This window comes from Argiope bruennichi, chromosome 6 (assembly GCF_947563725.1).
Source record: "Argiope bruennichi chromosome 6, qqArgBrue1.1, whole genome shotgun sequence".
Classification (NCBI taxonomy): Eukaryota; Metazoa; Arthropoda; class Arachnida; order Araneae; family Araneidae; genus Argiope; species Argiope bruennichi.
The window spans coordinates 137071812-137193707 of NC_079156.1; the positions used below are offsets into that span (position 1 = coordinate 137071812).

General features: G+C 30.4%; 1 protein-coding gene across 2 annotated transcripts; it reads left to right on the plus strand.

Annotated features, from left to right (window-relative positions):
• Positions 1-24565: 24565 nt before the first annotated feature.
• Positions 24566-105245, plus strand: LOC129972513 (activating transcription factor 7-interacting protein 1-like). 2 transcript variants are annotated; one of them, XM_056086670.1, is made up of 12 exons: positions 24566-24678; positions 46581-46804; positions 48694-48744; positions 52735-52805; positions 61534-61680; positions 67509-67568; positions 73327-73407; positions 89004-89457; positions 91073-91101; positions 92220-92325; positions 99149-99446; positions 105133-105245. In XM_056086670.1, exons 2-11 carry the CDS (start codon positions 46657-46659, stop codon positions 99439-99441), a joined length of 1440 nt encoding a protein of 479 aa, XP_055942645.1. In that variant the 5' UTR covers positions 24566-24678; positions 46581-46656; the 3' UTR covers positions 99442-99446; positions 105133-105245. The 2 variants fall into 2 exon arrangements, with proteins under 2 accessions (XP_055942645.1, XP_055942644.1); XM_056086669.1 differs by lacking the exon at positions 24566-24678 and adding an exon at positions 44087-44238.
• The last annotated feature ends 16651 nt before the right edge of the window (positions 105246-121896 follow it).

The window sequence follows — 121896 nt, forward strand, 5'->3', positions numbered from 1 at the left end:
GGGCTGCCAATTCAGTAAGCAGTTACTTCTAACAGGAGCTCACTTTGAATGAGATGCACATTTAATGAGCATACATTTTTACATTATATGTCATTTGAATAATTCTACAATGGTATAATTACTGTGCACTGAGTTGGAGTTTTATTTCCTTATTATCCAAAAACTTAAAATCAGGTGCTATTGAATTTTTTAGCTCGATCAGAAAATTCGGAAAAGGTGAAATATATCGGTCGAATAATCTTTGTTTAAAAACAAAAACGGTAAGACAGGGAATCACTTCAGCAAATGTACTACCGAAATAAGGGAATTTGAAAATGTCTCCATGCCTTTTAGCAAATATTTAAAACAAGATTTAATAAATAATTGTTTCGACAAGACTCTGATCCATAAAGAAGGATAAAAAAATGGTGTACTTTTCTCTGATCCAGAATGATGGGTCCTTCATGAATTCTTGACACACTTTGTAAGTGTACTTAATTTTTCTATTTCATATTTAAATGGTTTTCACCACTCTAATACTTCAATATGTTTGTCTACAGAGACACTTAATGCTGAATGCATTAGTATAAATAACTTACATTTGACAACGACAACAAAAAAATCTCTACATAACAATTTATCCTAGTTTCTAAATGTTCTCTTCAGGAAGAAGAAATATTTTCGAATTTCGAAGCAGATACGTGATTACTCAGTCATTTTCTCATCCCATAAACAAAAAAACAAAAAAAAGTGTTGATCATTTATTTATAGTTTTGCACTCCCTCGACTCTGAAAAGCATTTTATTCTTCATTTCAAAATGATTTTCCTTCTATACTCATTCTTTATTCAAAAATTGGTAACGGCATCATCGTATCTACAATGATCACTTTTCGTACTTATTACAGTTGGTGTTTTTTAAATGCGTTTTTACATTTCCACTTTTTAATTATTAATGTGAATTTCGTTTTTATTTTCTTTTGTCTTTCAATTGTTCTATGTTTTGAATTATGTCTTGTATTGTTTCGACCATTTCAATATATCTTGTAATACAAATCATTCTAAAAGCTGTCTTACTTTTTTTTATGTTCCATTTCTATGCAAGTATAAATTTGCTTTTATGTAAATATGGAGACGTTGCTTGAAGATGGAGCTTTATAATCAATTTTCTCTTTCCCGGTCGATTGTCGAAAGACTCTGTGACCTTTAAGCCGAGTCACACCTCCTTCGTAATGGGATGGAAGCAGCGTAAGTATTAATTTTGGGAAACAAAGCACCTTATCCATTTTTTCTCTCTGTAAATGTTTTACGAAAATAATAAATGCAGGTAATGGTGTGATTTCCTAATTGCGCAAATACATCCATTTTAGATGTTAAAAAAAAAACATTTCATTTCCTCAAAAAACGGGTAAAATAACCTTTTTAAAATCTGAAAAGAATGATCTTTATTTACTTATTTTATTTTTTTGAATCACCAAGAAGCTTTGCTGATGTAAGCTGACAAAAATTCCCTCCACTCTGGAAGTATCCGAAGATATTTGTAATATTAACGAGACAAATATTTCCGAAACACAATTAAAATACTGAAGCCTCCATTCCAATACGGAACTCCCCATTGTCCCCTTCTCCTCGAGTGACGCAAAATTAATCAACAACCATCTAAAGTTACCGAAAAAGTAATTTATCTCCCCAACCCAATTTTTTATCGATTTACTTTTGAAATTCGCTCTCATCTTCGGGAAGACGAACACTAACTTTTCGGGGACATATTCATTATTGGAATATTTGCTCTGGGCCGAGTGCTGGCGAGGCGTTATTGCGCGCAACAAGTCCAGGGGGTGCGGATAATAAAGCACTTGGCCACACTGGCGAATGCCGGCGCTGCATTCCGGGGATGCCTCGCAAAGGGGATTTAATTAAATTTGACCGATGGCAAGTGGATCCGCACTTCATTAGAGGCGGTGGCCCCTTTTTATTTGGCTTCGCTCAATGTTTACCACTCAAAATATTACTCTCCCTTCTACCCTTCGATTATTTCTTATTAAAGGGACGATAAGCACTCTTTTATTAGTATTCTTTTGAGGACTCTTTTTTTTTATCACTGTTTTTTTTTTTTTTTATATATATATCTTTCTCCCTTTTTTTTCAAGATGGGTGGGGGAGAGGAAGGGACGTGAAACCATACTGGAGAGAGGAATGGATGGCTCCGTCGCGACCGTGAGCGCTTTGTTACTTTATAAAAAAATAAATCGTTCATTCCTGTCGTAGGAAGTTTGAAAGAGATCCGTCTAAGCGCTTTCCCTGTCGTCAAAAAAGAAGCTCTCGCTATTATTATAAAAAGTCTGCGAACTTGGCGATTATGGAAAAGGAAGAAGAAATTCGAAGAACAGTTTTTTCAAAATTAAAGAATACATTATCAAAAATAAATGTAACATCGGCTTATCTATCACTCACCTGTAGCCTGGGACTAAGCGAAAATAAGTGGCGCCAGGGACGTAATATGGCTTTTTCAGTGTTGAATATTGCAATAACAAATTCGAGTCTTAGATTTGGACGCAAACAATCGAAATATTAAACTCTTATCAGATGAATATCTTGAGTTTATACCAAATTTAACTAAGAAATCCTCCATAGTTCGTGGCAACTCCAATGGGCATTTAATATAAAATTGTGCGGTGTATCAGTAAACAATTAAATAGTCCAATTCCTAATCGCGATGTAATTACAAATACTGATCATATTTTAATTTTATAATGGCTGATTTTCTAATGATATTTTTCCTCCATTCCCAGTTTTGTTTTTAACAGCTCTTTTCATAATTGCAAAACATACAAAATATGTGCCTCGTTTTTCTTCATTAATCCTGCGTACTTGAATCGACACTCATAACACCACTGGGCATGTTTTTAAATTATCGTAGAATGTTATTAAAGACTGTATGAATAGACAGGCCTCTTTCTTTCATCATTTCCAATACTCTATGTCAGGGGAAGGCAGACTTTTCTAAGGCACGGGCTACTTCGAATTTTTTCAAGGTCTTGCAGTCCACCCAGTAACGTAGATGTGATGAGCGAAAAAAAAAAAGGCCTACTACATTCATTAGAACCTAATAATAAATACGGAATATGTATTTATTTACATAACTACAAATATAATAAGAGATGCATTTAATATCAAACAATTCAAAAGACATTAAAAAATAAATCATTTACATTTGTAGTTAATTCTCGCAGTTATAGTTTGTAGAAGACTTAGTCTGAATACTGTCCGCCAATCTTGAACATCTCGATATAGACACTGGCGAAAAAAAAAAAAAAAAAAATCCCAACACTAAAAAAGACTTATGCTAGATAAATAAAATTTGATAGGCATGTTTATACATCTGAAAGATGACATCGACACAAATTGCGCGCTTCCCGCATAAGTGTGGCGCTAGTAGCGCCACTCAGAAAATGCGTGCTGTAAACTTCGTGAGCTTTATTTATCTTTGAAAGTTGACGTATTGAGTTGATGTTAGCCAAGAATTCCTTTAAGAAGACGAAGCCATTATCAACGGTTCTCCGAGTTAGAATGGGTTCGTGTAATAGGGCTACGAGAAGGTGGATTTTCTTCCCGCGATATTGCAGGAAGACTTGGCCGGAATGTATCCATTGTGAATGATTGTTGGGAGCAGTGGTCAAGGGATGGTACTGCCTCAAGAAGACCGGGTTCTGGGCGGCCAAGTGGCAGTTTTGAGAGAGAAGACCGCCCTATTCGACGGGCAGCTGTGACGCATCACACTGTGTCTGCGGCAGAAGTTCGAGCTGCAGTTGGTACCACAGTGACACAACGAATTGTTAGAAATGGGTTACTTCAAAGACAGCTCCGCCCTGTAGCGTGCTTTCCACTGACTCCAAGTGACATTCGGCACCTGTATGACACAATGCTTGAACTTTTGCAGGCTTGCATTTAAAATTCTGGAGGATACATCGGTTATGAATGTAAAAACATTTGAAATGCATTACTTGAGCTTAAATGGACCTGCGATCTTGAAAATTTAATCACTTAAACATGTTAACTAGACAAATACATTGTCCAAATTTCATTACTGTACAATCATTTTTTCTTGGTGTTGGGATTTTTTTCCCGTCCGTGTAACTATTACTAACTGCTCATCTTGCACTGGATTCTAAGTGGTCATCTGTGTGATGGGAACGATATGTTGTCTTAATTATATTCATCGTTGCAGATTCACACAGGTAGGTAGAGCCAAAGAACAATGTTAAATGATATGCAACTTTTTATTTAATTAGATTATTTTACTTTGTGCATTAGATTCCAAAAGTTTTTTTAGGTTCTGAATGATGTGCTTTTAAAATGACGTCGTTTTGAAAGGGAAACATTTCGTTTCCCCGAAGAGATAAAAAGAATATATAATTGATATTTTCATTTTCTTCATTGGGTACAAATGAATACAATGTTCAAAATTGGGAACATTGACAAATGGGTACACCTGAATGTAGCAATGGGCTCTATTCTAACACATTTTTGAAAACGTCCCCTGATTTCGAAGAGAAATTTTATTATTTCACCATCATATTTCTCTTCGTTTCTCTAATGTATCTCCGTTTTTAAATAACTCATGAGAAATATTTTTCGAAATTTTCCATCGGTGTTCTACAAATAGGTTTCTTTTAGTATACGTGTCTTAGGTTTTAGTAAAGGTGGTCACCCCAAAATGTCTTGATTGTATGACGTGTACAGTACACTTTGCGTACCAGTCATAAAACTGTCAATCAATAATTTCGTTTATAATGCTGTTGTGTTACTGATAAGGGTCAGTTCTAGAAGAGGTTACAACATTTTAAACGTTATCTAAAAGTGCCAAATTTGGCAAGAGTTAGCATGATGTTTGACACAATACTTAATGATATTGATGAATACTTAACGTTACGTTCGTTAATACAATTTCATGCGTTTTAATACTATATGAATCATTTGCACTTTGCTTTTTATGAAAGATGAATTGCTTTTCAATGTATTTATTCAAAAATGTGTGATAAAAATCATTGAGGAATGATATTTTTTCTCATATAAATAAGTATCCACTTCGAAATAATAATTATTTCTTCTAGATTTTAGATATAAATGGATTACTTTACATAAATATAACGTTTTGCATTAAACGAAAGAGTTTGCGTTTCAGTTTTTGCTTTATTTCTTCTTGCTTCGTTTATTTAATTCAATAATTTCGGACATTTAAATATAGGTACTTAAAAAAAAGTTGCTTATTAAATTTAAAGTACAATTAAATGAGGTTAGTGGTACTGGAATGATTTGTAAGGAGGAAAAAGTTGCAAATCAATTCTTGAAATGCCGTAAGTAGCAAGAAAAGCTTCCAACTACGGATGTAAAGTTTCCATGCTATATCAGTTTTTTTTAAAAAAAATCAGTTTCCAGAGTGGAAAGCCATTACAAATATAAACTTTTCTGTTTATCATCGTAGATTTAATTTAAATGTTGTTACATTTTTTTAAAATGTGTACTCTGATAAAGATAAATTATTTGTTCATTATATGACTTTCATTATATAAACAGCTTACTAAATCAGAAGTATATTAATATTTTGCTAATTGATCATTTGTATCTGCGAAAATTTTGTAGGAGATATTAGCTGAATTCACATTTAATTTCCTTCTAGTTGCACTTTTATTAAACCAAAATCCAAATCTACTGTTAAAAAATAAAATAGAATGAAGAAAAATGATTTTTACATTAATATATGTCATATATGTAATATATGTCCTTCAGAAACTTTAATTTTATTGAAGATCCTTCTTATATGTATAATAAATCATTAAGAATAGTGTTGAATGAAGTTCTGGTAATACACTCTTCAACAATATACATCTGCACCTTAATTGAAATGTTTACTGATTAGCTATGCGTTTTTTCCATATTTTAAACAATGTAATTATTTCTAATTTCAGAAAATTCATGACCATTTAAAACCTTCCAGGGGCTCTGAGATATTGCAAATCTCAAAGCCCCCTTTTCCCTCCAAATTTTTTTTATTGATTTTAACTTAATTTTTATTCAGCAATTTCAAGAGTAAATTTTGAAAACTGAAGTCGCAAGTCCCTTTCTAAAAAGTCCATTTCCATATTGTACAAATAAAAAAAGTGCGCAGTCAAAACGTAAAATTAATTTTAAGCAAAATATCGAAAACAAAAGACAACTTTCTATAAGACTCTAAACAATATTGTACAAGGAGGGAATATATTTTTTTAAACTGTAAAGCTCCAAATTTTTTAGAATTATAAAATAACATAACGAATAACTTGTAATTGGTAATTAGGAATATTACTAGAATAAAGTTCCAAAATTAACTTAATCAATACTTGATTATGACTTGAATAAATTTGAATGCAGGGCCCTCTGTCATTAAATGAAAGTATAAAACTAAATAGCTTTCTACAACTATAAAAAATTATCAAGAGCTGAGGGTATTTTTATTTGTTGCTTTTTTTTTTAACTTAACACTCTTTGTTCATATTTGTCATTTAATCAGACTCATGATATTTATGGAATATTATGTTAACTTACCTGCATATGCATTTTGCGATTAATATTTATCATATGTATTCTTTATAAGCTTCTTATGCATTCTGCTTTCAAAATTTACATCATCAATGGAAAAATAAGAGAATACAGCGTTTCAAAATTATCTAAATTTGTAACAATGTCACAAAAGATAAAAGAAATCACAGTGAGAATATTTTAAAATAGTATTCAATACACTGCTATATTATAAAAATCAAATAAATAGTAAATGCGGGATAAGTTTAAAAATAGTGAAAAATGCTTTTTTACGTATTATTATTCCATTTCCAGTTGTAATGTCCCATTAAAATATCCTGAGTTTTATTTTTAATTCATAAAATAAGATAAGGACTGTTTTAGGAACTTAAATGACAAACTACCTGATAACATACGCACACATACACACACATAGGAAGGGGGGAGAGGAGGGAATGGAAAAAATTGACTTTTAACATGGAAGCATATACTTTAAATTTCACAGATATCTCCACATTTTTCGTTTAAAATTATTCAAAAATTAAAGTGTGGAATATTCAGACTTTAATCTAAAAGTTTTAATTAACAAAATAAGGTTTTATTCCAAGAATGAAAGTGAATGTATATATATGCGACTATCAGTCTATTTAAAATGTAGACCATTACACGTAGAGATGCTAAATTTAACAAACGTATATTTGGGGGAAAGAAATATGCAATTCAGTGCATATAAAAATATTAATACAAAAAATAATGTTACCTGTAACGTAAATTATCTTAAATTTTTTAAAAATCATTAATTTCATTGTTTTATTAGTCTTTGCGTATTTTTATTCTGTAAAAAGAATACAGATCTCAGATAGCATGTATGTTTTATAGTCAAGGTCTTCCGTTTATACTTACGTATTAAAAAGTTTTCATATATACGAGAATACTATTATTTTAAATATAAGTTAAATATATTTATAACTATATCAGGCTTGTTAAGTTATTTATTTCATGTGTGTATGAATTATTTATTTGATTACAAGATTTATCAAAAGCTTTGAACAGATTTAATTTCAAATAGTAGCAAATTTATCAACTGTTAAATTCTCTTATTGACTTGTGTGTTATTAATTAGCTGAAATGCACATTTAAATAATCCACTTATCTTAAAACAATTGGAATCGTTTGTGATAGTAAAAGTTAATTTCAGATGTAAATTTTTAGAATGGAATCTCTATTTCAGATTTTCTTTTAAAGTTTATTGATTTTCATTTCAGCATTATATTAGCATACTTTGACTGTGAATGATTAATGCAGAGAATTGATATGATTTGAAAATAAAAACTATTTTTTACTGTAAATTTTTAGAAAGTTATCACAGAAAAAAAGTCAATATTTCTCTTGATTTTTGATTAATTAAAATTCTAATTAAAAGTTCAAAAAATCACTTTCCTACCCTCCAAAGTACATATTTGCCAAATTTGATAGGCAGACAGCCTGGTGTGTACAGAGCCAGTATATACACATAGAGACAAAAGTTTTTTCCTTGTGTTTATCAAAATTTAATTAAAATACTAATACATTTTCTCGCCAAATACTCTTGCCAACAGATAACATATGTTTTAGCAAACCTAGATTAATCACTCCCTGCCCCCTTTTTTTCAAAGAGCTACGCGTGATTTATTGGCCTTTTATGACCCGTAGGCAAATGTTCGTACGCATTTGTCCCACTACCAAATGCCTTGGCTGTCCACCGGTCGATCGCGAACGACTTAAGCTCACCCCTGCTCTAGGTGAATACTTGCATGAAAAGTAATACATCCGATACTATTATGCTATTCGAATGCAGTTAGCATTCATAAAAAATAGAAAGAATCACTGATGTGTATCTATCTAGTTAACTACTCTCTCCCCCTGAAGACAGGCCACCTAGGCAAACTCGGCGATGACAAAGAAGGGTTTCATCTTACCACAGCGATGGGACGGGCTCTTTTGTTCTTGTTCACCATCCCTCAACGAACATACAGGCAGAATATCCCCCTAGCTCTCTTTTTTTGACGACCTCCATTCACAAAATACTGGTGTTAAGATGTACAAATAAAAGCGCCTGTTCTCAAGCAGCGGGGGAAAAAAACACGCGGTTGTCAATAAGAAAGACGAGCAAAAAAATCCGGCCGAAGCAAAAAACAATGTGTCGGGTGAAGCCGTTACCATGTATGGATGTTAAGTATATGTCACAGCTCAGGGACTCCATCGAGTTTCTTATATCCAACCACTTGATGATCGTGAAAAAAAAAAAAAGGAGGGTGGGGGTGGCTGAGTGAAAGTGAATCCGTCAGTTGCAGCAACCATCGAGGTCAACCGGAGTAACAGAGGCAGCTGACTGCGGGACATGTCCCTCCGTCCCATTAATATTAACTCGAGGCAACCTCTCAGAAACATGTCCCTTTTTATCGATTCCGAAGGCTCCTTTTTTTCCGATACTTTCCTGTCGTGTCCATCTTTTTTGAAACCACTCACTTTCCCCGGTGATTCCCCTTTTGTTTGAGCAGATGGAGGGGCCTCTTGCTGATTCCGGGTTACATGTTGCTCCTCTTTTTGGAGAGCTTTGGTTGTAATTCTGAAAACGGATTTTTTATAAAGTCAACTCTTTTAACTCAGTACAATGCTGCTGCGTGATTTGCCAACCATTTCCTTAATGCGCACTTTAAATCGCAATTACTTTCGCAAAAGATAACAGGAAAACTGTAATGGTGTATTTTTCCAAAATGAACTGGTTCATTTATAACTAATTTAAAATGCGATGGATTATAATTCTGTAAAGTAAATCAAGCGTATTTAGAAAAACCTTGAAATTCTGATCTAAATAACTGTTTATTTCTATTGCATAAGTACGCCCATTTGACATGACAAGGTTAGAAAACTCTATTATCACAAAGTAATTTCTCAGCCAAATTTGAATCAATCCCCTAATTGCTAAAGATTTTCTATAGCTCAAAAATAAAATAAAATAAAACTATTGAATAGAAATGCTAAATGTTTTTATGACTGAGATTTTAATGTTTTAGGTACTAAATTGCTGTATAAGAGATAAATTTTTTATTGTCGTTTTAGTTGAATGAAATGGAATACAACTGCCCGAAATGCATTATCAGAGTATAATCAAGAGCTCTTGGCTAAATAAGGTCGTGCTCTAATGAACAGTTTCTATCATTCCGATGCATTTCTACATAATATTATATTTTCAAAGATATCTACTACCCGAACACTGGAGATCTTTTCCAAAGAACTGTCGCAACGAACTAAAATCATTTTGTGATTCGAAGCTTTAATGATGCAAATCAATGCTGCAGTACAACAGATAATAAATGTTAGTCATTTAAAGGTAATAGATAACACCTTTATATCCTGTCAGTAAATAAATATTGAAAAAGTTGTTGCCCAAGTAAATCGTGTGTGAGTGGTGCAGTTGAGTGAGGCAGTAACAAGAAATGTATTCTTGGGATGCAATGAAGACAAAAAAAAAAAAAAAAAAAAAATGTAGTGCATTTATTTCATGCTTTTAAAACCATGAAAAAAAGGCATTAAAAAGCTTTAAACCCTTATCAATGCATTAAAAAAGCGAGAAAGAAAGAAAGCAAAATCGAAAATCATAAAAGTGTAAGGGCTGATAAAAGAATTTTGTTTAATCACAATATATATGGCAACCTTTGGCGACCCAGTTGGGGGATTAAATACTTGCCAAAATTTCTAGTTAAATATTTTATATAACTTGGTTTCTTAATAAATTCAGCAAAATATTTTTACGCTTCAAATTTTGATAGTCATGTCAATCAGGATGTTATGGGAGCCTTACATCGCTCTGTACATTCTACTATGTATCTCTCATATTTTCTGTCACCTCCCTTGAAATTTGAATTTCAAATGGAAATGGAGATGTTTAATTTTACTTAATGAAAAAAAATTTCTTGCTAAAACCAAATATGCTTTAAAAAAATATGAGTATATTAAATAGAATCGTTCAACATTAAAGTCTTGTACGCACCACAGAATGTTTTTTTATATAATTTATGAAACATCCAAAGAATTATTTAATAAAAAATTCTCTGATGTCAATATAAAGTTTAGTTTTTAATTTTACTTTTAAAGGGATCTAAATAGCGTAGACATAAATATTTTATTTTGTTTCAATCAATAAACGTATTTTTTAAAAAAATATGGAGTATACATTTTTTTTCTTTTTTTACATTCCTTCCATCCTAAGGAGTCATATTTAATGAAGCATTCTTGATTCTTCCATTTTTAAAGCGTTTTTTTATTTTCTGAGATCGAATTTGACCGAGTTATGAAGTTTTGAATCTTAAGATGTCAACGATCTCATCATTTCAGGCTGATCAGTTTTGTGAAAGATATTATACTTTGTTATGCATGATTGCCTTCTACAATACGTTTCTCATGATCGATATTTATTTGGATTCTATTCTTGTTCAACCACCAAGAAAACAAGAAATGTTTAATGTTTCCGATGGAGGCAAAATGATCAGAGTAAATCTTCATCTTTCCCCAAGCACTCCTTACCAATTTCGATTAGATGATTATATGTATTTTTTGACTTATTTTTATCTTCTAGATCCACAAACTGTACCCTTTCGTAACATTACAGTATAAACAATATTTTAACAATTTCATCCTTGGAAAATTTGTTTGTTCAGAAAGAAGCATGCTACGAATAACAAAAATATATAACAGTAACAAAGGCGAGAATATCGGGAAACAAAAGAAGATTGTTACATTAAAGCTAAAATTTAATTCTAATTAAAAAAAAATGTTTTTTAAGCACCCATGACGTCAAAAATATAGTGCAGTTTCTGTGTGCTGTAAGAATTATTTTGTATCTCCATCTAGAAATTCTTATAGAATGGGTGAAAGTAACACAGAATGGCAAGAGAGACGTTCAAACTGACATTGAAAAGTACACCAATAAAAGACTCTCGCAGGGTTCCAGCAATGGTTCTCTTTATTAGAATCTGGTAATGAACACTGCACTTGAATTAAGACTTCCTGTCAAATGCAAATATGTACGGATGATGTATTGTTTGTCATTTCCGGAAAAATCAGAAAGATTGAAAGAAAAAGATGGAGATTAAAAAAAAAAAAAAAAAAAAAAAAAAAAAAAAAAACCCGATATCGGTTAATTTTTTTGAGGAAACCATAAAAAAATTCGCAAATTTAATAAACTTAACAAATTAACTTTTTATGAAAGCAAATCTGTACAGATACCGATAACTTTTGTGGGTAGACTCGTCCTGTTGAAGCCTCCTAACATTCGGTTAAAAGGCACAAATGTTCAATCAGTCACATATTTCGAATTGACTTGGAATGAGAAACTGACGTTACGGAGCATTTTAAGAGAATGAAAAAGATGGATATTGTTACAAACTTGTAATTTTGTTTCCCAGCTCGAATAATGTCATCATAAGAAAGGCCATTTTACAGTCATCTGTATTGGATGCTGTCGGATGCCGGGCTGGTGATTCCAAAGCTTGGCGACCATTTGGCAACTTGGCGACTTCGGCGACAAAACGGATTATGCTCGAAACTTCGAGAATTTTGTCGATCCGTCCATTAGGAACCGAGATACACCTGATTGGTCTAGAAGATTCTAGGCCCGCCTCCCGGGAAGTATAAAAGGCCGGTATTTTCAAGCCTTAGGTCGTCGTCGAGAGTCGTCGCCGTGAATTGAAGCGTAGTCGGAGTCTTCGAGAGGATAGCGAAGCAACAGCTGGAGTGCCAACGTTACGTGGAGCTATTGCTGATCTGAGCTGTGAGCATCGAGTCCTGTTGTCTACAGTGGAAGCAGCGTCGTATTTTATGTGTAGTAGTCAGTTGTGAGAAGTAGCGAGTTGGCAGCTAAAGCGAGGAGACAGTGAGAAGTTCAGCTGTTTCGAAGAGACCGTAGAGCGAAGCTCCGAGGATCCCTTCTCCTGCTGGATTATGTCAAGCCGCTTTGTATGCTGTAGACGATTACTACTTATGGGCTACTGCCGTCTGTGGTGTGCTGCTGTGTGCTGTCCTGTGTTTGTCTCAGCTGTAAATATTTGTTGTCCGTATACGTCGTCTTTGTATTAGTGACTTCATTTAAACAAACGTTGTCGTTGTTTTCTACTGAGGCCTGCTGATTGTGTTTCAACACCATACACCCACCATCAAACGAACCCGGCGGAGGAAATTAGTAACAATATGTTCATGAATAAATTAATGTGGGATTGATCGGCAAGAATAAAAGTTCGAGTTAATTGATATTTGAGAATTCAATGAATGGCAATACAGTTACGTTAATGATGCACAAATTATGATGAACAAATGAAAGATGACAAATTTACAGGATGGGACTACAGTGATCATGTTCAGAGCTAAGATAAAAGTTCGTCTTTTAAACAATGCGTCGTAATAGTTCGTTTTTTAAACAACACGTAATAATAGTTCGTCTACACATCGCCGCGTCTTGGCGTCAACTGACTGCAACTTTCGTTTCTTTCTCCAGAGGCGCTGCTCAATGGCGGGAAGTGAGGCACCTGGCACCACATTAATAATAGTATAAATTAGAGTCACCGACAGATTTTATTGTCGACATTGGCAACATTTACCAAGGATTTACACTGAAGCTATTGTGTCATTTGATTTATTTGGGCAAAATACTTGGGGTTACAGGCGTCAACTACAGAGGATACATAACATCCACAACTTCATACAAATATAGCAGCTCGTAATGATGAGTGGTAAATAGTAAATTTTGAACATTCTCTGTGGAGGTTTATCAGATAATAAATGCACCTAACGCCAAAGCATCTAAAAACTATTCAATATGCAGGGTTTTTTTTTTATTATTATTATTTTTAATTTTTATTTTTTAGAGAGAATTGGAGAGAGTCCTTTTTAAATGAAGGAATTTGAATAGAAACATGAACAATATTTCAACCACCGAATGGAGTAGATTGAAATTCGTTTGGTTTTGATTTCACACGAATGGATAATATCGAAATCTTCAGATGGGTCAAAATATACTCACGGGATTGGAGCGACAATCATGCGTATTGTCATGGCTAAGAAGTCGTCTTTGGGCTGGAAAAGTTATCTGCTCACTATTGACATCAGCTTGAATGACATTGAATTATCGTGAAATAATAATCCAATAATGGACTGGCAAAGTTGTTCTATTTTTCGAAGATTTTTTCTTTGTCGTTTCTCCAAGCCATGGATTAGCCTTTCTTCAACAAAAAGAAATCTTATCATAAATTGTGAGCTTTCGTGCCACTTTCTTTTGTTCTTTAGATCAATGAAATGACCTTTTCATTTGGCCTCGTTTCGTTTGACTCGTTTGGTTTCATGAATATGAAACCAAATTGCAATTGGTTTCATATTCATCTGACCGGGGTTCAAATTACAAGGTCAGTTCCAAAATACCCTAGAGTTGCTTCCAAACAGATGTTTAATACAATTACACTAAATTTTATATTACGAATAAGAAATTTGAGGAAAGTTTGAAATAAAGCAAAATATTTTCTATTCATGAAACTTGCGACACCTCATCTTTAAATAAACTCCGAATATTATTTCTGTCCCTTTTCTTAAATTCAAAGGCAAATTTTCCGTATTATTAAATTTTTTTAAAAAACGTTCCTTTTTCTCTTTTTTTAATGGTAGAATGCTATTTATATTTGTTTTGACACTACTAATTTTAGGACCCGCTTACAAAAATCCCTTGACATAAGATATGCGAATTTTTGCCTATTTCTGGGCACGGACGTTTGCCAAAGAGGGTACCATTAAAAGCACAAATTACGCTAGCTCAAAAAGCAACAACCTAAAATTTCTATTTAGAAAATGCATTAATGGTATTTGAAAATGTTGATTCTACATCGAAAAATGATACGGTTGCTCGAATTTCAACTAAAATGAAAAGGACATAATACAGATTTTTTTAAAAAACTGAATTCCTTTGCGTGCAGCATCAACAAGTATTTAATAATAAAACAAGCCTGTTTAAATTTTTACTTTTTTTTTCTCTTTGTTCCGTAACTTTGAGGTGGGAAATATTAACCGTAGAGGGATTTTTAAATGTCTATATGATGCGATGGGATATAAAAGAAGTTTATCAATAGTTTCACTTTTCTTTATTATGAAAAAGTAAATAAAAAAAACAGAACTATAACTTAATTTACGTTTCATTTTATTGTGAATTCTTCCACAATTCCTTTCATGACTCTTTTCATCTTTTTAAATGTTTCTCAAAATTTAAATTTCAAAGAGAAATAAATTCATTTCGGAAAATTTAATTTGAGAAAGCCAACTATTTTTTCTTAGGTGGTTTCCACCATACGAAAGTCTCACTTCTTTTAAATGTCATTACTTCTCTCTAAAGATAAAATGCAATAGAAATTTTAATAAAAAAGTTGAATGCAACTTCTTTTTTTCTGGTGTATAAAAATAGTATTATTTCCATTTACAGAACTGATCTATTTTATTATGAATAAAAAAAAAAATCTTTTTCTTATTTTTTAAACAATAATTCATTACATGGAAAAAAGATATTTCCGAAATCCTTTTTTAGCTCGTTCAGCCCTTTCACGTAGCAAGAAACAATCACATTCTGTATCAGATGTTGAAATAAAAATAATTTCGGAAATCTGAAATACATTTTGTTATTGTACTTCGACTCTACAACAGCGAATCAATTCAAAAACGTTTTTCAATTGAATCCCGCGGTCCATATTCTCTTTCCTCCCCAATTAGCTTTTAAGTACTTGCAAATGTCTTTAAAAAGGAATCCAGATAAATAAACGATAGAATTTCCTTACAACACGAATTCAATTAAAACCATTCTCAGTATTTCATTTACTATTACATTTTCCCCATCCAATTGAAAACACATTCCTTTTCACTTCCAACGTAGCTTTCGGACACTCGAAAGATCCTCCAGATACCGAGACACAACAATAGAAACAGACGGCATGGAAACTGATTTTACCATTCCTCCGCGTTCCAGGAAACCTGCCTCCTCTCGAGGAAGAGGAAGGCAGCAACAAAAAACACCCGATTCCACAACAATTGCACCTCCACGACACCTCCTCAAAGTATCTCGAGCTCAAATTAATTAAAAGGTTGCCAATAAACTGCTCACTCCCTCGAGTGGGAGGTGGTTTGCCACTCCTGAAAAGGTTTCTGTTCCGGGAGCGATCCCTGTAACCGGCAACACGGCCTCCTTTGTGCGCCCCGCAGATGCGTTTGACGGCTACGAGTGGCAACAACAAAGCCCGCGGGAAACGAAATGAAGAAAATTCAATTCGATTGTATAACAGTCGGCAATCACGCGCCAAATACGGCGCCAATACGAGAGTGCCATGATATCCGTTCACACACGCCAAGAGATAAAAAAGTTATTCTTCGAAAGCTTTTTTTTTCTGTGAGAAACGTAAGACTCTTTTTTTTTTTTTTTTGAGAAATTTAGCATTATACCGTCGAATTTGGCGAGTAGGAGGGAGCCGCATGATGTATTGTCAAATTCAATTTAATAGATCCAAATGCGATAAAAATAGTTGATATGCACCGATATCCAAATATTAAAGAAAACAGAAAAACATTTGAATGAGAAATTCCTGTTTGTTGGAATTCACTTGAATTTGACAAAAGCATTGAACAAACAAAGCATTCATGAATTAAACACAAAAGAACTGTATAATTTTTTTATCTCGAAAATTCAAAATATGAAAAGATACTAAAAACATTGTATTTGGATTCCCGTGTAAACACTGATCAGCTTCAGTATAGAATGGGATCACCTCTAACTTATGTAAGAACACCAACGATGTTCTGTGTTCAAAAAGACGGAGCTTCTTCATCATTTGGCAACAATGTGCATTTCTGTTTTAAGGTAGTTCGAAGAATCTACAGTTTTGCAGGGATGGGGTTGGTTCCCACAAAACATCTTCCTATAACAGCCGAAATATTTTCAGTTGGGTTCATGTCTAGAGAATGAAATGGAGAACCCATTAACAGACTCTTCTTCTTATGAAAATAATTAATAACAGGAACTTTGTGTGATCTAGAATTATCGTTTGGTTATTTGTTTGTTGCATCTTCGGGGGGACGAACAATTGGAACAAAATTGAGCTTTATCTCTTTGAGCCTCACTAATATAAGAATTCCAGTGCCTGAAAATCCGGGTTAATATTTCCATTTTGCACGAAAGTGGAATGAAATCACCTTTTTCACATAAGCGTCGGGTCGTAAATTATCTTTCACTTCAGGATTTTTAGCAATGTGCCCAAAGGCGCCGGAGTCAAGGCTTTGTCGAGTGGAGTGCTTGCGGACTCATAGGCGTAACGGTGTCTTTTGGAGACGCAGAATATCGTCTTAGAATAGCGATCCAAACTTCATTCTACTTTCTTTAAATTGGAATGTCCAATGCACTTTAATCAAAACAGTGCTGTCTAGATGGCATGCTTGATGTTTAATTCTGCGTGTTTCTAAGTACTTAAGCGCCATTTGATTTTGTTTTTTATCTGGGGTATTCTTAAACTTTGCCAAAGCACTTCCGAATCACTCCAAATACATTCAGTCTAATGGAAATGTTTGCGATAAGTGTGAAAGTTTATACAAATTGCTTTCAGCTAAAGTGAGTAGTTTATTTTAATTATATATTTTCGACTTTGAAGCTGCATGAAGCTATTTCGGTAATAAAGCTTTGAGCCATCATCAGAGGAGTGGATACTACCTTCATGGTACTTTCCTATGAAGGTCATCCTCACATAATAAAGGATCTGTGTGTTTAAATACGAATTAAAACATAAGCATAGCGAATCTTCAGTGAAATTGAGTTTCGAAGTCACAAGATAATATATCGTATTTCATTGATTTAAGCCCTTGCTTTTACAAGCATGCGAATGCACAGAATGATAGACGGTTTGCCGAATCTGGCTCAAAATTTGATATCTATACTTTAGATGCTAAATTTGTGTATCGAATTTCCTCTTCGCGTTTTATAATGACCGAGTTCACTCATACTCGAACAGCCAGAGAGATAGACTATGAATTTTTTTCGTTCAAAATTTGATATAAATCTACAGATTTGTTTGTAATTTCATATTACAAAAAATAAGTTGTATTCCATATTTTCTTTGGTCTAATTCAAAGCGTTTTTGAACTATCCTTTTTACAGATACACATCTAGATATGATGTAAAAAAAAATGTGTTTTTCTGACTCAGAGAGGCCTTAACACTTTCAAACTTCGTCAAAACTTTCAGTCCAAATTTTTAGATTATTTCAATACTTCCACTATAGTTCATAAATATAAAAGTAAAAAACGGTCGAAAAAATGATAATCTAAGGTCTTTCTGATGCTTCTATTGATGCAGTATCAGTATAGTTGCTCATCGCTCCTAAATAGTTTATACTTGATTTTAAAATCTGTCAAAACACAATGCAAGAGTCGTCTTCAAAGTATTAAAAAAATATCGTCCGATGTTAGAGTGAGAAGATGATGAAGAATTCTAGGTGGATGCGGACAATGTTTTGTTTGAATCGCCCCTGTCAAACTGTTGTGCTTTTAAAAAGATGTCATCCCTTTTTAACTTTTCTTTTTCTGAAGGCTTTAAGCTTATTACAGAATAAAAATAGGCTGCATATAAAAAAAAAAAGAGTTCCTCTTTAAGATGTTTTAAAATTTGTTGCTAATTCAAAGAGCAAGTAAACGATTAAATTTACATTTTTTCCAACTTTCTGACAATTTTTAGAATCTTTGTGTATTTCCAGTTTTTAATGATTCCTAGTTCTTTAACAAATATCAAAATCCCTCAGTCAAGAAACATAATCAGTAAATTTAATTCAAATTTCTTGTTTTGTGAATAAATTTCCATTGAAATAGAATAATGGAAAATATATGATTGGATGAATTTTATTCAAAGAATTTATTTAGAAACCTAAAATTACGATACTACTGTGCTCGGATATAGAATTCGCGATTTTGTAATAAAAAAAAGTGGGTATTGAGACGAGTACAGCTATAGTTTAGTTTGATGTAATAATAATTGAATCAGACATAAAAATCCTTCAATATATTATTTCTTTTGAGCAATATTATGGTGGTTTGGTTTGGTTTGGCTTGGTTTAGTTATATTAACGTCCCGTTTTTTAAAAAACACTTGGGCTGTTTTGGTACGGATCTCGTCATTTTGAAAAACGGTCAGATAACGAGGACGACAACTGAGTTTTCAGCCTCCTTTTCAAACTTCCGCACCACACCAGTGGGAGGACGTTTGACCCCAACGGATTTAACGTGCACCAGACCCATTTACACGACGGTTCGGTGCAATGGGGGCTCGAACCTGAAACTCTCCGGTTCCAAAGTCGAAATCTGACCACCAAGCCAAAATTGTTCTCGGTTTATGAATTGAATGAGCTATCAGGCCATGTTCAGAATTTCTAGGCTAACAAGGAGAGGGTACGGGTTGGCAAATTGAGTTTGAGATAGGATTTTGTATGATGATAGTAGATTTAGCATATTCATTCATTACAATTTTAAAGCTCAATAGGCAACCAATTTCGAGAAAATGACCCTCAAACTTTGAGCAAAGCTTTTATAAAAGTAATTAGCAGTCGTTATTGACAATAAGCTTAGTAAAGCTTTAGCTTCTTATCCGCGAAACAGAGTTCGATCCTGGGATTGTTTTTTCTTTTCGTTTCGTTTTAAAAATAACATTTTGCAGATAGTTCTAATGAATTTCTTTTAATTTTTTATGCATATATATATATGTATATGCTTATTATCCTAATTCTAGATTTATAATTTAAATTAAAAAAAAATAGTTAGACATTTAGATGCGTTTTTTAAATGTTCAAAATTATTTAAATCAAATTATTAATTAATCGATAGTTTCAATTAATATGTTATTCACTTTTGTATCTAAAAATTAATGTTTTTCTCTTAATACTCGAATTATAAGTTAATTCTTAAATGAAAAATAATTGTAAATATAAATATCTTTTAAAGAAATTGTTAAAAATATTTAAATGAAGTAAACAACTTAGTTTAAAATAGTTTCAATGAATATGATATTCTTTCTTTAATCAAAAATAAATGTTTATTCACTTAATATATGTATCATAACTTAATTTGAAGCAGAAAAAATAATTATAAATATAACATAAATGTTGATAAATATTAATTATATTTACTGGCATCACAAAAAAAATTACTTATTATTTCTAGAAATTTGTTCTACATTCATTCATTTTCTACGACATAGAATAACTAAAACGGAATTTATCGTGGAATCATTGGAAACAACACACATTTAAATGTCTTGCGCAATTTATAATTAATGGCAAGAGCAACATTAAATAGATTTATTGGAAAACAAGTTTTTATTTACATTCAAAAATATTTGCCTTTCGTCAGAAAGTTGGGAAGTGTACCAAACATGTTATTAAAAATTTTGGACCATCTACCCGTACATTCAATAACATAATTCCTGCTTCCTATTTCTTTCCGATTTTAATATGAGGGACGTTTGATGACATATTTAATAAATTATCAGATGCTTTTTTTTAATGTTCAATATAAAAACGATTTCTTTGAGTTAGAACAAAAAAAAAATGACTTTATTAAAATAAAAAAAGTTAAAAGATTTGGATATTTAAGATTATAATAAGTATTTAAGCTATTTATCATATTTAAAGTTATATTTATAAATATTTTAGCGTTTAAAAAATTAATTATAATTATAATTCAAATACCATGAGGATGAACATAATTTTGCATCAAAAATTAGTATCATATTAAATTAAAAATTGATGATATATTAAATTAAAATAAGTAAAATCAAACTTAGTAATATTGTGCCGTCTGGGAGACGCCTTTTTCCTATGGAACCCAGCACTTGCGCAGTTTTTCTAGAACTTTGATACGTTTGAATCTTATACTCAACTATTCAGATTTTGTGAGGTCAGATTAGAGATGTAACGTAGAACGATGTCTCTTTGTGTTCGTTTTTTCATGTTCGTTAATATATGTTATTCTGTGTTTTATGATTATGATTTTTGAGAGCTAAAATTAGATGTTAGATACATCAACCAAATATATTAAATTCAAATAAGAACTATTGAAATTAGTAATATATTTAAATGAAATAGCTGTAAGTTGTTAGTTCAATTTAAATAATTTGTATCGATTTTTTTTATGAATAGCCTCTATATTTCTAATTTTTTCTTTTAAAAATTAAATTATAATTCAAGAATTAGGAAAATGAACAGATATATATATATATATATGTATACATAAAAAATGAAAAGCGTATTAATTAAAACTATCAGCAAAATGTTAATTTCAAATATTTTTTAACGGGAATGAAAAGAAAAAGGAAGTCCAGATTTAAACCCTTGTCTCACAGATAAGAAGCCAAGGCTCTACAGAGTGCGAAGTTTGAGAATCCTTTTCTCGGAATTGGCTTTCCATTGGGCTTTAAAATTTTAACGCATGAATTTTCTAAAGGTGTACTACCATCATGCAAAATCATATTCTGAACTCAATTTTCCAACACGTGTCCTCTACTTGTAAGGCCATTAGGGCCGCAGTGTCCTGCTGATTAGATCTCGGCTTCAGAACCTCAGAGTTCGAGGGCGGATTAATGGAAGAATCGTCTTGTACGCGGGTCTAACGTACGCAGGTACGTTAAATCCATCGAGACCAAACATCCCCCCCCCTGGTGTCATGTGGAAGCTTGGTGAGGGGTGGGGGGTGGGGTGCCACAAAAAGAAAGGATTTGAAAGTCAAAAATACATACTGGTAGATGTTGCTGGAACTGAAATATATTGCTTTTTAAAAGTCTTGCCAATTAAAATAATTGTACCAATTTTTTTTTTATCACAAACATTTTCAGTTCTCATACCCAGAGTCCATCTAATTCAAACAAAACTTTTCGAAAGAGTGTTTCCGGTTGACGGATGGAAGCCGCGAAATATATAGATTATGTTTTCGTTCGAAAGAAAAATTTATCCTATAGTGGTTTTGAAGCTAAAGTAATAAAAGAAAATGTTTTCACTAATTTATTTACTTTTTCATCGCAATTCAAAGCAAAAAAGGAAATGGCAATCCGTCCATTGCGAACTTGCTTTGGAATATGACGGCATCTCATCAGCATCTGACAAACTGAATGGCCGGGACGGATTGATAGAAGTAGCATGAATTGACCGCTATTATTATACTGATCAGAGAGTAAACTGGACGCTATGGATTCTCGTTGGCGAGATCGAAATTTAGCATATTATATGTCTCGTTCCATATCCCTTTAAGTTGGCGTCCGAAGCAGATGTCGTTTCTCCTCTTCTCCAATTTCGTTACGGATGCGCGTAAGCATTAGGCTTTCAACTGGCGCAATGTGCAGCAATTTGAGAGCAAAGAAATACGAGAACGCATTGCTTTCAGCTTATTCACATTCAGTAGCCAGTCGCATACATTTTCCTACACGAATAAAAATTGCTGCTTTTGTAAGTACATTTTTTATTTTTATTTTCGATGTATAAACTCCTTGCGTGCCAACAAGTATATTCCACACGGCTTACAAACGTGAGTCTGTACACAGTTGATAGTGGAAAGAAATTTCAAATATAAAGGACTTGGGCATAAATGCAGAGTAAAATGGGAAAAAGCAAGAAAATACACAAATACAAACAAAAAAAAATTTAAAAAATTGCTCACATACTAATATAGTAAACGAAGAATGGAATTGGAGAAGACTGATCGAATAAAAGTAAAATATTCAAAACACAAATACAAAAAGCCTAAATGCCGTCATTTTCTGTGTGTTTGCCAAATATATGTAGGCAAACACACAGAAATAATGTCTAAATAATATATGGAAAATACTATTCATATATGTACAAAAGGGAATGAAAGATGATTTACTCTGTACAAAGGCAGATAAACGAGGAAGCGAAGCTATATTGTTTTTAAGAAGGCAGTTCCTGAGTTTACGTCTTTCGGGAATAAATTTGGTGCATTCAAATATCAAATGCTTTGGCATCCTGGATTGCATCACTGTAACACGAACACCTGTCAGTCGGCGAAGGGTTTTAAAATGAAATAAATTATAAAATCTTTTATACGCTGAAATATGAACAAATAATCAGTAAATAAATAAATGAATTTCGGACTTCTAGTCTGGAACACAGAAGACGAGTTCTGTTTTAAATGACCTTAATCCATTTTGTCTCCGTTTGGATGGATTGCATTAGCCGTTTCACTCTATGCTTAGTCATTTTTATATCAGTTTATTAGCAAAGAGAATTTAAACCATAAAACACTATCATATTAATAAATGCAAAATTAAAAATTCTACTTTTAATTCATTTTCAAAAAGAGATATTCTTTTTACTATGATATTGGCAGAAATATGCTGTTGAAATACTCGGAAAAACGATAAAATTGATTTTCATTTCATTATAATTATTAAAAAAATCATTCTTACACATTCTGTTAATAGTAAATTTTGGAAAGTGTATTAAGATTTAAAAAAATTGTATGAAAATTAAATGGGTGCTTTTGAATGATCCATTTCCAAAATTTTATGATAATGTAAAAATAGTTTTGTGCGATAATGTTTTCTTCATTCATTGAGAGAGAAAAATTAAAATTCCTATTCGTCGTTATTTAAAAATCTAATAAATAAACTGCTGCAGACGAATGAAAATCACAGCGGATTTCCCACTTACCGAATGAGTAGGCAGAGAAAATACTTCAAGGCTACGGTTGCACTTTACCATGGAAAACTGTAAAGGTGGATTTAATAATTCGTCTACTCATTTCGCTCGGTCATTTTAACATTTATCTTTCTTTTTCACCTGCCTAGAGAATTTGTATTAAAGCCTAAAATGGGTAAAGTGAAGAGCAAAATAAATATTCAAATACCTTTTTTCACGTTAAAGAGTAAAATGAGCAATGATAAATGTGAAAACAATCTGGTATTTCTCTACGCAGTTCAAAACAGCGTGTGAAGAAATGGCTAGTGCAAAGGGCTCTTTTTCCGATTTCACAATCAAAGGCGTATCTACATCAAATGGCACCCATGGCAAATATTAAAGTAGCGCGTCCCTCATCCTATTTTTTTAACTGCAACTTTCCTATCCTCACCACCCCTATGTTCTTATAAAAAAACCGTTACGTCTGGGAGGGGGGGGAGTTGAAATTAAATTAGAAAGTAGTTCAAATAATTCCAAATAAAACATTTTTGTATAATATAACCAACAATAAATCTAAATTATTCAACAGACTGATTAAATTATTTTTAAGAATTAAATGAAACAACAATAACAAAGGCAATTGTTAAGAAAAAAGGTTGTTAAAATTTGCAAATGTGTTTTAAATGTTTTAAATCTCAATGAGTGATAAACCGAAATGTCCAGCATATACGATTTTTTTTTAGTGGAACTCCTAAGAATATCTGCACAATTTAAAATTTTCAAAGAAATGACTGTTAGAATTTCTTATTCAGTCAAGTGGATAAAAAATTTAATATTCCAAACATTTCTAGGAAAGATCAACAAGATGTTATTAAAATTTTTTAATGATTTTAAAAGTTTTTGAAAGATATTTTAATGTTATATCATTATGAGGGTTTTTAGATAAAAATGCCTTCCGAATTCAATACACACACACACACACACACACACACACACACACACACACACACACACACACACACACACACACACACACACACACACACATATATATATATATATATATATATATATATATATATATATATATCTTGCGAAATCAGGGGATTTCATCCCACTCATCCAAATTTCATCTGCACTGCAAGATAATTCCAGTTGCACAGATGTCTGGAAATTTTCGGCTCAGAGTGCGTCGGGCTGTTACTGCAAATGAGTGTTGCGTTGGAAAAATCATTTCTTTTGCAACAGACCTCGCAGCACTTTCATGCGGGTTCTTATTTTTCGCATATTTCGCAGCACTACTCATGAGTGGCAATGTTCACTAAATTTTCAATTGGGTTGGATGAAATTCCCAGGCGTAAGATCGCAAATGCAATTTCTTTTTCCTTCAAAATTCATCTGCCATTTTTAGGACACCAGGTATGTGCATGTGTGCATGTGAGTGCGTGCGTTCGTAAGTGTAATGTTATCTCTTAATGTCATTTAAACCCTCATTAATTTTCTAATGCTTTATTTTCATAATTTATTAAATTACAGCCTGCAAATGTTTGAGGAGGGAAAATAATCTACTTCTTATTTACAAATTCCAAACGCTTTCAGGATTTTAGTAGATTTGTACAGAGCAAAATAATAGAGCAACGATGCAAAGGCCTACTTTAGCTGCTTTTCGCCTTTGATTCATTTGACTGGCGGTGCTTTTGTTTCCTTCCTCTGGCATCGTTATTCTTCCAAACACATCGCTGCACCCGCTTCCTTGCGGTGCTCAGGTTCATGAAGAATTGTATCAGTTTTAATGAATTGTTCATTTAAAAACAGGAACTTTTTAAACTTGCAATAATTAAAAATTCGCCAAAAGGTTTTAGGAGTATGAAACAATTCTGAAGAAAAAATGGAAGACTTTCAGATTTTTAGGAGATGAATAGTTGTCTTCTTTATACTGGAAAGTATTTTTATAGTCTGCTGATAGGTTTTGGATAGGAAGTTTCTCTGGAGTTCACTTATCAGACAAAAAAAAGTGGAAAATAACCCCTCCAGATGAAAGAGCTAAAATTCTAGATCTCATAAAATGCTCTAAATTCTGATGCGTTAAATACCATTTTCCTTTGTGGAATATCACCTCAAAAGTTGCACTCTATAAAATGCATTTTGAAATGGATAACAAATATTTCGCATGTTGAACTATCCAATAAAAATTTCCTTTTCTGTTTGTAAATCTGTATTATTCTGCTTAATGCTTACCACGTGGCAATGTCAAGTATTTTAGCTTATATCAGACTGTGCCTAGGTGACTGTAGTTCACATTTGATTCTGTTAGCTCCCAAAACGTTGTATAAATAATTGATATTTGAAGCATTATATCCAGCCATTAAAGCAACTCATATTGTATACTACACATAATGATCTTCGACAGTCAGTTAGTTATTCTAACAAAGGGCAAGGACATTTCTTCGTTTTGATTTATTAATGTTTTGTATCTACTAAATGCCTGATGTAACGTACTGTCATTTCACTAGACGAACTTTTCTACTAGAATAAAGCTTCAAACAAGGATCAAAATCTGTAAACACTGGACTTGGATTCTAAACTCGAATTAAATAAGATCACTATACATGATTGTTTGAAAAAAAGAAGTGAAAAGAAGAAATATTATTTGAAATGGAGGGCCTACCAGGTAACCAAACAGATAGACATTCCTGGAAAAACTGCTTCAAAAAGATACGAAATGACATACTCATTAAAATTTCAGAAAATGAAAACTTTTATCGATTTTGATTATTTTTTCTATGAATACATCGAATAGGATAAAGATAATAAATTTGATAATTATTTCAAAATACACACCTTCTATGTGCTTTAAAAATTAGATATTTTGTGCTTTTAAAATTTTAATTTATAATTTAATATTATATATATTATGAACTCTTCAAATAAATGTTTCCTTATATTCATTGTCAGAGTCATATTAAATTAAAATTAAGATTTAAATAATCTAATAACTGATAATTAAACTATAAAAATATGAAAATAGTGCAATATCCCCAAGACCGTACAACTTTTCAAAATTTCAAAATTCATGGAAATGAATGGAAAATCGTTTCAAAAAAATTCCGTGTTTACCAATCCGAAAATAGTCAAGTTAAATAAAATGTACAAAAAAAAAAAAAAAAAAAAAAAAAAGTGAAAAGAACGTAACTAAATAAATTTTAAAAATAAGAAAATTCCTTTTTTTTTATAAAGTGGTACAAATGATACAAAACTAAAATAAATTCTGACTTTACATTAGCAAAAATACATGAAAATATTTTAGCATGCTGTGAATTTTAGCATGAAGTTCATTTAAGTTAGAATTTAGAAACTTTAAAGGCGATTCGAACCTCTTGTCCAAAAACATCACAGCTTGTTAATATTTCATTCATCAGTTGTATCGCCGTCAGATCTAATTATTTCCGCGATTGCATTCAGTGTGTAATGATTTTTGCATCACACTCTTACAAATAGAAGAATACCAAGCTAAAAAAATATATGTATATAAAAAATTATCATTTTAATTACAGTGGAAGGGAAATTTTAAAAAAAACTTAATGTACAAAGAAACATATTTCTTTAAAATTAGTAAGAGTTAAAGATTTGATGAAAACAGAAATTTGGGGAGAATTTTCTTGCGATAATAAAAACCACTTTTTTTTTTTTTTCGTTTATAAATTTTGTTCTGAAATCATTTTTTTTTATTTAAACGAAAGCCAAATTTAAACGGGAACAAAGTCGGTATTACAATTTCTTTCTTTCTTTTTTTTTTTTTTTTTCAATTATAAAGTGGTGTAAAAATGAATTTTGCTGAACGACAAACTTTGAAATTATTGGGGAAAAAATAAGAATGTTCAATAGTTTATGAAAACTTTTGAGAAATCCTATCTTTGTGAGCGTCTACCCTATTTAAAAAGTAACTGCATTGCAAATTGAGTAGCTCTAAATCTTCTTTGCAGTGCATTTTGAACGATTTTTACATCATGGATCTCGTATTCAGCAGATTACAAATAAAATGACAGCGTATAAACATTTTTAGAAAAAAAGAATTTAAATCGGGATGAAGATGTGATACAATTTCAGAAGAGGCGGACGCCAATTAGCATGCAAACTAGCTTGTTGTTGGGTCGCCAAGCTCCGCTAAGTCTTGGCGCGTGGCAGCTTCCCAATCTCTGGCGGTGACAGTTTCAATTGCGGTGCGACCACCTTGCGATGACAGGCGCCATTGAGAGGGGGCTCGATTGGAAATTACATTAGGCCACTTGGGCTCGAGCGACGCTCGAATTTAGATGAACCCGCGGCCTCCGGATTAATAAAAAGCCCGCTCTATTAATGTCATCCATAAAGCACTCGCAACAGATTGCCGCACGCTCCTCTCTGGCGCACTCTTAGCACCTTGCCCGGAGGATGCCAGCTCTTTTTTGTTTGTTTATTTGTGCGTTCTTCAATCATTTTATCTCTATATATCCTGTTTCTCTCCTTAAAGGTTGCGTTATTTAGAGGTTTTGAATAAAATGCGTTCTGAAAGAAAGAGGGAGGTGCAGGAAATATCCTTTTGAGAAAGCGGTGAGCATACCTTTGGAATACGCTGGTCTATAGGATTAAGAAATGGTGCGGAAGGAAAATATTTTTTGAATTTATTAAAATTCCAAATTCGAATAGCTGATCCTTTGTATTTTTTTTAGGTATCTTTTCTATAGTAAGACTATTCGATAAAGAATGATCCATTTGTGATATGTTCACTATTTCTAAATTTTTGAACGCCAATGAAATAAATATATTTAACACTAGGTTTACAGACATTTCTTATGTATCCATCTCTACGACACGCGTCAGCTGGACTTTGTGAAAGATTGCATATATTTAAAGAAAAAAACAAACACTTAGAAGGCAATATGATTTTACTCTATAAGTAAAGAATAAAAACATGAGATATCTATTTATAGAAAGTTTTTATTATTCAAAACTTTTAGCACACATTGTTTCAATATTTTGCATTCATTTCGAGCATCTTTTACACGTATACTCAATTCTGTTTGCACACTTTCCACAAGCAATCTTTTCACATATTTTGCAAGTGTTATTGTTTCTGTTTCTTTTACAAAAGCCAATTTGGTAACCCTTGCGTTCTTGCGGAGTACTAGGTGACGGGAGATTATAATTTATGATTCTGTATTTTATCTTATTTCCTTCTGCAAATTTATCGGAAAACTGAAAACAGAAAATCCTTTAGGATAATTTTGATGTTGTACATTCTTGTATAAGCTCTATGCGTTTATTGCCACTAAATCTCAAATGTTGATAAACTGTTAGAGAGGTCATCGAAAAGATGCTGCTTTGATGGTATATTTGCGCGCCATTTGGTATTCGACTACAAACTTTGTCTCATTGTAATATGCTATTGTTTTCGCGCCATGTTTGTAATTGTTTTTTACACTAGGTTTACGATCGCGTCAAATTGACACACATTAGTAAAGATAGGTATACCACATAGAGAATTACAGTATTTGAACACGTTTGAAGAAAATAAACATCTACATATATTTACCTCGTTCAATGGATAAAAGGTAAGAGATAAAATAAAAATACGAACTTTGTTTGTAATTTTCCTTTTTACATTTGAAATGTACCAAAATGACGCGCTTCCGTACACCTAGTGTTAATGAACTTTAACGCGATGGTGTTCAGAGGATGATTGCCATCTCCGTATTGCATCATGTGACCAACATGATTCAAGGATGAATTGAAACCGTCTATGAGGTAGATCGTTAGACTTAGAGCTGCCACATTTGGTTTGTAATGGATTCTAAGGTAGAAGGTGTTGGGAGATAAAAGGATTTTCAAAGTTTTATGATTTTTTTTTCAAAGTAGATTTTTGATTAAAAAGGAAACAAAATGGTAAAGTTTTCTTCCTATAGCTTTGAAGGTATTTTCACGAAGAACTGTTTTTCAGTGTTTTAAAAAAAATTATCATTTTAGGGATATCAATTTTATGTCCCTGCAATTTTTGTTGCAATTTTAATAAACTATAAAATATGTGTTAAATATCTTTTATAACAATATTTTTATTGTGTTACTTATTCAATTTATAATCACGCGTGTTGCAAAAGTATTGGATACTTTTTTTGAGCGCACATTCCTGCTACTATATATTTAAAAGCAAAATTTAATAATAAAATTAAGACAGACGAATCAAGATCAAGGCAGTAGTTGTGATAATAATAAATGTTTCGATGATATTAAATGCATATTTTGTGTGTACGCCATCACTGCTTTGACGAGGAATCCATTCTTAAAGGTAATGTGAAAGCAGACGAATCATGCTTAGAATATTACTATGGCACGATGTTTCGAAATGGAGACTCGAATCTCTTTGATTTTTTTAAAAAAAAATATTATTATATATCGTGAATTTAAAAGAATAAAACTGACAATATTTCCAAATACTTCACAAAACTTTAGAATGATTCTAAATGTTATTCTGAATAATTATAATTTTGGTGAAAAAAATAAAAGCTTTCATTTTACAGTCAAAATTTTAATGACAGTCAAAAGTTTTTTGTCACCTCCAATTAAAATGAATATGATTGCACATTGAATATTTTCAGCAGAATAGTTTTTAAAAAATTTGGAAATAAATTCTTTCAGATTTCTTCTTAATCATGCAACTTTTTTTTATCAAAATGTTGCTGAATGAAGGTCTGAATGGATCAGAATAATTTTTTTTATGAAATCAAATTGGAAAGTTATTTGCCTATCCTCATATTTAAAAATCCACATAATAGTGTAAAAATAACTTGTATTCTTATAGATTTTATATTTCAACCAAATAGCTTATACATAGTTGACAAGCGTAAATAATTTGAGGGGATATTAATATCACATATTATGCTACGATGTATAGAATATTTTGCCCGACACAATATCAATAATTATTTTTTAAATGTATGATTTTAACTTCAGTCGCTTTTATGGCACAGAATCTTATTCTTTAAACATAAATATGATACATATTTTTTGATTGACTTGGCGTATATTTTATGAACAAGCGTAACTTGAATCAGAAACTGCCATTTTATTGCATATGACTAGTGTGTAGAACAACAATTGGATACATGCTGAGGTGCTGAAGTTCACGGTATCCCTCCGATAGTCCACCGATCCGAACTCATTCTGTATCCGGCTTTTTCACTCAAACTTTTTTGTCACCAAAATATTATGTTGCTATAGCTATTTTTTACATATTGTATATATTTTTACATGTTTTTTTTACCCATACAGTTCGAGTTAGAGATTTCAATACCTGACCAAAAGTTCAATACCAGTATTCGGTATTTTTTAGATCTTAATACCGAGATACCGGTTTTAATACCGGTATTAGAAATGGAGACTCGAATCTCTTTGATTATTTTTTTTAAATATTATTATATATCGTGAATTTAAAAGAATAATGTGGGTGTTTCACGGTGAAAACACGGGTGTTTCTTTGTTTTATTTACCAGTTTTATTAGAGAATATAAATATCACAAAAAATAATTTGTAACTTATAAATTATAACAGTATATAAAGAATCACAAAAAAAGTAAAGGAACATCTTCTTTATTTCAATCGCTATACTACCACCATGAAACCAAAGCCTCAAAACAATCCCAAACAAAAGCCCAAAATTAACAAAGAATTTTCTTCGGTCTAAAAAGCCCAAAAACAATAGCGGATCCCTTCAAATTTCAAAAATCGCAAAATTTAAACATTTAAGAATATGATTGGGGAAGGTTTGATCTGCCTTGCACCAAGAACATTCAGCAAAAATCCTCCATCCGTGTTGGAAGGTGAGGGATTTGGTGTGTCCACTTAAAAAGAGAGAGAGACAGCCGTTTGCTGTTTTCTAGAGATATTCAGAAGGTGACACCAACCGGAACTCTTACCAAAGTACCAAGGGTGAGCAGGTGGGACTCTCCGAAGTACACTCTACTCCATCTTTTTGATAGAGGAGATTTCAGAATAAGCGAGTGCTGCATCACCATGAAATATGTCAGCTGAGGCAGTCTTAGCTAAATTATCCGCTATCTCATTACCATTTAAACCAACATGTGAGGAGACCCAATGAAAGTGTATAGTGTGTTCAGCGGAGAGTCTGGCAATAATAATATTTAGATAAACAAAAAAGTGTTAACATCCCTATTCAGTCTGTGGTACTATTATAAATTTTTGAAATGTGATCTTAAAAAAACATAATGCATCAATTTTGCTGTCATTAAGCCTGGAATGTAATTTTGTGCACAAATTATCAGCTGTCGAAAACGCTCTTTCGGCATCTACGATAGTTGGTGGTACTGTTAGCAATGCGCGATATACTTTTTCCAAATATTTACCTCTAAATACCTCATCTTCAAATAAATCAATTACTCGTCGGATGGTTTTGGATATAACTAATTTCTGTATTGTATTTTGGTTTGTTGAATTTTTTTATCGCTAATTTTAATTTTTGTTCGAGACAATTCCTTTCACATTAGTGCCGTCATAATCTTCTATAACTGAACCGAATTCTTCTGAATGTGGATAGGTTTGTGGGTAAAAACTTTTAAGAAAATTTACTATAAACTTGATCAGAATTGAATTGGTTAGTCTCTTTTCTTCTTTTTCATTTTTAAAATCATTATAATTATGTAAATACCATAAGACATTTTCTATTTCGGTATGCCTTTCTTCTGTGCGATTTTTCAATGTAATATATAATTCTTCAGATAGTGATGTGAGCTGTTCTTTTAGTGACTGCAACATGAAATTTATTGTTACATTAGCTGTTAATAAATAAGAATCTCTCCGACACAATGCCTCAACAGCCAGTTTTAATATTAAGTTTATATTAAGTTATAACAACCTGTTCTGGATATTAAGTCGAATTCACAATCTGAAAAATTAATTTGCTGGTTTAAGTCGATTATTGCTTTTTGGATTGGATTTCTCAGTTTCAAAAATCGTTCCATCATTAGGAGTAAACTGTTCCAACTTGTTTTAGAATCGCCTCCTAAACATTTCCTTTTATCTTTCCTCTCACTCCTATTTTGTCAAAGTAAACACATACTAACGCATGCGCAAAAGGCGGAGGGTTTTACAATCCACTGTCATACAGTATTTTATCACTTCTCTTGATTGTACGATGCAACTTTGTATTCACGGTCTAATTCATTTCGTCCGTTAGGGAGACATAAAAACAAAAACGTATACTCTTTTTCTATGTTGGCGATCCCTGAACAATTTAAACAATTACAAGACAATTTTAAAAATTTCTAGTAAATACCGAAAAATCGGTATTTAAACTTGTGAATACCGGTATTACAAAATTGTAGAAATGGCTCAAAATACCGATATTGCAATCCCTAGTTCGAGTTGATTGATATTCGAGAATTTAATGAGTGACAATATAGTTAAGCCAATGATGACGAAATCTCTATTTAAGTATATCTTTTTTACATATCTCCTTGTCTCAGACTTTCTGCCGATTCAGACACGCAAACAATCCAAATTTGAAAGTTCTTAGAAAAAAATTAACAAATATTCTTTGATCTGAATGTGGTCCGATTTTGTGTCCACGCAAACGTTTCTCACATATAAATTTTCGTGATTCTGGGTTTTCGAAATTGCTACCTCGTAAAACTGTGAAGAAGTCAGAAGTTTTATTTTTTATTAACTAAATAAGCAAAAAAAAACCCTTCGAATTTATCTGGAAAAGAATTAATTAAAAAAATCAATATTAATGAAGATATTTGGATCGCTCTTGTTTTCAATTGGATAGAAATGTTCGAAAAGTGACCTAAAAAACTTCAAATAAATAATTGAATTAGAATGTTGGATCTAGGAATTTTTAGTTTCAATTTATTCAATTTTTCAAAAAGGTGACAAATGCTTAAAAAAATATAGAACGGCAATTGTTTGCTTTTTTACGAGGGTGCAAGATCCCCCCCCCCCAAGTTTTAGAAGCGTACTAGTGGGAAACAGATGCGAAAATTTTTCCAAAATGACACAATACATACGTTTTGATCACAAAAGTATTATAAATCTCAAAACTTAGTTGTAATTTAACCCCATAAGAAATTTTAAATACATGCAATTAAACACACTCCAATAGTTTTAATGAAATTCTTATTATTTTTCATACAAACATTTCCCGGAAGACAGATCATTTCAGGTTTGTTAACATCAAGTAATAAGCTTTTTCCTTGAATATTCTAAAATGGATTGCAAATTTAAGCTTCATATTTCATACAATTGCATTATACCTAGCTCTATTTCATAGTAATTATAAAATCATAAAAAAAACATATTCATAAGAATTAATTTTTTCATTTAGAAACGACTTTCCAAAGGGAATTTTAAATAATCATTTGACCTTTAGTGATAAACATTAAAGTGAGTGCTGAAAAGAAATCTCAAAATTAATTTTAAACAGCCATTTTTATTTATACTTTGTAATTTGATTTTCACTCCCACTGAAAAAATAATAATAAATTAACTTATTGTCCTTCTGAATTCAAAGGCCTTTATATTATTACAGATTTTTTAAGTCTCTTTCCCGCTCTCAAAGGCAATTTAAAATTCTTAAGGAAAGCGTATGACCGAGAAGCAAATCAAAGAAAATATGAGAGGGAAAAAAATCGTTTGGTCCGCTTTTTGACATAAAAAGAAATAAAGTTGGGAACAGACTGTGGAAATAATTATAAACTTGACATAACTGAAATATGATTTTCATGCGCATGGCTGGCTCTCAAAGAAGACCAAGACACCTTCCGAACAGCAGGTCCTGGCAGACGCCAAGACTCCTTTTATTAGATTGTAGGGAGGTGTTAGAAGGTTAGGACGAAATCCGGGAATAACTCAGCTCCATCAAGCTGCATAAGTAAATACTTCATTAAAAAAAAAAAAAATGCGGCTTTACCGTTTAACACTTCAAAGGTTCTCAATTCAAATAAAATTTAGTTAAGGGTAAAATTTAGTTTCGAGAGAATTTTTTTTTTCTTGCGTAACGGGGAGATAATCGAAAGAAAATTGATTTAAAAAAAAAAAAAAAACCCGCACACATTTTCAGCTTTGTGGAATTTTTTTTGTTTAGTTTTGGACTTTAATTCATTGTAAAATATATGCCAGGAATTGATTTTATACAAGTGATCAATGGATTCATTAAATCATCGTCCAAGTAATTCCATCAAGAAATATGCGTGACGCTCATTTTAAAACTAAATTATACATAGCGTAATAAAGTATTTTTTATCTTGTGTAAATAATATAATTTTTTTGAGCAACCTGTAGTTATAAACCTCTTTCACAAGTATAACATAGGCAATAAAAGGAAATCTGTTGTTGAAAGCAATAAAACAATATGAACGGCTTGTATGAAACATTACAAGTCGCATGGTCTTGTTAGTGGAAGTATATTTTGTATTATTTATGAAAAGAAAAATCAACCCCTTTTGTGCATTTAAAGTAATTCAAAAAACTTATTGTTCGTACCAATACGCGATTTGTATGTTGTTATTCTCGCAGCAGTGTTACTATGCTGTAATAAAAATGTTTTCAACAAAAGCCGTTTCTGCATACATTCAACGCATATTTTTCTTTGATTTAATTCACTGACAAAAAGTTCCGTAGAGCGGTGTTCCAATGCTCTGTTACAAAACTGACTCGCCTCCTGGCTTTTATATGTCTAAGAATTTTCGAACAAGACAATTCGCGCACTGCAGCATTGAGAGCAATATAACCCTCGTTTCTATCCTTTTGACATAATGTGAATCTTGATTTTTTTCTGAACTTTGAATAATTTAATAATTAGGTAATAAAATAGTAATAATAAGATACCTAAAATAATAAGATTATAAGATAAAATAATAAGAAATTTGTAAGTAATTTAATAAAAAAAGTAAACTTCAAGTAAATTCTGATTATTTTTTTTACATTCCTTACTCTGTTCATAAAGCGTTTCTCAACTGCAAATAATCAATAAAAAATTATGAAACTCTAAGGTTAAAATAAATTTACTTGAGGATATATTCTTTATTTGCCAAAAAATTAATGATACAATATTTTTAATCATTTTATTAATTAACATTCATTATACTTTATTTGTTTATGTATCTTCAAATTTGGCGCTAGCGAAAAAAAATTCTGCAACGGAAATACATTTAAATTCTGGCTTCCAGCAAACAAAGGTGCAGTCGAAAAATATCATCGTCCTCCTCCCTTCATAGCAGTGGAATGCATACTTTAATTACTGTGCACCTACAATAACAGAAATCGGTATCGTTCGAAATTGTAACATTTTTTAAGTCTTTTAGCTCTATAATAAGTGACTTGTCATTTTTCACTGCATTTTCGCTGAAAATTCAAAGCTCCAAACGAAAAAGTATTAGAATGTTGTTGATGGTAAATATCACTCGCTAAGTTAAAGGAATTATAAGTTATATTTATGCACTAAAAGGAGGGGGGTGCTGTAGTTTCGCCTGCATATGTCATTGGGTGAATTTTTGAATTTTGTCTAAAAAGAAATTATATATTTATAATAAAACAGCATAAATAATTTAAGAATAATTCTAAAATTCACCATAAAAGTGCTGCAAAAATGAAAATAGCCTAAAAAAAGTATTTTTAACACTAGGTTTACAGACGTATACCTATCTCTACGAATACGCATCAATCTGATGCATGAACGGATACATATATTTAAAGAAAAACAACACTTGGAAAGCAGTATAATTAAACACTATAAGTAAAAGAAATTGAAAATATGGGATATATATTTATAGAAAGTTTTTATTCTTCAATAATATTTTAGCACATTCAATATTCTACATTCATTCCGCGCATTTTTTACACAAATACTCAATTTTGTTTGTACACTTTTCGCAAACAATCTTTTCACATTTTTTTACAGGTGCTAACAGCAATTACAACTTTCAAAATGTTTTCGCACTCTAAAACAATGCACGTTCTGCGTTCCGTTCTTTCTACTGCTGTGTATCGAGCTTGTTTCATTTGAGATCGAGATTTAGTCGGTGCATTCATATTTATTATTATTGTAATTTTTGCATGGGTAAAGCCAATTAACTAAAAGTTCTATTTACATTACGATCACGTTAAATTGAAGCACACCGCACAGATAGGTATACCACATAGAGAATTTCAATATTTCAAAACTTTTGAAGAAAACAGACTTCAATATACATCTACCTCGTTCAACGGATAAAAGTCATGCAAGAGATAAAATAAAAATGCGAACGGTTTTTGTAATTTTTCTAAAAAAAATTCAAAATGCGTCAAAATGACACGTTCCGTAAACCTAGTGTTAATATCAAGTTTTTTTTTTTTGTTGTTGTTGTTGTTTTTCTTTTTCACGAGGATTACATATCCTAAATTAGCAATAGCAAGTTGAGTATGGCAGTCCTAATGGAAGATGCAATTCAATGTTTAGGATGCAAAACACACGATGAAGGATTCAGAAATAAAAGAAAGAATAACTGTAAATAATTTGTTGCGCTCATCTTTCAACAGTTTCGGAGCAGAACAGTGCAAAGTTCGAACAGCTGGATGAATTGTGCATTCAATGAATTGCGCATTCATTTCTTGTAGATCAGTGGTCTGTCTTGTCATTTATATTGGCTTTAAATGCATCCATCACCTTAAAATTAATAGAAGTTCTTAATCGTATTTATTTCCCAACTAACCTTCTTCGTATGTTTTTTTTTTTATTCGCCCAATACAAAAAAATTAGCTGAAATTAACCGTACTTCAATTCATACGACGGACATATAAGGAATAATAAGGAAAGTTACGAATTTTGACTATTTGTACTCCATAGCAAAAGTGTACCGGAATTTGTCACAAATTTTAATTAAATTTCCTTGATTATCCAAATCTTATTTATACCTAAAAGTAGCTCTTATTAAAAACATTAAGAAATGTTTTAAAAGTTAAATAAAACATTTTAAATTTTCAGCTTCTAGTGTGGATATGGACTCAAAATTAAACTCAACAGTTCCGATGTTTGACTCCTTGTCCCAGATAGAAAAAGTGATTTGGATTCGAATTCTACTTTACTTCAAGTTAAAAGAAGAAGAAGAAAGAAAAAAAAAAATGTAAAACTGGATTTAATTTTTCTGAAAGTTGTTTCCAAAGAAATTCCCTTTTAAAATTTTAATTACAAAAAAAAAAAAAGTCATTTTTATATAACCAATATTAGAGAATCGGCCTCAAGGGAAGCAAAAAAAAATATATTGTTTGTAATTTTCTTTTTATCTCTTTGAGTTTTTAATTTTTTAAAAAAAAATTCATTATTTCATTTATTCGACATTTAATTTCATTTACTTACTAGCAGAACCCAGTAGTAAGAACGAAGTAACATAAAATAAAGCTGTGAAAAAAATTGGAAGTCATTTTCTCGGAACTTTCATGCGCCATCATTCTTGTATTTGATATTCTTGAAAACTTTCTTGTATTTATTTTTCCAAAAAACAACATGTTTCTTATTTATTTCGTTTATTAGAGACATATACTAAAAATTAAATTTTTCTAGGTTTCGTTAATAATGAGAGTTGACTTCATTTTTTAATTTAAACTTTTAGAAAGCCAATAAGCGTTGATAGAGGGCCCATTTTTTTTCCTACACGCGTAACGTGTTCGTTTAGGTAAGGCGAATTAAATATTAATATTAATTCATTGCTGTGAATCCTTACTTATGATATTATAAATATATTATATAAAAAGAAATGCTCATATATTTTAAACTTTATTATTATAATTACGTTTTGCGACGTTTTTACAACTGTTTGTTAATTTATTATCACGTTTTGATTTTCGGACTCATGGATCTACTTCACAGACTTTGAAACTAGTATGATCCATTATAGAGACATATATCATTACAATGAAGGCACATTTGTCCTTCAAAAATTAATATTTCTGTGAATAATATTACAAAATTGAAAAATGGCTCACTCCTTCCTTTGCTTTAGCATCTCAAGAGAAATTTAAAAAAAAAAAAATACGTGCAAAGTATGCATTAAAAAAAAAAAACCTTTTTCTCCTACCAAATGTTAAAATTCAGATAAAATAATTCTTTAGCTCAATTTTTTTTAAAAAAATGAAATCCTTATTTTTTAATTTTTGGAAAACAGAATGTTTATTTAATTATGTTAATTAATATAAGTAAAAATCAGGGCAATCTGTTCGAAAATTATCTTTCATCCGAAATCTTTAACGAAGTAACTAATTAGAGTGGAGGATTCTGAACTTCTTAAGGCTAAGAAATAATAATCGAAAACTGTACACGAAAGCGCGTGCTTATGATTGGTTACTCCCGTAGTAGCAGCCTGCAGATTGCACGACGATCATTCTGTTACCACGATCGACTTCGATGTGCTCTGGAACTGAGATGTAGACCTGGTGGAGATGTCTTAGCCAAGAAGGAGGTGAAGACCGTCAGGACTCATTCCTATTGGTTGTTGAAAGGTGTGGGGTGAGGGGGGTATGCTACCTTTGGATTTAGAAATTTTTGGCACTATAAGACATTAGAGAAGGGGGATGTTTGAGCAATTTTGATTAAATTTAAGAAAGTGCGTGAGACATACTATATGCCATGAACATAAAGGAAAGAGTTAATAATTTAATGAAAGTCACAATAGGGGTTTAGAGAAGAATAGTACGGGGTCTTTTAGACTTGTGATTTGGTATGTACTTTGGAATTTTAGCTATTGCTTCATTTTCGTTGTTGTCCATGTTTTCGAAGAAGTGAGTTGCCAGTTTTTTGATAAATATTTAGGAGGAGGGGAAGTCGAGTGCTTTATACATATTTGTATTAGGCATAAACCCTAACATTCTGCATATTTTTTTTATGAAGTTGTTTTGCTGTAGTTAAATTATTTTTAGGTTGGTCTTGGAAGTAAATCCCCACATTAGGCATGCATAGGTTAGTACTGGACGCAAATAGACAGTGTAAAGAAGTATTTTATTTTGCCTACTCATTTTGGAGTCTCAAGAAATGAAGGAGAATAATTTACGAGTTAGGGCTCAAAACTTTTTAGATGCGTCAGTAAAGTAGGTTTCCAAGTTAATTTTTGACACCAAAGTCTATTACGCCTATTTGCATTCCTTAGACCACGGGACAATTTGGTTTTTAATTTTAACGGGGGGGGGGAGGATTCAGTTTTACATTCATTTTTAACGAAGAAAATTGCTTCAGTTTTACTGGCGTTAACTTCTATTTTCTATTTAATTAACCAGTCTTCAGGAGACTTAAGATGTCTGTTTAAAGCTATGGTGATGAAATTTGGATTTTTGTTCCTAGCTAGTACTGCCGTTTCATCTGTTTACATACACAATATAGTGTTCAATTGTTTGGGGATATCATTAATAAAAAGGGGAAAAAAAGAAGGGGTCCAAGTTTGGATCCTTGCGCAACACCTGCTTGGATTGGTTTGATATTAGAGATGCATTATTAATCCTGATTTTAAAGGACCTATTACTCAGGTGTCAAATAATAATTTTGACTAGGAGTGGGGCTAATGTTATAATTAATGAGTTCTTAAATAAAGCATTCTTACCAAACTCTATCAAAAGCTTTCTGTGTGTCAAGGAAAACGGCTGCAGTTTTTTGCTTTTTTCTCAAAACCGTCTTCAATGAATCGACTGCTCTAATTAACTGGTGCGTAGTAGAGAGATTTTTCCTGAAGCCGAATGACTCCCGCGTGAGAATATTTTCGACTTCCAGGTAATTATTTCCCCTGTTGAAAATGCAGCAATTTTGCTAACAGGTGTGAGAAGGGATAACTCACAGCATCAGTGGGGTCTTTTCCTAGTTTTAGTATTGGGATAACTGCAGCAATTTTCCGTGCAGACGGGAACTGTCCTAAAATATTAAAATATTATGGAGGATGTTAGTTAAGAATTTAATAAAGTTGTCGGGTAGAGATTTAATCATTTTATTATTTATAGTCTAAACCAGGATGCGTCTGAAGGCGGGTACAACGGTTAGTTTCCTTGAATCCCTCCTCCTGATGAGTTTCATGCTGCCATCTGTTGTGGATGGCTGGAATTCTTTAACATTTTCTCTTTCTCACATATGGAATTTAATACTTTTCATTTCATTTATATTTTTACATCCGTATGTAAAAATTAAAAAGTTCTTTTGGAATGAAATCAAGATCAAAATATATAATATATCTTGTTTTTGCTTCTGTAATAATCTTTTTTTTTGTTTGCTTGTTTACTGAAAGTAAACATAATTTCTTCAATCAAATACAAAACATTACAAAAATGAAAACGAAGGAAATTTTATTTTAGTAAACAAATTAAAATTTAATGAATTGAAATGCATGAAAACTAATAGTAAAAAAAAAAAAAAAAAAAAAGATTCCAACAATGTATTTTACAAATATGTCTAACGTTTAGGGGTATTGTTTGCTAGTTCACTTTTTTATTTAAATAAATTTTAACATTTCTAAAATCCATTCAATTTTATAAATGCATCCCTTAATACTCAGCAAGAATGAATTATGAGATACAGTTAGCGAAAATTTTTTTAAGAAACAGCTAAGAACAAGTTTAACAATTTTTCTATGGGCAGTATTTAAGAATCCGAGGGAATTTATTATGGATGAATTTTCGGGTCATTTTTGTTTTCTGGTTTTAAATAAACAGTCCCCGACTTATCTCCTTCTATTTCAGGATTAGTAATTTCGATTGTTCATTATGATTCGAATCTGTGCAGCCTGATTATTTGAGCTACATTAAAATTAAAGTTAATGAAAAAATATTCGTCCGATTTTTTTTATTCCGATGCGTCAAGTTATACAATTCGGAAAATTTTTATTCGAAATACAATAAAAGTTGTGTAAGATAATTAGTTTACTGAAAATTAAGTAAGATGTACTTTTAAAAAATTTCTCTATGGATTTTCTTTTCTGATGGAATTTGTTTTCTCATTCAGAATAAAATTTTTCAAGTGATAGTCATTGAGTAAGTTTGATTCCCATTATATTTTTGTTTTTAGCATCATTATTATCATTTGTCGACTAATCGCATTTATTCTGAGATATGATGTATATACAGATTCAGGGAAATTCAATAGGTATTTAAAACAATACTATGAACTATCTGCTCGTCTATTTAAAAAAAAAAAAAAAAATCTAATTTTGAATTTACATGTAAAAACTCGATTTTAAGGAATATATTACGTCCATATGAAGCAGAATCATCATTTTCTTCGAGGAAAACTTTCTTTACTATTTTGAAGGCACCCCCCACCCGCCCAATAACTACATTATTTCAGTTAAATGTCAGTATATATTTAGAAAAATTATCGATATAAGACACAACATGTCACTGTAACCCAAAACAAATTTGGAACATTAAACTTATGAATAAGCAAGCCATAGATAGTATAATGTCTTATTAACACGGCTGTAATATGTTTTTATTTAAAAATTGTGTACATGAACCGTTAAGCAACCTAAGACAGATTTTTTTAGAAATTTATGTAAATAGAATCAGATTTATGTGGACTTTTATTGGATTACCTTGTTTAAGGGTGAAATACACAAAGGTATGAAGAGATCTTTATGAATTTCGATCTTTAAAACTTTTATGATTTGGTTGAACAGTAATTTGAAATAAGATTCTTTTTATAGTATGAAATTATTAATGTTATCATATATAATTATTATTTATATTATCGAAATAATATATTAACTTTAGTGTTAAGTTCTTTTAACTTTTAAAAACTATATAGTTTTGGGAGCTACAAACACTACATTCTGCTGTGCCTTACTTATAACAATGCCAATTTGGAAAAAAAATTCTATGAAGCATAGTTAAGAAACTTACAATAGTTTTTTTTAAAAAAAAAGAATAGCATTTATTTAACATTTAAATCTGGTAATTCATTTTGCTAATAAATATTTTGCAATGAATGAAATTTTATAATTTTTAATGCATACATTTTTACTAATCATAATTATCATTTTTACTAATACCGCTATAATGTGTTTTTATTTGTAAATTGTATATTTATGCAGTTAAGCAACAAAGGACAGTTTTTTTTATGAAAATTATGCAAAAAGAACGAGATTCGTGTGGATCTCTACTGAATTAATTTGCTAAAGGGTACAAAGGGGGGAAGAGACTTTTACAAATTTGGATCTTGAAAACATCTTATGATTTTGTAGAACAATATTTTGAAATTCTAGGTTTATTTTTAAATATGAAATTATTAAGGTTATTATATATAATTATTATTTATATTATCTAAATAATATATTAACTTTAGTGTTAAGTTCTTTCATCTCCTAAAACTACATAGTTTTGAGGACTACAAACACCACATTTTGCTGTGCCCTACTTATGCACGATACCAATTTGTAAAAATTTTTTCTAATGAATGAGAATTTGTGATTTTTTAATATAATCGATGTTTGTTTCTATTACTAAAACTTTCTCTGAAAAAATGAAATAAAGTTCCAATAAAAATAACACGAAGACCTTACATACTGGAATATAGTTGACTGACAGTCAAAAGTCGGGTTACAACTCTTTTTCATCGATTCCATTATTTCTGTTTTCATTCGTTTTTTTTTTTTTTTTTGTTAGATATTAAAACTTAACATTATAGGCATATTTTTTAAACAAATTGTAGCAAATTTATGAGTTTTTATATTTTCGAGTCTACGAAACCAATGATTTCATTTCTCTTTTATGTGCCTCTTAAATAATTTTTAACAACAAAAACAAAAACACTTTTTTTGAAAGTTGCAATTTATTTATTTGCATTACAATTAAAAATATTTAAAAAAATTAGTTTATTGAAAAAAAAAAACAAGAATCAGTTAAAATAAATCATTTTAATAATTTTAATTTTAATTAATTATAATTTTTTCCATTAAGGAGAAATCTACTTTACATTGAAAACGAAATTAATATTATAATAAAATTTCAGAAATTCTAATAAACGAAACTGTTTTCTTTGCTACAATGTCAACCAAATCACTGATGATGTATAAAAATCATTGATATATACTTTATGCCAATATTTAGATTTTCTGTTATACATTTTAAAAAAGTATTCGCATTTAGATATATTTCTATGCATTATCCCAGATGTATTTAAAAATCTATGATGGGAAATTTATCAGTGGCAATTTATTTAAGATATACCTTGTATTTTTAAAAGGACTTAAAAATAAGTCATACATCAGTTTTAAAAAATTGGGTATTCTTTGGCAGCAGCGAAATTCCCACACTAACCGGGCAAAGACAATTTGATTATGTGAATATCAAATCTTTTCAGTCATGGAAAAATATATAACAGTAATTATGATTTTAATCCACCATCACATATGGAATTTAAGAGAGAGAGTCGCATTAGGCACTTGTGAAATGCTAAACTCTCTGCTTGTGACCAGCAAGTCTCGCAGCAACACTTGGAGGGGGGGGGGGAGCTTGGGAGCTTTTCCTAGAATATGCATCAGTATATAAAGCACTTTCCCTATGCATAGTTGAATCCTTGTTTTTTATCTTTAATTTTACAGATTTTCGTATCGATTATTACTTTCTATCGTGATCTAGGACCTATAACCTGTAAAATCATATCACGGACTTGAATCACTCCTAACTTTGAAAAGTATTGATAACCGGTATTTGTGACATTTTGTTAATGATTACATAATAACAGTTCGTAAAATATTTGCTGTCCCTACTTTTGAATAGTTCGAAGGATCACTATTTATAGCAAAATCTTGTTTCAAGGTATAACAAGCTTGTAAACTTCAACTTCAACTTCGCACACTGTTTACATAAATTTGAGATTTTCGTTCAGAAGCACAAGCTGGAAAACAAACTTTCATCCCTTTCTTCGAGAGTTTGAAGAGTTTTAGTTGAATTTCGAAATCAAACGGAGGGAATTCGAGATTTCTAGTATGTTTATTTTCTTATTTCTTTATTTATATAGGGAGTGCAATAATTGAATTTTGAATCTACAGTAAAGGGCCAAAGTAAAGTTAAATTTCATTTTGAAACAATAAAAACTATTTTTGAATTTGAGTGAGTTTGAAGTTAAACCATTGTCTAATTCAAACTTCAGAGTAGCAATGAAAAAGTTTCTTTTACTATCATTGAGTTCATTTATTTAAATTAATTTTTATTGTCATTCTTGTTTAGTTATTTATTTGAATTTCTTCATTTTATTCAAAATTCAGTACTTTTGTATCTAAGAATATTTTTTGATGTGTTTGCATTTCTGTCCCTGTTTGTGTAAAATGAGATTGCATTTGGGGGAACATAATCAAATGCTTTATCAATATCATTCGTTAAAATAAATTGAAAAGAAAATAATTTATGATTTTGTGCGTTCAGATTCATTTCTTTTCATTCAAATTTAATATATCTATTTGTAAAAATTATATTTAATAAAAATTCAGAAAGATTCACTTTATTTCCTCTAAATGAATTTTTTTAATTTTAAAATTGCCATATAAATTGAAAATTACAAGATTATAATTATGTGATAGCTATCAAAATAAATTCAGGAACAAATCAATTGAAATTTTCTAAGAATGAACGGTTATATTCTCCCTAAATCTTTTCAGGGAATTTTACAACTATATATTCTTTCTTTTTTAACTAATTATAATAATTATTCGGTTTCATATATCAGGATTTTTTTAATTTTATATTATTTGAAATTTATATTCTAATCCATAATAGTCTATGAATTTATTTTTTTAAATAGGTTCATATAGTATTAGGAATTGCAGTTATAAAATAAGGAAAGAAAGAGAGAAAAAGAATCTTTTCTCATCTGGGAAATTTATGAATTTATTACAATTAAATCAAATAAATATTGTGGCAAATTTTGCTTCTCTTTTTTAGATTGGAAAAGGATAGCATAGCTATTGGCCTGACTGTTTCATTCCAATATGTCTCTCTTAAGTTATATTATTAATACTAGTATTTGGGGAAAAAATGGCATTAGAAAGTTAATTGAATCACTTACTTAGTACTATTGATTAAATAGAGCCTTTACCTTATGCTGTGAAAGTGATGAAGTAATTTGATGAAGGTAGCAATTTGCTATGTTTCTGTAATAATACCAAACTAAAATTTAGATTTAACATTTTTTTAAAACTAATTTTATCATCCTTGATATCGATTTATTTTCTTACTTCAATTAAGTTTCTAAAATATATGTATATTTTTAATTTTATTTAAAACATTCTACTATATTATTATCCATTATATATATATTCATGATTCCTGTCCCTAATTATATAGAATTTTATTCTGTGAAATGCTATATTTTTTGTAACACTTCTGAGTAATTATATAATTTAATGGTGGTTCTAAGCTTACTTGGTAACATTAAGATTTATGCTAAGATTAATAAGTTCAGATATACATAATGCAACCTTCTTAGTAATATATCTTGGGGGTTTGTTGATTGAATTCAGGGGAATGTTATAGTATGTAAATACTCATTTGTGCTGCAATTTTTTTTCAGTATGTGCTTAAAATAGAGTATAATCACACACACCAAAAAATATTGTATGCATTTTAAAATTAGGCTTACAATTTAGTGGGAAATGATTTTTTTTATTTTATTAAATATAAGCTTGAATTTTTAGTTGTATGTGTTTGATTAGGAAGATAAATGTTTTTTCTGAAAAGATTCTTAACAAATTTATATTGCAAATGTCTTTTGAATTAAGTTTGATTGTAATAATTATTTTTCAGCTTTTTTTAAATTTTGCCTAAGCTTAAAAATGTTTTGGCTGAGCAATTCTAGAATTATATTATAATTGTGAAAATGTAACAAAACTCATTGCTGTATTTGTAATGATATGCATGTTTTTACTTACTTTTCTGAACATTCTAATTAACTTTTTCTTGTCTTTTGTTTGAAAAAGTCAAAAATAAATAAAAAGTCCCATCAAACCAACAAATACAAGCCCCACTGGGAAAGGGAGGAGAGAACTTTCAGATTTTAGTAATATTTTTCAGAAACGATTCCAAGCAATGAATACTTTCTAATGAAACAGTGCCAATATTTAAGTTCAGCTATGATTGGGATTCTTCCAGTAGAAAATTATATAAAGTTTGCTTTATTTATATTTTTGTTTAACAATACTTTTTAAAATTCTTTCTATTTAAATTTCTGCTATGAAGATAAAATAACTTTCCTTTGTGTTCCACATTTTAATTAAAAACTGTATATTATAAATTAAATTGCAAATGATATTAATTACTTGTTTATTTTTTAGGGACATTTCTAATCATTTAATAATTATTGTGAATGTAAACAGCAGTTAATATTCCGGCAAAATTGAAACAGATTAAATGACAGAAACTTTAAAAAAAAAAGTTATGAAAGGAAAGAAGAAAGCAGTTGAAGTGACTACCTTCTCATTAGTTGATGATACTGAACCAAAAGAGGAAAAAATGGATGTAGATACAGAAACTATCAAAGCTGTGGATGAGGGAAAAGGTGATTTACATCTTTTTTACTAGTAAATTTCTATCATGATTATAATTTATTTAGTATCTAAACACTGTCTTACTTTCTGTCATCTCTGACTACTATGAGTTAGCTGTAATAAATCTGGTAGTGAAGGAGACTTTTTTCCCCAATCAATCTGGTTATGGCACATAATTTCTTTCAATAAATCTGCTAATGAAACATAAAAATTTTATTTTGTTGATGTCTTTAAAAATTATATATATTTGTAGCAATTTTAGTTTGAAATTTTTTTCCTTTAAATTGTTAGGTAGAATTCTTCTATTTTTTAGACTATTAAAAGAAACACTGCAGCATTTCCCTTCAAATCTCTGTTACTGCTTGGTTTTCTACAATATAATCTTTTTAAAAAACTTTTTATTAAAGAAATTGTTTAAACCTTTAGCAAACACTCATATTTTTTTACACATTAGTAACACATGGGTCTAGGATCAGAATTTATAAATATTTTTTATGCAAATATGTGCTATTTTAAAACACAAATGCAATTTTTAATATAAATACCAAAATTGTACTTTTTTTTCTATATTTTTTCTATATTCATTTCCTCTTCCCCTCCCCCATTCATACAAAATTAATTATTCTTAAAATAAGTAACTTTTTTTCCCCGCATAAAGATATTAATATAGCTAGAAAACTATATTTTACATATAATTTACATTAAAAATTTTTTTTTGGGGAAAAAAAAAGCTGAAAAATTTAAAAGTTTTGTCTTTTATTTTTATATGCATACTCAAAAAACATTTTGATAATTTCTCATTCAGAATAAAATGAATTTTTAACATAAACCTCTGAATCTATACTATTTACATTCATATGTTACCATATCACAACATTGAAAGAACCTGAAAACTAGAACATGCAAAAGTCATTTTAACTCTAATACTCTGGTTAAAAAAAAAGGATAAATTGTTTCATTGATTTTTGCTGTACTGATCTTTTTCTAAGTTTCCCATAAAACTACAGGATATAAGAGATGTAAATTTTTATAAATTCCTAGAATTTCTAAACAAAAGAGAAAGGATGATGTCAAGACTTTATGTATGTGCTGATGGGAAATGCAGCAACTAAAAAATCAGCTATATCTTATTATTGATGATGATTTTGATTAATTTTATTTCAAAATTGATTATTGTACAGCAAAAGTTACTTTTTAGTTGGAATGATGTAAATTTATTTTAAAATTATATGTTCCAAATTCTTCAAATGACTCTTTTTTCTTAGTATGTGTGTTAATCAATCAGGTATGAAAATAAATTACAAATTATGCTTTAATTTTTTTTTTTTTTTTTTAAGATAGAGGTCTTATTTAAATACACAGTCAAATAACTCATTTAATGAAATTATTTGTAATTCTATGTGAAAGTTTGTTTATTATGTATTTTAAAGTTTTGATCTTTTTGAGTTGTCAAATGTTGTTTGCTTTCCATCAACTCTCTTTTGATGCAAGTGTCATTGCAAGATCTATGAATTTAGATTGAAAGAGAGGCTGATATATATCCCTCCTCCCTCCCATTTTCTCACGTTCTTTTTTCCTTTCTTTTTCTTTTTTCATAAGAATTTAATAAATGTTAAAAAAAAAATACTTTATTTGTAGCTAGAAATTAAGGATTAAAAATGATTTACTTTTGAAAAGTTATTTTTATCTCATGATTGGTTCTGTAATTCTCTTCATATTTTAATTTAGTGCATAATAATTGCATATCTTAAGTAATTGTAAAATCTATACGCTTAGAGCACTGTAATTAAATTTTTATACTAATAAATTCATGGAACCCATTCAGAATGCTAAATGTAAATTGCTTTATCAATTGAATATTTGAAAAAAAAAAAAAAAAACATATGACTTTATTTTGCAGAATATATCAAACCTTTGGTGTTGAAAGTTGAACCAGAATGTGAAGATTTAGGTATGTTTCAATATTCCTTTTTATTCAGTAAAAAAAAAAGATTTTCTTCTAAAAGTTATTTTTATTGAAGAATAATATAAGTTTGTATGTAATTTTTGTGCAACATGTTTATTAACATAATTGTTTCATAAATATTATTTTAATTCTCTGGCTTCAGGTGAATTTGGGGAGGGGGCAAGAGGAGATTTAATAAAAATATGTTCAAATAGATATTTTTATTAATGACATCAATTTGAAACTCATTAATATTAAAATTAACTTTGTTTTCTCAGGATTAATATGATCTCGGATAAAACTAAGAAAGTAAACATACATTTTTCATCCGTTTTTTGTCATAGAACTGTAAAATTTATGCAGAAAAGAGGTGAAAGAGAGATTATGATTCCTTTAATAGATGAACAGAAGTATTAAAAAGGCTGATGATTTTGAAATAGTGATTATTTTTTTGGGTTAAATTACATCATTATTCAGGAATTGATATAATTGCTGCTGATTAATCTTTTTTCAACAATTGAAATGTTTGCCTTATTAAATGTCTTATCAAATATTAAACAAATATTTTATTTCATTATGAAAGTTGATAATTATTGGAAAGTAAATACATTATTCAGTTATTATTTTTTAGTACTTTTCCATTAGATTGACAAAATGAATGCTGATGTAGCATGTCATTTTTTGTTCTATGTAGAATCTGTTAAAATGTATAGAATAGTCACTGTTATGACATTTTTAAAGACTACATGTGTAGTGGTTGTAAATTTTGTGTTTTGATAGTCTAACTGAAAAATAATTTTTGTAACATAAAATTAAGAAAATATAATTATTGTAAGTATATAATGCATAAAATATAAAAACTTGAAGTATATTTTTTATTTAAACTCTTCAAAAATATTCTTATATGAATTATTATAAAATCATGGCTGTGTTATTTGAAGCATAGAAATTATACATTGTCATTAATATACTTGCTCCTTAATTATTTCTGTGAAAATGTTGACCATAATATTTTGCAAGCAAACTGAATTCAAACTGAAAAGCGACGTTTGTTTGGAAAGTTATATATTTTTCTTTATGACTCTAAGACATAAATAGATAAATTACCTATTTACAGACAATGATTACATTCTAAAATATCAGTAAGAATAGCTTTGCGTTTTTTGATTGACATGTAAGCTTTTCTGTAAGTTTTTCTACATGTAAGACTGTAATTGAAAAAAAAAGAAAATATTAATTTTAATTGCATGGCATGGGCAAAAAAAAAAAAAAAAAAAAAAAAAAAAATGCTTAAGTGCATATCTTTTTCTAATTATGAAGTCTAGGTGTACTTATTAATTCAAAGAATTATTTATTGTAAAATATTTTGTTTTATTAAATGGGAACCAATGCTGTGTAAAGATGACCAGATTACATACAGTGGCTCAAAAAATTGAGAGTACACCTAACTTTTACTTCATAAATCCGACTTTCAATATAAATAACACATTACCGGGAAGTGCAATCATGATTTTATTTTTACATATAACAAATGGTTTAATTTAGAGTAAAAATAAAGAAAAATCAACGAAAAATTTCTAAATTGAAAATTTTCAGAAGCATTTTAAATAAACATACGCAGAATTTTGCCTCAAAAAATTGAGAATACACCAATGAAAATTTTGCAATATCATGCATAGAAATAAAGTGTCACTATTAAATTGCTTATCTTTTGGCTCTTATAATGGCCTCTAAACGTCATGGTACCGATTTGACCAATTTTTGGTGGTATTTGAAGATATTTTACCCCATTCTTCTTGCACCACTTGTTTTAAATGGGTTTTGTTTCTAATTTTTTGTTTTTGAACCCTTTTTCGGGTATGGCCCACAAATATTCAATGGCATTGATGTCGGGGTACTGTGGTGGTGTGTGTAACTGCTATTTACAATGAAAAAGACACCATATTTTGAAGTTGTGTGTATTCTGTTTGGGGTCGTTGTCTTACTGGAAAATAAAATTTCCATCTAAAGTCAAATTTTTAGCGCTTTCCTTTAGATTGCTGCAACGTATATCCAAGTAAACCGTATCATTTATAATGCCATCTATAAAAATTAAATTTCCTACCCTGGATGAAGCCATGTAACCTCAAATCATCACGGAGTCACCATCATGTTTAAGTGTAGGACGTAAATTTTTTGGATACAAAGCAGTATTAGTCTTTCTCCATACAGTAAGATGGTTGTCACTGCCAAAAATGTTAAGGTTTCTTTCATTACTAAATATAGATTTCTTCCAAATGTTATTGGTCTTCAATTGATGAGTTTTTGGAAACTTCAAATGCTTTTTGTGAATTTGCAAGCTGGTGAACGGTTTCTCTCTAACAATGCTACTTTTATATCCAGCTTGTTTAATGGCATTTAGCACAGTTTCAACACTTACACTTCTGCCTATGATTTGAAAAGTTTCTGCAACAAGTTGGATGAACCATATGGTAGCAGCAATCTAAAGGAAAGTGTTAAAAATTTTGGTTTAGATGGAAATTCCATTTCTCAGCAGGACAACGACCCCAAACAGAATGCACGTAACGTCAAAATATGATGTCTTTTTCATTGTAAACAACAGTTACACACACCACCACAGTACCCCGACATCAATGCCATTGAATATTCATGGGGGATACTCGAAAAAGTGGTTCAAAAATACAAAATTAGAAACAAAACCCATTTAAAACAAGTGGTGCAAGAAGAATGGGTAAAATATCTTCAGATACCACGAGAAATTGGTCGAATCGGTACCATGACGTTTAGAGACCATTATAAGAGCCAAAAGATATGCAATTTAATAGTGACACTTTGTTTCTATGCATGATATTGCAAAAATTTCATTGGTGTATTCTCAATTTTTTGAGGCAAAATTCTGCGTATGTTTATTTAAAATGCTTCTGAAAATTTTCAATTTAGAAATTTTCCGTTGATTTTTCTTTATTTTTACTCTAAATTAAACCATTTGTTATGTGTAAAAATAAAAACAAGTTTCCACTTTCCGTTAATGTGTTATTTATATTGAAAGTCGCATTTATCAAGTAAACGTAAGGTGTACTCTCAATTTTTTGAGCCACTGTAGACTTTGAGGCACTTTGCAAGTTTGTAAGCACTAAGTTTTTAAAACTATGGACCATCATAGTCTTCAAAATCTAACAGTTAACTTCTTGTGTGGTGTCTGTTCCTATCTAATGGAATTTTCCTTTCAAGTGGAATTTAAGATTAATTAAGGGAAACTGAAATAAGAAAATTATTTATTGACTTTTTTAGGAATAAAAGGAAGAATTTAAAATTTATTTTCCTTAAAAATACATCTTGGTGTAAAAAGAAAAAAAAATTAATTGAATTTTCCTTTTAATATTAAATTTTTTTCAGATAGAAATATAAATTGTGGTTAATCTTTGTAACTTTGAACATTAAATAAAAATTAGTGAAAAATTTTTTGGTCAAATAAATAAAACACATCCCAAATTTTAAAATGGTTAAATATTCATTTACAACTTTTAATGTATAAAAATTGCTGAAAAATTGCTAAAAGACAACAAAATCTCACATCAGTATTAATTTAAGGAATTTTTTTCAGAAGATTTAATGTAATAGTTGTAATTTCATTAGTAACTTTTTATTCTTTTGTTGTTTTTGCTCACAATTCCAAATATTCATTGTTGAGATTCATCTAATATTCATAAAAGTAATTTGTTTTTATGATATCAACTAGCACTCACCCCTTTTATTCATCAATTATATAATTTAAACTATTTTTTTCTTTCTTAAAATCTATGACTATTAGGCATTAATTATTTCATTTTATTCGACATGCTTTTTTGTCATTTCTTTTGTTTTAGATACTAAAAAATTTAATTTATTCAAAAAATTTTTGCTCAGAAATTTTTTAAATCCATATGTCAATTTTAATTCAGTTGTAAATGAACACCTTTACCTCTAATAAAAATAAATTACCTATTTTTATTTCAGTTAAACTTGTAGTAGAGGGTATTGAAACTGGAAATGATGATGATGAAGAATTTGTCATAATGACACCAGAGGTAAGATGATTTAGAAAATTCAGATAGATTATTTATATATGAACTTACCAAATATTAAAATATATTTAATATTTTTAAATTTCTTAATTTATATTTTATCACAGGCTTTTACAAAGTTAAATATTTTTTGAAATGGTTAAGTACCTTTTTTATATGCAAATTATATACTTTTTTCTAAGCTGTTTCTTTTCTTCAGTTCATTTTTTTATGTGGTAATATTCTGTAATTATAGATTCTGTAATTTATAGATTTTTAGATCTTAGATTTGTTGGCTTTTATTCTTAATTTTCTTTTTTCTTTCACGAAATCGATATGTTAATGAAATTGTGTTATGAAGCTTTTTTTAATTCAGCCAATTGTCGAGTAATAAAGTCATTTTAGATAATGCAATGAAAGGGCTTTAATAAGATTATTCATAAGAAACTTGAAATTTAAAAAAAAATAAATTCTGTTCAATATGTGTGAAAAATGTATAGCAATTACTGGTGTTCTATCTTTATATTTGTATAAAATTGGAGATTTTTTTATACCATATTTAGACAATTTTATTGTAACTAATTGTTCTATAATCAAAATTGCTGTTTATTGTTGGCTCTTATTTATTCCTCAAGAAGTGCTTGAAAAATGTCTATAAAGACCTCGATTTTTTTCAAGATAAAATTTTACTATTCATTCTGTGTGAGCCGTTAATTAAAATGTCTGCACCTTCATTAGGTTTCATTTTGTCCTGATTGTATGTACCGTTAATTATATCTTGCTACCTCAAATGGTTTTTTTTGGGGATGAGGAGAAGGGGGAGGTTCACAGCTATGTTTCTTAGATTAAATCTAAATACTCTTAGTATTCCAGAATACTCTCTTTAGATTATGGGCTATACAGTTTATGTTTCATAGGGATATTTTGCAGTTTCAAGAAGAATTTCGTGTCTTTTTTTTCCTGTAGTAGCAGAATTAAATGCTGTGAGTGATAGCAACAAGACTTGTATATGATCTCAGGGAACCCCCAAATTTTCTTGCACAAAATTGAAATTTTTTTTCTTCGAAATTTTGAGATACTACACCACCAAAAATGTTGCAATATTTGCATTCAGTTTACAAAATTTGTAATTATGTATGTATATTTCTGCACTCAAACAGAAATATCATCAAGTAATGAAGGAAAACTACTTTAATTGAATAAACAGAATTAAAAATTGGTTTTCCTTTAAGTGAGATATTAATATTTATTTAAGAACTGAACAGGAAAATCTACTCATAAAATTTCAGGTTATTTTATTATTTCTAAGTTGAATACATTTGTACTTTTATGTTTAGAGTTTTTTTTTATATTAATGCAAAATTGTTTAAAATGTGAAATTAACTGAGTACAGTGTTGCAGATTTAATAATTGAGACAATTTTTTAAGCAGCTTTTGAAATCATTTTTGAAGTGGTTTTTCAGAAACATATAGTATTATCATGTGAGAACATGATGTTGTTTTGATTTGAGATTTTTGAAGCCACAAAATGCACGGGCAGAAAATTGGCTATTCATCGCTTTTGAGGCATAAGTTTTTCGCTTTTAGGGTTATTAGAAAACGATAAAGTCGGTTATTACATTTGGCGATATAGCACCAACAAAAAGTTATAATTTGGCGCAGTTGTCCAACATGTATCCGATTCTCCTGTTTGGTCAATAAAGAGCAGGATCGTAAGAAACAGTTTTCGTCGAAGAAGGAACCGGGAATTAACACAAAACAGCAGAGGGAGGTATCTAAACGTGTGTGTGTATATATGTATATATATATATATATATGTGTGTATATATATATGTGTGTGTGTGTGTAAGCATTATTTTATGTGAAGCAGAATGCATTTGAAGACAGTGAAGATTTTGATTTCATGACGTTGTTTTATTTCATTTTGAAGAAGCAGGCATATGTACAAGAGATGAGCGACGAGCAACACACACACAACACAGAAAGGAAAATGAGGAAAAAGCTTTTGGACATTTTATCCCTGTTCTTATATAACCCGAGAAATTGATGGGCAAGATATTTCTTCATAGTGCTAATATATAATGATATTTCGATAGGGATTTCCGCTACATGCACGGACAAGGTAGGGGAAACACAGGGAGATTTTAAAAAAGAATTTGTATCATCAGCGGTATTTTGTCTCTTCACACAGAGTGTGGGAAAGTTAGACAGCAATTTTACATAGCTTCTCTTCAATTAATTAAGTAGAGAAATTGGAATTGGATCAAGAAATAAGAGTATGAACTTACTATGGGCTAAATTAAGATAAAATCTTGAAAATTAATTAAATTGAAATCAGAGTTTAAAATATCATTACAATTTTCCCCCCACTGCAAGACATGGAAGTATGTCGGGGACCTCGACACACAGGTTTACCTTACAGTGGTGGTCAGGTAAGAAACTAAAATTTAAAGGCATATTAAAAGTGATGCCAGTTTTCCTTACCTTTACATTAATATAAAAATAATTTTGAACAAGATTATGTAAAGCATAAAAAAGATAAAGTGATATCTATGAAAATATTAAATAAACTTAAATATTCAACACCACCAAAAGTAATAATATTAAAATGTGCAATATACAAATGATTTTCTGCAGAAACTCTGTCTATTGTCTTTTAGTCTGTAAGATTGTCTCTATTTGGTGAGGAATATCTCTAAAGAAGGCTTGCACACAGTGTCCTTTAAATAGTAGAAGGCTCACCAAAATTATCAAATTGAATGTAAAATAATGGAATAACAAATTGAACTTATATAATAGTAATATATCAACATAGTTCTGATTTTTATATGTATGTATCACTTGAATCTGAAAATAATATGAGATTCAAAATACTCTTATTATAACATTAATATTCAAAACAAATGACATAAAAATGTGTATTTGTAAAAGAAAAACTTTAACCCACTAGTTAGCCAATTAGTGGTGAATAGTTAAACCTTGTCCTCCAATTTCTAGTAGTGAGTGAAATTTAATGATCCAAAATTAGGACATCAAGAAGGGGGATGTAATTCTTTTTCTCTCTCTACTCTCATCCAGGAATATTTATTTCCAAATGGAGAACAACATATCCAGGATAAAAATAGAAAGAGATAGAAATTAATTGTGAGGTTGACCCTATACTCACATCTCAATAAGACTGAGGCATTTGAATTTATGTTGTGATGGCGTCTATCACATCATCATCATGAAAAAAAGAAAAACTAACTCTTACGAGTGGAGACAACGGGCCAACCTAAGTTGGGGATTATGTGGAAGAAACATGGGAAATAAAAGGATTTTTTTAAAATTTAAATTATTATTCATGACTTAATTTTAATTTTTCTGGTGGGTAATATGTTCTTAATTTTGATACATGTACAATATCAGTAGCTTTATTTGTTAATGCGTTTGGTTTAGTTATTTCATAATTTATATCTGAAATTTTAGTTACTATTTCATATGGACCTGAAAATACTGGAGATGATTTTCTACAATTTGGATAATTAAATTCCTCATATATTACAATGTCACCAGGTTTGAATGGAGAATCTATAAATCTAGCATCATATCTTATTTTATTTTTAACATGATATCTTATTGTATTATCTTTAGTTAATTTTCTGGCTTCTTCTATTGGAGGATAGAATTGATTTTGAGTTAAGGGAGGAGAATAAGGTAAAGTGCCAAATTACAAATATGCAGGAGGAAATTTTGTAACTGAATAGGGTGTTAAATTATATTCATTGATTACTTGTTCTAAAAATCTTGTCCAAGGAATTTTAGTAGGAGAAGAATTGACTTTGCACTTTAATTTAGTTACTATTGATTGGTTAACTCTTTCACATTTCCCATTAGTTTGTGAATGATGTGAAGATATTAACAGATGCTTGACACTGTAATTTCTGAGGAAATGTTTGAATTTAGATGGAGTAAAAGCACCATTTCTATCAGTTAATAATTTGGAAGGAACCTGAATTTGAAAAACTTGCTTTAATATATTAATATAAGTTTCAGAATGTTCATTTTTGGAAGGAAAAGCCCAAACATATCTAGTTGCATGATCAATTACTATATGAAGAAATTTTTTAGTTGAATTGTAATAGTTAAATCCACCAACAGTAACGACAGAAAGACATTCAAAAGGACGATCTGTGGGGTGCACAGCCCATAAAAGGCCAAATCTTTTTTGCTTTTGCTTTTTATTTAATTGACAAATATCACAATGTTTAACAAAAAGTGCAATATCTTGAGTAATATGGTGCCAATAATACTGAGGAGTAATTAAATTTATCATTGTTTGAGTACCTGGATGCCCAAATTGTTCATGAACTGTTTGCAAAACCTTTCTCCTAAGAGAAAAAAGTACAACTATTTTAAATGAATTTTTCTTTTTAACTACAAGTACATCATTAATATTTTTATATTTAGTATTATCTAAATTGTCTAAATTTTGATAGTGTTTTTTCTCATCTAATTCCAATAAATGCACAGAATGTTGGAGATATTGAGCAGTAGGATGCCTTGATAACATATCAGCTTCAACATTAGCTGTTCCCTTTAAATATTTAACTTCATAATCAAACATGCTTAGTTTTAAAGACCAACGAAATAATCTTCCCCTTAAATTTTTTACATTTTTAATCCAAAGAGCAGCATGATCAGTATGAACTATGATTTTTTTCCCATGTAAATAATAATAAAATTTATCAAGAGCATTTACTATTGCTAAACATTCCAACTCAGTTATACAATAATTTTTTTCATAAGATCGTAAAGTTCTTGAATGATAAGATACAGGATGTAATTTACCAGAACAGTCAGGCTGTTTTAGAACAGCTCCAGTGGCTACCTGAGATGCATCACAAAAAACATGAAGAGGTAAATTAGGGTTATATAGTTGTAACACTGGTTTAGTTATCAATTTATTTTTTAATATTTTAAAAGCTTTTTGACAGTCTTCTGTCCATTGCCGTGGTGTATCTTTTTTAAGAAGATTATTTAAGGGTTCTCTAATTTTAGCATAAGAATCAATAAACTTATTATAAACATTTACAGAGCCAAGAAAATCTTGAAGTTGTTTAACATTTTTTGGAGATTGTAATTTTTTAATACTTTCAATGTTATGATTATCAGGAGAAATGAATCCTTCTTTGACTTCATACCCCAAGAAATTAATTTTATCTTGAGCAAAGACACATTTAGAAAATTTTAATTTAATGTTTTTTTTTTCACACATTTGAAAAATCTGTTTTAAATGATCATAGTGAGTTAGAGAAAACTACTATGTCATCAAAATAGTGACATGCAAAATTTGAAAATTTCTGTTTATTTAAAATTCTGCGAATAGTTCTATTGAATATTGCAGGTGCATTTTTAAAGCCAAAAGGTAGGACTTGAAATTCATGTAAACCTTCAGTAGTTACAAATGCCAATTTATGTTTATCTTGATCATGCAAGGGTATGTGCCAATATCCAGATGCAAGATCCAAAGTTGAAAAAACTTTAGCAGTACTTAATTTATCTAACAAGGTATTTATTCTAGTTAGAGGCTCTGCCTCAGATTTGCAAAGGAATTAATTTTACAATAATCAATACAAAGTCGACTTTTTCTATTTTCATCTCTTTTATATGCTAATGTTACAGGGGAGGAATAATTACTAGTAGATTCTTTTATTAAACCTGCATCTAACAAATTTTTAATTTGTAATGTAATTTACAATATACTTATCTCAATTTCATCAGTAGCAGAGGTTCTATAAGCCCTTTGTGAAACTGGTAAATCAGATGTTAAATTTATTCTAGGGTTGTTCCATTCTTTTACCAACATCATATTTATTTTTTGCAAACATATGAGAATATTCTGACACCAGAGATTACACAGGTTCAGATAGTTTGTTTACAGTCAGAGGTGGGGAAAATTTCCTCTGAGGTATTCACTACCTTGACCTTATTATCACTAGTGTTATTATTTTCAACAATATGTAAAGACATATAATTATTATTGGTATGCAAGTTGGTAATAATTTTCCCATTTTGAAATATTTTATTTTTGTTGCAATCTATAATTAATTTATATAAACTACAATCTGGTAGTCCTAAGATGATATATGGTAAAGGATTGTCCATAATATATAATTTGATTTTCTTATTTATTTGGTCAATTTTTAAATATATATCACAAATTTGGGTTAATTGGAAAGTTCCATGTGCTTGTTTGACTCTAATAGGGTTTACATTTTTTCTTGTCAAGTTAAGTTTTTTTACAATATCTGCAGATATAATTGAAAGAGCGGATCCTGTGTCAATAACAATATTTACATTACTATAAGAATTATAAACATTGTCCAAGTTAGCTAGACTTGGTAAAGTTGAGATGTGTAAAGACACTAATAATTGTCATTTTGCTGGACCAGGGGCTTCATTAGGAGAATTTTGTCTTGTTCCAGGATTTTGAGAACAGCCAAGAGTAACTTCTGTACATGGGGAAGTCAAATTGGCTGTTATTGGAACTTTTGTCATGCATTGGTGTTGTTGAAAAGGACATACTTGGGTCCAATGATAAGCATTTGGAATCCCTTTTTGCATACAAATTCTACATGGAGAAAATGGTAATCTTTGTTGGTAATGTAAATTATGACCATAGTTATTGAAAGTATTGGGGCGTGGCCTTATTGAATTCTGATAATTTTGCCTAATATTATTGTGAGCTCAAGGAATAAAAGAATTTTGAAATCTGTAATTAAAGTTATGCCTAGGTGTAAAAGGTGCTGGTTGCCTTATTCTGATTCTAGTTTCATTACACCTGCTTGGGTTTGGTTCTGAAGATTCTTCCATTTTTAATAGTTTAGTTGTTATTGTAAGCCATTCTGTAGGAGTATTAGGATCTTTTTTGCTAACTAATTGTTTTTGTTGAGTTGGCAGTCCATCAGTAAGACCTTCTAAAATCAGTTGTGGATTAATGCCTGTCTGCCATAATTTAATTTTTGATGAAAATAATCAACTAATTTAGCATTTTTTGAATCAAATTTCAATTGTGAAAAGTCAGAAAAATTAACAATATTCGGTTGAATAAACTGTTCAGTTAATATACAACATAAATCATCAATATTTAAAAAACTATTTATATAATGGGTTAAAGCTGACCTTTTTAGAAATTTAGCAATATTTTTAATTTTCCACAAATCAGTTTTGTTATTTTCTTGACAAAATTTGTTAAAATATCCCTACCATAAATCCATCTTCATCCCATTTTCGGGATCAAAAGGGATTATGGAGGGTTCTTGGGCTATTTGATCATTTTCTTCTTTATCAATTTTATTTTCTGAACCTTGAGAATTAGGCACATTTGTTTTATCGTGATCAATCATTTTTCCACATCTTAACAACATTAAAATATATTTCAAATAAAAAACAAATTTATTCATAAAATCTTAAAAAATAGACTTGATAAAAGACTAAAAGTTCAATATTTTAAATAATATTTTTAAAATATAATTTCCAATAATTCTAAAATTTAAAACAAAAGAAAAGAAAACACACAATATAAATCTTGATTTTCACCGTTGAGTCGGGAAACACAAAACACTTTTTTGATGAATTATCACTTTTTTAATTAATCACAAAAATGTAATTTTGAGCGCTGGAAATGGAGACTACGGCAGGTGACAGAAAGCTATTTTTATATTGAGATGATAATATAACACACAAGTGATATTTTCGAAATCTGGTTGATTCAATTTGGCACTGGAGACTACTAGCGAGTATTATATTGTGGTGATGATATAACAAGGAAATGACGTCGAGATTGGATTTTTCAGCACAGTTAAAGAGCCAGAAATTTTTTATGATGACAAGGAGCTCCAACTCCTTGAAGATAAAAGGCACACGCACATGACGATATGGAGCACAAGCAGAAGGGTATTTACTAGTGGGTATTGCACAACAGAGCAGGAACGTCGGATGAGGTCACAGGTTACGGACTGCAGGGGATTCAACCGGAACTGGACCGGACCCTGGACTACAGTTTGCGTGAAACGATGTGGCTGGAGGCAGCGAAAGAGACGGCGGTGAAAGAGCTTCGCCACGGAAACATCGCAGCTGGGCGAACCTGGACCGAAGCAGTTGTCTTTTGAGCACGGCGAGCGCAATGCAACGTTGAAGTCTGACCAGCGGATTTAATTTTATTTCTTTTAGTTCATTTCATAATTTTTCACAGGAAATTATCCTTGTCGACTCTTTAATATGTAAGCATTATTTTATGTGAAGCAGAGTGCAGTCTGAAGACAGTGAAGATATTTTTGATTTCATGACGTTTTATTTCATTTTGAAGAAGCAGGCGATGAGCGACGAACGACACACACACAACATAGAAAGGAAAATGAGGAAAAAGCTCTTGGACATTTTATCCCTGGTCTTATATAACCCGAGAAATTGATGGGGAAAATATTTCTTCATAGTGCTAATATATAATGAGATTTCGATAGGGATTTCCGCTACACACGCGGACAAGGTAGGAGAAACACAGGGAGATTTTAAAAAAGAATTTGTCTCATCAGCGGTATTTTATCTCTTCACTATCGCTTTTCTAAATGTTGGTGATTGCGACATATGAGTCATGCGTGAACCTGAGGTTTTTATTTACGTAATTATTAATATTAGTTATTCTGTTTTTTACAGTGATTTGTGTAGTAGGAGTATAATTAAAGTGCCATTGAATTTATCATTCTCACAGGAAATACGTGACTTTCTGGAACAGAAGATATCTGAACAGGTCCGAGATCCTGAAATAAACCCTTTGCTGGAATTACAAAAACGTTCGCAAGACCTTTTAGATGAAATTAAATGCAAAGCTGAAGAAATATCTACAGTAGGAAAATCAGTAAGTAGAATGGAACCTTTTTTTTTATTCTTTTCTTTTTTTTCTGTGTGAATCTTATTATTTGCATGATATTTTAATTTTTTTCCTCCTAAAAAAATAGCAAGAATTACTATTACTTAAATTAGCAAATCAATAAAAATTGAAATCTGCTATCACAAATTTCAAGTTATGTGAGAACATCATTTTTTAAAGTCACATGGTGTCAACAGGGTTACCACACCACCTGGAAAACTGGGAAAACTCATGAAGTTTAAAAATCGACTCAAAAACCGGGAAAATGCAAGGAAATTTAAAAATTGTCAGAAAAACAAAAAATACAGGGGATTTAATTTTTCTTAATTATTATTATCCCATCTAAAAAATGCATATCTCTAAAGATTGGAAAAATAAAAAATTGTGGTCATCGTTTCCAAAAACGAAAAATACCATTCGCGATTGTGTAATACGAAAACTCGCACCTTTTCTATTCTCTCCCTCTTTTTTCTATATAGATTTTTGCAGTTTCGATTTGTGAGACGGTTATTCTTTTTCAATGAGATTCCCGAACTGCAGCCAATGAGCATGCATGCACGAGATTTCTGTAACTGTGTGAAAGATTAGTATACATTTCTCTGGCGAGAATAGCAACACTCAATCAACGGACTCATAGCGGTGATATTTAGTCACTCACACGTGAGTTTATTGAATGCTTTGTTTGTCATTAATTGAGAAATTGTGAGCTTGTTTAGAGTAGATTAGAGAATTTTTTAAAACAATGAGCTACTCGAAATCCATATTTTATACGAATTGGACGGATAAAAAAAAATCAATACTGAAAGGATTTGAGAAGTCCTGCAAAATTCATTTTTTGCATACTGCTAGCTTTGTAAGAAAATAATAAACCTAAGTAATATGAGAAAAACAGGCACTTATTAATCATGCCAAAAAAAAAAAAAAAAAAAAAAAGAAAAGAAAAGAGAGAGAGAGAGCAATTGCGTGTCAGTTCAAAAAAGCTATAATTAGTATTAAACTTTATATTTAAAGGAATGGAGGTGAAGGTGTCCGACAAGAAAGCGGTTTCGAAATTTTTAACTCTAGAACAATTATTTGAAGCTGAATTTTTATGGGCATTAAAACTTGTTGGGCCACATTCATCCTTTAATGCACTCAATGATATATCGGGAATGTTTCCACATATGTTCACTGAAAGTGAAATAACTAAAAAATGTACATTAGGTGGTATAAAAATGTTGTACCTTATTTGTTAAGGATGAGCTTCATGAAATTGTTAGCTGAAAAATCAGTAGAAATTGGTACTCAAGCATATGAATTGTCAAAAGTTAATAAATAAAAAAAGTAATCTTGCTTCGTAATATTTTTTATTAAATAATCATTGAATTATTTGTATCATGATGTTGAAATGCATTAATGGATGTTACAAAAATATTTTATGTTTTATTTCACTAGAGTCTTTAATTTTATGTGACTTACAATTAAAGAGCATGAGAGGTATATCTGTCTGCCCCTTAAAATATAAATTTTGTCTTTGCTGATTTCTAGATAAAGGGATTTTTTTTTTGTTTGAAATTTCAAAATTCTTTTCAAATAATGTTAAAGTGTTGTTTCTTTTCCTTGCTTTTTCCACTCTTTAAAATGGTACTGCAATATAGCTCACTCAAACCAACACCTTTGAATGAAGGAATGTAAAGAAAGTAAAGAAAGGCTGTCTCCTGCATGAGCAAAGAAAATGCCTTAAATAGCCCTTCAACCTGAGGCAAATCAGTCTCCCAACCCTTTTATTGAAGTCATAAAGGAAAAGGGAGAAATCTGTGAATGTGTGCAAAAGTGAATTCACTAGTTATTCTTATAATTACAGAATCATGGAAATCATTCGAAACCACGTATTATTGTAATTTTGGCTATTCACGGGAAGTGTTTGTAAATGTGAAGTCGTTGCATGTTGAGTGGTCTTGACTTTCCAGTATCAGTGACTTCACATATTGCAATATGTATACCTCATGAAGATAATTTCTAATGGCCTTTGATGTGACCTTTTATTGGCATTCTTTCTGCAAGTGCCATCTTTTGATAGAATATAGAGCTAAAGTGAAAATTTTAGAGAAATTGCGCTTTTTTTTTATTTCAGTTTATTTAGAAAATACTTTACTCCAATAAATAAACTAAACAGACAGTTTTGAAGAAAAACCAAAATTGAAAATTTCTTTTAAATAGATAAATTAAGTCAATCACATGTTACTTAAATTAATGAATTAAATATTAATTATTGATAAATTTTATTATTGATAGTTGATAAATAAAAATAAAAGTGTGATTAAAATAACAATTATCTGGAAAAAATATTTGAAAATAACAATAACAAAAGTATTTATTGAAAAAAAAAAAGTTGAATTATGAATCTAGACACCGGTAAGAGTGTGCGTTTGTAGGAACTCCGAAAAATGAGTGTATTTTAATCGGAATTCAATTGTATATATGTAAATAATCATCGATAATTTAATCCATAAGATATAAAAAACTCGTGTTGCCAAGAAAAGTGTCATCACTTGTGTCAAAGCACTCGACAGCGATGGTTTTTGACTATCAGAAAATCAATCAAGATCTAAAATGTTTTTTTTTTTTTTTTTTTCTATTCTCGAGGCCAGAATTCTTTTCTGAGAAAAAACAGTTTTAAACAGTCATGCGACTGTCAGATTATACGTGCGTCGATATTTAGAAAACGATGGTTTCCCCCCCCCCATCCCAAAATCCTTCAAGCTTTAAAATCCCCCCCCCCTCAAAACGAGATTTTTTTTTTTTTTTTTTTTTTTTTTTTTTTTTTTTTTTAAGAAAATCTGATTTAGACTGATTTGTAATGCTCATGTGACAATTATATTGCGTAGTCTTCTACTTTTAGAAAAGTAGTTTAGAAAAGTTTTTTCATCTCAAAATCGTGTGAGCTCCAAAACTTTTTTTGCCAGCTAATAAAATTGAAAATGGAAATTAAAAAAAAATATTATCATATATATATATATATATATATATATATATATATATATATATGTAATATACCTCCCCTCTCTATTTCGCGTTCATTCTCATTTTTCTTCTCTGTGCTTCTTCAGGCGATACTCTTTTGTGACCGTGCCCTTTTTATGCGAGACAGTAGAAACGGGTACGCGTCGGACATGCGCATCGAGTTTAATTTTTGTTTACGATAAATCGCCAAATGTGACAATTTTATTTTATTTTTTATTAACCCTTAAAACGAAAAATTGATGCCTCAAAAGTGATGGCAATTTATCACTTTTGAGGCATCAATTTTTCGTTTCAATTTTCTGGAAGCATTTTGCTGTTTCAAAAACCACAAACCAAAACAAAATCATGTCTCACATGATATATATAAAAGCATTCCATAATAGGATTCTAAGATAGAAATGAAATATGTGCTAATCATTACTAATAATGAAAAATATTTTACCTTTTTAAACAATGAAATAAATATATTTCAATGCTATGCTTTTTACATTTTTTCTATTTGCACTATCTATTTCGGATATGTTTATATTTTGTGATATCTGTAAAAAACAGCAGTTTCATGTCCTCGAGTGTATATGTTACGGCCAAAGCCCGAAATCGGCCAGTTCGCGAATTGGCTTGCCAATTCGCGTTTTGGCCAACATTGCTGCAAACTTACCGACCAATGTCCGATCTTTTCTTGATTTTGGGGTTTGGTCCGCCAATTCGCCAAGTGGCTTGGGACGATCGGCCAAAGCAGGAAGAAAGGAGTCAAGAGCAGATTGTTTTACAAACTATTAAAAATGAAGTATTTAAAAATGAGTACTTCTGTGTACTGTTTTTTTTTTTTTTTTTTTTTTTTTTTAAGAACAATTGTTTCAGAAACGAGTTCAAATATAAGTGATACTGCTGAGTTAAAAATAAGCTTGTAATATATAAAAATATGATCTCGCGTTATTCTGTTCCCACATTAAAGCCATAATAGAAATTATTCAGTGAACGTATATACTGTAACAACATGATAGAGTGAAGATTAGATTTGCGCCCTTCAAAATGAACGAATTATAACTTGAGCAAAGGCGTTGCGTATCGTGTATGAATGAATACAAAGGCAAATTGAGTACTCAGTTTTCAACTACCTTTAAGGGTGATCCTTAGTCTTTTTCTGCTCCATGGACCTAATGTTAAAGATCCCAGATCATATAGTCTCCCGAAATATCGCTTCAAAAAGTATGAAATTTTTTGAATATTTAACTAATATTCACAGAAGAGAATTTGATATTATTGAAAAATTAAATTTTGATTTGTAAGATGATATTAAAATATTTCTAGTAAAATAATTTACTCTGACATTGTTGCAGAAATTTGGTAAAATTTCAGTTGATTTCTGATTAGTTATTTCCATTAATTTGACTAAATTTTGTTGTTTGATAAGTTGATGGTATTGTTTCTTCTGTTCTAAAAATAAATGTGACAGATTTGATTGTAATTTGGCCCAGTCATTTAGGAAGAAATATAGAACTTACATATATGTGTAAATAGTCACAATGATTTTTATTTAGATTAAGATGAGTTTCTCTAAAGACTTTTACTAAGATATTACAAATCTGCAAGATTTAATTGTTTTAGAATTGTTATTGTATTTTTTCTTTTTCGGGGGGGGGGGGGTTATGTTAATATTTATTTTTACCGAAGTATAAAACTTTCTGTCTTATTTAACTAAATAAAGAGTTATTAATGAACAATCATGCATTTATTTTTACAAATAATTCTTTATCATTCCAAATTTGTATTTTATTAGTTCATATACACGACCTAGCTATTAATAGAATATATTTTAAAATAGGTACTTTTGAGATCATTAAAATTTTTTATTTAAATCTTGAGATGAAATTTTGCATTTTTGCATATAAGGTATTGTATATCACCAGAAACAGCATAGAAAATGCTGTAAAATGGTACTTTTCTTAGCTTTATAACTCAATTAAAAAAATATCTTGACAATTAAAAAAAATTGCACATTTTTTTAGTTACATTTTTGGAATTTTTCATGGTTGCAATCCGAGAGCTAACATATCTATATGAAATTTCGTTTTTTCCAAATCTGTATAAATAATATATTTGTACAGATTTGTACAAATATATTATTTATACAGATAGTCTCATCATGTTTTGATTAGAAGATAGAGCATGTGTGATATTTTGTACTTTCTGTTCATTGCCTGTATGATTATTAATAAATTACATTTAGAAGAATCTTTTGAGTTTAAGACTTTGACTAAAAATTTGTAATTGACAAAATTGTGTACAAATTCACTAGCATTCAGCTATGATTTTTTGCATATCTATGACTGTAATGTAATAACTATGCTAGATCTCCCTTTCAACTCTCTAGACTTAGCCCTTGTGATTTATTATTATCTGGTGCAAAATAGTTGTTGGTGCTAAGAAAATTTGGAAGCAATAAAACATGAAACAATAAAATGATTGAGCCTGATTTTTGAGGTCTTTCAGAGATATTTTAAACATTAGAAAGAGAGACAGAACAAGGTCATTGTTTCTATGTGAAGGATATTTTGGGAAAAATATAGATATGCTCTAAATTTTGCAAAATAAATCTTTCTTATCACTTCAGTTTGCATATTTATTAGACAAATTTAATATTTGAATAAAATTGTTAATTGCTATTATAATCAAAGAAATTTGAAACTATATGATTTTAAAACATTTGGATGTGATTGTTGTTAGATGTAGTATTATGTAAAATATTATATTTTGTCTTTTTTTAAAGAGGTTTATGCATTTCTGTATGAATATATTATTATTTTTTGCAGTTAGATACAATGTACAAACATCAGGTAAAATTCCTCCGACATGTGGACGTTTTCCCAAAGGTATTTAATTATTGCTTTTTAAAAATTTTTATTCCTGTTTTATCACTGTATGCAAATTTAATTTCCTTGTTCTTGATATGACAATAATTAATTTTTTTTAATGAACTTTTATCTAGAAATTATAAAAAAAAATATATACTTTTTAAAATGTTGAAATGATCTTAAAGAGTTATTTCTATTATTTTCCTGCAAAATATTGATAGATGAAATTTAAATATTGCATTCATAAAGCATTTCACTTTAGTAAAAAAAAATTATTCTCAATTGCAGTTAGTACTAATTTCTCTTAGTCACTTTACATATAAGAAAAAATTAAATTTACAACTGAATGTCTTTAACATTAATAATTCTCTTTTCTTTCCTCTGTGAAATATATGGAACTACTCACTTTCTTTACAGATGTGGGGGGAACTGTATTCTGAATTATTGCTGTGACATGCTTGGGTAATTGTTTAGGGTTTTCCTAAATAATAAATGGCGAAACTGGTTTTGATTTTAATTTATATCAAGTTCAATATAATAATAGAAGTTTTTTTTTTTGTCAAAATATGCATATATGCATGTGTTTCATGTTAACATTCTGAATTATTCAAAATTGTCACTTATTTCTGAAATGAGTTGTAATCATCCCTCCAGGTTGTAAAGTGCTATACCAATGCATTTTAATACACTTTTTCAAATGATGAGATTTTAGATTAGAATTCACTCTTTGATGTATTGAAATGTTGTGAAATTGTTTATTCTGATGGCAGTATTATATTTTAAGATCTTAATTACTATTTAACACATTAATTTTAATTAAATCTTGAAGCAGTTTTGTGCAAGACTTTTTTTATATTTTTAAAAATGATTTATGATATTCTTTAAAAACTAACTAATAGAAAATATTAAAAATAAATTTTTTAAAACCGTACTATAATTAATATAATGAAAAATGTCATAAGAATTATGAAGTCGAAACTAAATCATAAAAGGATGAAGCTATAATACTACTACTACTATAAGCATATTGAGTCACAGCAATTTCATAAAGGAGGAGGAGGGGATTCCAAGCATTCATTGAAAACTAAGACCATCTTTTAAAATTTCAATTTATTTAGATTATTTTTTATCAGCATTTTAATATGCTTTTTTTTTGGGGGGGGGGTTAACTTCCATATTTTTGATATCTCTACAGGGTTAACAAGAAAAAAGTTACCCACTTCAAAGGGCTCTAAAATGAGTTCTATTGGTTCAAATAAGATAAAATTTGAACTATAGATTATTCAGATGATGCGTTTTACATTTATGAATTAAAAAAGCGATGTTACAGCGTCTATTACCATTTTTCTTTGGATAACAAGAAGACGGATTCTACACGAACATTAGTTTCTTTGCCGTTCGTCATGTTTGCGTGCAAGAAAAAGCACTACTGGTGAAATTGTTCTACCAGAACCAACAAAACTCCATTGCAGCTCTAAAGGAATTTCGTCGTATGAAGCAGATACGAAGAGGTCCGATGTTTCCAGATGCCCTACAGCAAAATAATGCAAAAATTTGAAAAGAAAAAAAAAAAAAAACCCTGGGCAACTTGGCATTCTTTTATGTAAAGGACGAAAAAAAATCCCATCATCCAGCATCGAAAATGTTGCGACCTCGCTTGTTGAAGCCAGCAGTCAGTCGCCGCATAATAGTGTCAGTTTGCCAGTTGTTTCCCGTGTCCTGGCAACTGTACGAATTATAAACCATTATGAATGGCTTTATGTGTATTACAATGCCACCTTATGGTGAATTTTTTGTACTGCTTTTTTTTTTATTTAATAAATGTGAAGTGCACCATCTCAGTAATATGTAGTTCAAATTTTATCTCATTTGGAATAATAGAACACATTTTAGAGCCCTCTGAAATGGGTAACTTATTTCTTGCTAACCCTATATATATATAATGATATTTTAAACTCTTAATTTAATCCAAATTAATTTCCAAAACTTTATCTTAATTTAGCCCATAGTAATTTCATTCTCTTATTTCCTGATCCAATTCCACTTTCTTTACTTAATTAATTCAACAGAAGCTTTGTAAAATTGCTGAATCGGCTAAAATCCTAAACGTTCCCACACTCCGAGTGAAGGGACAAAATACCGCTGACTTGACAAATTCTTCTAAAAGATCCCCGTGTTTCCCTTGCCTTTTCATTGACATGTATTGGCCATGGAAGTCCCTATTAAAATATTACAGTATATAAGACAGGGATCATTTGTTTCTCCTTCTTTTTACGCCACTTCTTACTAATCTGTTGCTGCGATCGGACGTGTTTTGTCCGCGCCTGCTTGTAAATAAAATATGCCTTCCCGGGATGGATTAAAGTGAATATAAAAATTCAATGCCTCTTCTCTATCTTCGAAACTGAAACTCATTCGGCTTCACACAAAATAATGCTTACATATTATTTAGTCGAAAAGGATAGTTTCCTATGCAAAATTAATTAAATTAATTAAAATTAAATCCGCAGTAGAGGCATGTAAAATGAATGACGCCATAGCTCTTCGCCGACGCCTGTGTCTCCATGACCGTGGTTCGTCTTAGCCAGCCGTCTACAGTCTCTTGTGGCATAGCTTCACGAAAGACGATGAGATATTATCTGTCGTCCGTATTCCAGGGTCCCTTCCAGTTCCCGTTGAATTACCTTGCTGCTCAACGCTATTGCTTCCGTAACCTGTGGTCTCATCCAACATTCCAGCTTTGCTGTTCTATAAATACCTTTTATGCTCCATATCTTCATGTACCTGCTCCTTATATCTTCAAGAAGTTGATTCTCCTTGACAACATAAAGAAGTTGCTGCTGTTATTTTGTGCCCAATTGAATCAACCAGATTTCCAAAATATCACTTGTGTTTTACATTATCACCAAAATATACTGATCACCTTTCGTGTACTCTCCAGTAGTCTATAGTGTCAGTCCAGTGCTCGAAATTGCTTTTTGTGATTAATTAAAAAAAGTTATCAATTTAAAAAAAAACATCCATCAACTGATTCAACTAGTGAAAGTCAAGATTTATACTCTGTACTTTTGATTTTATTTCAAATTGAATTTTCCAGTTACAATACAACTGCAAATGATATTTTCATATTATTGTTTAAAATATTATGATGTTTTTAATTTTTTCGTATCTATTATTTAAAATTTATTCATAACATTATAATTTGTTGAATTTGAAATTTATGTACATGCTATTAAAATCAAGAAAAATGATTTCCCCAAATAAATTTAATTAAATTAAATTTATCTAACTCCAAGGTTTTTAAATTAAAGAATAAATAAAAATAATGACACATGATATCAGAGAAATTTAGTGAGTACCTCAGAGGAAATACACCTCTGATTGTAATTAAACTATACTCTGGTATTTATTGTGTCCAGAATACTTTTATGTTTTAATATGCATACAGACCTTGTGAATGAAAAAAAAGTAACAGACTAAGGTTTTATTTATACTGCATAATGGTACATGATAATTAGAATAATGTAGTAAATGCCTCAGGGGAAATTGTTGCACCTCTGGTAAACATTAAGCTACCCTCTATTATCACTATGTCAAAATACATGCTTACAAATACGTATATATTTTCAATTATCCAAATATTTTTTTATATCGTTATTTTCCAAATATTTATCTTATAAGAGTATTTTGAATCTTGTGTTTGTTACATTCATTCACAAGTGCTTTGTTTGAAATTTTTGAATTTCGCTTTTATTACTTTTAGTACCAAGTTTTTCATTTGATATTTTTGAATTTTGCAATTACTATTATCATTTCCAAATGATTTATTTGAAATACATGAATCTTACATTTATTTACATTTCCAAAAGTTTTATATGAAAACATTCAATTTTACAAGTATTATTTTCATTTCCAAGATTTCCAATAGATATTTTTGAATCTTATATTTATGGTTTCAGTTCCAAGTGTTTGATATGAAATGTTTCAATTCTGCAAGTATTATTTTCATATCCAAGTTTTTCACCTGAAGTTTTGAATCTTTTGTTTTTATTTATAGATAAAATACTTTATTTAAAATCATAACTATACTGATATTTTATTTGGGTGAAATAATAACAGTATTGATATTATATTTAATAATTTAATACTTTATTTCTAATTTAATAAGCTTGTTGAGTCAGACTTCTTAGAATTTAAGAATAATATAAGCAAGCTTGGAAATCCCTATAAAAACATCAAGTATATAAGTCAGGGATAATTTGTTTCTCCCTCTTTTTATGCCACTTCTTACTAATCTGTTGCTGTGAGTGGACGTGTTTTGTCCGTGCCTTCTTGTAAATAAAATATGCCTTCCCGGAATGGATTAAAGCAAATATAAAAATTGAATGCCTCTTCTCTATCTTCGAAACTGAAGCTCATTCAGCTTCAAACAAGATAATGCTTACATATTTATATATATAACATGAAAAATCTACTCTTTATGAGAAAAGCATATTTTTTTTTAAAAAAAATTCATTTTTATTATTTTCTTTTTCTTATTTGGTCAGTGTTGATTGTGTAAGTTGTATTAAGATTTTGATTGAATGTCCTTTAACTAAATTCATGGCATTAATAATCTTAAGAAAAAGTGAAACACTCCATGTAGTTTGATGAAATCCTAGATATTATTTTCCTTTTGTCTTTAAAAGAAGAAAATCATATGTCTATTTCTTTCTTTCTTTTTGCTAAAGTTTGTCTTAAAATAAGATTTTAGATTTCTCATAGTCATTTTCTTATTGTTAAAAGGGGAGGGGGGTGGCTAAAAATTTTCTCACCTTTGATAGAAACACTGAAGATCAAAACTTATACTGATTTGTGAAACTTTCTACATATATATTCATTTTCAAACCAAACTTTGATCTAAATTTTCGGTACCCATCTTTATAATTAGCAATCAATACACTTTGCTCAATTCAAGGAATTCAATATTAAAAAAAAACTGATTGTCATAACTTTTTGTTTATGTTTTGTTTAATGTGGAAAAGCACCTTTAAAAATTTATAATCAGAATGCAATGTATAATAACATATCTTATATATCCTAATTGATAGAAGAGAGACTAATCAGTTGAAATTGTGGTTCAATTGTTTTGGCTTGGTTTTCATCCTTATTTTCTGTGCTTCAAATGACAGAGTATGCTAGGTCCCCCCCCCCCCGGTTGGAGTTTTGGATGATTGGACTTTTCGATAAAAATAAGTTAATATATTTATATTTTTGGAGAATTGAATTTTCAGGAATTTTGGACTCTTCCTCTTTCCAAAGAGAGTTTATTTCCCATTTATATGAATTATTGTAAATTAATTTTTCCAAAAATTTCATTTTGAAATTATTATATTAGTTTAATATCATAAGTGTCATAGTCTTTAAATGCAGAAAAGAGTTTACAGGGTTGATTATTTATAAGTGTAGTAACAGAATTTCTGAGTTTCTGAAATTATAAGATACCCTTTTTATGATTTTATATCTGTCTTTTGGTATAAAGAATTAAGATAAATAGTAATGATCAGGAGTAAGGATTAAATTTCTGTGGTGTCTTTAAAAATAATATATGAGGTATAATATTCACTGATTTTTCAGACCCCCTCATTTAATGTTTTTACAGCTGCATTAATTCAATGATTCACCAAATTATTTAGCTGCAATATATTATCAGAATACTTACTTCATTAATGTTTTGTTTTATTTGTTTTGTAATTTATAAAACTATCATATTTCGTATATACTTTTTTTTCTTCAGATGCCAGCTAACAATGTTTCTGTTTCTGTTGATTTGCCTCTTCTGATGGATTCTGTACCCCTTGGATCTACTTACAAAGCAGTAATTATTTTTTTGTTACTACTTATATTTATGAAATTTGAAAATGCTTATATATAAAATGTATATATATCCTGAAATACATGCCGCAAAAATTGCTCTTATTACAAATTGGCAAATGGAAATAATCAAATGCAAACAAATCACATCACAGATTTTTCAGACTCCTTCTTTAATGTTTTTACAGCTGCACTTAATTCAATGATTCACTAAATTACTTAGCTGCAATATAGTATTTGAATTGCTCTGTATAAGGATCTCCGAAAACTATTTCGTCAAAGAAAACAAGATGAAAAAAAATAAAAAATAAGAAAAAGACATTAAATAAGTGTTAATTGAGTGCAAAAATAGGCTTAACTATTACCAAATGTATAATTGCTATGATTTACCTGTGGAAATTAATGACAATATGTTCCACAACTACTTTGTCTTAAGAAATGTTATTTTCATTTTATTGTAGCTAAAAAAATTATCTTTTTAATGATATAAATTTGTATAATGTTTTCTTAATTTTTAATATATTTTTTAAATATAATATTCAATAATTAATTTTTATTGTTATGATGAAATTTAAATTCATCCAGCAAAATATTCAACCATGTGCTTGTTCTATTGTTAAAATTAAGACACAAAAAGTTTCTTTAAATTTTAGCTCTAAAGTAGGAGTTTTACTTTCTCTGCTTTTTTTGTAACATATACATTTTTTTTAATTTACACTCATATTTTTTTTTTTTTTTTTTGATTTGTTCAAATAAAATCATATTTTTCAATCTTATCAAATAAAGAGTTTTTAATATACAACCCACATTAATATAAAACAGCTTAAAAAGTCTATAATCTAGACAAACAAGTTGTTTGCCAAAGACTATTATATATATATATACAGTTGCCTGAAGCTAAATTTGGACACCATAAGGAAAAATCTTGTTTTGCTAAAATATTATAAATAAAATGAATGAGAAAAATGTGAAAATGTCCTTTTTAACAATGAATTTATTGTACAGCTAAAATTAAAATCAAATAGTAGAAATTAATAAACTATTGTTAACAATTTAGATGAAAAAAAAAAAAGTAAAATTTGTGGAAGAGAGACCATAAACCAATTTTGGACATCTCAGAATTAAACTCCAAATAATTGCAACCTGTGTAAAAATTACTTCCAACTTTATGGTGAATGTTGTAGTTGTTTAAGGGAATTTCCCTGTTGCGTTATTTTCTTCAATTGTGGAAGTAAGTATTAACTTAATTAAAATGTCAAAGCAAAGGGACAAATGAGCATTGAGTTAAAAAAATTGGTTATAACGTATGCTGAAGATAAAAAGTTTGTGCCAGAAATACCAAAGGTTGTTGATAGAAGTCATTCAATGGTTCATGACATCATAAAACGCTTCAAAACCAATGATTAGGTGGAAAATAAACCTAAGATAGCTCACTATAAGATTTTCACTGAAGTAGATGAGAGAAATTTAATTAAAAAAAAGTGGAAGCAAATCCTTAATGCACCAAAGCCAGCCATTATTGCTGAAAGGGAATTGGGAAAGTAAGCCAAACCATCAACAATAAGAAATGTGCTGCATAAGGCAGGAATGATAGCTTAGAATGGAAGAAAAGCTGGATAAAAGACTTTCATAAATAAGCAAAATCAGACCTAATAATTAAATTCACAAAGGAGCATGAAAGCAAGGATTTTTCTTATTGGTAAAACGTTTTATTTATTGACAAGAGCAAATTCAACATTTTTGGATCCAATGACAAGCCTTGCGTCTAAAGAAAATCAAATGAGGAGTTGCACACCAAAAAAAATTTGAAAACAACTATTAAGTTTGGTTGCGGATCAGTTTTGTCTGGGGATCTTATTCAGCTACTAGCCCAGAAACCCTGCATTTCATTGATAGAAGAATGGGTCAGAGTACATAACCTCGAAATTTTAATGAAAAATTTGCTGCAATGTGTGCAGAAACTTAGCAACAACTGACGATTTGATCAGGATAAGATCCATAACATAAAACTTATCAACTGCGTTCCTGTGTTGTAATTGTGTTCACGTCTTGACACTCCATCCTCTAAACTTGATATAAATCCCATTGAAAATTTCTAGTAAAGATGAAGTGAAAAAAGTATTGTTGCAAGAATGGGAAAATACTGAACCTAATTTCTGTGAAACATTGGTGCAATCTATACCTAAACTTCTTAAAATGGTTTTGAAAAACAAAGAATTGCATATAAAATATTAATTCATTTGAAATATTAAATAATTATTGAAATTTTCTTGTCAGTTCAAGTTTGGATTGTGCATTATTTTTTTCTTTAGTTTTGCTTCTTGTCATAATTTCTGACTAAAATTAATTAATTTATACTTTCTGTTATTTGTTTTTATAATTGCAGTAAATATACTATTGAAAATTCGTTTAATTAGGCTTCTTGCCCTTTTAAGTTTAAAAAGTTTGACTAATTATTAATCTGTATTGGTATCTTTTCTTTGACATTCGAGATCTTGGAGCAATTGTGTGTGTGTTTATGTGATCAAAACATGTCTGGAATGCATCTATAATGGACATAATTATTTTTAGCAAACATCTTGGCATATAAAATTTATTTCATTTTATCTTCTGAAAATAGTTTTGGTTTTAATGATAAGAATTCTTTTATTACATTGATTTTCCGAAATGGTTAATGCTATTGTGCAAATACTATTCACCTTTTGTATTTGTCTTTGCAATGAAATTTCTGCTATAAAAATATTTGATCAGGGTTCTCATGCCACCGAGAAAACCCCGGAAATTTAAAAATCGACTGAAAACCCAAAAAAATGCAGGAAAAATTCAAATTTTTCATAAAAACAGCGAAAATGTAGGGAATTTTATATTTCTTATAAACTTTTTTTTTCCCCATCTGAAAATGCCCATCTCTAAAGATTGCAAGATTAAAAAATCATAGGAAGCAATACCGTTCGTGATTTTGTAAAGCAGAAACTCACACCTTTTCTAGCCTTTCTTCCTTTTTACTGTATAGATTTTTACAATTTTGATTTGTGAGACGGCTATTCTTTTTGCATGAGATTGATGAATTTCTGACAGTGACTATGTGCGAGATTTCTGTAACTATGTGAAAGATTAGTATATATTTCTCTGGCGGGAACAGCAACACTCAATCTACGGCTGCATAGCGGTGGTATTTAGTCACTCACAATTGAGTTTATTGAATGGTTTGTTTATCATTTGAGAAATTGTAAGCTTATTTAGAATAGATTAGAGAATTTTTTAAAATAATGAACTGCTCGAAATCTGTATTTAATACGAATTGGGTGGATAAAAAATTCAATCCTGATTTTGCTTTTTCAGTAAAATTAGGAATGGATCAGCGGGGTTCAAGAAGTCCTGCAAAATCCATTTGTTGCGTACTACTCGCTTTATAAGAAAATAATAAGCCTAAGTAATATAGGGAGACAAGCACTTATTAAACATGCCAAAAAAGGGAAACAAAATTGTGTATCAGTTCAAAAAAAGACATAACTGATATTAGACTTTGTATCTAAAGGAATGGAGGTGAAGATGTTTGAAAAGAAAGCGGTTTGGAACTTTTTAGCTCAAGAACAATTATTTAAAGCTGAATTTTTATGGACATTGATAGTTGTTATGCCACGTTCATCCTTTAATGCGCTCAATGATACATGGGAAATATTTTCACATATGTTCATTGAAAGTGAAATAGCTAAAAAATGTACATTAGGTGGTATAAAAATGTTGTACATTATTTGCTAAGGATGAGCTCCATGAAATTGTTAGCTGAAAAATCTGCAGAAATTGATACCCAAGTACATAAATTGTCGAAAATCAATAAATTAAAAAAAAGTAATCTTGCTTTGTAATGTTTTTTGTTAAGTAATATTAAATTATTCATGTCATGATAACAAAAATGTTTTATGTTTTATTTCGCTAGAATCCTTAATTTTGTGTGACTTACAATTAAAGAGCATGAGAGGTATATCCCTCCACCCTTTAAAATACAAATTTTGTCTTTGCTAATTTCTAGACAAAGAGAAATCATTTTTTGTTTTGTTTGTTTGTAAATATCAAAATTCTTTTAACATGCTATTATTTTAAATAATGTTAAAGTGTTGCTTCTTTTCCTTGCTTTTTCCACTCCTTAAAATCATATTGCATTATAACTAGCACATGAGTGATATTCGAGTATTTCCTCGTGTCTTAAATATACGTAGAGAGTAAAAAGCAGGGAATTTTTTTTTCTCCTAGATTTGAGTGTCTTATAGTGCTATTCAATTGAATTCATTAAAGATTTTATTTCCTCAGCTGTTATTATGCTAATTGGATATTGCTTCAATTATTTGGGTTTTATTAGTTGGTTGCTTCTGTGTAACAAGTTGTTTTTGAGCCCGATTCATAAATTTTCAATATTGGGTTAAATCCTGAACTATTCAATTAATCAAATATGTTTGTCTTGAAATCAGATTTTCCATACAACAGCAAACATGGCTTGGAGTTAAATTCTGTTGAAATATAAATAATTCATTGTCTGTCAATAATTCATATAAATAACGGTTTGAGAAAGGCAGCAGTATTTCATTTATGATAAAATATTCTGTTAGTCATTCAAATTCCGTCTGTACTTATAGCTGTCACACATCTCCAAATCATAACCGTTGTTGGTTGTTTGACAATAGATGCAATCAAGATGAAATCTTCTCCTATTCTTATTTTTGCTTATTTTATGCCACTGTGGGGCCTCAATCCTCAGTCACTAACGCAAGTTGACAAACTCACTTGACACAGCAACCAAAAAGTTGTCAGACTCACCTGATGCAACTGCCAACAGCAACAACTCACACACGCTCACGCCAAAACGCTTGGCGCGATAATATCATTGGTCTCTCCGCCGACTCACTGATGTGGAAGTATTGTGGTGATAGCTTCATAAGCCAGATAACAGCCTCCGGATTAGAGTGATCACTTTTGTCTAGTGGTTATGTTACGCGGCTACGAACCCAAATGTCGCGAGTTCGATCCTGGAAAATGCAATCTCCACACCACCATTTTCAGATAGCGATAGTTTTGATCTCATCATTCCAAATTACGTAGTCCTATTGTTTTGTTGCTCAGTTAACATGGATTTTCTCCTTTAATCTTTTCAACCTTTGTTTCAAAATTTATTATTTTTGATAGTCATTTATTTAGACTATACTCTTGCAATCTGCATTGGATGGTCTTTGCACTTAACTTCACATTACATTGCATTATTTCTTTCATGTTGTATGCTCTTGTATCATTTTCTTCCGTCACATTTCACAGCCTTATAATTATACTATCATCAATTGATGTTGTGCATCTTTTCTTGTATTTACCAATTTGGTTCTGTAGTGACTGAATTTCTTTATACTTTTGCTAATAATTTAGAAATACTTTCTTTCGTTAGATTTCCAACATTTTTTTACTAATTTCGTTATAAAGTACACTCCCGAGTATCTTTTCCTAATGCAGCGGAAGGATTGGCTGGAGTTCTATGAATTCATTTCTTTGCCCATCGATATCAGAAGACAAAGTTTTTATCCAAAACTCTCAGTTAGAATGCATATTTTCTCATTTCTTATTGAGAAGCTCTCCGTTTATCTCAATGGGAATGCGGTTGCGGCCCGGTGAATCATAGAAGCACTTGTCAGAAACTGGCGAGTTACAATGGTATTTGTAGTTATATATCTTTACATACTGCACTGCACGTTTCAAGAAATTAGTAGAGAAAAAGTAAGTTAAAGGATATAAATTGTTCATCTTTTAACATAAATTCTGTGATGCCCAACTTAAATGAAGGAAACATAAACAAAACATTAACGTAAATCATAGGCCTAGTTCTTTAGAAAATTGTCTCAATCTGATTTTATATTTCACTGATAAATGATGCACAAATATGAAAAGGTGACCCTAAGATAACAGTCAAAACTTACAGTTTTTAGGTTTTGGATTTAATAGAAAATAGATGATTTAATGGAAACCTTTCCTTCCTCATTTAATTACAATAAAATAAAACTAGTCCGGATAATAAGGAAGCCGGATAGTCGCGAACCGGATACTCGGGAGTGTGCTGTACTTTCATTTGGCAACTTTACAAAATTGTAGAATACTCGCAAAAAGTGACCATCATGATAAAATTCACAAAACACTTGGAAATATGGCTTCCTCTCCGCTCCAAATTGTGGTATCAACTCTAGAATTCTACTTGAATCAAGATTAAGGACCCTGCCAATTTTCGATTTATCGAAAAAAAAAAAAATCGATTTTTCGATACCAGTTTTTGAACCGGTATCGGAATTTTTATGCTACCGATTTATCGGTAACATAATCATAAATCATCGTTTCTGATGAATCGCGATACCGTAAATCGATATTAACAATTGATTTTCTATTTCGTTTAACTTGCCGATTAGTGCTTATTTTTGCTGCTCTCCACTGTTTTTCACCTCCGTACTTAATTTTTTGTCTTCTATGAGCACTGTCATATTCTAATATATAAAAAATATTTATTTTATATATGTCATTTTCGAATAAACTGTTTTCTGTTCCCTAAATGAATGATATTAACAACAAATTTATAGTTAAAAATAATAAAAGAATTATGTATCTTTTATTTATATATATATACTAGCCGCCTTTGGCGACCAGCCTGTTCGCCAATCTTAATGTTCGTTTAAATTTTAATAATTAAATAGGTTTAACCGGAGTTTAACCTCCTTCTTCGCCAAGTTGCGATAACGCACCAAAGCTGGCAATCTTTATTATGCACTATAATTGAACATCTGCTTCTTTGCTTTTGAACATTTCGCAAGGCCGTTGTTTGCGATTTTTAAAAATTTCGCCAAGCAGGGGATAAAACTCCGGTCGTACCATTAAACATTTTACGCAATTCCAACTTTAATAGATTCTTCAGCAAAATATTTTAAAACTTCAAATTTTGATAGTCATATAATTCACTCATAATATTATAAAGGCCTTCAGTTATAGCGTGATATATATCTCTCTAATTTTCTGTTACCCCTCGTAGAAATTATGCTTTAAATTACAGTGTAAATGATTAATCTGCAATTAATATAATATTTTTTACTGAAACAAAGCATTTTTTTTAATAATATGATTACTGATAATAGAGTCACTGAGCGTTTAAACTTTATGGTCACTAAAGAATATCCTTCTTAATTTATGTAATATCTCAAGAATTTGTCAACAAAAATTTCTCAGATTCATCATGAACAGATCGATTCATTAACAATGTTTAATTTTAAATGCATCAAACACTAAGAAAATAAAATGAATCGTTTAAAATAATCGGTCGAAAACAGGTTTAAAAAAATCTACTTAAAAAACGATGTACTTAAAACTATAAGCATATACAAAAAATATATAACTAACATAAATACATTTTACTTACAAAAGCATGCAACTAACCTAAAAATAATTTAAATCGTCCGTTGGTTGTCATGCCAACAATCAGAACAATGCGCATGCGTGGATTTTCTTCGCCAGTTACGTCAACGCAAATGCGTAAATTTTTCTACGCCAGTTGGGGTAACGCTATGCAGATTAGACATTTTTAATTTCCTTTATTCTGTGTTATTTTAATTCAAAAGTACTTCAGAATGAATGTGAAACATGGATTAATTAACAATGTTTAATTTTAAATGCATAAAACATTAAGAAAATAAACAGAATCGTTTGAAATAATCCGTCGAAAAATGTTAACCCTAGCCTAATTACTGTTGGGAGAAAAAAACAACTGATGCCTTACTTATTTGGCGATGGGGAAAATGGAAGATTTTTTTGGCGGAAAAGTTGGCGTTGGGAAAAATGGAAGATTTTTTTGGCGGGAAAGTTAGTTTTTAATTAATAATGGACTACCCCTAACATTTAGGGGGATGAAAAATAGATGTTGGCCGATTCTCATAGATACCGGATAAGCACAAAAAATTTCATCAAAATCGGTCAAGCCGTTTCGGAGGAGTATGGCAACGAAAACTGTGACACGAGAATTTTATATATTAGATATATATATTTACAGTTAAAGTAAATTTTTAATGCTTTATTCATTCTAAATATGCAAAATATTTTCCAGAAATAATGATAAAGTAGTTCTGTGATAATTTTAATACTTTTGTGAATTAAATTTAAAAGTCATAAAAATAATTGGACTCCAAATGTATCTGTTCAGATACAGATGCTAAAAATTATGTAATTAAAAATAAATTGTATTATTTAGCCAATTAAAAAATTATTATCCAATTAAAACCGTAAATAAGATAGTAACTATTATTTCAATAAACATACATTAATTTAAATTTGAAATTCAGAGCAAATATGTTTAATGTGAAATTGCCATCATTTTCCAAGCATTTTTTTAAAAATTCTTTCTATGCAAGATTGAAAGAATTAAATAAATTTTTTATCAGTCTAAATTTTGTAATACATTTTTAAAATTTACTTACATACACTCATGTCCATAAATCAAGGATAATGCAAGTTCAGGAAAAGAAAAAGCCAGAAGCAAAACAAATCTGACTTATTTGTAAAGCCTATTTATTAAACAAAAGGTAAAGAGCAAAATAGATGCTATATGTTTGATATCATTAATAAAAATTGCGAGTTTTTGCTCCCTAGAGCAAATTACAAAAAAAAAAAAAAAAAAAAAAAAAAAAAAAAAAAAAACCTATTTACAAAAACCAATATTACATGGTTGGTTAATGCATAGTATATCTCCCAGATGATGCAATACAGTCAATAAACAACGCCTAGACATGCTGAGTATCAAATTATCTATCTGATCTTTTGGTGAATATTACACCATTCATCAAGCAATGCTCTCCGGAGTTCCGGTAGACATGTAGGAGGTGGTTTACGGGCTGCAACTCGTCAGCCAAGCATGTCCCACACATGCTCTACTGGATTCAAGACCGGTGAGAAGGCTGGCCAGTCCATGCGGGTGATATCCTCCGATCAAAGGCATTCGTTTACGATGTTTGCACAGTGAGGACGGACGTTGTCACCCATAAACACGAATTCTGCGCCAATGGCGGCCCGAAACAAACGCACTTGTTGTTCCAGAATGATGTCCCGATAGATTTGGCCTGCCATGGTCCCAATTTGATCATGCAGGTCAATTCTGGAACCCAGAATAATTCCTCCCTAATCGAGCAATTCTGCACCACCGTAACTGTGTCGTTCAATGATGTTCTCTTGGTGGTAACAGGTACCTGGCTCTCTCCACATGAAAGTCCGGCGAGAATCAAACTGCAAGCAAAACTTGGACTCTTCGGAACATCACACAAGCCCACTGTTGCGGTGTCCTTAATTCATGCTCTCTACTCCAGGCTAACCGCAGGCGATTGTGAGTTGTAGTAAGTGGAACACATCTGACAGGCCTACGAGCATATAGACCAATCTGCCCTAAGCGTCTGTACACGGTCTGCCTTGAAATTGTCGTACCAGTGGCTGAAGAGAGTTGACGAGTCAGATCTGATGCTGTGTTCCGTCTTTTTTTTTTTTTTTTTTGGCTGTAACTGCTAAATACCGGTCCTCATTCGGCGTTGTAACTCGGGGGCGTCCTGTGCTGTAACGTCTACTCACATTACCATCATCTTGGAATCGTTGCCAAAGTCTGGAGATGATACTCTGGGCGATTCCAAGTTCCTCGGATACTTCCAGCTGGGTACGCTCACATTCCAGCTGGCCGATAATTCTACCACGTAAAAAACCATCCAAATGCGTCCTTTGTGTCATAACGATGCGGTTATTGCACTGAAAAACTTATAAAGCGCTTGCTAACAATTTTACTTCTTTGCCTGTATTCCATATACATCACTCTCTTGCATTCTCGTCATTGTGACGTACTATCGGTGTCATCCGGTGGCTTTCTGCAATTTGCATATGATTTTTGAAGATGTGTGTAGTCATTTTACGGGTGATATATGTATTTTAGAGTTCGATTTCCGCGTGACTCTGAATTATCCTTAATTTATGGACATGAGTATATATTTATTGTAAAGAATAAATAAATAAATTCCATTTAAACAAAATTCATATTACTTTTTTTGAAAATTTTTGATTTAATGATTTTCTAAAACTCTGCTTTTAATTTAATATAATAATTTTTTAAACATTTTTTCTCTCCCAAAAATTAGTGTTTTTTTTTTTTTTTTTTTTGTCTTCTTGCTCTAGGCAGCCAAGGGCACAAAGGTTATAATTTAATATAGAAATATTCTTATAAATTAAACTTGAAATTAAAACGCGGCTTCTTTTAGTAAAGAATACAAATATAATATCTTACTGTAAGATAATACACTATTAACAACTAAACGTAGCCGAGATATACAGTGGATAAAAAAAGTATTGGCAATTGCCTATAAATGATCATATTTGCTAACAAAGTATGTTTACAAATTTTATTTTAACATAGCGATTACAGAAGGAGAAAAGACAAACAAATGTAACGAAATTTCCATTTAAATATTTTTTTAGTCAAAATCTACGAGAAAATCCAAAATTTACATGATAAAAAAAGTATTGGCAAAATTATGTAATTGACAAAATTATGAACGAAAACAAAATCGGCATATGTTTAGTACTTTGTATGCATACTTTCTGCATCTATAACAGCTTGTAATCTATTTCTCATAGAGGAAACTAAGGTCTTTGTTGTACTGTTGGGAATTTTGTGCCACTCTTGCCAGAGTAAACGTTTGAGGTCGTCTTTACTTGAAATTTTATTTTTCCTGATTTCTAGATCCAGTAGGTGCCATAAATTTTCAATTGGATTGATGTCAGGCGATTGAGGCGGGGTTTTTAACTGGCAAGGAGCGTTGTAGAGTAGCCATTCACGGGTGAGATTCGCTGCATGCTTGGGGTCATTATCTTGTTGAAAAACGAATGATGTTCCCAAGCCAAGATTTTGGGCACTGATTTTTAAGTTATGGCGCAAAATGTCAATGTCTGTACGTGCTGTCATAATACCATCAATAAAATACAGGTTGCCAACTCCATTAGCTGCCATACAGCCCCAAACTAAGACGCTGCCTCCACCATGTTTTACAGTAGCAGTTAAATGTTGCTCTTCCAATTCAGTATTTGGCCTCCTCCACACATATCATCGTCCATCACTGCCAAAAATGTTAAACTTTGATTCGTCGAAAAAAATAACTGTGTTCCAAAACTCTTCGGATAAATCAATGTGGGATTCTGTGAAATCTAACCTCTTTCTCCTATTTATTTGCGAAATGAATGGTTTCTTTCTAGCTGCCCTACCATAATAACGTCCCTCGTGTAAAACATTCCGTACAGTCTGTACGCTGAAAGTCTTTTGCGAAGTGAAAGCAACATCTCTAGCTATCTGGGGTGCACTTATTTTAGGTTTTTCTTAACCTTGTTAATAATGGCACGTTTTTCTCTTGTAGAAAATATTCGAGGTCGTCCACTTCTAGTCTTATTTTCCGTTGATCCTGTTTCCTTGAACTTTTTTACAACACTTCTGACAGTAAATAAACTTATATTCAACTGCACTCTTATAGCACGATAAGTTAAACTTTCATTTCTGAGCCTAATAATCATGTTTTTAACACTAACGTCCAACTCCTTCGATTTCGAAGTCATTTTACTGCAGTAATCGCAAAATAATGCATAGACACTTTTGGAGTAGTTTTGCAGACTTTATACCGGTAGAATTTCTTATCAGTCGAAACACGTGACTTCAATGTAACAAAATTTGCATAGCAGTTAAAACTTTGCCAATATTTTTTTGACATGCAAATTTTCGATTTTGAAAGAAAAAATCGTAGAAAATGCGAATTAAAATAAAAGTTTTACTATTTTTATATATCTAAGATGTCTTGTATTTAATTACGACAGCTAAAATTGCATAACATTTTATTTATTTGTCAATATGAATAAATTAAGGCAATTGCCAATACTTTTTTTACCCACTGTAGAGCGATTGTTCCACGAGAAAAAAAAAGTTTTGCTCAAAATTAGTATAGCAGATCACTTTCAAATTCTATGTCCCAGATGTAAACAAATATAAAAGTGGCAGCTCAAAATTGAAATATTCAGTTAAGCTTCAAGCTATATGTGATCTCAAACAATCTGGAGTTAAAGGTGCATCAGCCTTTAATATCTTTCGGATGTTCCTACAATAAGACGTTTAAGAGAGATTAGTATCAGCAATTTTAATGTAAAACAAAATTACAATGCGAAAGCTTAATCATCAGCCATAAAATGCTTTCTACACATATAACATATACACTTGTCCTAACATGGGCTTTTTGCATAAATGGCAACAAAAACATGTGAAATGAAACTTTGTATACATATCCTTTTCCCTCCGGTTTAAAGGTATAAGAAAGGACAATGGAAAAGAAATCGCACCTTCTAAAACGATGCCCATTAGAACCCTTAAAAATTTCAACTACTTTCAAAACTAGTTTGAGAACTTGATCGAACTGCCGATACATTATCGAATTTCTGATACTGATCAGATTTTTGATACATACAAAATGTTCGGTAATTTCAATATTTCGATAATAATCGAATGATTTGATTAACAGGAATCTGTTTTGCATGCTTAATGAGAATCAGTCATGTCAATATTTTTTTGGATTTCAAGGTTTTTTTTTTTTTTTTTTTTTTTGTATATTGGAAAATATGTGTTGTTCTTTTCTTTACCAGCCGTGTGCTTTTCAATAGTATGTGCTTTTATACTTCCAAAAGTGTATAATATTTTTTAGTTTTATATTTTTTTTAAATGCTCTTTGCCAATTTCGTAATACAATTTTTATTACATTTTTTTATTTTGTATTTTATATAAAGATTTTTTTAATGGATAAATTTTGTTATTTCACTTTATATGATTGGATTATATGCTGTGCTTTCTTTTTCTTTTTTTTTTTTTTTAAATTTCATGAAGTTTAAAAGTTTGTTCCCCCCCCCCTCTTTCTCCTTTTTTTTCTTCATGTTTTTTAAATTTTATTTTCAAATATGCAGTATTGCCTGCATTCAATTGACTTAAGAAATTTTTTGTGAAATAATTATTTTTCTAATTTTAATATTTCCTTCATTTTAATTTTCCATATATTTTTTAATATTAATTTTCTTATTCCATTTCGAATATCATAATGTATCAAAATGTTAATAGTATAATTAAAAATAATAGGGAGATAGCTAGAATTTTAATATTATGAAACATGGCGATATTTTTTTCATTGAGTTTATATTAATGTTGATATATAATAGCATATTTTTCTTTTATTTGTAACCTTTTATATTTAAAACCTTTTCTAAAATTTTTAATGTATTATATCATCTTCCATAAATAAATTTACCCTTCATAATATTTGTTATTAATGTTTTACTCATTTCAAAATTACTATTTTCCGTTTATTTTTGAATTTTGAAATAGTAAATTGAATGATTATTTTTGATTATCTAATAGACCTAGTGTTAAATTATTTGTTAAATGATGTATGGCATTAGTATTGTTTATGGTATTGCTACAAATACTAATGATGTTATTGAGCCATTAAATTTCCAAAATGCATTTTTCACCGTGTTGAGCACTACTGTGTAAAATTTTTACTTTCTCATATATCTAGTATAGAGAAAGTATAGTAAGCAACAAAAAATTCGAACTCAAGATTTTGATGGATCTCCATGTTTCAGACCTCCTTGAGTTCAAAAACACTATTTTTAGAAAACGTCCGTCTGTCTGCTTGTGACCGTCTATCTAAAACAATTTTAGATAGACGGTTGAAATTTGGTATACTGTCTTTACATGAAATTTTCAGATTTCTATCAAATTTTGTGTAATATCTATTCAGAGGAAGCCCATCTGTCTGGCTATTAAAATATATGTTAACACGATAACTATAAAACGAAGAAAGCTAGATAGATAAGATTCGGTGCACAGATTTAACATCTATAATATAAACACCTGTCAAATTTTAAGTAAAATCCAACTTTAGGTTGACTGTCTGTCAGTCGGTACTTTCAGAAATAAGTAAACACGATAGTTAAAAAATGCAATGAATTAAATATATCAAATTTGGTATGATAATTTATGACTACGAGTGCAGTTTTGTGTTCCAATTTTTGTTTCCAAAAGCATAAATTCGATTTTTGAATATTATTAACTGCATGCCAAGGATTAAATTCCAAATAACTCACCAAGTATCACATAATATATTCAATAAGAATGCTAAATTCACACCAAAAGTTAATATTTTGTAAATATTGTACGCCAGTGCCATGTAAGGTATTCTGTGGCATAACAAATTTATCAGAGAATGTGCAAGAAAGTTTTGAGAAGACTTCCAATCGTTATTGAATTGTTGATTGAGAAGAGGGGAGAGAGATGCTGCCTTGAACTTCTTTTCGTGCCATTTTGCAAATTTTCTACTTAAAAAAAAATAAAAAGTAGAAAACTAGTGGAATTGTGAAGATAATATTGGCATAAGTTTTTAATAATAGTTACAGTGTAAAATCGTATTTTACAAATTTTGCAGATTTTTTTTATCATGTGTGTTTGCTTATACATTTCATTGTTTGCTTGATCCAACCATGTCTGTTTAGTGTATCAAACCATTTATCAGATTTTAAAATTCCCAATTTTTTTAAAAATCATCATAAAGAAATGGCTTGAAAATATGATTTTTTGATTATGATGTGACCTCTGCCTGGCATTTGCCTTTCCAATACTGAAATTTCTTCAATAGTTGCAGGGGCATGTCTGCTGGTATTTTATTCATAATGAAGAGATTCATCATTTTTTACCACATCCAACTTTGCTTTACAAAGCTCTTCAAAACAAAATTATAAATGATGTGATCATGATCATATTTTGAGTCCCTATTAACCTTATTCGTAATTAGAAATTCCGTATTAAAGAGTCTCATGGCCTCCATTTTGTTGGAGTTTGTAGTTGGAATTTGTACTATGAACCTGTAATTGCAGGAGGAGTTAATTTTTCAACAATTCTGGGTACACAATAGTATTTTCAAATGAACTTAAATCTATTTCTTGATAACTTCACAAAAAATATTGATTTGTCGAAAGACTTTACCACCCAGGCTTGCCTAGGAGAAAGAACTTAGTAGCAGTGAAATATAATTCAATTGTCTCAACTACCCAACAGCATAATTGTCATTTATTTATACTCTGCAGTTGTGAAGCTATAACTTTTTGAAATTGGATGAAGAATTTTAATATACTTTGTATTGTAGAAGGTTCTAAAAAATATTATAATAATCATTTAGTCTTTTCATTATGAATTTTACTTTTGAAAATTTTTGTATTATTGCATTGGATATCAAACAGTTTCCAAGATCTTTTTCAGTTGTGTTCTATAATTCAGACGAATTAAATGAAAGTAACATATACATTAAATTTGTGTTTAAAAAATTCTTATCATTATTAGTTCTATGCCAAATTGTTTCTGCTAGTAAAATTCTTCTTATTTTTTACTGAAACTGATATTTTAATGGAACTGAATTTGTAAATTATCCTGTTTATTTTATGAATATGTTATTAACTGTATAATTTTCTTAATGTTTCTTTTAGCCAGGTGAAGAAGCTGTTATTAATATAGATTTAACTGATGCTAAAATTATGAGTCCTTCAGTTTCAAAAACTGCCCCTGGCCACTACAGTGAAGAAGCTGTTATTAACAAAGATTTAAATGATGCTAAAATAATGATTCCTTCAGTTTCAAAAACTGCCCCTGGTGCTACTCCTGTCACTCCAAATTCTACTCCTACTGTTCCAAGTGCTATTTCTATTACCCCTATTGTTCCAAATGCCAATACTACAACTTCTGCTGTTCCAAATACCAGTGCAACTGCTTCTGCTGTTCCAAATACCAGTGCAACTGCTTCTGCTGTTCCAAAAACCCCTACTTCAAATTTAACTACTACAGTGAAAAGCTTGCCAAAGTTATCTCCAAAACCAACTGGTGCCATCGAATGTATTGATTTAACAGATGATGCACCTTCTGCAGTTGTGAAGCCAGTTACAAGTAAGTTAGCTTAGCAGTTACAAGCTGCTTTTGAAAGGTACTTTGAATTTCTTTCATAAATTAGAAATGTCTTTAAAAAAAAATTCCAGGAAAGTATGTGAAATCAAATATTGTCGGGAAAAGTCAAATATTGTGAATTCTGCTTACCACATATTAATCTTCAATAAAAATGGTTTTAGAAGCGAAAAAAGAAATACATGTCCATTATAGTTGCTCACAATTTGTTTATAATGCTTTGAGTGAATCATTGCACTTAAGTTGAAGATTTTTAAATTAATTATGCAAGATGCTTTGGGATTTAACTTGAAAGATAAGAAGTGCTAAATGAGTTGTAATTAAAATTTCTTTTACTTCATAATTTATATTTTTCCTATAAATTTTATATATGTTGTTTTCCTTATAATTTTTTTCTTAACTTATGGGATTTATATTCCCTTTTATATAATTTATCTGCTTACTTAATATGTTTAGGATTATTATTAAACTATATATGTAATTATATATAAACATGATATTAATATAAAATCACGTAGTGTAACTTCAGAAATAACTGTTAATAAAAAGGAAATTCTATGTTATAATTGAATATCTCATAAAAAAAGAAATTATAACATATTAATGCAATTAGTATCTGCTGTGAAACTTTTTTTCCTTATCTGTTTTTTTGTCATTTCATTTTGAATGTTACAGCCAATTGAAAATTCAAAAACAATATGAAATTATTTCCATCTTTGTGTTGTATTGTTTTATACATATTCTCATATTAAAAACCAGCACATCAATGTGTGTGAGAAGTTGCAAGATTTCCCTTTTCTATAATTTCTTTTGGATTTCATTTTACAAGTATATACAGCATTCTTGCCATAAATATTATAAAGTTTTTCTTTCTGGATGTGTGGGTATTGTTTGTTAATGATGCCAAAAGACATTTAAATTGAAACTATACATAGATGAATAGATCAACTTTCGTACGGGAAAGGAATATGGAGACTCTTATTACTAGTTGTAATTGAAGGAATCAATTTAAATATTTATTTTTCTTTTTTATGAGATATTCAATTATAACATAGAATTTCCTTTTTATTAACAGTTATTTCTGAAGTTACACTACATGATTTTCTATTAATATCATGTTTATATATAATTACATATATAGTTTAATTCTCTTGTGACATTTGTCATATCTATTATATTGAAGTCTGGTTACTAAACTATGGCTTGAGCTCATTAAGGATTTTGCACACTTTTGCTCTGTGGTGAACTATTACATAAATGAAGACCTAGATGATTTACTACTAGCTTTTCAAATCAATTAACTTGTGTTCATGTGTGCTTTAAGCCAGTATTTTATTTTTCTAAATGTGTTTAATAATTTGGATGAATATTTTTGCATTCATTCAATGGATTGCTATTTATAGCAATATTAATTACTCCATTAATTGTAAAGGTAAGAATCTGACTATAATTTATGCATCTAAAATATTTATCTGTATTTTATTTGCTTTCTGTATATTGTTTGATTCAAATTCTCTCTGTTTCAAATAATATTAGGTTTTGTCTTATCATTTTATAAATATTTTTGTGATCAATAATGCATTGATTTTTTTTTTTTTAGATTCTTCTCCCTTAGCTTCTATATCTTTGGTAAGAATTCTTATATGATTTTCATTCTTTTGTGTATTTTGAAAATGAAATTCAGAAGGAATAATAAATTCTTTGTATAGTTTTCTAATGTTCTTGCACATTGCATTTCAGTGTGAATTGAATAATACGCATTTCTTATGTGTGCTTAATTCATTTTTTGTTTATTTAGTGAAAATGCTAGTAGTAAAGCAAGAAATATGGTTTAATTATTATTTATGATTATATTATTTTTTCATTCTGTTATTATTTCATTGGGGAAGGGGTCAGTTTTTCTCTTAGGAATACAGTTAGGGCTGTGTAAATCATTGTCATGACAAAATTTACCTTTTTAGAATGGTCATATTTAGCTAACCTCAGTACCTGTGCTATATTTTATGGTGACTGGTGTATCAGATTCACTTGTTGCCTCAGATTAAATTAGAGTAACCATTTTATGTCATATATTGCAACCTTTCCTGCAATGTAGATATAGGGTCAATATTAGAGAAATTATAAGCATTTTTGTGGTTTATTGGCTTAAATAATAAATCATTCTTTTTATTAGTTTATGTAGGCCTTGTAATTTTTTTACTTATTCATTGGATCAACAAATATACATTTTCTGCTAAATTAGGCCGTTTCTTTAAATATCATAATGCAGTTTAAATCATCTATTTATCCATTTTTCATTAGACATGCTAAATATATCTTTGTTGATTTAATGTGTAATTAAAAGAATTATGAGGATTACAGCATTATATTGGAAATTAATAAAAAATTAGAATAATTTATTAACTTACTACAGAAATGCCTACTTTATGTTGATTCTGCTCTGAACTTGTTGACTCCCTTATTGAAAATCAACATAAAACTTAAAAGAAAAATATTGTGTTTGATTATTGAAATTAATATAAGATGCCCATATTAAATTTGCTATTAATTCACTAATTTTTGTATTTGAATTTGATATTTCAAATAAAGCATTTAACTGAGCATTTAAGTTAGTGATTAAAATTGTAATCTCAGATGTTGAATCATCTTGTGAAATGCTTGCTATAATTTTAGATATTTATGCATCTGTTTGTAATTGAATAACCACTTATATATAAAATTGGACATCTGTGTTCTGTTGTTTTTAGGTTAAGCATCCTGCACCTTTACCACCGAGACCATTTTCTACTCCCAACAGTGTTCTTCCAAATGTTCCACCTAAGCCTCGTCTCAAAGTATCAACAGAGGAGAGAGGTCAGTATCTCTCTTTCTTTTTTTTATATGCATTTCTTCGAAGAATGAACGGAATGAAAATTTATATTAGCCTGTATATTGCATATGATAAAAAAAGAAATTCTTATCTTTACTTGGTGTTTTTGTTCAGTAGGTGATAGATATTGAATATGTTGTGATTCGATTATTTCTGAATGAAATATTTACATCATAAGAAATAAAGACAGATAAATAATATCCATTAGGCTTGTTGTAACAAAAATAAAATTACTTGGATGGAAGAAATGACAAAAGAAAGAAAAAAACAGGTTAATTTCCTGAATGATCTGTGTCATTTGTAATTGGGCCTGGAATCAGTTTAACATTTATGAAAAGATAAAATCAAAAAAAGAACACAGCTTGAAACCAAAAAATATTGTATTCTAATAGCAACAAGAAGTTCTACAGTTGTTCTGTAATATTTTCAGAATATTGTATTACATTCAGAATATTTAAGAAAGTTGTAAAAATATCATACAGTATCTTTGTACTAATAAGCTATGATTTTTTTAAAAATATAGTTGGATATCTGCTTAACAAATTCATTAAGATGAAAATTTTATTTATTTATTTGTAAGATTGGGGATTCCAAACCAAAAGTAATAATATTCTGCTCTTACCTTGTAGACAGCCCAAATAAGAAAATAAAAACAATAAATAAATAAATAAAAATCTATAATTAGAAGTTGTATACTTTTTATTCTGCTGCTAAAAATGCAGCAAATAATTATGAGCTGGTTAATTTTAAATATTAAAATATATACTGAGTAATGTTTGGTAATTTCTTTGTTTCCTGACTCAATGAAGTCCTTTTTCATTAAAGTAAAATGCTTTTTCAACCGTTTTAATGAGAGATTTACTTTGCAATCAGAATCATTATTGATTGGTTTCAATAAATCAAATGTTTCTTTAATTTCATCTGCACAGCTCACCATTGTATATGACATAGTTTTTAAATTTAGCCCCATAAGCGACAATGACTTCTTCTGAAGGATCAGATGAAAAGATGACTTCTTCATCATTTTCATCACATTCCATTTATGGGACTGGAAATCCCTTCTCTGATAACATCTTTTCAATTGGATTTTTAGAAATTTGGCCTGAAAAATGTTTCACAAAATATAGATATTCAAAACATTGCTTTGCATCATTTCTGTGCATTTTCGACTAATGATTTGATAATTTTTCTCTTAAACAGCTTATTGCTATTAACTTGCGCAGAATGAGTGATACCAGAGTTTGGTGGCTAAAACTCACTTTGCAGGAAAAAACACAATTTTCGTGTTTTTTAAATTGCAAATTGGAAGATGTGTAGGATAGTGATCAATAAACAAAATGATTTTTCGTCTCTGTATAAACTCTGTATGTCAGAATATATTTAATTAGGGAAGAAGTCATCCAAGATTTTTTGTTTACTGTGTATTTTGTTGGTGAGATCTCTACATCTTTAAAACATTGTCTTTACTGTCCTTCCTATTCAACGTGTCAGTTCCGTTGATATCAATTTTTTTGCCCTGCCAAAGAATTTTTTTTTTTTTTTTTTCATTTTTAGGGAGCATTTGGTCGGTTATAAGTCATGAAACAATCCTGATTCATCTGCATTGTAAATATTAGTTCTTGAATATCCTTCAATTATGCTGGGCAACATTCCTTTCCTATTTATTACTGCATTTTCACTTACAGTAGTCTTTTCTCCTCACACTTTCTTTTGGACTTTCAGGTATCTTTTCTTATGAAGGTCAACCCAACTATTGAATACAGAAAAGTCTTTCACAGTATGCTTTTTGGCAAGTTGAAGGGCTTTTTCTTTGATTAGAGGTCCATTAATGACTACTTACTTTCCAGGTATCAATGACGGATTATTTTGCTAGATCAGTTTTAAGAACAGAAAGAGGAGTGGCTTTCAATGACTTTCTTATTTTCGGCGATTTTTCACCATGTTTTGCTTTTTTTCAACTTCAACTCATTGTTTAACAATTGTATCTAAAGTTGACATGGAGATTTGACGATGCTCTGCTAATGAGTTTTGTGTTCTGAGGTTCTTGTCAAATTCATATAAAATGTTAACCTCTTGAATCAGCAAAAATCGTTTTCATTTCTGACAATCTTTACATGTTTCAAAATCAAATGTATTGGAAAATCGAGCTTCCAATACATCTCATTTCTGTGCTTTGTGGAGTTAGGAGGAATAAGAAATTTCCTATTCTACCTATGTGACAGATTACACTCATTTCTGATCTGCATTGCTCATTGTTCTAGAAAAGATATATTCTTCTTGTGTACAGCCAACCATCCTGCCACCTTTGAACAAAGTATCGACAAGATAAGATGGATACTGATATCTTTTGAAAAAGCAATTCAATATTTTTCTAACCCTATATAATATATTTCTATAATAAACTTTGGTATTAAAATAATTTGTTAGTTTGGTATTTATTATTATTTAAATCTGGTTTTTGCTTTTATTTTAATTGAAAAAATTCATAAAGCAAATATAACATATAAGCAAATTAACAAATAAAAGTCAATAAATTAAAGGTTAATATATTTTATTCCTATTCTAAAAATCTCTTATGTATTTCTTAATATTGTATTTTACTGTATAAGTGTATTTTATTGGAAGTAAAAAATGCCAAATTCAGTTTTTTGATTGATTTTTAAATAAGTAGTTTTTGGATAATGTGTGGCAAATTATTATTTCATAACAATACTTGAGGATCAAAACCGAACAAAAGGGCTGCAGTGGCTTAATGGTAAAATTTTGGCTAAGAAAAACCAGTGATTAGTGACCGGTTTAAAGCTTGATTCAATGAAGATTAGTTGTTTATGTGGAACTAGTGTTAAGTTAATTCTTCCATTGTAGGTTAAATATCCTGCTGCTAACATGGTGCAGAAGTTTGAAGAAAGTGTGTGGAAAGTTTTCCGCTATCGCTTAATCACACATTCAAAATTACAAAGTCTGTCTTGAACTAACTCCTATGTTGCTTCTGAAAAAAAAAAAAAAAATGTAAAATATTAATTGTCTTGTTATTTTTAAAGAATACTTCTTACCATGAAAGATAAACAATCTACAATTATAAAAGAATAATGGTTGGACAGTTTCATGCTATGATATAATTTTCAAACCATAAGTTTATAAATACTAAATTATATGAATAAGATAAAAAGAATTAGAAGAGAGAAAATCTGAAATAAAGAAACTGCTTGACTACATTAAAAAAAAATAAATTAAATGTTGGATTTCAAACTCTTTAAAGAATACACACACATGCACACTGGTAGCTCATTTTTTAAAAATAAATATGAAACAAATTTATGGATAGTTAATTATTAATTAGCTATTATTCTCATGTTATTAGCATTGTGCATATAAACCTCCTCATCCTTGGGGGAGAATAACCAAAATTCCATGATGTATTATTTACAATGCCTTTGATAAAGGGAGGGGCTGGAATTTCGAATATTTCACCATATTCTATTCAAAATGGTATATCATTTATGACCCAGGGAAATCTAAGAGTCTTTTAAATTTTTTTATCTATTATAAATTTGGATCTAATTTTAGTATTTTAATACTTGGATGACAAACTATCTGTGCAGATCTCATTTTTCCTAAGTTCGGTTTTCCATAGCTATGTATTCATTTGTCCTGAAAAATGGATTTATACCATAGTAATAAATTGATAATAATATATTATTTTTAAAATTGTACATCAAGAATTAAAAGAAATGTCACCACATCTAAACCCATTATTGTATGTCTCGTATTAGAAAATAAGGAATCATAATAATAAAATTTTTCATCGTCCAGAATCATTTGAATTTCTTGATTATAATAACAACTTATTATTAGAGAGGATAAAATGAAAATGGAAAGTAGTTAAAGCAAAAAAAAAAAAAAAAAAAAGGAAGAGAAAGGAAAAGACAGAAAATGGAAAGAAGAGAATGAAATGGCATAATTTATTTTTAAACATAATTACCAAAATTATGCAAGCATTTGACCCATATTTTACCAAGCAGTGCAAACCTTGTTCTGAGAAATTGTTTAATTGAGATTGAAATCAATTTTGAATACAACTTTGCTTTTTATATATAGGCAGCAATCTTTCAGTGTCTTTTTCAGTGGGCCATAAATGTAAAAGTTATATTTTGGAACATCAGAGCTATATATTAGATGTCCCAACACTATCTATTGAAACTTCACCATTTTGTGTAGAGTATGAAGGACTTTGCATGATGTAAACATTGTCATGAAGCAAAACCATCCCAGAGAACAACAGGCAATGCAGTTTTTACTACATACAAATAGTCCAGAGTAATGCAGTACTAATATGAATTGGTTGTTTGAGATCATCCTCCATATCCTTTTGTGAACAAGGTATTCATTACTTGCTAAATTAAGGAAACAAGTGCCTGTGTAATTTTGATTATCACATTAAAAAATAAACTGCCATTTCATTCTGTGGCTTGTATTCCATTTTCATTGAATCTGCTCAAATAATAAACTATTATGATAATAAAGAAATTCAAATCATTCAGGAAAATGAATGAATAGGTATGATTGAAAGACATGACAGTCTAATTTTTCTGTTTGTATAATGATGGTACCATGAGTCATCATTTGCAACAACTTTGCCCAGGAAATGGCTCTCAGCATGATATAGGTGGAGATTCTGCAAGAAAATTCCCTTGTGAAATCTCCACTGATTGTCTGTGAGATTATGTCTGTGGCACCCACTACTTTCAGTTGCTTGTTTTGCACTTTGTACCTAATGATAGCATAATGAATAGAACTGTAATTCACGCCTATCTCCTTGCTGATTTGCTTTACTGTACATCATCTGTTTTGATGGATTATGTAATTAATTTCTTTCATAAAAACTTCTGTGATGATGAGATGATTCAGCAGATGGTGGATCATCTTTTAAGGATTCCTGCACTTTGTGGAAATACTTGTGTCAGTCCTGTACATGACATTATATTAAGTGTTCTCTATACACCGGATACCTTCATTCAGCGAAGCACATTTAAATTTTAGTTCTAACACTTGAATTCCACTAAAAAAAATAACACCACATTGCCTTTTAGTCACAAACATGACAAAGATACAATAACAACGGTTGATTACTGGGGTGATATTGTTGTTTGACCACCAGTGCTTAACGTATAGTTTTCTGTGCAATTTACTTGGGAAAATCCATTTCGAAAAAGGAGTTGTCTTTCTTATTTTCTGCTCTACCTCTATACTTGGTTTTTGTCAAATTTATATAAAATTGCGCCAAATTATAATCATTATACCATTTCCATTGGATTCATTCATATATTAAACATGTAATTAATTTGATTTTAAATTTATTAGTAAACTTTTTATATAAGGTTTCATAAATAATGTATAAGAATATCAATAAACTATTCCATTCGGGGTAAAGAAAGTTTTGAAAGAAAATTCATGGGATGATGTGGAATTTAGTAATTTATATTTTTGTCAGATCCATTCAAGGCATTAGCAGCTAAAGTAATACTTTTTAATAGCTAATTGGTATTGAGATTTTATTGTAATTGAGGCAACTGATTTTCTTCTTTTTTAAATCAAATACTGTTTCCTCTGTGATATATTTAAATATAAAACTTCTATGGTTCTTTATTTATTAAACTTGATGCTTTATATTTTGACCCTTTACATTAATTTACTTACAGAACTTGTCATAAAAATTTCATTCTTATTTTTTAGATACAAGGAAACCATTACCTTTTCTTTTGAGCAATCAGTTAATATCTTTAAATGTATTGATAGAAATCTAAATGCATTTCTATAAATAAATGTATTTTTATTAAAATTAGAACACATAAATTTCAAGTGCCTGTGTAAGTTGATTTTGCTCCATGACTCAAAAGTAAAATTATATGAATTAAAGTAAAGTAAAAAAAGGGCAATATTAGTACGAGAATGCTGAATGAGGTATTCTTTATTAGCAATCTTTACAAAAATTAGTATGTTTCTGATTATATTCTTAATATTTTGTTGGTAACTGAAATTCCATATTAAAATCAATTATTACCTAGTCATAGGAAACAATGTCTCAAAATTATAACTTTTACTATCCATAGATGATAATAATGATTTTTCATTTATTTTCTTAAGTATCAACTTTATGTCCAATAAAATTTCATGATGGCATATTATAATATCCTTAGAAATATTGATTATAATGAATATAACAATAATGATAATTACTTATCCAAAAGTATGATATGACATAGAATAGTAAAAATACTATTAACAGGAATTGTTGGTTGAAGGATATTTTATTCATAAAAATACTACTGTAAATGTATTATAATTTATGACAGGCTTCATTATTTGAATTTAAAATTTAATTTTGTATTTATTCTTTCTAATTTTAAGTTCTTGAGAAAAAAAAATTCCTCAAGAAGAAAGTAAAATAAAAATTAATCTTTTCGGCATTAATTTTAAGATTTAAGACTTAATTCTCAAAAAATAAAATTCACTATAATTATAAACATTTCTTGTTAAACCTTGAATTAAAAACCTCATTATAAAAAAAAGGAAAGGGTAAAAACTTCAAAGTGTACTAAATTTCCTATAATTTTTTTTATGATTTGTATATTATGAATTACTTATAAAACATGATATATTTTTAGTTTGACCTGTTAAGTTGTTGAACTGCAAAAGCTGTGATGAATTTCATCGGAATGTAGAGTAGTAAATTGATTATAACATCTATGACCTTATCATTTATCTGGTTCTTTTATGATGTTTAATTATGACAGTTCCATTTTCCAGGTATAGTCCTTCAGTGGGATATGCCTCCATCCTATTCACCAATAGCAGCTGCAGCTTATTCAAAGTTGAAAGCTTTTGAGATATTTGGCTACCAAGAGCAGAAGAACATTGTCATCAATACTCTGCTCTGGAAGAAGATTGGATCGGTGAAGGCCATGAGTCTGCCCATGGCTTGCACTCTCACACAGTTTGTGGAAGGTCAGAAATATCATTTTGCAATCAGAGCTGTAGATATACATGATCGATTTGGAGCCTACAGTGATCCCATCAGTATTGTTTATAAACCAGTGTAAAGAAGGTGAGTGAACTACGTTTTTAATTATACTTCATTTTGATTTCTCCTTAATACCACCTATGAAGCAGGTCAGAGACAATTAATAATTTGTTAGCATTGTATAATAGGAAAAACATATTCAGCAATATTTAAGAGTTCTGAAGGTAGTTTGAAAGTTATGAGCTAGTTTTACTTATGAGTGATTCTTGTAGAACTTTAAAACCATTTAATTATACATTTTGGCTCAGATTCCAAGATTTAATTTCAAGTTTTTGCTGGACACAATAAATCTTCATTTCAATTTCAGGCAAGATAGTAACAAAAAAGGTAGAAATTTCTTATTGACCACACAAACAAACGTTACAAAAAAAAAAAAAAAATGAAATGAAATGCATGTTTTTTGTAGTTAGTGAAATTTATATTATTCCTAACAAAAAGTTAACATGCAGACTAAGGTTTTATGTTTTACCAAAGTCATGTTATTTTATTCTCTTAATCTTGCTAAGATATTTATCTAGTTTTTTAATAAAAGAAAATATCATTAATTAATCTGCTAATTCGGAAATCTATGTAAGATGCTCTGTTTTTTAGCTTCACATTCATTTTATGTATTACATTCTTGTATTTGAGTTGAAAAATTCATATATCCAGTAGTTTCAAAGTTTTTTTGAAAGACATTTGGAAGTCCTCGAACAAAAAAAGCTTTCAAAACAGCTTTTTTTTAAGATTTTTTTTTTTATAAATTCGGATTTATATGCATACAATTGTTTCGAGTATTTAAAACTGTTATTGGCAAATAATAAGTTTTAGGTTTTGCTTATTTTTTCATAGCTACTCAATATCAAATTTATAAAAATTTTCAAGTAGATTTTCTTCTTCTTTACCCTTCAGAAATATTTACACTTGAGGAAATGAAATCTTAACTAGAAGAAATTAGTTTATATGAATGAAATCTAGGCAGAATATTTTTTAATTAAAGTTTCTGGATCAGAAATTAAAATGTGTGTGTGAAGAGCTATTCCAAATTCGGAATGGTGGTGCATTAATAACCATTGTAATCAGCTCTATTTCGAATGTAGTCTTATTAACTTTTATACATTGTGTCAGGCATATACTTTAGATCATTTTGTGGAATGAAGTTCTATGCCTATAGTGCTTAGTCTATCAAATCAATAATGGTTGAAGCTGACAGTGTTTTTGTTACTAATCCCAAATTGTTTAGTTTGCTGGATCATCTCTATGAATCCAGAAACTCTAGAAAAGGACGGGAAAAGTCAGCATTTCAGTTTATCCAAAAACTGGAGTACCAGGAAGAAAAGACTGATTTAGTCCTTCCTTGCCTTAACTGGGCAAAGTGGAATATCTTTTATGCCTTGGGTGACTCACCAGGAATATACATTCCTGAGGTACTTCACCCATTCCAACCTGGAACAATCCACAATCATGAATAGGCAGCAGAGCAGGACTTTGGAGTGGAGGGTAACAGTGGTTTTATCATCCTATAATAACCCATACATGCTTGATGGAATGAAGATCTGATGATTTTACACTTCAAGGTAACATTTAAATATTGGATGACTGTATGTAGCAGTTTGGGATTAGATGCCATCTTATTGGAAAACACCACAAGAATAGTGATAAATATATCGCAACTAGCTTAATCACTAATCTGAAATGCAATCTATTGTTAAAGTGCTAGGAATATTGGCAAGAGTCTTGCTGTATAGGAAATTGTACCCCAGGCCATAACTTCTACTGTGGGTTCAGTGCATTTATACTACAGAAAACTTTGTTTCAAACTGTCATCAGTCTTTCTTCTACCCAACATGCTAATATTAGCATTATGACTGAAAACAAAACAGATCTCTATACTGTTCTTCAATGAACTCGCTGAAGTGCAGAAAGGAATGATTTTGAATTAATTGTGTGAAATGTCTTGGACGTCTGTTACTCTTCATGGATAAGTTACAGCTGCTCATTATCTTGAGATTCTGGGGCATTAGGTGCTTTTCTCTACACTTTATTTTTCAGGGGATACAGACTTTATCAAGAAGACACTACTCATATTCACTTTCCTAAAATCCTTCAAAAATGTTTTCAAGAGCATAAGAAGGAATCAGGGCATCTTGCCTCGCCTCTTCACTCTCGTGGCCTGAACATTTGATGGGATATTTTGAGTCAAAATTCCGCGCTCGATTTCCTCTATTATCTTCGTTTTCGGAATTGGAGATTGTTCTCCAGGAAGAATGGCTTCATATTCCATTAAATATTGTTCCTCTATGCATTTGCCCCACGTCGCATACAATCTGTAATTAAGTTTAAGGATGGTTTAACTCCCTATTAATGAGGCTTTTCTCGTATTTCATGGGCGTTCGAATTTTTTTGTTACCCATGTATATTTAAGTAGCAACAATCCAGAACTGAATATAAGGTTCAGATTATACATGAAAATAATTATTAAAAAAATAAGCTGATTTTTCCATTTGGCATTTGTTTTCTCATTAAGATAATAAATGTAATTCCTTTTAATTACTTGTCTTTAGATTAATCAACATTTGCCGGCTAATTGTACTGATTACGTCATTTGCTATTTGTCAATTCTAAAGAATCAATATATATTGTTAGAAGCCTGTAAAGTTATTTCCCAGCACGGTTAGTTCTATCACCGGAAAGACTGATTTACAATCATCTGTATTGGATGCTGCTCGAGTGTTGAGCCATTGATCCCAGCGCTTCGCGACAAAATAGATAATGCCAGAATTTTCGAGAATTTTTAACGATCCGTCCATTAGGAACCGAGATACGCCTGATTGGCCTAGAAGATTCTCGGCTCGCCTGACGGGAATTATAAAAAGATGGCAGTCTCAAGCTGCGAGTAATCGTAGTTGGAGTCGCAGTCAAGTATCGAATCTTCGGGAGGATAGCGAAGCAACGGCAGAGTGCCAGCGTTGCGTGGAACCCAAGCTATTACTGAGCTGAGCTGTGTGCCGAATCTTGTTGTCTCCTGTGGAAGCAGCGTCGTGTCGTGTGTGGAGTAGCCAGTCGTTTAGTAGTGAGTCGGCAGTTGGATATAGTTTAAGCGAGGAGACAGAGGAGTGTTTCAGCCGTTTGGAGAGACCGCAGAGCGAAGCTCCTAGGATCCCCTCTCCTGCTGAATTCTGTCAGGCTGCTTTGTGTGCTGTGGTTGAATACTACTTGTGGGCTACTGTGTGTCGTAGTGTGTTGCTGTATCTTCGTTTCATTTGTTTATAGTTGTCGTCTTTGTATTTGTATCGACTGCGTACTGGTGTTCTTCGTGTAAATAAACGTCGTTATTGTTTTCTACTGAGGCCTACTGATTGTGTTCTCACGCCATACACCCACTACAAACGAACCCGGTGAATCGTAACAATATTTAAAACAATAATAGGAATAATCTGGTATTAAAAAAAAAAAGAAAAAGATTTTGGCGAATATGAGTATTGTATTCACATGAAACAAAATCGGTATTTTTTTTCTACACAGCAAACTTAGTTTTGCCATTTTTGCAGAGATGATTTTTTTTTTTCGATAACTAAATTATTTCAATGATTTTTCAAAAACCGGTATTTTACAGAATTACCGATTTAAGAAATAAAATTCCACTGTCTTTATTAACACAGCAATCGTGTTTATCAATGTCATTGATCAAAATATCACGTTCGGTTATGCTTTTAGATATTGTCGACTCCTGCAAAATTCTAGGTCATGATCTCCCCCTCTTCTCGAGGACCTTGATTGTTCGACATTATTATTATTATTATTATTTGAAAATTTTTGTACTATTAGTCATTTTTTATAACTGTCTGTGTATTTAAAATAACTGCCGTAATAGGAAAACCAATCTCCCAGCCACAACCACAGAACCAATTTCGATTATTTTTATTTCAAAGATTATTCGATTATTGTTATTCCAAATTAATGATATTTAGATAACGTCATCAAAGTCTCTCCACTACCATCCGTTTTTGCTAAAACTCTTCAACGAATATAGTGGACCGTATGTTCTTTGAAGGCAAAATGACCGAGTTCATCAGTCATAATCATTAAATAAGCCAAGTTCATAGATCATAACCACTAAATATTCCGTTTCCCCAAACCATTTTTTTCTAATGAACCACTTCTGACCACTCTGTCTGTCACCACTTTCTAGAACAAACAAAACTTAAAGTTTAGAATAGTGTTCACTAATTAATTTCTCTACTTTGTAAGTATGACTAACCAATCAGAATTTTCTCTATCATTATTATGCGATCATGATTTAAAATAGTACTTTCCTTTGTTTTAATAAGTTGCATTTCATCAAAATTTTGTCGGCGTGTATTAATATCATTAATATGGTTGCCAAATGACATAATCTTAATAAGTTTAATTTAGTGATGACACTCTAATGAATGACATTTTATAACAAAAATATAATTATAATAAGTAAAAATTTACTATTCATCCACTGTTATATAGACTTTTCTGTTTAGTTAGATTTACATCAATATGTCAAAGTTTGAAATTGTCAAATAGGTGATAAAAATGGGTGAAATCGCACCAGTTTTTGAGATTGGAGGCTCTGTCGAAGGGATATATGACAATTTATGTATTTAGGGGCATTAAGCATGCGTATGAAATGAAGTTTTTCGAAATTGGTGTCATTGGTTCTTTTGAGGTTTGTTGCTGCAAAGATTGTTCTAGGAAGTTATGTTATTATTATTATTATTTGTTTCGAAAATAAAGAATTGTTGATGATGTATCTAGGAATCATGAGCTCTCGCATAAAAGGATTTTTTTTTGCAACTGGTACAATGATAAAGCCTGGAGTACTGAACTGCATACTTTTCCCATAGAGAAGTAGTCATCAGTTTCTCTTGAACAGTGGAGGGAGAATAGAGTAGGAGACCATTGATGGCATAGCTAGAGGTTATGAGTTTTCCACATTTAAAAAATTGACAAAATGGGACCAGTGGTTAGAGCTGGGACTATTTCTTTATTAATTGAATTATGTGAATTTCTTTACTTTTATTCATGTTTTCGCTACTTATAATATTCCCGAGATCCATAGTAGCAAGTAAAGGTTTAGTTTTATGGCAGATTTATGAATAACAGATCAATTCTCTTGCGTTCACTGCACTTGTAGAATGTACAGAAACATAAAATTAGTTTTTTTAATATAGTTGTTTCATCATCTTCAATTTTCATTTAATGAGTCAATTTTTAACTCTTTAGTTTTGATATCTTGCAGTCTCTAAAATTTATATTCCTCAGTTATACTGTTGATAGCTAAGATATTATGAAGAGACAAATATATCAAAGTAGAAATCTTGTTCAAATCTTTGTCAGTCATGAATGTAGAATTTTTAATAGAAAGATTTACATTATACCAAATGTGTTCTTATTCTCATCAACGGATTTTCAAAAAAAAATCCTATTATTTAAAATATCTTAATATAAAAACTGCCTCGAAATAAGAATTTTTAATTCATGAGTCACAAGTTCAATTTTTCAATTTCTTTTGCAAAGTGTTGTCTGCGACATTATTATAAAATTTAAGAAACTCTACTTTAAGCATTGTTTTAAGGTGTAGAAATTCTTATCTATAATATAATTCTTATGACTTGATTATAGTATCATTCTAGTGATGTATATTGCATACTGTGTATATTAACTACTATATTGATGCTAATTTCTCCCCCCTTTTTAGGCAATAGGGATCATTTTTATGGATCATACGCTCATCTTTTTAAAATACATGTTCAATTTGTCTTTGTATCATTGTAAAATAAAAATGGAAAATAAATAACATTATGAAAGAAACGAATTGTTTTCAGTCAGTTGTTACATCGTTTGCTTTAAAAAAATTTTTTATTGTGATAATGTTATTAGCAGGAATGCCTTCTGTCATTTGCAAGTTGCAAAAATCCGGCACAAATTGCAAAGTTCTACAGAAAAAGACCTGAAGCTGCCAATACAGTATCATCTCTTGGGTTGCAAATATTCTCTAAAAAAGAATTTTTCACAATTTTAATTAATTAAAAATTTTGTATTTTTAAAGCCAGAGCATATTAACACACAAAAACAGTTTTTACACTATTAAAAAAAATCAGTCATATCAATTTTTTTTCTTTAGAATTTTTTTTCTCTCTAATAAATTTTTCAAAATTATTTTTGTGCTCAATTTCCGGCAATGTCTTTTACCATTGTGATCAAATTAACTTAATTTTATCGTTTCATCCATTCTTTTCCTTTTGTGCTGTTGCAAATGTTATGATTTAAAAAAAGCGGGCTTTCTTCGGGTTAAAGTTTTCGCTTTCGCATTTATCAGCATAGTATTATTAAAAGTTTTATCCGGCATTCTTTCTGCAAATTTTGTCATGTAAAGATCAAGCTTGACTGCTGCGTCTGGCCTAAGCATAATCGTACTACACTGTTCCGTAGAAAAAGTTCATTTGCTTCTTTCATAAAAATCCTGGTTATTCATGTTGTAACAATCTTTGTCCAAGTAAACTATATACTTTTTTGAATAGAATGCCTCTCTAATTATAGTTCAGCCTTCTTAATATGCATTATAGCGTGAATAGTTCTTTCCTAATCAATAGGCCGCTCTATTTGATTATTAAATGCTTGTAATGGACTCGGAAGCAGTTAAATAGAATATATGGAGTGTTGTTGGGAAGTGGACAATTTTCTTATCCTGGAATTTTTAAATCAAGTGAAAAAGAAAATGGTAGTTTCTCATCTTGACTAAAAAATATCATCCTATATGCTGGCAATGGTATTTATTCGCTCATTGCAGAAATCGAATCATAGGTTAGCAGCATTGCAATACTCAAATGCCTTTTCTTTTTTAAAATTTTTTTACACGAATTGATGTTATGTTTAGTTCAATTTCCCATTTACAATGCAGTTCTTCTGCTCATGAAATCAAAATGTCGGCAGATAATTCTAAGGAATGCGCGAAAGAAAGTCGAATTGACAATAAGAGGGAAAATGACCGAACACGCCGTCGTTTTCGAGTATGGCCGGATAACTGTGAGTTTGTGTCAGGTCGCCAAGAGCTGAGTGTAAAGATGTAGACTGTAACACGCACCTTACGCCGTGGCTTTTGAAATTTTTTATCAGAATTTTTGCTAAACACGATTCTTAAGTCTATCCTATCATGTGAACACCGTCAATGCCCAGCCGAAATGGGTTGTGAACACATGCTCTCTTTTAACGGAGAACAAAATATTTCGTAAATTTTGATTTAAAATAAATGAATGGATCATTTAAAAATGTGTTTATTTATCTTAAGTATTAGGTTGTAAAAAGCAACTTTATTTATTTTTTCCTTAGTCGCACTTTATATATACATGGTAAGCACATATGATTTTTTAAGCAGTCCCGTGGCCGAAAAGAGAAGACACTTTTGTAATTTTAAAACTTTGTTTTATTCCATTCCATGAGGCATAATTTATGTACAAGCCAGAAGTGGCGAAGTACGTCAATCTACAGCGCGAGATAAGAGCGAAAGAAAACAAAGAGATAGAAATATTTTTTTCCTGTGATCATATACTATGAGATTCTGATAGGGATTTCTTTACATGTGTCGATTCAAGTAAGGGAATTATAAGTATCTTTTAAAAGAATTCGCTTAGCTTGACAGATGTTTATCCCTTCACTCGAAGCGTGCGAACCGCTGATTTAAGTATTTTTACAGAGCTCGTGCAAGACCTTCGTAATACAAGACCTCACAACTCCCAACGCTTTCAGCCCGTGACGTCATGAGGTTGGATGAATTCTGTAGAAAATGGTAGCCGTTATCGTAGTGAAGAACGGGAAATGTGTTATTGGCTTTGTTTGGAAGTTTTCTGATCTTTTTGCATATTAATTTTAATTTATCGTAATGAAGATGCCTAGTCCGTGCTGTGTTCCCAATTGTAAAAGTTATTACACAAAAAATAGCTCCAATGTTTCTGTATTTTCGTTTCTAAGCGATGAAAACACTAGAAGAGCATGAATCTCTGCAATAAAGCGGGAACGATTTCGTACCAACTAAATATAGTAAGGTAAGTTTGATTTTTTTTGTACAGTTTTTAGTTAATTAATTCTTTTTGAAATGCGAAACATTTAAAATTATGTATAACTTCCATTTATCTTCTGTCATTTTTGTTTGCTCTACATTTAGTTGCTTATGCTTCCAATTACTTTGGAATTGTTTGCTTGAGCTAAATAAAAAAACTTCTTTGTTTTATTGTTACTTCTCATAGTCTTTTTTTATTATTTGCTCCTATTATTTAAAATGTTTTGTTTCTGTATATTTTTAATTATACTTCATACACATTTTTTAAAATCTGATTTAGGCCTAATATTTGCTGCTAACTTTTTTAAGTCTGTGCTAAACATTTTCAAGAAAATCAGTTTTTAACAGTTAGAGAAGTGTTTAATACCAGTACAGGAGATCTTATTCAAGTACTACCAGAGTATAAAAGGTAATTTTTTTACAAATTTTTAATAATTATCACCAAAATGTTACAAAGTACTTAAGTGATTTATTGTTATTATGCTCTTATAAAAAGTTTAAAATCATCTAATGAATAATAAAACTTAATTTTAATTATATATATCATGACTATAGATTGTAGCAGATTAAACTTATATTTTATTCTAAAATATTATGTAAAAAAGTTAGATATAGTTGTAAAAACAATATGAATTGCATGCTCATATAGGTTTAGGAAATATAGTTTTTATTTGTTTATCTATAAATCACCAGATTATATATAAAACAATTAATATTTATTATTATTTTTAAATATCATTAGTTATTCACAATCTTTAATTATAAATGAATGCAACTTTTACAAAATATCTGAAACCTTTTTTAAAAAAAATAATGAAAAAATTCACTTTGATTTCCATCAGTGCTGGGACATTCTGCAGCGTTAGGTTTGGCGTTATTGAACTTTTCAGGAAACATAATTGTCCAGTGTCTTCGCTGACAAAGCATGCATTGAACATTAACTTTACATTTTCTAGAAACGTGTCCAACCTTTAAACAGGCAAAGCAGGCCTTATTCTTCTTTAAAATATCTTGTTTTTCTTCCAAAGTCATTTTTTGTGCTTTGAAACAGTCTTGGGAATTATGGACTTTTCCACAAAATAGACAAGATTTCAAAGATTTTGCTTTATAAACCAAATCATTAGCCGTGGGAACAGGACTTTCGAATTCTTGATATTTTTTACTCTGCCTCCGAGTTTCTGTGGAAATGAAGCCTGATTTTTCCATCAAAATCCTCTCTTCCCCTTCAACTTCCGTTCGGAGAAATAATAGCAATTGCGACAATTTATCGCCACAAGAATTTGTATCATCTACTTTATTTATCACTGTATTTCGCAGCCATACTCTCAATAAATTTTCAGGAATGCAAGATTCCACTAGCGGGAAAAGCATAGCAGCATATTTTTCGGTAGTTACTCCAATTGACTCTAGTGACCTTAAATATGACTCTAATTTATCATAGAGTTGCATTATATTCAATTTTGAATTCATATTAACAGCATTTTTTACTACCAATGAAAGTAGTTCTCTTACATAGTATTCAACAAGAAGTTCTTCATTGCCAAATCTAGCCTTCAGGCTGTCAACAACTTTAGCATAATTTTTTGTAGTTGGCGGATAACTATCAACTCTTTCCCGCGCTCTACTGCCTATATTGTACTCTGTATGAGATATTGAAATTTTACTTCATCGCCGATAATAACATCCTCGTGAATTCTGCCAAATTGGCCCCAAAAGCTAAGCCAATCTTTAACTTCACCGCCAAACGTAATTAATTCTATTTCGGGAAGTTTTAATTTAGCTTTCTCTACATTAACTGATTCTGGCGCTTCGGGTATAGAAGAAAGTTTTTTTAAACATGTGCAGCATCTAATTTTTCACGATATTCTTCTATTTTTTCATATTCTTCAGATTTAGCAGCTACTAATGCTTTACATACGCTGTCATCAAATTCTGCCAATTTAGTAGCAACTCTTTCTAAAGAACAAAGTTTTATTTCAATATCATCACGATTTAGATTTTCTTCATTCAACGCCGTTATTACTGCATTATAACGTTTCGTAAAATACGTCTTTTCATCAGATCTTCCATAATCGAAACCGAAAGCAACGGAAAACGAAAATTTAATTTACTGACCTTTTTCTTCAATCACATCCGGGTCATCACAATTTTGCATGCTTTCTAGAAAACTACCCGTTTTCTTAAGCTTCAAACAGTAGCTTGCAGAGCATCTTAAATTCTTAAAACTAAAATAATTATCCAGGCAATTCAGAATTCCGTCGGCTTGTTTATTCTTTCAACATAACAGCGTATCTTACAAACATTACCAGATTCCAGAAGGTTTACAATGGATCATCAGCTATTATACAAAAAATAAACGAAATAATATTAACAAAATATATTTATCAAAGAAAAAATCATTTGCTTTTACTTTTTAATTATATTTTAACAGAAATAAAAATCGCTATAAAATGTTTGAAAAGGAATCGTCTGCTAAATGTCTATTAACAGATTTAGATTATGATATTTATCGGACAGGTGTGGTTCAGTTTAATTATATTAACGTCCCGTTTTTAAAGCAATGCTAGGCTATTTTGGGACGGATCTCATCATTTTGAGTGGCTGTCAGATGACGAGCACGACACCTGAGCTGGCACCCCCTCATCAAACTTCCACACCACATCAGTGGGAGGACGTTGGGTCCCGACGGACTTAATGTGTACCAGACCTGCTTACATGACGGTTCTTGGTGGAATCGGGTCTCGAGCCTGAGACCCTCCCTAACGGGAATACCCTCCTGAAGCCGAGACCACCGAGCCTCAGTGGGGGATTCTTAATAAGGCAGCAGCTTATGATTAAAAGAATGTCTAGATTACTTCCAAAATAAATTTATTCGTAAATAATTCAATTTCTGTAAATTATAAAATATTAGGATAATATCAACAATTTGTCAAGTGAAAATAATGAAATTCCGATATGTTTTATTGAGGTGTCTCATTTTTTAAAGCATTTATGAATGCCGTGCTTCGGTCTAAATAATATAGTGCAAAACGTGTCTGACGTCCAGTCATGAGACATAATAAACAAATATAAAATTTATATTTTTATGAAGTTATCAAAATAATAAAAGTAATTTAAAATAAATCAATAGAATGCTGATAAAGTTAAAAATATGAGTTAATATGTTAAAATAGATTAAGTTAAATATGTTATTTTAAAATTAAAAAAAATAGTAGGCTGTAAAGTTTCTGAAAATGGTCAAAATGTATAGCCATGATATTAGATGAAACAAAACGAAGGCGGGGTGAAACAAAAGAATAAAATTCTATGGAATTAAAAAAAGCGTGAGTTTATAAATGATTTTACTCAGCAGCAAAGGAGGTTTAACTGTTTGAAAAGTAGCTTACGCGATGTGCATTATAAACGGATGTTCTGCCCTCATATGAAAAACAGATAGAGCACATTGCCAGTCATGTCGGCGTCTGTTGTCATATTTTAATTTACTCACGGAAGGCCTCATTTAAACGAGAAAGAAATTCTTTGTCATCGGCTTCTCTTCAAGCGCATGCTATCTTGAAAGGTCGTTTATAAAATTTTAGGAGGTAAGGCTTACAGAAAGATATGAATCACTGTAGAGAGTTCCTTGTTTGTGATTAAATCAAAGGAAAGGGCGCACCGTATAAAGTGCATTCAATAGAATGTTAATTTACTCCAGTACAACAATCCATTTGCGTGAATAGCAAGCGACATGTTGATGGCAAATGTGGTTCTTGCAGAAATCTTTAACCCTTTAGGTACATTTGACGTACCAGAACGTCATACATTTTTTTGAATTTATGTTTGATTTCTTTAATGTTAAATACTTAAAGTTATCTCAATATCATGAATAATGTGAAATAAATGAATTTTTGCATAAAATCTACTGCTTTAAAAAAAAAATGTGTACCCAAAGGGTGAATTGTAAAGAAATGCTCAACGGATTTGCTGCCTAGAGCGGTACACTATTGAATACATGCATTTAAACATCCGTTAAAATACATAAATTCAGCATATTATGTTCGCAAACATTATAATTAAAACCTATTATTGAAACAATCTAAAATTAAAATTATTTCGGAATCGAAATTAAAAAATTCTTTCTAAATCAAATTAAAAACAAAAAAAAAAAGAACAGGAAAGGCAAAATTGTATTTAGAGAGAGCAAATGCAGCTACCACTAAAAAACAGATGAGGGTGATCCTTGAGAAAGTTCTTATTTTATTTGTTTTAATTTTGATACTTTTTTCCTATTAACTTGGTTTTATTACTAATTTTATATATATATATATATATATATATATATATATATATATATATAATGTTGTTTGAATTAAATGCACTAAATGAAAAGATTACGAGGTCTGATTTCTATTAAACTGCCATGTCTAAATTTCAATTTAGGCCCCCGGTCATATGAATGAAATTTAGTAAAATATTCTTGGCATTTTATGGAAGAATGTTCCATTCCTGTAAGATCAAAACTGAAAGAGTAACGAAGTTTTCATTTTTAATATTCTAAGTCCATGAGCCACCAGCTTGAGGAGTGCTATACGTTGATCGACCGATCTTACTCTAAGTGGCCATTTAAATGGTCTAATATCATCTCATCCAATGATAATCAAGGCTGCATTATTCGGGCAGTTTTGGGTGCAGAAATCCTGGTCATTTTCGTTATTTAAAATCTTAATGTGTTAGGAAAGTTTTGTAAAATACAATTAATAGGACTTGGGGACTGAATAAAAATTTAAATTTTGTATTGTTTTCATCGATTTATTTATTTTCACAATGATATAAAGCGTAATGTTTTGGAAATGATCTTTGGGAACAGAATTAAATTGAATGTTCGATAGCTCGATGAACGTCGCTTAGTATGCCATGGGGATGCATTGCTTTTCCACAGATGCCCTCACTTTGTTATCCGCAATCTGTCTTTAGTTGAAAATACTAGGCTTCGTGCACTTTCCTTTCACTTGCGCGCGCACGCATTCACGCACACAGACAACCACAGAAAAACAGTCCGTCAGAGCGAGACCAGAAAGTGCGTTAGTTAGATGCCATTTGTTCATCTTCACCAGAATTCCGTTAAAATGAATCCCAAGGATGCGGATGTCTTACATGAAGAGCCATGTTTCAATCCTAAACATCTCCTCGAATGCGTACCATGCAGTGGCTTAGCGAGTGTAAATGAAGGAATTGCCTGATTTTCTTCGTCTCCTTCTCCCAGTCATCAATGTCTGAACAAGTATGAATTGATCCTGAGATGCTGTATTATTTTTACGATCTCTCATCATATTGGGTTTAAAAAGAAATAAACATTTGACTTTCATCTCCATAGCTCTTTCTAAGATTGCGGCTCTGAGAGGAGAAGCTTCTGGTATGGTGGTTGGTTCTCGCTTCCCTAATGGGCATAGCAGGATGTAGCCTCCACACCGATGATGACTAGACATATTTCTTACGAAAGGGGTAGTAAAGCGGCAAGTGAATGATCAAGGATTCAGCCATAGTTCTCGGCTCTGTGCTACCGCGGCAATTGTTATTCAATTTACTCGGATGCTTAGGTAGTGCGAGAGTAGCTGTTTTTAGGTTATAACCTCCCCCCCCCCCCGTTCTAGCCCATAGTCGTTACGCCAGTCGGTATCGTTCCGTTTTTCTGCTATAAATGTCAGAAGTCAGCTTTTTGAAGAAAAAAAGGGTGACAGATTGCTCAACCTGATACATATTTTGTCATCCAAGGATTATTAGTTGACGAGAGTGACTTCACCATTATTTATGAAATAGCATCGTTTTAACGTAATCGATAATGCCTGAATGTTTAACATAATCGATGATAAAGATAATCATTGAATTAATTTACTAAAATCTTGAAACTTCTAATAACGAACGATATTCAACATCCGTGTTATTCATTTGAGTCATGTCAATTTGATAGATATTTTTATATCAGAGTTATTGAAAATGTGGATATGCAAAGGGTTGGTTCGCCACAGAAGCTTACTGACTCATATCTATGGTGTTTAAATGGCAGCTAGACTGAAAAATCACCACTTTTCGCCGCCAAAGATGATAAATGAGCCACCCTGGCTCTCGGTGATGGAGGGTGCAACCCTGCGGTCCTCATTAGTGGCAATCGGAACTACGGCAGAAACGGTAGCCGGGGCTCGCTTCTTCCTCATTATCCGAGACTTAACAATAGACGCGGGCGCAGCGCTCTCTCTCATTAAGAACCGTACGCCTGCAGTTTGTGGCAAAAGGGGGGACTTCTAAGCTCCTTTTGGACACGTTCGATGCTCGGTGACGTCACAATAGAACGCACCTTTCCACATCACCCCCACCCTTTCAACCACCCTCAAGAAGGAATGACGATAACAAAAAAAAGTGTGTCGTACATCGACAACAAACACTCGTCTTCAGCAGGAGAGTCCACTTTAGATGACAAAATAATAACTCAATAATTCATGGCTTTTTCACTTCACTTCGTTTGTTATTTTTCGTCCTTCTTCCTCAGGCGTGTCGATAGACGCGAAAGATTTTAAAGTTTTAATTTACGGAATTTCTGGCCCTCCTAGCTTCAGACGTGTTGTTTGCTCTTTGGGTTTTGCCTTTCAAAAAAAAAAAAAAAAAAAAAAGGACGATATTTGGTGTATCGAATTGCGAACTGAATGTGGATCCGGTAATTGGAGCGACAGGCAAGGTGTATGCCAGTTGTTTAAAAGTGCTTGTCTTTTTTTTCCTTCTCTTTTTGAATTTTTGAAATGATCTTTTCATCTTTTTTTGCAAATAGCGTCATGATGACGAGACGTTGCTTCGATTTGAATGATCTAATAGAATTCGTAAAATAATATACTAAAATTTTATTTGATAAGCTAATTGCCATTTAGTAAACAAGTAAAAATTATTGTGGGTCTAGTCTGGTCATTTTAAGTCTTAATCAGTACACGTGGACTACTCCGGCAAACCTTTCTTCATATCATACCAGCATAGTAACATTTGACTTATGACAGCAGATGGAATGCTCACAGATCCCTCGTGAGAAAGCGGGTCTCATTCGATTATCATACCGTTGTTTCATAGAATATCAAGGCTTGCATTTAAATTTGTAATATGAGAAAAAAAGTTCTCCATTCCAAAATGCACATATTAATCAAACATAAATTTTTAAAAATCAACGAGCTTTGCAAATATTATTTCATATAATTGCTTAGATAGTTTTAGTAATTTATACTTGAATGACAACTATGTCGTTTTTATAAACAAAACGACATGATTTTATTACTTATTTTGCTTCATTTGAACTGGCAATTTAATATCCTGTGATTTTCTCATTTCGCCCACCGCTATGATTTTCCCATTTTGACACACAATTATGAACCTATCTCGCATGTCTAATGACCCGGATGTTATTTGTTGCTACTTGTTGTAAAAACATAAATATCTATCGTTACTATCAAATTTAAAATGATAAATTTAAATTTGAAACAGAATATTATGAATTATAAAAATGTAGCAAGATTAATTCTTGTTTCTTCTCTTTTGTTGCACAAATGTAAAACCGATATTTCACTTGTGTGAAACGAAACTTCTCTAACGAGACTACGGTGAGGGACTCTTCATTACAACGAGGCGTTTTTTCTGATTTTGAATCTTCATTAAAAAGCATCGCTCGTCGAATATATTAAATTAAATCATGCAACTTCCACTTTAAGGAGAATGGTGGATTCTATGAGGCATTTTTGCGAATTTTTCACTTAAGAGATGAATTTTTTTTATGCATATGCATTAAAATATAAATGTATCCAATTTCTTTCAAACAAACTTTTTAAAACGAAATATTATTTTCAAAAAAATTAAAATATATAATTTTTTTGAAGTTTCAAAATATTTCAGGCGATTTAATGTTTAACTTTTTCTGTCATTTTTTTTTTTTTTTTTTGTATTACCCAATATAAATGTATCTGGAATAAAGCTGAGTATGACTTTGTCATTCCAGATGAATGCTAATTCTTAAGAATTATTTTGATGCACTTTTAACTGAATTTTCGTAAGAATGTTATGTTCTTCTGAACTAAAATTGACTTTTAACTATCTAAAAAAAAAAAAAAAAAACCTTGAAATATAAAATGCATACCCTGTTTTCTTTGAATGTTTAATAGTAATCTTTATTACCAAAAACATTTAATTTCTTCAAAAATGAAGACATCTGGAACGTTTCAAAGATATTTCAATCTAATGACGATATCATTTTGAGAAAAGAAAGCAATTTGTATGTGCGTTTATTTCGAGGCCTTTGAAATATTTATTTTATTGAACAACACACCTTATAACACTATTTTATTGGAATATAAACATATGTTTTGGTGAGGAAACGATAAAAATAAAATTTCACGTTTCTGTCCATTTTTGCTTATTTCAAAGTCCGCTGTCTCCTTAATGAATCGTTTTCTGTACAATTCTTTCTTAGTCAAAATGTTTCCCCTGTAAATCATTAAACTCAGGAGGATTTTGCAAACCATATTTTAGACACATCTCATTGTAATAAGCATATGCCGCAAACATGAAATTGTTTTAAGTCCATCTGTGCGTACAGGTACGAATTATTCATCTAGGTATGTCCTGTTAAAAATACATGTGAGGCAAACATAGCAGTCATTTGAGTTTGCCGAAAAAAAACTTCGTATTTACCCACCGAGAAAGTATTTGAGAAGTCAGGGCCTCGGAATATTTGCCAACTAAAAATAAAGGGCGAGTATTTTGTGTTCATTCATAAGATTCATTTTTTAAGAAGCAATAAGTTGTATATGGCATGTGAGGGTTTGTATTATAATAATATCCATATTGTACGCACAACATAAATTCTTTTACATACATAAACTATTGCTGCTGAAGATGATTTGTGAGAAAAAAAGTAAAAACGAGCTGAAATCCATGGGAAACTACAAGTGCACTTAGAGCGGATACTGACTGAGAAAATAAAAGGCAAAATATCGTCGACAGGAGATTCAAACCTTTGAAATTGTGTCAAGAACATTAGCATAGGCGCTGATATGGATACCTTTAAAAGAAAAAAAAAGTCACTTGAAGAAAATGGAAGTTGTTCAGCACAAAGTGTGATCCTCTAGAGCAACTAAGAGGATGGATGTCTCTTCATTTTTTGAGGCCGTCGATGAGATTTGGAAGAATTCTGCTCGTCTTTTCGAGAAGTGCAATGATTGAGTCACGCGCTGCCAACGAAAGCATTGATCTGTTTGTAATACATCTGAAGGGGATCAGTAGCGTAATTACCGGGAGAGTCCCAAGAGCCTGTCTTAAGGAAATTGGAACGTTTTCGACAACGAGCATTTTCAAAATTTCGGTTGCAAATAAAGGGGATTTTTTTTTTTTTTTTTTGTAAATAAATTTATATCCTATAGAAAATGTAGGACACACAGAATAGATGTTTTATTTTTATTATGAACCAATAAAAAAATATTTGTTTCTTAAAATTCTGTTTTTAATGGCGAATCGAAGTGTTGTGTTACGATAGTTTTCATGTTCATAATTTCAGAAAAAAATCATTGTGAGTAAAATCACTAAACTTAATATAATACATGAGCCGGGGTTTAATAATCACAGAAAACTCAGGGTTTAATAATCACAGAAAACTCATTTTAACTTAAATATTCAAGTAATAAAAATTTCAAAAAGAAAAAAAAACATAATGATAAAACTCATGTAACTTGAAATATATATATATATAATAAATAACCTTTAAAGTTTAATACTGTTGCGCAGAAAAAAATGAAAATAAGTTTAACAGCTATATAATGTTTGTAAATATTGTTGTGTAAAATTTCTTGCAGTGGTAGCGAACGGAAAGTGCGTTCTATGTGTATCGAAATGTGATGAAACCATGTTTCGATGAAAAAACAAGCAAAATTCTATCTTTCTATGCTACAAGTTCCTGTTAAATTCATTGTACAGAAGTCATTTATAATCTTTCGATTTTCCGCAACCATACAAATTATACATTTGCGTCATCCTTGAATCATGAACCTACTTTATTAGACTGAGATGGAAAAATCCATGTGTTGAAGGTACAAATGTTCTCTCCTCCCTTAAAGAGCAGCATGGGACGAAACGAGTGTGTTTATGCCATTTTTTAAGATGTGCATCAAGGGTGCGGGGAGGGAAATAAGGCCTTCACTGCACTACTGCCGTATCCTTTACTTTCGTATTCTGTACATATTGTTCAGCTGCGTATCCCTGCATTTGAAGTGAATCTATTTCTTGCCTCAGCCCACGTTTTCCGTGGGCTGGTGCTTTTACTCTTCACTCTTATAATGTTTACTCACATCCCATTGCATATAAGAAACAGTTTAATTTGAGTATGGCACAGTAACAGTTACTCTGTTTTATCGATTTCGAGCCTGTTCTCGGCGAGTCGAACTGTGCGAACAGAAAAAGAAATTCACTGCACAGTAAAGCACCATCTTGTGCACATTTGTTAGTATTTCGACCCTTCAGCCACCGATTCAGACGAGCAAGTTCATACATCCTTCCATGCTGATTCTGCCTTTAGTAATCAACCCACTGCGATCTGGTTCGTACAGGATAGATAGGCCTTCAAGTGCTGCTTTCCTCCACATTATAACAATTCGTTTTTAACAATGCAGATAGAATAAGAAAACGCTTACGAATTCATTTTATTCCGTCCAGTATTCAGGAATTCAAATGGCACGGATTTCACGGTGAACGGAAATCAAAGGAATACACATCAGTGACCCATATATCTAAATGCTACTTTGGCACGTCTCTTTCTGACTCTTTGACTTAACATTCTCTGCTCTGTAACGAAAACAAAAATTCTCATACAGGGGAATGCGTCAGGTGCCTGCAAATAATAGCAAATACCCGTGACTGATTCTCTTGGCCTGGTCCATGTCCAACATTCGATTTTGCTCGTATGGAGTCCACAGCTCATAGGTCTCCAATCAATTGAATTTTGCTCCTACCAGATACAGGTTTCTTAAAAAGTAATCTGCTTTTGTGTCGCATTATTTTCGTTTTCTAACAGAACTGCAAGGTTGAATGAAACAGTTAAAAAAGAAACAGAGGAAGAAATGATTATTGCGAAATATAAAATTCACCGTTTACACAGTTTCTTTTTCTGATACTTAGCGTCGTGAAGGTTGATTTAAGATTGGAATTTTTTCTGATTCTTGATATCCTTACTTAGACTACGGCTGCTTCCCTTTATACTTGTTGTTATTAACCCTTTGGGTACACATTTATTTAAAAAAGTTTTGTGCTTGGAGAACATTTAATTTAAGTAAGAGCAATAGATTTTATGGAAAAATGAATTTATTTCGTATTATCCATTATATATACTCGTCTCATTCTCAATGACGTGTCAGAATGTCATGTGCATCTTTGCCAAAAAAAAAAATGCATGACGTAATGATACGTCAAATGTAGACAAAGAGTTAAAATGATTACCATCATTTCATTAAAACTCTCTGCTGACTTTAGATTTTGAGCAGTTTTCATATATTTCAATGAATCATCACAATTTGCATCCTTCCAAGTCGAGTAACAATCTGTGCTGCTGCATTCAGATGTAATAACTTACATCATAGATTATTGCAACTTTGGAAAGAATGTTTAAAAATAAAATAATATCTTTTCAATGTTTCTGGCAGCTCGTCTCAGTGACGCACCCAAAACACACCATTTAGAATAGTCGTGGTTTTGGTTTCAGCGCGAGGATACAATATTTTCTTTTCCGATCGGTGAATAAATTATTTCAATAGAAATCATCAAGTTATTTGCTATAAAGGCCATTTCCATTCATCTCTGAGAAAAATGTACTTATGATTATTCAAACAAATCATCAGCTGAAATTTTATGCTTCTCCTTTGCTGAATGCAAATTTAAATTCATATGGCTGTTTATAAAGTCATTTCTTTTGATTTTCGACACATTTGCTTGTTATCACATATTAAGTAATATTTTTAATACTGAGAATTAAAGTACTAAGTAAAATAAGTACTTTTTAGTACTGAGATATGATGACACTGATTACTTTTCTGCCTTGCGATAAGTGTTATTTCAAACGGACAGTTCAAAATGCCTATTTTTTTTTTTTTTAATTTTAACAGTTATCTTATAGAGAGTGAATGTAATGAGAAATAAGAACTGAATACTTCTAGCAATTTTTGCTATTGCATATAAATCATCAGTACGTAAGCGTTGATATTGTACCATTTTTTCTTCTTCTATTTATTGATAGAGTCTCATTTCTGCATGAGTGCCAAACTGTTTCAAAATATCTTTCGGTTTGTTGTATAACTAAGCCAAAACAGATGGGTCAACTATTTATTAATAGTTATATAAAAAATGGCTCAATAGATCCGTTGTTCTCCGTCTTGGAACCTGAAATAAAATCTCGCCATCTAACATTTCCAAATATCATCTGATTCTCTTCGTCGACTTTTTGTTTTAAGTCGGTGTCCGACCGGAATATTTCTTGGAAACTGTTAACATTTTTTTTTCCCTCATCCGAACTTAAGTTCTCATATAACAAGAAAGAGGTACTTTCCAGTATTTTTTTTTTCTTTATTTATTTTTTTATCTTTTGCTAGCAGTTGCACTTTTGTTTTATTGGTGCTTTCTGGTATAGAGCGAGAGGGTTACCAATTCCTTCGGATAAAGAATTTTATTTGTTGAAACAGTTCAACCCTTTTTTTATATAAAAATAATACATTTTTCTGGATAACGTCTCTGTTTATTATGGTTTCTTTTATGTTCATATTTGAAAAGAAAGAATTTAGTTTTTCCTTACACTCACGCACTTCCTTATACTTAGACTTCCGAAATTCTTTTGAGTTATATATTCCCGATGAGAATAAAATATTAAAATTTTTTTAACAATAATCATTTAACTGTCTCATTTCGATTACATATGATGAGCGCACCTAGTAGCGAATGTGAGGATCATTTAGGAAAAATGGCATAATAACTAATAATGATTATCCATCTTGCTGAAGATATTGATTCTATTCAATTTTAGAGAAATCGTTTACACATAACTTGATGCCCGTGACTCCTTCAAATTGTTAGACATTCAAGTTGTGTCCTCTTAATTGTCTTGCATATGTTTGATTCATTGTGCATATGAACTTATAAATAAAATCAAGTCCCATGGCATCATAGCGAAATTAAAAACATACATATCCGGTAGGTTTATATTCTAAATTTTTCGCGTAGAAGTGAAAGTGAAGTTCGTGTTGTAACTTCACTTTTTTATTCGTTCTTGGAAATGACCGAGACATTTAAAGAATCCTTTTTTTTTTCTTTTTTTTTTTCTCAAGCTTTCAATTAATGAAGAAAATCACCGATAAAATAGTTGATGAAACAAAGAAAACGGTTTCAGGGCAAGAATATAAATCTATTGTTGGAAATGGCGTAATTTTTTTAAAAAAAAGTTGCCAAAATTCCGGAAAAATATGCACGGTTATTAAATTGGGAACATTAAAAAGATAATTTTTGTAAAATTTTGAGGCAGTGTAAAATTTCTTTTTGTGTAATAGTACTTTTAAAAGTCATAGTTAAAAAAAAAAAACATCTTCATTTTCGATTGATTATTTTCAAAAAACATCACATTTACAGCCTGCATTTGTACACTTATGTGCCAGATTTGTTAATTGTAGGTCAAACAGTTTGGATTATAAAAGGCCGACAAACATATTCATCATCATTATTATTTGAGATTAAAATATTTCTATATGAATAATTTTTTTGATTTTTAGTTTTTATTTTATAATTAATCTTTATAAAAAATATTAAGAATTTTTTTTTCTCATTTCATGACTATGAGGCATCAAATTTTTGGGATAAAACTTTGATTAAATAAATGAATGAACGAATAATTAAAGTTCGAAATGATCAAAGCAGTTTATTGTCATTGAGCACACATACGCAAACGTAGAACATTTCAAAAGTGAGTGATAACGCGATTACAAACTGCTATCTCTATAAACCTGAAACACATCAAATTAAATAAAAGTGTGTGATAAAAAAATGAATAAAACATGCTGTTATTAGTATAATAAAAAGTAGAAAATGTTACTTTTTATTTAAAATTTTCAAAAGAGATTAAAAATCGTTAAAGTGTGCGTCATTAAAAAAAAGCAGTAAGAAAATTCATTCACGATGAATATCATAAAAAATAATTAAATATGAATTAAAATGTAAAATATTTTATGAATATGGCTAAAATTTCGATTAGCGCAATACGCTTTTATGGCTTTTTTTTATTTCCACATGTTTAATTTAAAATATTCTTACATGTAAGTGGAATAATAAGCACATTCCTAATCATTAAGCATTGTTCAGTCTTTAAAATTAAAAAAA

Excerpts from the sequence above, each read along its gene's own strand:
- LOC129972513 (XM_056086670.1), top strand. The coding sequence starts at position 46,657 with ATGACAGAAACTTTAAAAAAAAAAGTTATGAAAGGAAAGAAGAAAGCA. Across the intron at positions 46,805-48,693 it reads AGCTGTGGATGAGGGAAAAG|AATATATCAAACCTTTGGTG; the intron begins GTGATTTACATC and ends TTTATTTTGCAG. Across the intron at positions 48,745-52,734 it reads ACCAGAATGTGAAGATTTAG|TTAAACTTGTAGTAGAGGGT; the intron begins GTATGTTTCAAT and ends TTTTTATTTCAG.